The sequence below is a fragment of the Calypte anna genome, chromosome 6, assembly GCF_003957555.1.
Source record: "Calypte anna isolate BGI_N300 chromosome 6, bCalAnn1_v1.p, whole genome shotgun sequence".
NCBI classification, from domain to species: Eukaryota; Metazoa; Chordata; class Aves; order Apodiformes; family Trochilidae; genus Calypte; species Calypte anna.
Genome location: NC_044252.1, coordinates 9,170,220 through 9,314,398, shown reverse-complemented (window position 1 = coordinate 9,314,398; position 144,179 = coordinate 9,170,220). Strand labels below are relative to the sequence as shown.

The 144,179-nt window shown below is 38.8% G+C and overlaps 2 protein-coding genes across 2 annotated transcripts; one reads left to right on the top strand and one right to left on the bottom strand.

Moving 5' to 3' along the window:
• The first annotated feature begins 46,318 nt into the window (after positions 1-46,318).
• Positions 46,319-94,574, top strand: FAM13C (family with sequence similarity 13 member C). Its single transcript, XM_008502175.2, has 13 exons — positions 46,319-46,380; positions 52,989-53,187; positions 58,440-58,561; positions 66,523-66,586; positions 73,848-73,935; positions 79,547-79,757; positions 80,298-80,436; positions 81,761-81,842; positions 84,275-84,486; positions 90,401-90,496; positions 92,115-92,314; positions 93,835-93,936; positions 94,451-94,574. The coding sequence occupies exons 1-13, from the start codon at positions 46,319-46,321 to the stop codon at positions 94,572-94,574; spliced, it is 1,701 nt and encodes a 566-aa protein (XP_008500397.1).
• Positions 94,575-96,959: 2,385 nt separating this feature from the next.
• Positions 96,960-131,637, bottom strand: PHYHIPL (phytanoyl-CoA 2-hydroxylase interacting protein like). Its single transcript, XM_008502161.2, has 5 exons — positions 131,532-131,637; positions 106,381-106,577; positions 102,775-102,949; positions 101,847-101,964; positions 96,960-97,494 (listed from the first exon to the last, which is right to left on the bottom strand). The coding sequence occupies exons 1-5, from the start codon at positions 131,635-131,637 to the stop codon at positions 96,960-96,962; spliced, it is 1,131 nt and encodes a 376-aa protein (XP_008500383.2).
• Between the last annotated feature and the right edge of the window lie 12,542 nt (positions 131,638-144,179).

Sequence of the window (144,179 nt, the reverse complement as noted above, 5' to 3'; positions counted from 1 at the left end):
TAAAGAAATTCTTTCTAATATCTAACCTAAACTTCCCCTGGCACAACTTAAGTCCATGCCCTCTTGTCTTGTTGAAAGTCGTTTGGTAAAAGAGCCCAACCCCCACCTGGCTACACCCTCCTTTCAGGTAGTTGTAGAGAGCGATGAGATCTCCCCTGAGCCACCTCTTCTTTAGGCTGAACAACCCCAGTTCTCTCAGCCTCTCCTCGTAGGGTCTATGCTCGAGTCCCTTCACCAGCCTGGTTGCCCTCCTTTGGACCTGCTCCAGGACCTCGATATCCTTCCTGAACTGGGGGGCCCAGAACTGGACACAGTACTCAAGGTGTGGCCTCACGAGGGCTGAGTACAGGGGCAGAATCACTTCCTTGGACCTGCTGGCAATGCTGTTCCGGATACAGGCCAGGATGCCATTGGCTTTCTTGGCCACCTGGGCACACTGCTGGCTCATGTTCAGCTTCTTGTCAATCCAGACTCCCAGGTCCTTTTCTGCCTGGCTGCTCTCCAGCCACTCTGTCCCCAGCCTGTAGCGCTGCATGGGGTTGTTGTGGCCAAAGTGCAGGACCCGGCACTTGGCCGTGTTAAACCTCATCCCGTTGGAATCAGCCCAACTCTCCAGTCTGTCCAGGTCCCTCTGCAGAGCCCTCCTGCCTTCTAGTTGATCAACACTCCCCCCCAGCTTAGTGTCGTCTGTGAATTTGCTGATGATGGACTCAATCCCCTCATCTAAATCATCAATGAAGATGTTGAACAGAACTGGGCCCAACACTGATCCCTGGGGGACACCACTAGTGACCGGCTGCCAACTGGATGCAGCCCCGTTCAGCACCACTCCCTGGGCCCGGCCCTCCAGCCAGTTCCTAACCCAGCACAGGGTGCTCCTGTCCAAGCTGCGGGCTGACAGTTTTTTCAGGAGGATGCTGTGGGAGACGGTGTCAAAGGCTTTGCTGAAGTCTAGGTAGACCACATCCACAGCCCTCCCCTCATCCACCAGTCGGGTCACCTGATCATAAAAGGAGATCAGGTTGGTCAGGCATGACCTGCCCTTCCTAAAACCGTGCTGGCTGGGTCAGATCCCTTGCCCATCCTGCAGGTGCTGTGTGATTGCACTGAGGATGATCTGTTCCATGACCCTGCCAGGCACTGAGGTCAGGCTGACGGGCCTGTAGTTTCCTGGGTCCTCTTTCTGGCCCTTTTTGTGGATTGGCGTGACATTCGCCAATTTGCAATCATCTGGGATGTCCCCAGTGAGCCAGGACTGTTGATAGATGATAGCGAGAGGCTTGGCATGTTAAGTCATGCTTGTAGGTTTTGAACAACTGAAGACAACTTTAAACTTTTCAAATATCCTTTAAAATCTGACCCTTTGTTCTAAATGTTTTTCAAGTGGTTCAGTGTTTTTTCCCCTTTTTGTCATTCTCCATAAGTGCTATATTGCTGGAATTATATATTGACGGTCCTGTATAAAAATCTTTCTAATTAAGCCAAGTAATCCAAAGTAACTTTTCTGGCCTAAGTCATACTGCTAATATCTCTCTCTGAATTTCTGTGGAATTTTTTTCTTTTTTAGTTTCTTTTAACAACAGCAATGAATAAAATCAAATAAGAAAGGAAGAAGTTATGACAACATCGTCTGAGAGTGTTGCCAACATCTGAAAGAGTGTAGACAGTTTCCCTCCTTTCTTTTTTTCCTTATATCCTTTGTTAGCTACCTATTTTACACTTCTTGCCACGACACAGTGCAGTTCCTGGCTCAGAACTTAAATCTCTTCCATGACATCTTGGCTTTCCTTTTCAGCTGCTCTGTGAGCTTGCATGCTAAAGAGAGCTGGATTACGCTGCCAGCTCTGGCTCAAATTATTTTCTTAGATTGCCTTACAGAATATCAAGATATATTCTAAAAATCTGTGCATCCCATCCTCAAACAAACATTTTAAAAACACTTAGATCGAGATGGGATTCATTTGGATTTGAATACAAAATAAGTATCATTTATTGGCTCCTTGTCATTCTTGTGAAGCCAGAAAGTTGCCATGTACCCAAGCTGTCTGTCTTCATGTGAGTTTTGGATAAGCAGAGGTACTGCTGAAATGGTTCATGCGTATCTCAGGCAAATATCCCCCCTGAAATAAGAACTGAGACTGGGATGCACAGCCTGTTCAGTCTATCTGCTCTTGAGTTCCCTATCACTTTTTGCTTAGTGCACCAAATACAGCTTTCCTCTAGCACACACTGAGCAAGATGGATGATAACTCTGCTAAATTCTGGCTGGAATGTAGGCTAAGCAGGGCTGAACTTTTAAAATTACTGAAATACAGTTCTAGCAATTACTTTCAATGTGATTTCTATGCCTTTATACCCCAGCTTGTGCCTCCAGAATCAAACTCCATTGAAATTTATACTTTGTGTTCTAACCCTACTTACCTTAGTGGACACTTAACAGAAGGGTTTCACCTATGTGTTAACTAAATGGGTCATTTTGTCTGTCCTTGCATGGCATGTAAAGGAAATAAGAGTGGACTCTATTAATATCTGTTCTTACGTAAACAGGACCAGATTTATTCAGTTCTTCAGCTAATGAAGCACTGTGGGAACAAGACAGGCAGAAGCTTGGGAATTACTCTACATGGAAGAATCTCAGTGTTTCTTGGCAAAAGTTGCTTTATGCTCTAGGATTGCTTGGTAAGAGCCAACAGTAACAAGGTCTTATTCTGGACAGGAGTTTAAATAAACACACACTGAAAGTTTCTGCCTGTCTTTGAAAGCTGACACAGAGAAATCCCAAACTTTATTTCAAAGAAGTCTAATTTTCATCTAGTTATTTAGTTTTGGGGAGGGGGTTTAATGAAGGAAAAGAGGAGTTGTAACACCAAATGAAGATTTCAGGAAAAATCTCATTTCTTTATTTACTTCCAAATACTGACTGAATGGAAGTATGTTACTCAATTCTTGTCTATTTAAATAAAATAAAAAGACAAAAGCTAAAGGCATATGGTAACTGAAATAAATTACTCAGAAGCATTTGAATTTCTAGTATCACTTTTATAATTTTTTATTAAAATATCCATAGGAGCTGCTGAATTGTTGAACGTGGTCGTATATAAAGACTGCCTTTTCTGGGGGACTGTTGGAGGACACTGTAATGGAGGCATTAGATGGCACTGGATTTTCATGACTTTTATAATGCTCTTTAAAAGTTTTCCTGCATGCTAATATTAAATGAGTGTGTTAAATGAGAACTTGTAGCATCTCCAGTGCTGTGTTGCATGCAGGTGAGCCCATACCCTCATACACCCATCTATCTCATACTTTCCTGATGTTCTTCACCAAAAGCTTCTTAGCTGGACTGAACCCTAACAGCTCTGTAAATGTGATAAAAGCACCTTTGTTTCTGTCTGTTAAACTGAAACCAGTATCTATGCCATTTGATGCTGCTGCTTTGTCTCGAGGTGTTACCTTCAAAGGTTTCTGCAGGTTCTTAAGGCTGCCTCTGGCTTAATATTTTGTCAATATTAAGATAAGATCATCAGAGAGAAACATAAGGAAAGATGGATGCTCCTGTTTATTTTTTTTATATTGTTTGCTTTCCCTAGGCTGGAGGAAATGGTTAGGAAGACTTTCAGGATGTATTGCTGCATACTAAAAAGCGCTGTAGATCTGTCAGGAAATAATGTAAGAGAGGGCAGGGCTCTGCCTTCAGTCATTCCCCTCTGTGCATTATTTTTCTCCTTCCCTCATGAAACTCTACCTTGAGCCCTCTCTACCTTTCTGTTTTAATAAAATGATGAAATATGAATTCCAAACTCATGGGAAAAATGTGACCCAGTGTACCTTTGCAGAGCTGATGAAACAGGCTCCTGTTTCTCTTGGCCTGTTTTCTAATTGCCAGTTCAAAATGTTTTGGGTTTGTTTTTTTATTTTTTTTTTATTGTTATTATCAGCAGAAATGTTAATAGGAAACCAAAGAATCACTACTTAATGCTTTGACCTGCACAATTAGTCTTCAGTAACATCAGGATAGTTACTCAGATCTTTTGTATAAAATACACATTGCAACAGCTGATGTGCAACTAAATCATCTGCTAAAATCTGTATACTAATGCAACAGGAAAGGAGATATTGATCTCCAAAACAAAACTGAAGGAATTTAGTACGTTGTGTGTAATGACAAAAAAATGAGCCATTTATTTCTAAGTCCAGAAGTAAATTTGTAGTTCTCTGTACCAACTGGTTTTCCTGGATCCAAACATAATAAAATGTAACCTATATTTTGGTAACTGCTTGGGATTGCATTTGGTCACCTGAAAGGCATTTCTGAGGTCTTGGAAAAGCCCACAGGAATATGAAAAGGACCAAAAATCACAAGGAAAATCTAAATATTTAAACAATTAAATAAAATTTTAAATAAGTGAGAAAATATTCAAATTATGAAATATTCTTCATTCCCATTGCCTGGCAATATGCACTGCACAAGGAAACAGAAGGTAACTATTCTAAGAACACCTGAGGTAAAATTTTTAATTATAATCATTCAGATAGAAGTTAATTAAAAGCACATCTTTAATGTAGCAGTATGGTTTTCCCTACGTGCCATCATTTGGGACTGACTCCCTGCCCTCTCTATTATTTAACCTAAATTGTAACAAATAATTGTGAATATAATTCTAATCTTATATTGTCTGCTAAACAATAATATGTGTTCCAAGAGGGTGTTATGCAGAAGGATATAATCTTTCACTTCTGCAGGAAAAGAAACAGTGTCTCTCCTCATTCCTGTGGAGAGAAGTTACAACAGTAACTGGGAAAATAGAATTTCTGTGCTTCTTAGGAGCTGACTTTAGCAGTGCTTCCTATTTCCTCTTGTTTTCCACCACCAAGCAGGTCAAATGTGCTGGGAAGTATCAATATCCCTGGTGATTGTCAGTCTTGCTGAGATAACTTGCTCTATAAGCAACTGCTGATCTGATGCTGCTCTCACAGCACTCACATGCTGCCTGAGCTCCATGGTTGGGATGCTGAACCACAGAAATAATGAAAGGAAACAGGAGGTGGGCAAGGGGCATGTGAATGCAGCTCTGCAGTTAAGTCTAGTGATGAAGGTGATGTTTGGAATGCCCATGTAGTTGGTTAAAACTGCTTTTCTTTAAAGAAAGAACTTTGGTAGCATTGCCTGCCTCCATGGAGAGCACTGACAGGCTCCAATGGTATTTTAGTAATAAACTGTGGCATATAAAGAACAGAATTTTCTTGGATTTGATAAAAGTCAGCTTCCCAAAAGTCAGTTTTACTGTGCTAATGAGCAGAATAACACACATTAATTCTGAGCCTTAGAGGTGAGATATGAACAAGAATTTTCAGGGAAAAAAAAAAAAAAAAAAAAGAAGACTAAAAGGAACTTTTGTGTCTTCACAGTATTTGTCTGTCTTGCATGCATTGTGACAAAACAATTGTGCCCCTTGAGGCAATGTGTCAGCTGAAATCTGAGGTAAGCAGTGAGCTGACTTCCAGGCCAGTGTGAGCAGTGACTGAACAGGACAAAACCTTCCTCCCCAAAGGAGTCTGAGTTTGAGCAGGGAGGAAGGAATCAGGCCAGAGTAGTCAGGTAACAAATATAAACGGAAGTTTTAATATGCATCAGGCAGAACAAGAAAAAAAATCCTAACATTTTAAAATATGTCTTCGTGATTGTACAGGGATATGTGAAGATATTAATGTGCAACTTTCAGATCAAAATTACCCCCTAGTACTTACTTAGTAATCTGTCTTTTCAAAGGAGCTTGGAAATTTTGCTTGTAGTAGAAAACTTGGAGTTACATAAAGTGTGAAATTTAATTATGTACTGCCTCAGTTTACTTGCTGAAATTAACCTCACAAACTCACAAGAGATGAAAAGACAAGAAGTGAAAAGGGTAGCAAAGCCAGAATAGTTTTTCCAATTTCCAATTACATTTCTAACTGCCTGGGGTCCAGATTAAACAGGGTTTGATACAAAACTGTATTATCTCTTAATTTAAACAGTATCACTGAGTTCTTTCAAGGCTGAAATTTGCTTCAGTCTTAAATAGCAAAACTTCCAGCTGCTTTCAGGAGTCTTTTAAAACCCTTCCCACTTTGGTGATTCTTATAGATGTCCCCTATATTCAACTAAGAGCTTTTACTGTTTTGAATTAATATCTTCCCTTCCAATGTTTACCAATTTCAAAAATTGTGTAAATTATTAAAAATTGTGTAAAATAGCAGGTACCCAGAACAGAAGGGAATTTAACATATGGAATGCAGGACATCAGTGTGAAAACTTGCAAAGACAAGATATCTTGGGGAGAATGGGTGACTGCACTCAGGCTACAGCAAGCTCCAAAAGTTTGGGCTTGGGAAAATAGTCTCAAGAATCCAAGCTGAGGTCTCCCTGTTAGTTCAGAATTATTACCATTGTATAATAAAAACATAAACAGGCTTCTCTTCCCTCCTTTTTTTTTTTTTCCTTTCCCTTTTTAGATTTTTCTCCTTTCAAAAGAAGTCTTGTGTGCAGGAATGCTTTTACATGTGTGGGTTTTTTACCCCATTTTTCCTTTCTTTGTGTTTCTACTGATTCTACTGCCTTATAATATGCAGAAAGGTCCCACTAATTTAGTAGACACTAAAAGTCATATTTTAGATTTTTAAAAATTACAACCTTTCCAGCTCATCCTATTATGATTCTGTTAATCATTTCTTGCTCCCTCACAGAGCTGCAAGTTAGGAAAATTATAGGGTGTGATCTAGATTATAACAGGAAAAAAATCTAGATTATGACATGAACAAGAAGTGTTTCTCCTCCTGAAAATAGACAAGAACAGCATAACTGAACAGTGGACCAAACTGAACTTCAAATCCAATCGTCTACATTTTGCTTCTTTTTTCTACACAGGAGAACAAAGCAGAAGATGAAGATAGAGATGGACTCATATTAGTAAGGTAGGATGAAAGCATCTGGTGTTTAACTGCTTCATGGAAACTTTTGATATCTCACTACCAATCCATATGTTGTACTTCTATAATATACTGGTAGATGGTTGGGTGAGGAAACAACCTAAAAAGAGAAAGTTCTTAAAGTCTTAATGCAGAAGTGTATCACCTATAGGCAAATAAATGGAGGCATAGAAGACCAATGTCACTAGCTGACCCCAAAACAAAGGTATTATTGATTCCTGAGTGGGTTATCTGATATTTTTTTTTCACTGTTCCTCTAATGTTTTATTCTGTTTATACAGAGCTACATCATGGCTCACATGTTGGTATTTCCTAAGCTGCAAAGCTGAACTGCCTCGTTTCATTAAGTGTTTCATGGGTTGGCACTGGTGAAGTATTGCACCAGTAGGCTGAGATTCAATCAGAATACATAGATCAATAACTATGTGTGCTTACTCCTGGGAAGGGGGCTGGCAGTGAAGTCACCATCTTGAAAGCTTCTTTTGAAGAGAGTTGGGGCTTTATGCAGATGGCTAAGTCTTCTGGAGAGAGAAAAACTGATGTCTAAACAAAGCTGAAGTCCTTTATTGAGCTTCTGTCAGAAAGATCTGGCTTTTATGAGGCTTGTGTTTATGTGAGCAAACAGTATCATGTTATGCCCCAAGACTAGATTTTCTTGCATGATTTCTCCAGCATTTGACTTGTCTGTCCACAGGACCATAGCTAAGCAAAAAAAATATAGGGAACATTTTGACCTCTAAGGCTTAAACATACACAAGTGCATTCCCACCCCTATTTCCATTTTGGAGTAGAAATACGTGGGCTAAGCTAACAGTCACTGCAAAATCATGGTATGCATTCCAGTCTTAAACTCTGTGGATTTTTTCCTGAGATTCCACTGAAACATCACAATGGAGGCCAAGTTTATTATTCTCTGTGGTGAAATTTTATTGTTACACAGTGAATATTATTATTCTCTGCAGTGAAAAAGACAAGAAAAAGATGTTATAGTTCAGAGTAACTTCAAGTATTTCCCAGATATTTTGAAATGCCAGACCCTGCTGAAGTGTCTCCCTTAACATTCTGCTTGTTTTGCCAGAAATGCAGCAGACTAATAGACCACATTAGTTAGGAAATAGCTTTCTGAGAGAACTAGGAAAAATAATTCAAAGTTTGAGACAAAGCTCTTGAAGCAGAGGCAGGCTGGCATTTCCAAAAGTTAATGAAATAGTAGTAGAGCAGTATGGGATTACAGTACATCACTTGGGAGATGAAAGCTGAGGGAGAAGATTTCAAAAGATAGTATCTCTCTTTGCCAGCAGATAGTACCTCCCAAAGTTAAGCCTTTATCACCCATCAAATTAATAGGTGTGGTTGAAATAATTGTTCTGAGAGGGTATCCTCTAAATCATACTGATTGTTTAGGTCTGGTGGAGGACTGGCTTGTTGTCCTAAACAATTTCTGGATATGAGATACAGTACTGGCTTCATACATAATAGGAATTCTGGGTTTTTCTAAACTTTTTATCACAATGGAACAACTGGCAATTGTTTTTCTTCAGGTCACACTGAATTTCAGTCCTTTCTATCTTACACAGCTGGCAAGTAATAGTTTGGATCAAATCCCTTTTTAAGCACAGAGTGGAAACAAAGCCAAGTTTTCTATCTTGAGTTTATGACATACAATTTGGATTAAGTAAAAAAACCATCTCCTGCTCAAATATTTTTGTGTTTCCATCTGCCATGATTTTGTCTTGCTAACTGTGAAACGTCTGCTGAAAATTTCAGACCCAATTTGTATGTCCCTGGAACAGCCAGACTGGCATTTCTCAGACAACTCAGCATTCACCGATGTTCCTTGTTTTACAGCCAGGGTCTGGCAAAGATCAGCAATTTTTTTTCCAGGAAATTAATTTGTGTACACCTGTCTTGGAATATATGCTCTATTATTTTATTAAATAAGTATTAGCAAGTGGGGTGATTGCTGATATAAACTTCATGAATTGTTTTCATTTAAATTACACTAAGCAAACGCTCTTGGTGAATATGCACATGTCAAATCCTCTGCCCATTTAAAAGTACTGGTTACAAAGCTGAAGCCTCAGTCACTGCCACACTGCTGGAGTGAAAATGTATTTTATAATTTGTTTATGGAAAAATAGGATAACCTAACCATGTGACCATTTAGTCTGAGTTAGCATGGCACATTATTGTCTGAGCAGAGAACGGGGCATCTGAATGAAATCACCTGACCTTCAGCAAGCAGCTTCACTGCTTGGATTGAGCAGCCTTGTTAGTTTGAAAAAAACATCCAGCGCTGAAAGAAGGTTGCATCTGAAACCAGCTCTTAGATGTGGTAGTCTGCTACCTAAAAGATGTGTACTGCATAAATACTCATGAAATAAATATGTAGAAGAGGTAGCTGTAGCCTTTGCCTGCTGTAATGGGAATAGGTTTTGTAATTTAGAAATCTGCTTGATGTACTGTGTAATTTTCAGATTTAGAACCAAAGTGTTCATATTCATTTACCATAAAATTATTTTTCTGTAAAGTCTAAGCACATTTAAGTGCTACCCAGTTTCTTAGTAAATACATCAGTAAAGAAAGGTGTTATCATGAGGATTTGACTGGGAACACTCAGTAGATCTGCTTTACCTTTCCAAAATTCATGGCTATCTTGGATCTGAGAGCAAGACTAATGACCATGCACTTGCCTTCACACATATCACTGGCATTAAATATGTTATTTGTTGCTTATTGTGCTCACATGGCATTGCTCATTTCTTTTATGATATAAGCATTTTCAGATAAAGCTGGGTTGCCTTTTTCAGTTGCCTTTTCCAGTTACTGCCTTGTTTTCTATCCTGTGCTCTTATTTTCTGGAACTAAAACTTGTTCTGAAAATCCAACTTTTATCAAATCCCTTTTATCATGGAAAAGTGAGGGTGACTTGCATTTTTGGTTAACAAGCTGCATACTTCCATTACTTTAATTCTGTGTAACAGCTGTTGACTTTGATTTAGCTGGCTTAGTGTTACACCCTTTTAAATCAAATCACTATGCTACCAAAAGATACCTATTAAGTGATTTTCTGGTTTGTTTCATAGAGACTTTACTTGCTTGCATGTACAAATCTGATATACAGAAATATGTTTGATAGATGGCTGTTAATATGCCTAGCCAGTGAATTTTAAGTCCTTTAAATTAAGTTTGCTATTGAGGGCAAATAGAAGTGTCTGTCTTGGCTACAGACTACTAGCATATAGAGGATTCTAGAAATGCTGCAGGATGTTTTTCTTTTGGGAACAATTAATTCTGACAGTTGAATTCTGTTGGCCTTTGTTTGTTGTCACTTCTTTTCATGTAAAGCCTATTTCTTAAATATAATTAGGTTTACCCACACTGTTGGCTAAACTCAAGCATATCTGCAGCTATCCTTGAACCCCGTGGCACCACAGTATAACCAGGGTAGTGTCACTAGTCTGAATTACATGATACTAAATACTGTTGAATCTAGGAAGCATGAACAGAACTGTTATTATTGTGGGAAACTGGTCTTTTGTCCTGCCTAACTCCATTGTACACCTTCCAATCCCAATAGAATTCTGTCTCCTTCTTCAAAAGGGTGTCCAAAGTAACCAGAAAGCTTAGAGTATAAAATATTAACTTTATAAAGCTAACACCTTGCCCCACCCATCAAGAAAACTTTGTTAGAAATTTGCTAGAAGATTAACACTGTAAAGAAAAAGTCCAAATGGAGAAAAGTAGAAGAAAAAGTGCCAAGATTACCAAAGTCCATAAAAAAGTTTGAAATGGAGAAGTGTGTTTTCCAGAGTTTATTTTTCTCTGATCAGGTTTTGTTCTGCTTGATATGAATTAAGCTGAAATAAACCTTGCTAAGAGGCAATACATCCACACTGCCTTTTTTTGCTGGTTTAAGTAAATTAACTTAATATTACTTCCCCATCCTGTGCATATGTAGCCTTACTCCCATGTAATGTGTAATTTTGTTTCAGCTCCCTCACACTCATTTAAAAGATCTGTTTTCTTTGCTGTTACTGCTACCCCACTATTTGCACTAATCTTTTATAAATATATTTATTTGGTTTTAATAGAAATATTGATAGCATAAAATCTTTCTCTTTACACAATCAAGCTGAAAGAGAAAGGGAAAGAAAAAGAAAATTTAGTCATTTTGGGCATTGTCTGTAGGCACTTATGGATAGATCCAGACTAAGCAGATGCAGGAACATCTCTAAAAGGTCATAAATGAAGATATCTAATGTGCTCCACTTCTCAGAGTCAATTTAGTTCTGCTGTATTGATGCATGTGTGCACTTTTGAGTCCTGTATTTTCATTTAGTGTATGTAGCAGGAAATATTTCAAATGATTTTGATGAGGATGCCTACATAAATGCTTTTTTTAATCATGGGCTGCTTTATGAGACACCCGGTCTACTTAGTGGTAGATGGGATGCACCTGTCTCTGAAGGGAAAGGATTTTGGAGCAAGAGTTAACAGGACTCATTGACAGGGCTTTGAATTTTACAGACACTTGCTTTTGTTCTTGTGGGGGACTTTAATCTCCCAGATATCTGCTGGGACAGCAGAGAGGGAGCTATCCAAGAGGTTCCTGGAATGTGTGGAGGATGACTTCCTCACAGAGCTGGTAAGTGAGCCTACCAGGGAAGGTGCCCTTCTGGACCTGCTTCTTGAGAGCAGGGAAGAATTTGTGAGGAAAGTAAAGGCTAGAGGCCATCTAGGGCATGGTGATCATGAGATGACTGAGTTTTTAATCCTTGGAGAAAAAAGGAGAGGGAAGAGACCAACCTGGCTAAATAGGGACTTTGGGCTGGACCTCAACAGTAAAAGAGTAGATGACCTTTGGAGGAGGGGGCAGGTCTTTCATGAAGTCTATGAAGATGTAGTGAAACTATGCAGGAAGAAAATTAGCAGAACCCAAGTGCTGCTAGAGCTTATCCTAGCTACAGATGTCAGAGATAATAAGAAATGTTTCTATAAATTCATGAACAACAAAAGGAGGATTAGAGAAAAACTCCATCCTTTATTGGATGCAGAGGGAAATAGAGTAACAAAGGATGAGGAAAAGGCTGGGGTGCTCAAGGCTTAATTTGCCTCAGGCTTTAGGAGTGGAACTGTTCCCTGGACACCCAGCCACATGAGTTAGGAGACATCTTTCTTTGCACAGGAAAGGTATGAAAGAAAATGTCTCAGAGCTGATTTTATTTGCTGCTGAAACAAAGTCAAAAAACAGAACTCAGCAACTAATTGAATTTATCTTAGCTTCTTACTCTAGCTTCAACATCTTACACTCTTCATGACTCACGTTGCATGGGCAAGGTGGTATGCAAAGATCTTTTCAGAAAATGAGCATTGTCAAGATGGAATATTTTAGGTTTTGTTTTTATTTTTATGGTCAGATATATTTAACTCTTTGTGTGGTCTAGTATTTTGAGAAATATTGAAGGCCTGTATTGTCCGTTGACTTTGTTGCTGTCCTGCAGATATATCTTTGACAAAGGCTGAGCCTGAAAATAATAGATTATTAACATTATTAATTCCTTTTTTAGATATGGACCACTTAAGATTAATGGCTTTCTGTAGTGAAATGAGGCAACCAGGTGCCACTAATTGCCAGGGAGTGGCATGAGCTTGTGTTAAGCCCACCTGTGCCTGATTAGGGCGGGCCCCCACTGCGCATGAGCAGGATTAGGGGGCCAATAAAAGGTGAGGCTTGATACACGAACTCAGCTCACACTGGAACTCACAATCTCAGCATGCTTGGCTTTAACTGCTTCTTTCAGCAGTTTTCTTCTAGTGTGACATTACTGTTGTTTGTGGAACAGCAGGACTGTCAAGAGAATTTGAAAATTAGAGAAAATCAATCATCACAAAACCACTGGTAATATTATTTTCCATTACTACTGATCCATAGTATAACTGTGGATCAGACCTGGTCTTATTGTTGAAAACGGAAATTCTGTGGGTTGGTATTCACTGAATACCCCTTGATACATTCCTGGATACTACAAGCCATCTAGATGTTTAATTCTATTTAATTATTTTGGAGTAATTTCTCAATTGAGATTAATGGCAGAAAAACCTTTGAAAAAAATGCTTTACATAGGAGTTATCTTTTGCACCATAACTGCAAAATATTTCAAGAGGGGACAGAAGTTGCTAGAAAAGATGTTCCTGTTAATTTCTCTCAGATTATCAAAGAGTGGGTCATATGTCTATTGTCCTGAAAAGCTGAGTCCAGCATCAGGTGTGCAAGAAGTTGATCCACACACAGAGTTGTTTTTATATTCAGTTTTGTACCCAAAAGGGAGCTAGGTGGTATTGCACAAAGCTACCTCAGCTTCCTGAAATAGGAATACTTTTATACCCTGAAGCATGTAAAATGACTTTACGTCAAAATACATCCTATCACTTGTATACCTGATTCTTCACTTTCATTTGAAGTTGCAGTGTTTAAAAGTTTTACTAGACATAAGTAGTAAACATAGGAGTAGGGAGCTTGTTTTTAGCAGGGGTCCCTCTTTAGTATGCTTATAGTATAATATGCTGATGTATGTTAATACGAGTCCAATTGGTCAGTGTTTTCTACCTTGTGCACAAGGCTATAAAGCAAGATAAATTCCTTTCCATCCCTCTCCTCTGTCCTGAAGGCCTGTTTCTCAAGGATGGTTTGTTGACTTCTAGGTATCTGTTTTTCTCTAATTCTTGCTGTTTCAGTATTAGGTAGCCTCTGTTTTTTATTCTTTCTGTCTCTTTGTTCTCTTTTATGTGATTTTTCTGAAAAATTTGCTTATTTCAGTTAATAACCAATGTCAGGGCCACTAAAAAATTGTCAGGTTAAATGAACCTAGAGTTTGAAAGCATTGCTAAATGACTAGAAATATATTAAGACTCTGATTTTGCCTTATACTTTATTAAACACTTATTAATTTGCACTAATATTTATACTAATATTTCAACTTCCCTGCCTTGCTACCACACTGGGGTGAGATGCTATCTGTTTTACTTTCTTGTGATCTGAAGATTCAATTATGGTTAATGTCAATGAAGTAACTAAATTAATTTTTTGGCTTCTTCGGAAGTTGTGAAATAATTTTGGTGGCTAATGAAAGTATTATTTAGCATTGCTTTTCACTGCACAGTCCTGAACATTTATGATCAAATATTTCTGGGGGTAATTAAAAGGATGAAGTCTAAAATGTTTTGATATGTCCAGCTGGGAATGCCATCGAGGCTTTCTAATTAATGGGGCTACTTTTTTCTTTCACCAAATAGATGGTTTGAAGTTTCATTCTGTGGGGAAGGCTCAGACAACTTTTGTTGCTAAGCAAATGTCCCAGTATCCTCTTCTCATGTGCTGCAGGCTTCTCCCTGCAAGAAATAAAAGAAAGCATTAATAAAAGTCCCGATCCTCGGTGTGAGGAAGAGACCCCTTAATGTATGCAATGTATGTTCCATAGTGTAAGATTTCTGTGCAGGTGGGCAACAGAAGAGGGCTTGGGCTGTGATTTGCATTTAAATTTTCTTTTGCTGTTGTGTAGAGGATTAATGCCCATGGCACTACTATGTGTAGCACCCATGCTTGACCCGTTGGTCTTCTGGTCCCACACTGGGTCCTTGGGTGTGCAGGGGCGTCCAGTTCTGGTTGTTGTCTGTAAGTCAAGTGGGCTTCCATTGCTCCTCCTTGGTAGCCTTATGAGTTGTTTCTCTGCACTCTGGATCAGTGCTGTACCTCCAACCTTTCCAGGTGCCCTGGGTAAACTTTGTTCATTAGTTAGAAATGTGTGGTGTCTGAAGGAAACAACTGAAGAGGGCTCAAAGCTTTCTTAAGGAAACATTTCTTCTTCTAGGCAGCACTAGTGGTAATAAACTTCCTCTCTGTCCTGTCCCAGTTTTCTGATCACAGAACTACAGAATATTTCTACTTGGAAGGGACCTCTAAGGTTCATTGATTCCAACTCCCTGCTCCTCACTGGACTACCTAAAACTAAATCATATGACTAAGAGTGTACTCAGTGTTCCTTCAACTCTAACAGGCAAAGGGACCCTCAGATTCTCAAAGACAAAGCTTCTTATCTGTGACTCTTCCACCTGACCTTTGCAGTCAGCTTTCTTCAGCTTCACCAGCAGGTCCAGCAGGCAGCAGTCATCAGGAAATGATGCTTCTTCCTCTCCCCCTCCCCCTTCTGCTCTCTGATTTGAGGTCTGCTTCTGTGATTATGCTTTAGGTTTTAAAAAATATGACTATTTCTTCCTCTGCTGCATTTCAATATTCCTTCCCAAAACAGAAAGTGTTTCCGTTGTAGTTAGTTATTAGCCAAGAGTTTGACTTAGTCATGAGACTGTTTTGTACTCTGTCTCACAGAAGATTTTATCTTCAGATCACTCTGGGTTGTTCTCGCATCACATTTTACCAGAGTTCTTAATAAAAAAAAAAAAAAAAAAAAAAAAAAAAAAAAAAAAAAGATTTCTTTATTAAAAAAATAAGTCTTGAAACCCATGTGTTCTCTTTCTGAAGTTATGGGATGTTTTGGTGGCACTTCACGGAGCTTAGAATGCAAAAAGCTTCTAGATAGTTCTTAGAGAGAAGAGTTTCCCAAGTACCACATCTGATGGTTTAGGTGGCTATGAATCTTTTTTTTTTGTGTCTATGGCTGCCTTGGGTTAGTGCAGTAGTATTTTAGAAGCAGGGAGGTCACAGGAGTGGCTCCTTTGAGAAGCTGCTGGAAACTCCCTCAGTTCCAATTCTGACCATGGCTGAGTAGATGTTGGGAAGCTGGATGCACCTCAGGAGTAACAGATTTCAAGAAAGGGAAAAAAAAACTGCAAAAAATTTAAAAAAAATCCCTGCAGAGGAGAGGAGGAGGTGAGAGCAATCAATGCCTGAGCAAAGACACCACAATCAATGAAGAAGGAGGGGGAGGAAGTGCCCCAGCAGAGATCTCTCGGCAGCCTGTGATGAGGTGGCAGCTCTCCCCCTGCAGCCCATTGAGTAGCACAGCGGAGCAGTGCCTGGAAAGATCATGGTGGGCAGATGTAGAGCTGCTGCCACAGGCGGACAGAGATGGAGCTGCAGCCTGTCCAGGAGCACACAGAGGGACAGATGTGAATCTGCAGCTGTGGAGGAACCCCGTGCCAGAGGAGGTGACTGGTTTCCTGAAGTAGACTGTGACTGTGTGGGCAGCCAAGGCTGGAGCAGTTCCTGAGGGACTGCGTCTGGTGGGAGGGACAGATGTCAGAGGGCTTTGTGAAGGACTCTGTCCCGTGAGAGGGACTCTGGATTGGAGCAGGGGAAGAATGTGAGGAGTGCTCCTCCTGAGGAGGAAGGAACAGCAGAAACAAACTGTGGGGAGCTGACCCTAAACCCCCCCTGCCCATCCCCTGTGCTGCTGGGGAATGAAGCAATTTGGTCTTGAGAGGAAGGAAGGGATGTGGAAGGTATTAGGATCTGGTCATGTTCTCTCTTTCTCCTGGTAGATGAAATTAGGTTTTTTTTCTTCCAAAGCTGAGTCTGGGGCTTGGTTTTTTCTGGTTGGTTGGCTTTTTTTGTTTGTTTGTTTGTTTTGTTTTGTTTGCTTTTTGGTTTTTGTTTTGTTTTCTGTTACCGTAACTGGGGAAAGCAAACCTCCCCATCCTTGTCTTGATTAACAAGCCTTGAGGTGGATTTTGTCCTCCATGTACCATAGCAGGGGTGGGGGTGAGTGATTGGAAGCCTGGCTGGGCCTAAACTGTGACAGTGGCCAGTGTCAGAAATTCATTAGTAACTATATAGTTAGATCTCATCTAACTTCTCAGTCATGCCTACATTAGTCTAATTAGAGCCTGTTATTATATAAAGTTACACTAGCACAGGCCTGCAACGATCTATTAATATATTTCTGGCGCTCCTTTCCTGTATGAGACCATTTCCATCTGGGAAAAGATTTGCTTGTTACTGACTTATAGAAAGAATAGAAAATCTGGATATTTTAGTTTTCCATTTTCATGGACTGCAGAACTCAAAAGTGGCATGTGTACTTTTCTTGCTGAGCAAGGTGAGACAAATCTCATGCAATCTAGCTGTGGGTAATGAAGATGCTGGACATGTGGGTGGTGTATTCAGGCTGCTGGATCTGAGCTGAGTTCAGGCCCTGTGGTCAGAGCAGGAGATGCACCAAGCCCACAGCTGCTCTCTGGCTCCTGCTAGAAGTACACTGTGTTTGGTAGCACTGTGTTGGTGAGCACCAAAAGTACGTAGGGACACTGCCTGGGGAGCCAAAACCCTTAATGTTTGGAGCTGGGCTTTGTATTTGGTCTCCTAAGCTTCCTGCTGATTTCTTCCCTGCATTGCCCCTGTGCCAATGGGTGGTAGCACTGCACAGTCAGGGCAGCTGCAGGAGTACTGTGGGAGTTATTAAAGCCCTTTGCAAGCTGAAGGACATTTTTGACTTTATACAACTGCATATGTTGGCTATTTCATTCTCATACTTCTAAAGGCAACTGTTTCATTTCTTTCTCAGACCATGTGCAATGTGTCAGTACTGAATGCCACTTTCATCCTTTATTCTAAGTGATACACTGATTTAGGGGACTGCTGACTTTGTGTTTCTATTGTGATCTGATGCAGTGGGCAGTGTAACTCACACAGTTCTTATATGTGACTTAGCAGGTTTTTTGAATGAACGTGTGGCTGACATGCCAATCTGCAATTTTTATTGTTAAGGTTATTTTTTCCAGTGCCTGCTTATTATTTTCTGTGATATTGGAGGTTTTTATACGAAACACTGACATTCATTTGTCATCTAGTTTTCCAAAGTATTTTCCATTTTCATTTAGGGTTTCCAAAGCTTTAGCATTTTTGCATCAAACATATTGCATATAAAATTTTTCCAAGTGATATGGTAATATATTGAAATGAGAGTATCTCAAAAAATTATTTGTTTTCCATGTCCTATAGCAATGGCTTCAAAAGGAATAGCCTCTTTTTTAAAAAAAAAAAACAACCTTTATAGCCTTCATAAAAGCAAGCTCTCAGAATGTCTGTTTTGGTTTCCTTGAAATGTGTTGAAACTGTTATGTCAGCAGCAGCATTTTTCTTCCTAGGTTTGATGTTTTCCATACAAATAGCATGTTCCTGAATTAGTGGAAAATTCATGCTAACCTACTTCATATTGGCTAACTTCTCATGTCGCCTCTGGTGTTTCTGTTGGCTGGCTGGTATTTTTTATTTATCAGTTCTTTTGACTCTATCTGAGGAGCACTAAAGCTAACAACCTGCAGGTGGAAGACTTCAAATATCAAAAGGAAAAGATGGTTGATTACATTGAAAGCAGGCAAGCCTCCAATCACACTACTGAGATGTTTTTGTGGTATCTAATTTGTTTGATATTTTGAGAAATATTTTTATAACTTTGAGAAGGCTGATATGTGGATCATTTATTCTTTAACATGTGCACAAATGAAGAATTGTGTTAGATATTTTTCATCTTGACAGTTATGTGAAAGAAAAAATACACTATACAAGCTTGTTGGGTTTTAGATTCAGCATGGAAAAAGCTAGTTGTCTCCAGAGAAAGCTCTGAGTAGTCTGCTGCTTACATTTCTACCTTGGTTGCTCTAGAGACTATACCAAACTGGTAACAGGAAAGACAATATCCTGACTAAAATTCAGATCACAGTGTTATTTTTGCTCTCTTATGACTGTGTATTCTTCCTTCACCAAAAAGGCTAAGAAGAACTTTTAACTAAGCTTTTACAATTGTCAGCTTTCATCTTTTACCATTTGTTGATTAAAAATACAATGTAGTGACAAAGATTCAGAATCTCATTAAAACTGCATGCTGCAGATGTTTTCTCATGGCTAAATCTCTTTCCAGTAAAATCCTCAATGTGCCAAAATGCTTCATTTTTTCCATGCTCCCTCCTTAAGAAAATCAAATCAATGACTACTTTACAAGCTGCTCTCAACAGCAGTCAGCTGATAGAGGTTTTCATGGGAGCAGTCAGAATGCCCTTCTATCCCCCATCCCTACTTTGTGTTTTGATTTTTTAATGTTGTATTTCTTCCTAAGTCTTTGATGCAGAAAATTCAGGGTTGTTTTGTTTGTTTTGTTTTGTCTTGTTTCAAAATCATAGGAGTACTTCAGTCTTCTCATTTGTTCAAACAACTGTATCCCTTCCTACTCTGTAGCATCCTGTGGGAATGGTTTGTGTCACGGTTTCTTGTTTTTATTGTGTGTTTTATTTTAAGAGCTTGGTTCAGAAGACCAAGTTGCTGCCCTGAAAGGTGGTAACAGGGTTATAAAGAAGCTGTATATACTTAAAATGGTACATTATAAAATTTTCTGGAATGTTGTATTTTGAGAATATTTCAAGCCCTCATCCCAGTTGCATCTGAGCACCTAGAAAGGCCACTGAAGATTTTACAAGACCTGTAAAAGTGTAATATGACTATGCTGGGAAAGCAGATGGTTCAAGTACAGTGTGGGTGGACTCTTGGATGCTATCTGTCTGAAGCATGAAGTCTCAGGTGTTATGAAGCCCTAGAGAAAATTCAGCATAGTTTGGCAAAGAATCTGATACATATCTTTGTGCTGCCAGGTAGGGGGTAAATTTACACCTTCTCCTGCCAAGGCTGTGATGGAGTCAAGGAAGGGTGCATGAGCCAGAGGTGTGGTAAGAGTATGCACTTTCTGAGCACTTGAGGTGCAGGATGGGAGGAGGCACCCTTGTCCTGCAATTTACTGTGTGATGAACAGCTTGCTTAGTGGCCATGCAGTGGAGCTGAAAAGTGTGAGAGAGTGTACTGGAAGTATTATGGTCACCAAGAAAATACAGATTTCTTATAAATGTTACATGAACATCCCACTTTGTGCTCTCTCTTAGAAACAACTTTGTTTATTTCAGTCTTTTTTGAACTTGTTTCCTCAGATTGATGCCAAAAATTACTTTGTTTTTAAATACACTTGAAAAGCAGAACAGTATTCATTTTATTATACATTTACAGAATGCATCAGTGGCTGGACTTACATTTTTGTTCTAAAACCTTCTATATGTCTACTTGTCTACTGCAGTCTCATAGCTGAAACTTCTGTAGAATGTAGGTAAAACAACAGTTTTGGGTTAGCTAACTCCAGTTAGCTGAGCTAGCATCAGTGGGGCTGTAGAAATCCATGTAGGTTATCAGAATCAAGTTAGCATTTAATTAGATACTGAAAAAGAAGTTCATACTGAGCTCTGGCCATACTATGTCAAAGTCAGAAATGCCTGTAGCTGAGCTAACTAGTTTAAAATTAATTTGGATTTATGTACATGCTGTATTTTAGTCACAGCAATGGCCACAGCAGATGTGGTTGCCTGTTCCCAGGCAAAATGAAATAGCAGTTTGCACTGAATTTTTTTGCCCCGTATATAGTTTTCCCATCTTTTTCTTTATTGCAATATGCTAGATTACTCTTTCTTTCTATTAGAAACTGAATTTTCTTGGAGATTATACCCTTGCTAAAGGGATTGGCATAGTATTTTTGAAAACTACCAGTCCTCAGCTCCTTTGAACAAACTATGAGAAATAGTTTGATAACAAATTGTTGAAAATTTTAAGCTTTTCACTATAAAATGCCACAGGTGTGTCAATAGCTTTCCACAAAAATAGCATGAAAAATTTCTGGGATTGCTTTCTTTAAAGGTTACTGAGCTAAATGCTACCATATGAAGCTATTGATTTATGTTTTCCATCATTAAATATGGTGATGAGTAAAAAGATTCTCAAAAGAAACATGCATGAGGAGGTAAGTGCCTATACTTTTCAAAAAGCAAAAATCCAAATGCATTAAATTATTGCAGTATGTTTCAGAAATTTGTGTGGAATGTAGTTAGTGGATCAATAACAAATCATTAAGCTGAAGTAAATTCATAGCTGCAGGTAAAATAAATAAAAATCCCCCAAATTTATGGACCTGAATTCTGCCTTATCTGGAATTGCTAAAACATCTGTTGTCATATTTTTGCCTCGGTGAGCTTCAGGTGTTCATCAACAGAAAAATCAGTGCTATGCAGGGACACTGGCCATGTGCTCTCATTGGCAATGCTGTGCTTCAGCCCTGGATCCCAGAGAGAATTCTGTAATAAATTTAGAAATATCACCTTCCAGCTTTGAGTAACAAGCTGGACAACAGTTGAAACTATGAAGAATGTTTATTCAGGTTCTCTGGGTAAAACCTTTTGGAAGAGCCAGCCTTTCAGGCAGCAGGTCAGTAGTTACTGTTGGCAATCCCTTGGCACAGAGATTCTTACAGTGAGCAAAGTCAGATTCGACTTTTTCTTAGAAAGCCCAGATAATGGTGTCTTCAAAATCACAGAGATGGGAAAAAAACATCCTTGAGAAGTATTCTCTAGTAACTAGACCATAGAATGTTGTGTGTGTACATTAATTTCTTTAGTAGTGGCTCCTATGATTATTTTCTTGATCCAAAAATGAGGCAAATGGAATTACAGGTTCATTACGTACCTCTTTTCTGTTCTTCTATCCTCAAACTGTTTCTCAGTATTGTCTTGAATAATTGTTGGGGGGTTTTTATTTGCCAAGTTCAGTGTGAATCTTGCTCTTTCTTAACCTGAGGCAGATATAATTTGGCTGACTCACAATGAGTCATAAAATAAACTATAAATTGCTTCATTAACATCTGGGATGAGAGAAAAACCAATTCATCTAAGGACTTAAAAATATATATGTAATAAATATAAAATAAGAAAATATGTATTCCAGTACATATGCTTTCCTGGCTTGTCCACAGACAATATGTGATTTCTACTTTTGGTAAGACTTGTTTCTAAAATAACATCAAGGCATGGGTGGATGATACTGAAAAACTCAAATAAAAAATTCACCTTGGGCAAGTTCCCTTGGTCATTTTGTAATCCTTTTCTATTGCTTTTTTAATGTCTCAGTGTGTTGGTAGATGTATTTCTCACACAAATGCAGCAGTCTGTGCAGGGGACCAATTGAAAAATACAAAGATTGTCAGAGCCTCTTTCCCATGGAGACAGGATCTAACTCCAGTAGAAAGTTTTATCTGTAGGTGGAACTTTTGCAGAAAGAACACATGGGAAGCAAACTCTTTACCAAAAAAATACTTCTATAATTGATATAAACATATTGCATGTATTCACCAACATCTGTGTTAACATTAAAATGAATTGTCTGAGTCCCAGAACGTGAATTTATAAAATGTCAATTTCCAGAAATTGCAAGGAAGAAGAAATTTCTCAGGAGGTTTATCAAGCTTAGGTTTTAGTGAGTCTGTAACTATATGATAGTGGCCATACTGGCTTTCACTTAAAGCTTGAAAAATTTACTTCCTTCAAGGTAGTGTTAAAGGAGAATTTTACACCTTTTGAAATGTTTTCACTATTTATATGGGTTTTTTTGTTAGTTTTTTGTTTGTTTCTTTTGTTTTGTTTTTGGTTTTTGTTTTCTACGTAAGAAAGTAATTTATTTCTAAGGCTATATTTCATGGTGTCTGGTACAAATATGACCAATAACAAGCTCTTGCACCAGGGGTATGTGCAAGACAATCAATGAAATATAAGTAAAGGCTGATTATATTAAGTCAGCCAGAAAGATTAAAGACTCCAGGACAACTGCAAAGTTCTCAAGATGTCAATATTTATTCTTCTTTTAAACAATCAAAATAAGAAAAAAAACCAACAAACACAATACCAAATCATAAAAGACAATACTGCTGTAGTTCAGATGCTTTTGTTTTTCTGTCTATAATGAATGCCATTGTGTTAATATTTGAAAATGTGGAAAAACCTGTCTGCATAATTCTGGATGTAGATTTAGCCACTTGTGATACTCTGGCAGTTCAAGTATTAATTTTACTTGGTTATTAAGATTGACATAAATCTTGGCATCTGAGCTGTGTGACAACAGGATGTCTTTCATCACTTGGTATATGTCCCTTTATTTAGAAAATCTGCGATTTGTTTGCCAGTCATCATAAGTGTTGACGTATCACAGAGATGACCCTGCTGTTACTCCCTATGTGGTTTATCTCTGCTGATTAGAGCACAATGTTTTTGCAGATGTTATCGAATTCAGTGAGATAGAAAAACGTTGCCTTGTGCCTGAAGAGTTTTCCAAGCTCTGATGTACAAAAAAGTCAATGGTGATCTATTGAGTTGTTCTTTTCTTCACTGCACAGTAAGTCCATGAAAATTATCCTTTTTTTACTGGGAACCTGATGGCCTGCCAGATGCTGCCAATTGTGAAATTTGTTTTCTGTGCGTTATTACATTTTTTGGTTTTGTTTGTAAAAGCTGATTATTCCCAAATGCTGAAAGAACAGCACATGCTGCATTGAGATATGTTTGGCCATGCTTCAGAGTGGGCAGTGAAGTGCTTTGAGCCCTTCCAGAGCTGGGCCCTGAGACCACTGATGCACCAAGCCCTTGACCCTTCCAGTGGGTATACTGGTGGTGCTGCCATTTAGTCTGCAACAGAAGGGTTTGGTGTTGCTGCTGATGTGGGTGTTTGTCTGCTCTCAAGATGAGTTAGGGCTCTGACTTTCATGGTGACAGATTCTCAGAGGTGATTTCTTTCAACATTTTACAAAGAAGTACAGTAAAAAGTGACATAGATAGGCATTTAGTAACCAAATCTCAATGATAAATCAATAGATTCGAACATCTGACTCACTGAAGAGCTACTAAAATTTTATACCAAGCTGATATAAAGGTTTTTGATCCCAAAGGTACTCATTACTTGCATCATTTTCTATCCTCAAATCACTTATATGCTCCAGCGATGCAAATCTCCATAAGAAATGTGTTTTATTCCAACTGCAATGATGTAAAACAGGTCCTACTAGTGAATACAATAGCCTTTAAGGAAAAGTGAGGGAGGGACAAAGTAGAGCAGAACTCTGAAGCTGTGCTTCATCAGTGGGATTAAAAACAAAAACATCAGAAAGCAGGGAGAATGTATGGAAGAAACATATAAATGTATCTATGTACATGTGTGTGTGCATAAAGACAAAGGAATATTTTTTTCCATTCAATACACGTTATGGAAAGACCTGCACTGTGTCTGTTTGAATATCATCTTTGTTTCTTTTCAAAAAATGCATATTCTCATTATTTTTAAGAGTTTAGCACATTTTAGAATTATAGTGGTTTGACTGATCTTTCATAATTTATTTGCTACATGATCAAGGAGTTCTGTTTTAATTAGTGCCTTTAAAAAACAAGGAGAGAAATTTGATCAGAGTACTTCATAGTAATAAAGTTGTGATTGTAAAAAAGGACAGAAAAACACCCGTAACCCATTTTTGCCTTTTATTCCCTTTATAGTAATAGTGACTGTCCTGATGTGAAACCAAATTTACTGCAAACTGTTTTCAGGAAGTTTAGAAAGCTTTGAAGTTTCTGGGAATCAATTGGCCCAAGTACTGACTGTGTGTAAACTCATGAAACATTTATAATAGTCCTCTTAATGAAAAACAAATTTCAAAATAGATTTTACATCTCTTACTTTGCAAAGCAGCTGCTGCTTTGACCACTGTTGCAGACTCTGAAGCATGGCAAAACTTTTCTTAATGCTGTGTGTGCTGTTACTTTCTTCCTTCAACATTTGGGACTAATCAGGTCTTACAAATAGAAATGAAAATCGAATAGTGAAAAGGAAATATATGCTACTGTTCTCTTGTGACAGTTCATAAAGTTTGAGTCAGGTGCTCACTTTAAACCATGACAATAAAATACAAGTAGAGTATTGTTTTCTACCCTCAGAACTGGTCCCTGTTTGCTTTTCTCAGTATTTCAGGCTATTTTGCTGTTAAATCAGTCATCATTTATTTTGAGGTTTGAGGCGAAAGAAGAAAAACTGAACTTTGGAAATGCTTTCTTCTGTGGTTTGCCTATTATGTTTCAAGCCATACTTTAGGTACAATCGAATGAATTGTTTCAGGTTTTGAAATAGTTATTTTAGTTTAAAACTTTCCCATTTTTTCCCAAAATGCACAAGGATTACAGTATCAGTTATCTCTGGATTGCTTGCTCACACAGAACTGTGTGTTCCTGAAACAGGTCTATGGATTCCAAAACAGAAATTGAAAACCTGTTTCTGACCTGGTGATGTTGAGCTGTGAGGGTGTGATAAAAATGGATGCTAGGCTTTCATGCTGTTATTACCATCCTTTAACTCCAACTAAGGAAACTTTTAAATGGAAATCATTATTTTAGTTGCTAGCAGCTGGTTTGTGACAGGCTATTGAGAAGAAAAGAAGTATAAGAACTCAAATACAGTACTGAAAAAAAGGTTAATACACTGAGTAGATAAAGCTCTCCTTCCACAGGCACAGATGGTCTTGGGGCTGTGCCAGGAACCTACAAGTGCAGAAGGCCTTCCCTTAGTCCTCATTCCTGTCAAGCAGCTCTCAAACCTACAACTTCTTGAACTGTGGAAGTATATTGCTTTTTAGTTTTCTCCAGATGATTTATAAAGGTTTTGCCAGCCCCAGCTAGTGAGCCTGTTGCTTGAAATCTTTTAAAACTCTTTGTCATATCTGGTGAGGTACAGGCAACTGAAGAAAAAAAAAATGCAGATCTTATAGCAAGTTTCATAACAATTACTGTTTGTCACTGTTTTGCCCTGTAGAAGGTGAAGTAGCTCTGTGATCTAGCTATAGTAGCTGCAGTTCTTCAGTGTCATCCTTAGAGTTGTAAAGGCCACAAAGGCTACTCCAAAGGCAGCAATTAATGTTATTATATTTGTTGACTCACAGATCTGAAAGAAACCCCAGGAGGTTGTCTAATCCATACTTTTGCTTCAAGGCAAGGTAAACTCTACTTAAAACATTCCTTACAGACATTTGTCTAACCTGATCTCTTCACCAGAGATGGAGACTGAGCAACACCCCTGAATGATTTACTGCAGCACTTAACTAATTTGTCTCCCTTTTCTTTATCTTCAACTAATCAGTGCTTTTTGTACTCTGTCATAGTTCCTTAGATTTTGTGATGTGCTTTGTGAGGCTTGAACTGAAGGTAAAAGAGTGATTCAGACCTCCTAGAATAGTTTAGGATATATAGGTAAGTATATAGCTAAAATAAACAGAACCACTTGGCTTTCAACTGCATTTCATATAAAGAAATATGAGCAATTTCTGCTTCTGAAGCCACATCATGCTGAATAATTTAGGGACTCTGGGACTGTTTATTGTACATTAAGGTATCACAAGAGATAATAGATCATTAGATTGCACAGAGGATTTATGTAACTTGGAATAGAATGTATACTGTATCCTAGCATAATATAATGTATGCTTAATGAAAATTATCTTTTGGAGGATTAATGGCTTTGTAAAAATAACAGATCAAATATTTGATGTGAAAGTTGTGTTTTAATAAAATTAATGGAGCCCATCACTAGGATTTGAGAAAGTAGTTTATGATGCTCTGGCAGTGTAGTCCATAGGCCATAAATTAGCTGATCAATTTCCCAGAGAACATCTAGACAGGCATAACAAGTCTGCATTGCAGCAGATGGTAGCCTGGAGTATGCTGGGCATGTTGGAGCCATGGGCCATGACAAGAGTTCTGCTCTAGTTCTATGGAATGCCACTGTTGTATTCAAAGACCTCTCTGGCTTTGGGTACCTGAACACAGTGCCAGCTGGACTGCAGGTGACTGGAGGCCACGTAGGACTCAGCTTTAGTTCATATCACCCTTGTCACATCCCCCTGGGGTGGTGTGTCAAGCACAGCTTGCTCTAACAGTAAGTGGCTTCAGAGTATGTTGCTTCTGGTTTTGCCTTTCTAAACAAATACTCAGCTTAAAATATTAACTGCTGATAAACAGATAATTTTTATATTTTCTCTTTGTTTTTTGCTTGTGAGTGTTATGCTAACGTTTTTAGTTTTGTCTGGGAAGACGAGTCAAAGTTTTCCATGTGGGAAAATCAAGACGTGATTCCTCCAGCTGATGTGAAATATTAAGTGTACAGTACTCCAAGCAGGAGGAACATCTCATTTGATTCACTGGGAATAATTCATTACCAACACTTCTGATTTGTGTTAGTCAAAACTAGACTTCCATCTTGAGTTGGTTTTCATTTTATGTCTCTTCTATTTCATTTGTGGATATACGCTGGATTTGAGCTTAAAGCAGCTTTATGCATACTGTTCTATTTGATGCTGCTGAGCACCATTAGTATTCTAATGAATACCATTACTTGAAAATTATATTGGTGGAGAAAATTATTGCAAGCAGTGCCACTGAAAATATAGGATTTCTGGTGCCAGTTTTAAGACTCTGATGCCTTTACTGGTGAATTTTAGAAACAAAAACTGGATGCATCTGTTTACATACCTATTTTTGTGACTGTCCTTTACCCATGCAATGAATGAAGCAATGCAATTATACTGGTAAACTATAACCTAGGATCTCTGAAAAATAATATACAAATGTCTGTCTAGTTGTCTACTGAGGGAAGGCATCTCTATTGAATGGCACTGGGTTTTTATTCTGTCAAAGTTGGAAAAAAAGTTGGAAAAGGATTGGCATGTCTTTCCTCATCCTCCAGAAGAGTATCTTCTTTTTTTTACGGGTTTGGTAAGACTAGGTCTCAGGGTGTGACATGCTTCCCCTTATATGCTGAACAGAGTTATTGAACATATGTGAGGATGCATTCAGAAATCAGGAATGACACATCAGCTCCTGAACTACTCTTCCCTGTTAGCTGACATAATATCTTAAATGTAAAGCAGAATTAGTGTTAGGATGTTTGGATCAATTTCAGGAGTCTGACTTGGCTGTGTTTCTGTTCTCCAATGTATATTTCAGTCAGAGCTTTCCTGTGCTGTGTAAACAGAATAATGTACTGACTGAAAAATGCAGATTGCATTTGATGAGAAGTTTGCTCTCTAACTTTCCAAGGAATTTTTCTTTTCTAAGCTCACTGAAATACCTCTATAATGTGTAAGTTAGGGTTATGGGATACATGTTGTCAGTCGGGTGCCAGTAGACTAGAGATGCATCCAGAGTTCTCCCTTGTGTAGTGTTATGGCACCATCTGGAACAGTTTAACAGGAGAGGTCTGGAGAGATTCATTCTCTGTATCCCAATTTAGGGCAAACTGTTTGGAGGGGTGTGAAGTTCCATCCAGTGGAGCCTTTGCCCTGAATGACAGTGTGGCAAATGAAATATTGGGGCCTAGGCCCAAACTGACTGAAAATGACGAGTAGAGGTTCCTGCCCAGGTGGAGTTGGCAGGCTGGCTAGTGACTGTTAGCAACCACGGGCCAGCCAACAGTGGCCTTTTACAGTGGGGTGAGGGAACCCCTCTGAGAGGTGAGATCCCAGCTGCCTGAATCAGCCTCGAGAGCGATGGGAAACCCAGTGTATATAAGGAACACCACACTGTTCACTTGTTGTCACCCACCACCACCCTGCACCTTTGCCCCAGCTGGAATCCAATCACCATCCCAAAGAAAAACTGCTGGACACCCCAGGATTGGTGATCAGCCCTCTCTTTCCCTCTCACTTTTTTTCCTCTCTCGTTCTTTTCTCTTCTCTCTCCGTCCCCCCTTCCCCCCAGCCCTCCACTTTCTCATTCTTCTCTCTTTCTCTTTTGCCTTGCAATGTATTTGCCCTATCTTCACAGGGTTATATCACTTGCTCATGTTATTTATCCAGTAAAACATTATGCTTGCACCCATCCCTTGGGGTTTGAGCTTCTTGTGGTTGGACTTGGTTCTCATGGATCCAGAATTGTAAGTTACATCAAACTATAATGAGGTGTAGAGCCCCAGTTCATATTCACAGTCCAGGACAGATTGAGCTGTGTTTGTGCATGAGGTCTGTGAATGATAGGAGGTTGAGAAAGTGAGAAAAGGATAGGAAGAGGGCCAGCATTTCTTTTCTTACTTTTTCTTTGTAAGTCACTGTATGAGACTGTTACATGCTTTTTTCCTTTCAAAAAATCTGTAAATGTTTTATTTTGGATAAAAATGGGTATAATGTTGGTACTTTTCACTTCTTTTTTTTTCATCAGTCACTGATGACTAACTGATGGGAGTTCTGAACAACTGTGGGTTTAGTTTAGTTTTAGAAACCCATACAGGGGTTACTCTTAGTATATTAACTTAGCTGAGAATATTCTGGTTTCATGCATTAGCATTTTACAAAATCAAACATTTTAAAAAACAAGAATTCAATCCATTAAGAAGTATTATTGGAATTTTTTTGTCCAGCTGGACAAACTAGAGACCAAGACTCCTTTGTGCTGCTCTGTTGAAAACATACAAGCTTCCATTTAAATTAGTACTCAGGTACTATCAAGTCCTAATTTATTTCAGTTCTCCAGTCTCATCTGCCCATCTGTTCTATCTCTCTAGTCTCTGTTATTGCAGATATGAATATCTTCCAAACACAAGACATACCCAAATTTCTGTTTCTCTTTTAGAGTGAAAGCCTATGTGCACAACATGTGCAAATCAGACACAGGAGAGATTGAATTAAAATGTAAATTTGCTGTCACCAATACAAATCGAAGTGTAAATCTTATTCTCATAGTTGCATATGAAAAAAATTTCATACAGTCCTGTTAATAAATGAAAATTTTAAAACCAATTCAACCCAAGTTTTTGTCACATCCAGAGGGTAAAATGGTACAAAAGACAACTTTTTCATTTTATGACAATTCTAATTTTAATTTTAATCCAAATTCTTATCAGTCAGTTCTTTAATAATTTCTAATTTTCCAAACTCATAAAGGTTAAGCTATAAATAACATTGCACAGAGCTTTCTAAAACCCAGATTATTAGAATACTGTCCATTCAAAGTAGGCACATATGAAACAAGTCTGTTTCCTATAGAATTTGCATTAGTTTAATCATAATCTTATGCAAATAAGTATCAAAGACATACTTTAAAAAACAACTGATCAGTTGCACACACAGAAATCCAGTTTAATAAATGAAGAATTGCAGCCTATATTTTCCTGCTTACATATGTTACTGGCTGTGAATGTATTTTATCAACATTGACTCCCAATTCTCTGGGGTGCTAAGGTTAAAGAGTGGTCACTGGGCTTGATGCCATGGCTAGAATTACCAGATGCCTTTTTATGGTCATGCATATTTCTGATCATTATTGTAATGAAAAAGATAATGTAACATCTACAGTTTGAATGAAATGCAAAGTAAAGCAAGCATAGTTATCTGAATTAATTATAGTTGCAAATGTCCAGAGAACCTCCAGCCTATGTTTGGATACAGCTGGAAACAATGTGGAGAATGCCTGTGTCTCTACAGTGCCCAGTAAGAATGGCACTCACAAGACAGCTCACCTAAACAGTTTGGTTTTGAGTCTTTTTTACAGGTTTTGCAAAAAAACCCTCAAAAAGCCAAACCAAAACAACAAAGAAAACACAAAGAAGGGTAATTTGTGTGTCTAGAAATACAGGAAAGATTAATTACCTTCACTCTTATCAATATTTTTTTCTTCTACTCTAGTATTTCTGTTATTATAATTAACTCTTTCTGTGCTTATGGGAAACTCACCAGGACTCAGTCTTTTCAGTTGTCTATATTCTCTTTTTAAAGTTCAACATAAGGCTGATTGCCCCCTCCATTTTCTTGCAGTGCACCTTCACACCCTATTTGAACAATACAGGCTTCTTCAGCTTCTTGAGGTACTTCTACCATTTTCTGTTTTTTAATAGGTTTTATGTCTTCACAGTCAATTAATTTTTTTTCCCAGATGTAAGAGCAGTGCTCCCTGTTTCACCTTGCCCTAAATCTAGTTTTGGGGCTGCAAGGCTTCCTGCATACAGGAGTGGTGGAACAAATAGGTTACTGACTTAACTGGCAGTAAACTTGGGATCATCACTTTTTTGGCAGGCACGAACATTTTCATCCTCTCCATTTGTTTTAGACTGTCTTGTAAGAAAGCAAGAAAATTTTTTTCCATCTCTTTGTTTAAGGCTCAAGACCTTTTCAGTTTGGATCTTGCTTTGAATAGCAACTGGAAAGGAATATTCAAGCTCATGTTCAATGTCTAGGGATTTATCAAACATGTTAAAACCAGTTCAATTTAAATGTTATCAACCCTACATATATTTCTAATTTGTTTGTGTGAGTGATAGTAGGAAAATACTTATGTAGATGTTGTCTATGCCTGTAACTGAAATGAGTTTACAAGAATGTTTTACTATATTAGTAATAGCTTTTCAGAGTCTCAGGATTGCATGGCTGTTTCTAATCTTACAAATGGGTATCTTCTCCCTTCTAAGGCACGTCGTGTTGCCCTAAAAAAAAAATGATATTCTGAAAACTGTGCACTGTAGAAACAGTGTCTGGACAATTATTTGAGTTAAGGGAGCGATGTGATTCTTAAGATTCTTATAATGTTTCATGGTTTAGATAGCTGCTCTGCACCAAGAAACATACTGTGCTGCTTACATCAATGCTATAATGACATTTAAGGTTATAGCAGTGGTCCCAAGTTAGAAGCAGTCCTACAGAGAGTCTGAACAGGCCAGGAGCTTTGCAAGTATTAGATGAAGCAGGTGAAATGAATACAACAAAAATGTAGGAGACAGAAGAATAATTTTAGGGTATCAGTACAGCAAAGCAGAACTTTCTGTTGCATGCATCCAATCTAGCTTCTAATCTCCATGATGAGGAATCTCCCATTAACAATTTAATATATATTATAGGAAAATACAGAGATTAACTTGGGGATGAGACTTCCTGCATGCTTTGACTGATAAGTGCATATCTCAGGCCTGTGCTTCTGGAGCAGGCAGCTTCACTATTTTTGGTGAAGTCCTCTGAAACTCACCCCATGGCAAAGTGTGAGAATGAAGCTCAAGAGTAGCTGCCATGACTTTGCATCTGAACACTGTTACAGTACAGCCAGGTGAAAGAAAAGCTTGTCCAGATACCAGAGTAACATCTGCAGGAATTCCTCAATAAGTCTGTGAAATTCTTACTGAGTTTTTTGTATGTATGTAGTGTTTTGTACATAATTTTATTGCCAGGGGAGGGAGTATGTCCAGATGTTATTCTGGCTCTATATTTTGTATTGTTGTGTAATTGTATTGTTGTGTTGCCACTGATAATAAGTACTGCATTTTCTTAAAAGTACTTATGAACAATATGGAAAACTGCCACTATTTTTTGAGACTAAATCTGAGGCACATACTTCCAGTTTTACTGTTTTTCAAAGTTTTCCTGTTAAAGCAGGAAGGTATTTTTTGCACAGATCAGAGGACATTATGAAAAAAGTTGATGATTAGTCATTTCAAGTAGCAGCAGTGTTGTGACTCACCCTTTTCTTGGGTTTAATTCTCTACATTCGTAGGGATTTTGTAAATTGGAACAGGCTTCTGCCAGCAAACAAAATATTAATGAAATGCAAGGTTGCATAATACAGGTTTTGCATAATTTAATTTTTTCCAGAAAATGAAATTACCACCTCCTAAAGTAAGCTGAGTATATTCTTTACAGTCTTATTTTGCTGTGAGCCAAAAGATATTTGGGTGAGAGATTGAATATATGTGCAGTGCCATGTTTATTATTTACAGACCCTCTGCTTTGATACATAAGATGAAACTCCTGAAGGTGTATTCTATGCTTTATCACCATGAGTGCTGCACTCAGTTTATCAGACTTTTGAGTATGAAACAGTTCCAGATTTTTTAAAAACGTGTACAGTGCACCAACAAAGAAGGGAGAATGCTGAGGATAGTGGAAAGTCAGGAGTTCATCAGCACATATAAGTAAACATTTTCTGAAAAATTCCCTGGAAATTTTCTTCAAGATATCAGAGAGAAGCTTGACTGGTCTACAGCAGTTGCTAATCAGTCAGTCAAATGCTTCATACAGTATGGATCAAATTCAGTCTGTCCTTGGTTACTGCCTGATTCCACAAGAGACAGCACAAACCTTTTCTCTTTCTTGTGCTTCCCCCTCTCAAGGCTGTAAATAGGGATTCAGATCAAGGCCATTAGGGAACCTAAGGCAAACTTGGGGGAAAGCAACTGGATTTTCTACAGTCAAGGGGAGAGTAATATATAATAATAAAGTCCATTAATCCTCTTTCCATTAGTGACAACATCAGATAAACCTGCTTCGCAACTCTTGAGAAGTGTTTCATGGGTGATTTATTGTTCGTGTAGTTTTAGATGTAAGTGTAATTTTGAAATGTGGTACCTCTATAGATTCACCAAATGATAGACTAGAAGATGAATTGCAGCAATGTATAATGGGAATTTTCAGTATATCTCTTCAGCTGATTTCACAGCCTTTTCCATCAGTTCTCGCTGCAATGGGTGGATATGAATATAATTTCCTGCAAAGGGTGACAGGACACTGTGGTAAGTGCTGATATTAAAAAGTTTTCTTTGCACTTGGAGAACAGGTTTAATTTGTTTCCTTTGCTCCTGCTCCTTGGTGGTTGACTTGATGACTATTTGTAAAAATGAACTATTCATTTGCCTACTCTATATCACTAGTGTAAACTGTAGGTTTTTATAACTTCGAAAATTTGTTGCGGGGCATTGTATTAACAATGAATGTTTATCCCAGGTTGAAAAATGGGCTAATACTTAATTAACTCTTAACTTTTCCTTTTTATAGACTTAAGGTCCCCATTGATTTTAAAATGCAAACCCCTTTGCTAGAAGATGACTGATCCTCAAGCTGTCCTTCAAAGCATTGCTGTTCCTGACCTCAGCCAAATTTGCTGCTGAGAGAGGACTCTTTTTTGTTCTGCTAGAAACACAAAACTATATGCAATTGAGCAATAAATTGTAGAGCACCTACAGGTAGGGTGCAGGTACCTGCTAGCAGGATGATTCACTTCTTTATCCCTCCAGTCTGACATTCACTTCTTTGTATTTGACTAAGAAATCTACTAGATTCTAGATAAATAGACTTTCCTAACTCTTACCATATGTTTTAGTTAGAGCTTTAAGATACATTTAGGTGTCAATGTGATTTGCTTAGATCTCTACTGTGAATGTTCTTTGGTAATAATTTTTAAATTATGGAATACAAAGCAATTGAGAAAGAACACACACAAAATACTTAAAGGCTGACTTTTTAAAAAAGCTATTAGACAGGTTAGTCACAACCATGAGTCACTCGAATTGAGTCATGCTTACTTTTTAGTAGCTATGGATTATCTGGTGTTCCTGTCTCTCCATGCAGCTATGAGTAATGCTGCATTAAGAACTGTTACTGTTTGGGATAATGGCTTTTCCTTACTTTGTGTGGTGCCCTATCTCAATACATTTTTGCATTGGTCAGTTTAAAATGTCATTTTTTAGCCTGTTCTTTCAAAACACTTGAGTGGCCGGTTGCATAAAACAAGCAATGAAAATGTGCCAGGTGTTCAGTTAAGGAAACAAGCAATAAGGGACCTCAGTATCAGTCCATGATTTTCACAGTTTCTTTGGGGGTTAGTGGGAGATATAAATAGTTATCTTGGTTTACCTAAGACCTTTTTCCATCTACAGTGTCTGAATCAGGAGCTTTGGGGTAGCTACACAGGATGGAGATGATCTGTGAGGAACAGAAAAAACAAGTGGAAGGAGGGGGGGAACAAATATGTTCTGAGACTGGAACTGGGGTGATGGCTTAATAACTGTTGGAGTTGGGTTTGGATGTGTTGGGGTTTTTTTCCTTCTATATTTGTAGTGAACATGCATCAACACAGCTGTAGTGTTAGGCATAATCCCAGAGGCTTTACAACCGTCATTCTCCACATAAAATTAGCATAATGTGTATTGGCCAAATGTTTTCAGCTTGGTGGCTACCTAAAATTAGTCTGAAACTGCGTATGTGCTTGTATGTGGGCTTAGGAGTCTGGATTTGGGTTAGAAAATGTAGGCTGTAGTTCTTCAAGCATCAGCAAAGGAAGTTACTGTAGCTCTGAATAATCCTGTGTATGCCTACATTTATACTGCAATATTCACTGCTATTTTAAAATAAGTACTGCCAGCTTTTTTGTTAATATAAAGGCAAGATTTCATTTTCTTGTACTCTTTACAGAAAAAAAAAATATCTTACAGTCATGGTTTCAAGGCTTATTCATTATTTTTAACTCTTTCTGCCTCTGAGAATTTTTCTAGAACTCTAATTCTCTTTAAAAATGGGTAGCTCACCTAGAAGTAAAGCTTTCTTCGTGGCCCAGTATGTTGCTGACGGGTGCTGCACGAGTGCTAGTTGAAAAATATTATGAAAATTAAAATAAAAATGTTTTTCTTATTTTCACTTCTCGACTGAATAATGTAAAACCAGAAACAATTTTCTCTAGTTTATCAGAGAGGTCAGAGGACACAGTTTGAAAATGTGATGAAGTCATGAAGAGTGCTCAATGTGCTTTACAAAAAAGGATTTAAATGCCTCGAAAGGGAAGTTATTTTCACTGCCATTTTTTAACAAAACCATTGAAATAGATAGCAAAGTGGAAAAGCTCCTTGCTGCATAAATGTCTTTCCCATATGCTTCTACTTCCTTTCAGCAGTTCTATACAGGAAATACTTGAGTCACAAAGGGTTTTAATCAGGACTAAATTTATGTGAGAAGAGGTCTTTTGATCAGTGTCATCAGTTGTTTTAAAGCTTATCCCAGAGAAAATTCTTGCTTTCAAGCTTAAAAACTATTGTTAACCTGAGATGAGAATATAATAAGACAACCAATGGGAAAAGAGAACATGGAATGTATTTATATAAACTGCAGGACTAAGTCCTGTCCCAACCGTGTGCTATGGCAGTTTACTGAACTAATTCAGGAGGCCTCCCTGAGACATTCTTAGTCAGAATAGAAAGAAAGCTCCTCTACAAAATCTCATTAATTGAGGTTTGTCTTGGTCTTTGGATAAGGACTTAGGTGTTGGAAAGGGCTGCAAGTTTGGCCCTATGAAAATCACAGGCTGTTATCGGGACTTCTTCATGGTGCCATGGATGGTATATCACCTGTGGTCTGGCTGTGTCTGAACTCAGATGTTGGTATTTGAGGAGAGAATCATAGAATCAGCTGGGTTGGAAGGGACCTCAGAGATCATCAAGTCCAACCCTCGCTCCACTACCAACACAGTTACTAGACCATGGCACTGAGTGCCACATCCAGTCTCTTTTTAAATATCTCCAGGGACGGAGAATCCACTACTTCCCTGGGCAGCCCATTCCAATGTCTGATCACCCTCTTGGTAAAGAAATTCTTTCTAATATCCAACCTAAACCTCCCCTGGCACAACTTAAGACAGTGCCCTCTTGTCTTGCTGAGAGTTGCCTGGGAAAAGAGACCAACCCCTCCCTGGCTACAACCTCCTTTCAGGTAAAACTCCATTACCTAAGAAATGGAGATGTCCCAGTGGTGCTGGTATGGGGCATGTCTGCAAGTACACTGGAGCTCAGTCCTATCCCAGGATGCTTCTTGCACTACAAGGGAACCAGGCCAGCTCACAAGATAAAAGTGCACAGATTAAGCAGTATGCAGATAAAAAGCCAGGAGCACAGATGGTGTGTGGTTACTTGGATATTTTCTTGGTTTGGTAAAGACATCAGATCCTGCACTCCCTGTGTTTCTGTCCCTGCCACAAAGGTTTAGCCTGTCCTCAAAAAACCATTACATGAAGGAAAATGTTCTCTACTAAAGAGAAGGTAGATTCAAATGTGTAGCTGTTCACACATTTACATGGCCAAATATCTAGCCATTTACTTATATTTTCTATAGGGTTTTATTCTGGTTTTACGCCACAAAGGTGAATATTATGTAACAGGATTGTAATATTTAATTTCTGTTGAGTGCTCTGTCCTGTCCTGTTTTACTGAGTGAAATGCATAATCTGCTGAGAATGTATATTTGAGTGAAATAGAATTTCCCCTGTCTTTCATTCAATCTAAAGTGATCTAAAAGATAACAGAAATAATCTAAAAGGAAAAACAAATTTTTTTTTTTTTACTGGGAAAAACAGAAAAAACAAAATGTGCTGAGAATTAAACATTTTCTCAAACTCGCAAGAAAAAAAAATGTTATTGGGGCTGAGGAGCAAAGTATAGTCCTGGTAGGATAAAATGTAGGTGGCTGGATGTAGTGAAATGAGGCAACCAGGTGCCACTAATTGCCAGGTAGTGGGCGTGAGTTTGTGTTAAGCCCACCTGTGCCTGATTAGGGTTTATTGGTCCCCTGGTCCTGCTCATGTGCAGTTGGGGCCCACCCTAATCAGGCACAGGTGGGCTTGACACAAGCTAACGCCCACTACCTGGCAATTAGTGGCACCTGGTTGCCTCATTTCACTACAGTTGGACACCAGCACAGGTCATGATTGATCTGGATTGAAATAGAAGCTGAATAGAAGAGATCTACTTACTATGAGAAGAAATTAAAAGAGCAAAGTAAAGCTCTTTTTTTTTGAGCAGGAGTTTACCATTGAGTGTGGCTGCTAATACTGTGTGCCTTATTCACATCATTTCAGTGAAATACAAGTGCAGGGGAATGTGCCCTAACTGATGAGAATTTTCTGATGTCAATGGATCATGATATTGGAAAAGTTAATGGTCTGAATCAGTGGCTTTCAAGTGTCACTGTCTATACATTCTAATGAACAGAAATGCAGAAGAACAACTTTTGAAAAAAATTACGTTATTCATTACCATGCAAATTTTTTTGTGGTGAAAATGAGATTGAGCAACTGAAGCTCCATAAATCCCCACAAAAATAGATGAGCTAATGCCCAGAAGTGAAAGGACCTCCTCCAACTGCCCATCACAACTCTGTTATACATTGTGATTTTTTGCTTATATTGTTTGATGTATGTGTTCTGGATTTTGTTTGTCCTTTCCTATTTTGTTCTCCAATATCAATTTAATTCCTTTTGCCCACCTCATTATTTTCCCTTCTCCTTTCTCCCTTTTCCTTCCTTTCCTGTCTCCCTGTCCAACATTTCTTGCCATATGAATGGCTTTTCCTTTTAGGAGAAGTAAGATGTCTTGGAAAAAAATATTCTATTGAATTGAGAGCCAGAAACAAGCCAGAAAACTAAATGCAGTTCTTGATAAGCTTTTACTATGGGTCAAAAGGGGCTCCAGAGGGGCTGTGAGAAGTTGAATCTGTCTTGATTTTATATTTGACTCATGCAGCAAGTTCAGAAAAGGACAGGTAAATAAACACATTACATCAACATTGCCTTCATGATATCAGCCTCTTTTCTGAACCTAGAAGGCCCTTAAATTAATAAACACTTGGCAAAGGAGTAACAAGATTCATATGTATAAAGGTACTGACTTCATTGAATGGGGTTAAAATACTCTGTGGTATCCTGTGTCATGGACAGTTATATCTTAGGTATACAAATGAAGATTTAAGATTTCTCATTTTTTTTTTCATCTGTAATTAGCAGTGTTATTTTTTGTATTATTATTATTTTTAGATTCAGATGTGCAGAGTAATGCAGCGTAAAGCAAAATTCACTCCTAAACATCCATGCATTATTGCCTGTATTTTCTTTTGTTTCCAGATGAGTAGTAGTTCTGGTTATTTATTATGCTACAAGAGTCCTAAGTTACAAGTTATACTTTTGTAACTGTATTTATTACTATTCTCTGTCTGAATTTTAGTAATCACTCTTGGTGTCACACAGACAGTAATAGTTTTCCTGGATTCTCTGAATAGGATCTAAATTCATAAATAGAAAGTAGTCTGTGTTGAAGTGAAGTAGCATATAAATGCTGTGGTTTTACAGTTCATCTCTCTGATTAGTTGGTATATTAACGCACAATAATCTGGCTGTACCAGTTAGATTTTTCTGCAGTGCAATAAAAATAAAAAGTAGGAAGTAAGCTATGAAAAAAGAACTGTTCAAGGGCTTGAAGGGTCTCCATGGCTTTATACTCAAAAAGTTTTCAGGCATTATCACAAAGGAATCAGCCCTACTGAGACATAAATACTGTGGGCAACCTCCTTGGCTGGTGTAAGCTGGCAGGGCTTTGCATGGACCATTGCTGCAGCAGCTCAGCCCTCTGAGAACCACTGATGTTTTCTGCTTGTAGTTAGACTGGAGAAATACACAAACACACCTTCTGTAAGCTGCAAAGAGGCTTAGAGGAGATTCAGTAGGGATCTGTTTTTAATGTTACCTGCACTTGCTGCCTATATGTTGATGAGAATAAGCTCTGATATTAGGCAGCAATTGCTGTAAGTTGGTTTCATGACATGAGTTCTACACTCGTACAGAATTTGTTTTATCTCATTCTGGCTTCTGTGCTGTTGGGAAGATAAAGCCACAGGTAGTATCTTCTTATTCTGCTGGTTACATTGAGGCTTGTGAGCAAAAATGCCTTATGAGGAAAAGAACCTCATAAGTAACCACACTACAGACAGGTGTGGAAAAAGGCAAGTACTGGTCTTTTAGGTTTGTTCTGTGAATGAATGTTTGGAAGAAACATAAGCAAGTTTCTGCATATATGCATGTGTGTGTATGTGCACACAGGTTACACAACTGGATTCACAGGTGGTGAGAAAGAACTCTGCAAAGTTCAATCTGATGGGGGAAAAAAAGTGTGCTTGCTTGTTTATTTTCTGCATTCAGAAAACATGTAGAATACCCAACATATTCAGAATTGCTCTAGACAACGATCATCTGAACATAATACCTTCATACATAATATCTTTCTTGTGTCTGTCACATTGTGTGGCCTCACCAGAGACTTAACAGAAAAAGGCACTAATGTTTTTAAATGTAAGAGCAGCTCTTTGCTTGATTTTCCCTTTCCTTTCAAATATTCAATTTCACCTTTTCATCTAATTTTATACTCGAAAATGATGGGAAAGATATACATTTACACCTTAATTTTGCATTCTTGATCACAAGTTACAGTCTGGCCTCTGCCTATATGATTACATCTGAATTATTCAGCAAGATCTGCACTTCTAGAAAGGGAAAGAAATTCTTGAATTCTTGAGATCAAAATCCATTCGTGGCTGAGCTGTCTAGTTTGCTGTGGTTGTTGAAGAAACATGATGTATGGAATTTCAGAGTTGTGGCTTTCCTAAATTTTGGTGTTCACAAGGTGCCAATTCCTCTTAATAACTTCAATGCATGTAACACTCTTTAATACTGTGAATATTTTCTGTTTTAGTAGGCCTCAAAGTAGTCAGTCTGGGAGTGTAAAAAAGAGGAATGTGACCCTGCAGGATTCCTGCACTGTTAGATAGCTGGGACAAACAAGAGGAAGCAGGGCTTTAGAACCCACCACTTCAAAAAGAAACCCACAAAAACAACCAAACAAGCTATCCCTACCATTCTCCTCCAGAAAAGAAGTGTTTTTTAGTACTCTGCCTTTGTTTTTCTTCTCTTCCTACTATCACAAGCAAGAGGAACATGGTGAGCTTCCAGACACATCAGGAAGATAAATTATTCAGATAGGTTGTTCTTGAAACTTTGATGTTTTAACTAACTAGTTGTTCTTAAACAAGAGTGTTTACTTTTAGGTGTAGTGATCTGTTGAAGCATTCTGGGTAGCTTAGTGGAATCAAGAGTTATGTATTTGTGTCTGTGTATTTTTTCCCATCTTGTAATGCTCAGAGGAAAAACTGATTTTGAATTAGTGCTTTGTTGAGTCTAGCCTGATTTTGTTGAAAACCTGCTGGAAATAGTGTTGTCATCTGTGACAATACTAAATTATCTGTTGTTGATGACTACATTTAAGCAAGTTTTAGTTCCAATACTTTCTCATTCACTAGCACCAGTTTGTCTGGTACAGTTGGGTTTATCATGCAGCCTGGTGCATGCTGGATAATGATTCTTGAGCATCTCTACAGAGATTTTTCAACAGGACTGGTGCGTCTTCATAAAGCAGCTTGCTCTTGAATAACAAAATTAGGGGCACAGTTCTGTGTTTCCAGCTTAATTCACTTCCTCAAGTCCCCAGGCCTATTTGAAGTAGATTTATGCTAATTAACCAGGGCAGAAGTAGCATTGTAGCCTTCCAGCTGGAAGCTAAGCATGGGTTCCCTGCTCCCAGTCATTACCTCTGTTCTTGGGAGGTTTCCCCATTGGCAAGGTTAGTGCTTGCTCAGGTGTGTGCTGCAGAAATGTAACCCGAGTGATGGGACTGCAGTGGTTCAGAGATCAGAATTTCCAGTCTCACAAAACAGAGCATTTCCATGATTCTTTTCCCTTCAAAGGATAAGGATCTGACTGATGTATGGCTGTGCCTTTTGAGCTACAGGGCAGATGTAGCTCCACCAGTATAAATTTGGGTGTAATATGAGAGTGTGTATGGGATTCATTGACTCACTGCTTAGAAGGCTTGGGTAAAGAAGCACGTGCAGTTTGATTGCTCACTGAAATATCTTAAGAAAATATAACCCTGAAGGGTTATACTGTGCAGTGGCACAAAGCTTTATGCCTTGTGGAATTGCCCTGGATTGAATTATGACAACAGCATCTGTACCTACACTCAGATTCGGTCTCTTCTTGATGATAAACTTGTCTGTGCATTTTAAGACATACAGCAAAATCAGCTGAATGTTGTTTCCCTCCCATCCCCAGAGGGGTGTCCCACCAGCCCATTCTCTCGGATGATGTGCTAATTAGGTCACTGAGAAAATCAGACATAGAAACTGGACTGAGTACTCACTATCCAGCTCCTATATTTAATTTCTATATTTTAGTTTAATTTGTCTTAAGATGTTTTCTGATGTCTCTGGGAATGTTACCTACAAAAAGGCAGACTGCACATCAAGAAAGCATCAGTGAACACATGAATATTTTGAGCTGCAGAGTGTAGCATTCAGTATTTGTCACTGCAGGACTGAGGAATGTGACTTCTCCCTCACGTGGAGCTCCTTGCTTTACGCCTTAATGATTAGAAAAGAGCAAAAGTACCCTGCAGGATCACTTTTGAAGAAGGAGCAAGACACTGGCACAATACACAGTGCTAACATTTTGCTGCAGAATGAGCCCTGCTCTTATTCCATTAGAAAGCCCTGTATGTTGGAAAAGAACGGACTCGCTGAAGGCAGACATGAGTTGTCACATAATCTCTCAGGTTGTTCTTTGCTTAAATAAAAATATTTTAAGTGTAACCTCAGAAGTAACAGTGTGACCTGGAGAGCAAACCTATTTAATCTGCTCCATTGTGGAGCTGAATGGATTTTGTCCATGAAAGCATATGCCATGTATACGTGTAGGTAGGATTCAATGTGTCTCCTTGTTGGTACAATTTGAGAGTGAGATGAAGAGGACTGCTGGAGCCATTCAGGGTACTGCTACTTGGCAGGAACACACATATTCTAAGGCAAACAAATTTGCTCAATATTTTTATGAGTCTCTGAGCTCAGCTGCCAGGGATGACTTGACTTCATCCAGCGATCATTCCAACTTTCCCTTTATTTGGGCAGGAGAATATGAGTAGCTTCTTCCCAGAGCTGGAAGGAGTTTTCTTGGGCTCCTCATCATGCAGAGTGTGTCATACCACATATCTTACATCTGTCCACAGAGTCTGGTGCAGCTCTTTTGTATGGCCTAAACATAATACAAAATGTAATTGATTCTGATGCAACAATTTCAGCACAAGCACTTTGAACTCTGTGGAATAACAAATAATAATAATGAAAATAGTCTTGTAATAAATGCTAATTGCATCTTATAGGATTGCACTGAATTTGTCATTAGATAGTAGATATTAAATGCAGAAATGCTAACTTTCCCACAACTTTAGAGAATTTAGAGTTCTTTAAAAAAATTTAATTCTCCCCCTAACATACTGTTTATTTCCCAAAACAAACTCTTCGTAATTCTGGAGGGAAGGCTGAGAGGTCTCATAACTTACCAGCGTCAGAATGCCTTGAAGAGAATACAGTCACTTACTGAGATGAGCAAATTCTTGAAAATGAAACAGGGGTTCTGTTCTGTGGGTGAAACCAGACTGCCACAAAGCCTGCAGGGGGTTGTATGTGTGCATTTGTGATCCTTTAGACTACTGTAACTCTGCAAGTTTCACTATTCCTCCTTTTTTTTTCCTGGCCTTTTGATCTTGATTGTTGCATTCCCTTCTGTTCTCCTGAAGCCAAAACTATTTCTGCTCACTTTTGTCAACATCTCTCTCTTCTCTTACAGTCTTCTGTAACAAGACCATACTGTCTTTGTAAAGCATTCACTGTCTGATCCATACTTATTGTGCCAACTAATGCTGTTCTAATCTTATGAATGTATCATTTATATTGAACCTGCATCTCTATTGCATGCAAAATTGAGCTGTAGGTTCAGGGATTCCCATTTCAATCTTCTTCCTGACCTGGCAGTAATTCTCTTGATGATACAAACCAAGTAAAGAATGGAATTTCTATGCCAATGTATTTGTTAGGCATAAATAGGCAATGTATTAGTAAAATTTTCAGAAGTGAACAACAACATTTTCTGAATCATGGTCTCTCCAAAATATATGTAGATGTTTGCTTTGGAGTTCTCCAGCATTTTTGTTGTCAGCTGAGAGTTGGCATGTGATATTTATCTCAGCTTGATCAACATTTGGCAAAAGAATATTGGAGCAAAAATGGGCATAAAATCAGAAGGTTTTTTAACAGAAGAAGTATCTTTCCATGCATATTGCAAAAACATGAATGATTTAAAATAGTCAGCATAAATAAGATAAAATTGGTTTCAAAGCCTCTATTTTCAGAAATGCAGAAAGGTGTAGTTTAATGACTTTAGAACTTATGGTCTTTAGAAGTAGGTCTGCTACTCAGTGCTGAGGTCCAGATCTTCCCTCACCTGTAGGTGTTGTATTATTTTAATTGGGACTTCAGGATGATGAGAGACCTGATACATCATCTGAATGTGGTGATGAAAGATATCTGACACTGAGAATTTCTCTTAGTTGAAGAATGGTGTTTTATAGTATTCCAGGTCTAATTTACTTTAATGACATTATTGAAAATGAGGATGTAACAGTAGTATTACATTTTCCCTGCCCCGTGGACTTAAAGGGAAACAGAAATACAGATTAAAACACCCCTGGCTCTCCCTTGTAAGGCAGGGCAAGGCCAGGGGCTCTGCCTGCTGTAGTCTCACCCAGACCATGTGGATAGGAAACAGCTGAAAGGAGGTGAAATCAACCAGTAGGCTCAAGCCAACATCACTAATGAAGTAAGCTTTTACCCAAAATAGAAATGTCTTCCTTCTGGGAGGAAGAAAAGTTATTGTGAGTCTACTGTAGCTTCTCCTTTGCTTTGTCCCAGGAGCAGGATGCCTTCATCTGTTTGGGAGATTAGCTCCAAAGCAGGAGCCTAGCTGTAGCTGACCTTTACCTTCATGTATTTATTAGTACTGTTCTGGTTTACCTGATTTTTTTGCTGTTGTTTTTGTTGAACTATTTCACAACCTTGCAGAAAGAGACTATCTGATAACATGGGTCAAGAACCATCTTTAAAAAAAATCGAGTTTGTGAGTGACCTAAAATAAATACAAAGCACTTGCCTAGAAGAGATTAAGTGACAGCTGTATAACACTGGAGTTCAGACAAACAATGGAAAAGCTCTGACGTTTGAAACTTGTTCTCAGTCCAGAGCATCTCTGCTTTGCAAACCAGTCTTCACTCAATCTCTGTTACTAGTAATAGCAACAAAGCTCTGCAGTATGTTTGCACAGGTCATGTTCTCTGCTAATTCATGCCCTGTGCAAACATACTCTTTCATGTAAAAATGGAGAAGTCCTGCTTACAGAAGTGTTCTCTGTTTGCTCCATGTCAGGAATAATACCCAGTCTCTTTTTAAGCTCTGCTCTAACCAAGCTGTGATTCTTATCAATGTGACTTTTTGAAAAAAAACTTGTGATTTCTCCATTACAGACTTGTGATACTAGATGCAGACCTAGTCTAACCATTAAAAATCATGAGCCAAGCACTTAAATATTGTGAAATACATTTAGTAAAAATAATACCAGATTTATTTAATGGCCCTCTACTTTTTGAGCATGTAAACAATTGCCACAGCAGCTAGAAGAATACCTCCTGCAAAGAGGAAAACATATTTGTATTGTCAGACCCAAGAAACTGGAAAAAAAATTTGAAATTTTAAGTCTAAGGCAAGATTTAAATATTAACCATTATATTTAGCTTTTGTGTTCAGCCTTGCACAAAACCTGGTACTCAATAGGGCAAAAGTCCTTGAGACTGGATGTGATATTCTGAATTCCCAGGTAATTTATATAAACTAATATATATATTTATACACACTCACAAATAATGGAAAGAAATACTGTCTGCAAGCATGGAGGAAGGCTGGGAAGATGTGAAGATACATTGTTAGAGCTGTAGGGGAGGGAAGTTGTCAGGGCTGTGGCTTCTGGAGGCTGCTGCTGGGAAATGTGTGTCACACCAGGCAGTGGCACAAGCTGCTGGGGGAAGGATGTGCTGTGCCTTGCATCCCTGCTCTGTTCCTGCTGCCATTGTCACAAACAGGAGTGCTCAGAAGATGCTGTGTTGTCTGCATCACCTTCTCCTTCCCCATACAAACAAACAAAAAAAATCCAGCTCTGATATGCAGCAATGAGATCATTATTATCTTTTTTTTTTTTTTTTTTTTTTTTAAATATTGCCATAAGATTTCAGGATGATCCACCAGAGTACTTACTGGATTTGAGAAATGTTTTTCAAGGGGGGATTCCACTTCTACCCCAGAACCAGCAGTATTGCAGTATCCTAAGCTGACCCCTGCTTAATGTATTATCTCAGGTCTGAAACATTTTGCTGCAGGAGCACAGCAGCCTCTTCCTTTCACAGGAATGGTTTCATCTATTGCTATTCCTTGCTGTTAGCTTAATAACCTTCTTCTACTTGAACTGTCCTGGCTGCCAGTTTATTTTTTCATAGCTTCCCATGGGGTTTGGCCATGAGCTGAGTGTGTAAGAGACTAAACAAGAAGAAAAATCCTCCAGAGATCTTAGCTGAGCACAGCTATTTAAGTAATAAAAACAACTGAATTTGATGAGCCAGTTACATAGAGCAAATGCTTGAAGGACAAAATGCCAAATACTTGTTTGTAAACCCAAGCTTTTATCAGCAGCACTGTTACAGCTATAACATATGATCCATTTCTGAGGCTCACAGCCTACCTGCATCCCTGTACTAATTCAAAGCTCTGCTGGTTGGGCTTTGTGAGTGTTCTAGGACTAATCCCTATGGTGACTTGATTATGAGCATGTGCAGAGCAGCTGAAGATACAGTCGTGTATGTAGAGCTAACACACAGAGACTTGCCTTGCAATGCTGTGTTTGTGCATATGTTCCCACAACTGAGAAGGACACAGGAAGCCTGCCTGCCTTGCTGACTTATCTGATGTTTTCTTGTTTCTGTTTCAGCATTCAAGATAGTTCCTTCAACACGACAGCTTTAGCAGAGTAAGTGAATGCTTTAAAGATGTCCTTATTTTTAAATAAGAATCACGAGCTTAGTGACTGTAGAGGATAATTGTAAGCAGTATTTGCAAAGTCCCAAGCTATCTGTCATGTATTTTATTTGGTTTTCTGTGATCTATGTATATTTTTGGCTGCATGGGAAGGATTGCATGAAATAGCTGCCTTTACATAACCTGGGGACCATCTAGCAGTGAAATACATTTCTGGGAGAGTGGATGTTTGATACACATCACACATGGTTAAATGTATGATTTTCAGTGTAGGATAAATATCGCTCATTTCTGATGCTGATGATCTTGATAAAGATGGGTATGTCAGTTTTCTCAGAACACATGGTCTGTACTTCCTTCAAGCATTATTAACAAAAAAAGAATTGGAAATAATTTGAACAAAATAATTATACATTAGGCCAAGTCCCAAGTACATAATTTATTTGTAATCAATTCCATGAACTCATTAGGAGTCATTTCATATGCATCATGATCATAAGGATATATATGATAATTTTTTTTGTTGTTGCTTTACAACAGGACAAAGGGAGAGCATCAGAAAGTTAGAAAGGCAAAGGCTTTAGGAACTGTTACCAATGAAATAGTCTTTTTTTTATTTTGCTAAGCCACTTCAATTTTGGTGTTCCCTACATTATTATTTTTTATGCTTTTCATTGTTTCAAAACCTTTTAGGGAAAATTCTTCAGCAGTAATGTGCCAAGCAGTTTCTCAGGAGGGAAAGGGTTTGTAGATTTGTTTGCATTTGTGTTGAGTTTTAAACTGATAAAATGCTTATAATTAAAAAAAAGCCAAATAATTTAGCTGGGCAGTGAGCTGTTTGCCTAAGTGTGGTGGGGACAGGATACATTCTGAAAGCAGGCCCAGTTTTAATTGTCTGATCCATCCTTAAGTATTTTCAAAATCATTACAGTAACCTTTCATAGGGATCCAAATAATTACCCTCATACATTGCTTCACTTTTTTGGCTTAAATTACCTTTCTTCATTTAATGTTGTAATTTAGTCACTCTTTTTCTGTGATTGTGGCAGATAGGGAAATATTTAACAGCAGCTAATAAATAATTGCAATTTTAAAATATTTTCCTGTGTCTCTATTAGTTAGGCAGTAAACAGTGATCTGTAAAATTCTGGCATTCAAGAATAACCAGATTACAGATAACAAAATATGAAAAATGGGCTTTCTCCTCCCCTTTTCTCTGTTTCTGAGTACATGAATTGTTTCCCTTAGACTGTGGTGGAGCAACCCCTTTGACTGCCTCACCTTGAGCTTTCTGGGACCTGAAGGTGATCCTGCTTCTTGTGACCATTAAGACAAGGGCCAGGCTGGCACACAGCTGCCTGACTGTGTAGTACCAGTGATGCCCATGGGGAAAGGAAGGGGGGTGCAGAGGTGCTGGGCTGAGAGGCAGCACGAGGGCTGGGCCAGGCATTGCCTGAATGGTGAATGTCCCTCATTTTTAGCTCTTGTTTTTTCTCTTTCAGAGACTTTAATTTTAAATCTTCTCAATGGAAATGACATATGAAATGACATTCCATTTCCAATGACATAGGAAAAGCTTCATCCAGATGAACAACTTGGTTTCCAGAGTTGATGTCTCTAAATCTTGTTTAGACCCTCCCTCTTAAGCCTGTTTTTGAGAACTGCTGAGGATACTGATTTTAATACCAGTTTCTGCTGGTGATAGCTGAAAATAGGTTACTTTTATTTAGCAGAACGAAGACAACTTTCCATGCAACTTTATACATCTTAATTTGACAATGTCTCTCTTCACTTCTGGCAAAGGCAAAATCTGGGCTTCCAGAATAATATAAAATCAGTGATACAGTATTTTGAGGAACATTTCTCCAAACAAGGCAAGTGCCTGAGGTTGCTAAGCTTCCAGCAAGCCATTCATGCAGCCTGGTTTAGAAGGTGTTCATGTGAACATCTTAAAGTTCAAGTCAGCAAAAGAAAGCAGTTTTCAAGTTTTACTGAAATAGCTCCTATGGAAAGGTGTAAATGGAAGAGGGTTAAAATAATCTAATGCTATTAAACCAGAGATCCTTGGAAGAAACATGAAGAGGCAGTACTATAAAGAGTCAGAGCAGCAGTTCATCAAGACTGGGATCCCATCTCTAACCTTGGCTCTGGCCAGTGCCATAATATCAGTAATGGATGTACTTACTTTTAAGAGACATATCCATCAGTCAGCAGATTTGGTACTGAAAGAAAAGGTTTTACATCAGTGGTTTTTTTGTCAAAAGGCATAGTTCCTGGCCAATGTGAGATTCAACCAATGTAGATTTATGACTTGAAGCTGTTCTGGTGCATTTTCTGACATTTGAGGAATGAATAAGATGATGCTCTAGGTTCTGGGTTGGGGGAACCCTCTCTGCTAAGTGGTCACAAGCTATCATAAAACTTATCAAACTCTTGAATAGCCTTCTGCTAAATATATCTAAAGTTGAATAACAAGAGTTACAAGCTACTGGTGAGAGGACTGTGTGCATGCCTGTGTTGATATATGTAGAGAGGTGGCATGAACACATAAGCTGCATTCTTAAGCCAAAGCCAAAACAATTTGTGCCTTAACAATGGATATTTGGATTGTATTATGGATTAATTTTTTTTAGGGTCCTGTTATGGTCTTACCTCAAGCACTGTCTTACATGAGACTATCTTGCTTGAAATTTACTTTTATAAAGAGAAAAATTTCTAGTAACAATTTTAGAGTGTTGCTTCTGAACTTCTTCACAATCTTTATATCATATGATGGCCTTCCCTGATTCATTACAGCTTATCTTTCCTATGTACTGCTATCCAGTTATTCAAATACAATTTTTCATGCTCATTTATGTTGTTTTAAATTTCTATCTCGCTTTATGACTTTTATCAGTTGCTGCAGGCTAAGCCAGCATCTCTACCTCTCAATATCATGCTTTTACAGCCCACTCAGGAAAAGCAGCCACCAAGGCACTTTCCCATACACAAGTATTCACACTTAGTCTTGGCTGATGAACCTGTGCTCAGACACCTAGTGTTCCTCCAGAGAGTTCCCCATAGCTAAAATGGTTTTCAAGACTGAAGATTGCCAAGTGTGGTGACTGGTGAGAGGAGGAGGTGAGGCTAGCTGATATCAGAGCTGCTTCCTCTCACCTCCTTTTACTGTGGCACAGGCAGGAGGGAGATTTTGTCCCTTTGGGGAGTTTCTTGCCTTTGCTAACTGTGGTAAGAGTAGGGTAAGCCAAGATAACCACCCCTGCTGACATCTTACCATACTCCTATATCTATGTTGGGAGCTCTGTCCATCCAGCTATGGCCTTGGCACTGCCTCCTCACAGTGTATTTCCTTGCAATGTTTTTCTCTGTCTCAAGCTTTCCATCATGTTTTCTATCCAGGTTCCTGGTTCCTTCCATACTGAGCTTCCTTCTTCATACCCCCAGTATGTCTTGTCCTCACCCTTTGCTGGTGTCAGAGATCCATAAAGTAATTAATGAAAAAGGTGGGGTTAATTAATGAAATTAATTAATGAAATTAATTAATTAATGAAGAAGAGGGAAAAGGTGGGGCTGGCATCTGGAGGCAAAGGCAACTATAGTTCTACAGTCAATTTATCCATTTTGTACATCAGCTCTTGTCTTCCATCCGTCATCCCACTTTGCCTTGTAGGGACAACTGCACCTGCTGCAGGAATTCCGTGTGACTGGAGGGGGATCTGCAATTACTTACATGAAGCAGTTGCTAGCAGCAAATGCTTTCATTCATGTGCTGATGCAGTCAGGAAGTGTAGACACTTGAGTATCCCTTTAAATATTTTCTGCTGCAGTCTGGCTTTTGATAGATACTAGCAGAAGGCTGGTGGGAAAGAGGAATGTGTTAAAACCCCTGCCATCAAATTGCCATGCTGAACTAGGAATTCATCACTTAATGTGCTCTGTCCTAAGTGGGGCAGCTCTTCTGAAACTGGAAGTGGAATTACAGGCTGCTTCCCCCATAATGTAGGGATTCCTCTGCCAGCAAACTTCAAGTGACCCAGGCCTGGTTCATGTCTGTGACCTGTGAGTATTAACGGAGGGTGACGAGAGGCCCCCACTTTTTTCCCAGAAATAAAACCTAGAAAAGGTGAATTCCTATTTGTTAGTAATGTGTGTATATATATGTATGTTTATTTGAAGAAAGACTGCTCATAGCCTTTGCAGTTATATCATTCCACAGAGTTCAGCCACGCTGCACAATATTCTTGAACACTATGGTTAGCATCCAGACTTCTCTTTTAATTAGGCAGCCTGATGTTTTTGAGTTAGGGGAATGTGATTTTAATAATCACATTAATTGATAATGATTCTTCAGGCATCTGAAAAATTCTGCTGGTTCATTTTTTAAGACTAAGGATCACTGTATAATTGAAGGTACTTAGGGATTCTTTCCCTGCTGCACTAGGAATGACACTTCTACTAGAGCAAATATTTGTGTGAGTCTAGGAGAAAATCACCCTTAGCTAATTGTTTCTAATTTTTTAAATGTGAATTACTGTAAGCAATCAAAATACAGAATTTCTTGTCATTTTTCTGTAATTTTTATGGCAAGCTCCGAATTCTTTGTCATCATTATTTCCATCTGGCTGAAAATTATATATACTTAACATCTCAGATTCTCCTATTCCTTTGGAATTTAGACTGTCATAGAGAAGCTATGGCATTAAATGACTCCAAGTAAGATGATTTTAGGAAAAATTATATTATGCTTTGGGCTCCTCTGCCATGTTATTAAAAGCTGAATTTCCTGATCTGGTAGAAAGTCAGCAATTATTTTGTACCCATTTTCGAGGTGTGATGGGGATTCAATTCAGACTCTGAACATGATCAAGCAGGCATTTCCAGTCCCAGCTGTTCTACTGCAAATTTTGTCTGAAATCTACTGTCAAAAAAATAAAGTTGTCAGGATGCTTCTGTTTAAACATTAGAAAGAAATATTTGTTCTCAAGAGGATGCAGAATTCCTGGAGTATTACCTGCTAATGCTATTGGTATTTTTGAACAATGCATTTTTGCACATGGTTTTGTGTAACCAACATTAACATTAACTACTGTTCTTACTAGGTAAATATATTATGGTCTTGTGTTCTTAATTTACACCTTATTACTTTCATTCAGATGTAGCTCTGATGCTAATACATTGAATTTTACTGTACAGAAGCTGTGCTGTACAGCAGTGAGCAGAGTTTTGCAACTGTGCAAGGATATGTTCATTGATGAGTGTCTCTGTGAAAAAAAATTCTTCAAATTTTAACTTAAGTATTCTTGAGGCATGGAGCTCTTGTGGCTATGTTAGTGTATGTTGACTGCTAGAGGATGCAACTTAACCTTTCAGAAAGGTTTTTAAATCAGATCATACCTTAAAATTAGCAACATTCTGCAAATTGTTGAAATGCCAGTAGGATATAAAGCACCTCACCCTGTAACTATAACAACTGTTCTGGCCCACACTCACAAATAAAGCATGGACAGGAATGGTGTTTAACTCCATAGGCACCCTCTGAGCATCCATCTGGAATGCTGTCGGCAACAGATGGAAAGTGTGTTAGGCAGCTCAGAATCCTTAGGAGAAAACATTGAATTAACAAGTCATGCTTTTGAAAAAAAAATCTCAGGGAGGTGTAATCCAATGGTCCTTGACTCTTTCCATTTTGGAAGATTCGCACCAGGAGAGAGGTCATCTCTCAGCTAGACATTAGAATTTTACCAGCTGAAGCTAACATCTGAAATTCCACCAGCAAACTAAGCAGCAGCCAGAGATTTTTAAGCTGTAATGCCAACCTGCTCATCCTGCCAGCTAAACAGGCAGCCTTGAACTCTGCATTGCAGTAAATTTCTGAGTGATTCCAGGCTGACACTACCAGTGGAAGGCATTAGACCCATTTAAGTTGGGTGTAGATAAGACTAGCAATATCTTCTTATGACAAGTTGCACTCTGCAGGCTATCTGGAGATTGGAAAATATCTGTCAGTGGTTACCTGAGCAATACGAGAGCACCAGTGTCTGTTTAAACCACAAGATGTGCTGTTATACTGGAGAGTCTTTTCTCCACACTGGGAGCACACGATACTTGTCCCTTCCACCTAAATGTGTTGAACACATCTGGCTCTTAAAACCCAGCTTTGCAGGGTCACCTCCCTCCTTTTGTCCAAAAGGCCTGAAAAACAGAAATGGTTAAAAAGGAAATGTGACTATGGAGAGGAATTATTGTATGTGACAACATTTTTGTGAATTAGATGGGCAAAAGTCTTCTGCATGAAACAGATTTTAGATTTTCAGATTTTATTTGGGGAATGTGAACTCTCAAACTAGTGCCTCTAAAGCTAGTCTTATTTAAATGGCTCCTCAGATGAATGTATAATGATATTAGTAGTTATCTTGTGAGCTGAAAATAAACACTAGCCTCTCAGATGCTAACACATGCAGTAGTTGATGTGTGGACTACTCAACTTGGTAAAATTAAAATGCCATAAATAGATAAGAACTTGTTGCTTTTCATCCTTCATAATATTTTGACAGGTGTCTGAAGTACTGCCTGATGCATTTCAATTTTATTTTCTTACAGAGATGATGATAACAAAGAGAATTTTCCGGACAATACTGCTTTCTTAGAGGAAAGGCAACTGCCTTTGCAAGACACTCAGCAGCACAAGCAGCAGGCTGTAATTGACAACGCTTTAAAGCCTGACATGGGCAACTTAAAGCTAAGAAAACCTAAGGCCATTGCAAAGCTAGAAAATGGAAAAAGCCACGAGGAGAGTCAGGTAAAGAACTAAGGTTACCAAGGAGCAGGTTTTATGGTACATTGAGCAAACATACATTTTGAAATGCAAAGTGAGAGTCCCTGGTAATCCATGATGTGATTGAGACCCCACCATAATCCACCCTGATTTTCTGGGACCTGGAGTCCTGGAATTGTCTGTAATGACAGACAATTTATTTCAGTCAGGAAATGCATACAGAGTATGGTGCAACTGCTATCAGGAATGAGTGGAGACCATAGCTGAAGATGTGCAATTATCTCTCTTTAGATTCCATGTGACTACTTCAGATCTAAAAATCTTGTTAGTTTCAGAACTTTAGACATTTCCTACTTTGTTTATTTGACTGAGGATTTCTTGTGCTGATATTTTGTCTACCAGTGGGGAGATTTTGTACTTTCTCTTTATCTTTTTGCTTTTCTGATCTTTAAGTAGTAAATTCCAGATTCTGGTATTGGTGCTCTTGCCCACAAGATTTCCCAGGCTGAGTTGAGGGGAGCAAAACTGTAATTTTCTAAAGGCTATAAAAGAAGACTAGAAATGAAGAAGCTGCTGCCTGGGAGGTACTTTGCTACCTAAACTCCAGAATTATCACCTCCCAGTAGCTGCAGGAATTACCTCTATTGTACTCCAGCCCTTCCCAAATTGTGCCTCATGTATAGTGTAATGAATAGAGCTCTAAAGCAGGTTTAGCCCTTCAGCTAGATATATTCTTATAACCAAGATAATTGTTAATGTTCGTAAATTTCTGGCCTGTAGTAAGCACAAGGCCTGAGAGATACCTGTGTTTACAGCTCTTCTTTGATTTATAATGCATTTGGTTTTTTTCTGCCTCTTGCTTGTGGATAGAAATTTGCAGAGCTTTTTCAGAAATTCTTGGAGCCCATTATTAATTTTTCCAAATTTAGAATGGGTATTCATAATTTTGGATGGGATGCCTTACCTTCTAAGTGAGAAATATGCTTTTGAATTCAAAAAGAAAAAGTAAAAGCAAATGGTACACCAGTGGTAATATCACAGTCTCTTTCAGAGTATCAGTGTCAGCTCTTGCTCTAGTCCTCATGTTTTTTACTGGAGTTCATCCCTGAGATGAAGTAATAAGTACTACTTTTTTTAAACTGTATTGCATTAATAGGAAGTTAATGTCTGAAGGGACATGAGATATTCATGGTTATAAGGAGGTAAGGAAAATGACAGGAAAATTTGCCTCATGAAGAGCAAGTGAGGCATATTAGGATGAAGATTTGTGAAGTTTTACACAGGGAAAGATCTGTCCTATGGATCATCTGTTGCTCTTTCAGCTACTTTGAGTCTCCTGTCTGCCTGCTGCATATATCCGTATGCTTTGCATATATCTCCTACCCAATGAAAGCTAATGCAGCATAGATTTGCTGTTCTGAGGTGTTTTACATTGTATGTAAAGGTTAACTGAAAATGTTAATATATTTTCATGGGGAAAATTTTGAGTATATAATTAGACTGCCATAAAATATCAGTGCAACTTATTTATGCAGCCTCTGGAAGGAAAACTGTGTCAGGCAGATGATTGTCACGTTACTCAAGGGCTTGAATTATGAAAGACAAAAATGGTCCTGGGTCCCCATACTACCCATTGCTCCCATGTCTATGTACTGGAAGATGTAAGATACGTAGGCACTATTTTATCTCACCTTTGATTTGATGGGAGTACTTGGCAGATGAGAAGTAGTGTAGAGCTTTGAGTGTAATATAAAAAAGAAGCACCAAGCAAGTATCCGTCCATAAAAAACTCAACTCATTCATAGAGGGAACAGTAAACTGTGATAGACTTTTCAATAGTTATCCTATTTCTATACACTGAGTTCAGTGGTGCTTGCTGTAGAGGAAAGAATTTGCCTCTTGGATGGGTTTGCAGAAGGATACTGTTTTGGAGTAAGCATCTAGCAAGCCCTTCATTTTGCATAGCCTTGTCATTAGTAAGGATGTGCATGCTCCTGGACCCTGAGCATTTGCCTTGCTGCATCTTCAGCTACCTCAAGGGCTTTTTGTCTTAAAGAAGCATGCATCTGGCTCCTGGGTTTGTTGACAGTGCCTATGAAAAGTGAGGATGTGCCTGCAGAAATCTGTGAAGGTTTTGCTTTTGTCTCTGGTTTCTCACTGGGCCCCTTGATATATTGTGACCTCCCAAGCCCTGTTGGTGTTGTCTGTGGAGCCTTAGCCATGAGCTGGCAGCAACTGCTTCTCTCCACTGTGAGGCAGAAAACAAAGAGCTGCTGTGTTGTTCCTAGTAGCTATTGTTTACATGTGTAGATAGCAGGTTGTTATTATCTGAAAAAGTGGGCCAGACTGATGCTTTGAAACACTGTGCAGTTGCATGTACCTTCCTTCTGTGAAACACCTTGCCAGCAAGCCACACAAAGAGATAAATGATGTACTTACAGGCAGCTGATGTCAGATTAACAAAGAGCAATATCTGAGTACATGCATTTATGAAAGAAAATCATGATGCCCTGCACATTGTGATTAAACTGTTCATCCTCCTTTTCTTGGCTTTCTTGATAGAGTGGCTTTTTTTGACAGCCTCTTCATTTTCCCAACGTGACTTCTCCATGGCATCAGAAAGAGACAGTGACAATACTGCAGTGACAATATCTTTTTGAAAGGTGCTGCTCTGATAACCCAAGGAAATGTTTGCTGTTTGCTCCTGTGTTTTATAAGCCCAAGACCTGCTTTTTCAGAAAATTTTCAAATAATTTAAAATCACAAAAGGCTATTAGGAAATAAATAATTTTACTGCATGTGTTGGAAGGGTGACAGCCTCTTTGGATGGGAACCAATTTTGTGTGACTTTCTACTAGAAAGAAGCCAGGGGATTTCCACTGTAGGGATGTCACTGAGAGGGAACAGACAGCTGTGTTCAAGGAAAGGAAAGATGGCCAGGTTGGGGATTTTAAGCTTCACAAGGCTGTCAGTGGGCTGAACTGTGATTCCTGTGCCTTTTGACACAAATATAGAACTGTGGTCATGTCCCCTAGGTCTTGATGAAGAAAAGGTTATTGAGTTTGCAGTGATGATTTAACAGGGCCAAGTCTAATAAAAGTGCAGTACCAAATGACTTCACTTGACCATTCCTCAGCAAATAAAATATCAGGAGAGTAAAGCTGGACCTTGGGTGTTGCATACAGTTATTTCTCTGGGGGCAGGAGGTGGGTGTAGGGGCAGCTTTAACCTTTCCAAATAAGGGAAGAGAGTCAGTCGTCTGGAATGTGTTTACACTGCTGTACTGCAGCTACTTGTTGTCATCTTTCCTATAATTTCATGATCTTCTTTAGCAATTGTGCACTGTTAATCTATAGAAAATCAGATCAATTAGGAATTATTTGAATTCAAGAGATGAAGAAGCATATGCTCAGCACGTACTCCAGGGAGTCAGTGTGAAAACAGATGGTAAGGAATGGGAAGTCTGCTCTCCTTGCCTAATGCTTTCTTCTGTCACTCATCTTTGATGCACAGTCATGAATATAGATCATTAGGTGAATAAATCATCTTTGAATTCCTTATTGATACAGAGATATAAAACTACACTAAACATGCTAGATAGTTGATGTAGTAAAAAGTTCAGTTTTCAAGTCATATTATCAAGGTAAACAACTATAAAAATAAAATGATATCTTGAAAAAATCAATGCCTAGACATGGAAATGCTGAAAACTACTGTGTGAAATTTTATATTTCTAGTATAAAGTAACTACTTAGGTTGAATGGATTTCAAAGAACTTTCAGTAATTTGACATTAAAATTGGGGGTTTTAAATGCACAGGAATTCAGAAAAATGGAGCGGATCCTAACATTAGCTTCATAAACACACAAATGTGTCAGGCAGTCTGCAAGTTCCACTTCAGCGTTTTAGGTATAGTCTGTTTATATTTAAACCACACATCCCATCATGGATTAAATTTGTTCACTACCCTGTCCATTAAATGTGCCTGCTTATTTTCATGTCTGAACTGTCATTCTCAGGATAGCCAGGAGGCACTTCTGCTAGAGACTTCAGTCCTGGCTGTTTTCTATATTGGCAGATGCTCTGACAGAGATGGGTTATGACATGCTGTGATTTTTAAAAGGAAAACAGATTTTTGAAACATTTCATCTTGTGAAACAGAAGTGATTTATCTCATGGTAACCCAAAGGTTACAATTTTTATAATAGTGTTATTTATTTTTGTTTAAATAGTATGTATCTCTAAACAAGCTTCATTCATAATCTGTAAAAATGGCACAGGCTAAGATGGAGGTAAAAGCAGTCACTCCTCATGTAAATGCAGGATGGCCTCAGACCTCCAACTTCCCATCCAAACAGTCTTAACACAAACTTCTCACTTCCATTCTTCCAAGTAAGCTTTAAAACTGGAGCCAAGTCAGATACATTGCTTTACCAATGAAGTGCATGCTATTGTTTTGTAAAGAATATTGTATTTTATTTTTTTCAACTATTAGAATAAAATATGAGTATAAAATATGATAAAAGCTAATAAAAAGGTAGGGAAAAGTCCCACTTTGATTATAAATTTTTAAATAACTATATAAACTTATGCCTTTGCAATGAAAGGGAAATATAATGTATTTTATAGGAAAGGAAATTAAGAAGTGCTGAACACATCTTGTCATGGCTCTACAACTGTTTTTCAAAACCCTGTAATAAGATGGGTACTTTTCTAATTGCTACCCTCTTCCTCAATCTGTGGGACTAAATTGCCTTTTTTATTTTCTGCATGGTAGGTTGACTGATGTGACTTTTTTCCCCACTGCCTTTTACTCCTGCAATATTCCTCTATTGATAAAGCTATGCATGTGTTAGGGAGAGGAAAAAAAGCAAAAGGGAAAAAGGAAACTGGTTAAACCTTACAAATCTTATTCAAGTGAAATGCATTTGCTTTCATCAGCCAAAATTTTTCTGATGATGCCAAAGTAATAAAAGTAAATAATTTCAAATTAAATATTAAAGCATACATAAACAAAATAAAATCGAGCTCTGTAGTAGCACCTCATCTCAGAAGTTGATGTCTGTTATCTAAGTAATAAGCAGAAAGTGGAATACAGTGTGCTTTGATTTCAAAACTTGTTTTACAGGGGAAGGACATACTATGTTATTAAAGAGCCCCACACTCAGTATCCAGTCTCATAGAGCTCTTTTTTTCTTAAAGCAAAATATTCAGCATTCAGCAAAATATTCAGGGCATTCTTTTTTTTTTTTTTTTTTTTTTTTTTTTGTGTATAGGAGCTGGAAAGTGCATTGCCAGGCCTCTCAGGGTGGCAAAGGAAGGCTGGATCCTCAGCTAATGACCATGCACAGGATGTGGCTTTAAGAAGTCAAGAAGCAGTTGTGAGACCTCAACCAAGGTAAGCAGGCAGAGCATTTAATTTCTGATTAACTGTAGGAAAGGCTAATTCATTTGTTGCCTTTTGTATAAAATACTCAGACACCTGGCTCTCACTGACACTTATATTCTGTATTTATATGGCTCAAACTGTTTGGAGAAAGGTAATGGGCTTGAGATAAGAATGAAAATGTCATCATTCCTTAAACCATTTGTATTACAAGCAAGAGGAACATCCTCAGTTCAGAAGCTTCAGTTCCATTTCCAGGTTTCAAAAATATTTTGTACTTCTTTTTACCTCAATGCTGACTTGCCTCACTCTTTCTCAAAATTGTATGGTCTCTGAGAAATGGGAGTGGGAACCTGCACACCTGATTCAGCATAGTTCTGCATTTATGTAGATTTCTGGTTGTGGGTCCTGTGGCAACTGTGCTTGGTCCAGTGCTGTGAAGGGTGTAGGGTATTCAGGTCAGGCATTAACTGAGTCTTGATGGCAGGAAACACAGCTGCTGATAAAAAGCTCAGCTCTGGTAAATATTGCAAGTCACGGTTCCACCTCCAATCCTTCATGGCCGTACAAAATGCTGAAAATGGGGTGCAATTTGACAAATTTCCCATGCTCAGGTACTGGTTAGTCCCCCTTCGCTGTCCACATAGATGTTCATGCAGGTTGGCTGGGTCTCTGCTCTTTGTTCTCTTCCTCAAGGGGTGTAACATCCTTGGAGCTGTGTCAGAGGCCCTGGCTGCCTTTGGAGGGACCCGAGCAGCAGCTGTACAACCCGGGGATGCTCAGTGGGTCAGGGCACAGCAAGCTGACAGAGCTCATTGCCTTCAAGGTCTGTTTCAGGTCAGAACTAGGTTGGTAGTGACACTAGCCATCTAAAGGCAGTTTGATGCTTTATGTGAAGTGATGTCTTCATCACAGCTTTTAGTAGGCAATATTGTAAGTGATATTAATTTGTGCTCTCAAAGGGGACTTTAGTGGAATGACCAAGTACTTAATTAGCTTTCACATAGAACTGCTTTCACTCTCCAGTGCTTGTTTATGGAACAGAAACTGCATCTCACTGTTTGTAATTAGCCCCAGTCTCAGAAGCCTGGCTTTTCTTTTTTTTTGGCATTCTTTATACTAAGAAAAAATCTTGTAAAGAAGAGCATAATGAGCTTGGTATCAGAGTTAGACCTACCTAGTGGCTCTGCTAGGAGGTCTCTTTGTAGGTAGGTAATGAAATAACATTGGTTAATTTTGATTGATGAAGGGCACATGATGAAAGAAACATGGACTTCAAAGATAAGAACAGATAAGAGTAGAGTGTAGATTAATAAAACAGCAACCACAAGCAAAGCTCTTCTGTCCACTTCAACAGTTTTGCCTTTTTAGTTTGCTTGGTATTAAACCATTTTTTACTATGCTATGTATTCCTCTCCAACACCAGGGCAGGTCCTTGGAAAGCCTGCTATGCACAATAGATAAATCTTTTAAATAGGAGTACCTGGACTGACCTTGCTAAGAGCTATGGAAACATAGTAATCAGATCTCAACTTTGGCATGTGTTAGTTTGATTACAGTACAACAAAATGGAGGCAACATTCCTGTCAAATAAGGAACCTGAAACATTAATTCATGGCTTCTGGCCTCACACACACACTTTATTTACTGTAACTGACTTAACTTTCCTTGGAAAAAAACATTCCCACCAACCAGCTGGGACAGAGCACTTCGAATTACAGACTCTGAAATTACCAGTTTTGGTTTGAGGGGTCACTGTGTCTGGTGACTCCTTTAAAGGGTCACTGGCAGCTTACCCTATCCCTCTGCTGTCAGTCAGCTTTGATGGTGCCAGGGCAATTACACACTCATGCAGATCTCTGGCTGCTGCATCAGGATCACAGAACTGGTTCCTGCAACAAGCTGTGGACCACAGCTGCCAGGGTTTGATGTTTGGCCTTGTTTTTCTGCCTGCCCTGCTCTGGGACATGGCAAAGGTTAAGTACTCAGTCTTGGCAGCTGGCAACAATCATAGCTGGATTTTGACGGAACACGTCTGATAGTCCACAAACTTGAATTTCACTATCTACCATCCTGGTTTTGCTAGGTTACTGGTAAAATTATCAATGCTTTGGAAAACTAGATTTTCTTGGGATCCCTAATGCATAAAGCAAAAGCTTTCTGGTCTTTTGGGGAAGAGGAGATGACCACACTTGCTGCAGTGTTGCCACTGGGAAGGCCTTTCTAAGAGTTATGTGTGTGTAGGATCAGAGAAGAAGTATTCCTGTCCTGTACTAAGAAGGAAGGTTGATTATTTCTAGTGTAGCTTGTTGTTACTCATGCTTTAAATTAGTTTCTGCAGACTGCAGTAGCTCTGTCATTAGTCTCACTGGTTTTTAAAGGCCTCAGATAGCTCCAAACTGTATAGTTTTTAAAATTTTGTTCTAGGGAGTGTAAGCATCTAAACCCAGCATAGTTTCAGTTTTTCTTAACATGGATTGAAAGCTACTGAGATATGAAAATATTTTCAGTATGGCCCCTGTTAAGCAGAACGATTTAGATTCAGGATAACCTGACAGGTGGTGTTCCTAAATAGATACATGACAGAGAAGGGGAGAACAGGCAATATATGAGAAACAATCTACAGAAGTATGAGTCATAAGTATATGTGTTGATTAGTTTTTTGAGGGGTGCTTTCAATTCAGGATAACCACTGAAACAGTGACAAAAGTTTTAGTAGGATTTGAGGAAAATGGCAGAATAGACTTGGTGAAGAGGTTTACAGCCAGAAGAATGAGGGAATAATGTCTCGTTCTTGGCTAAGCTATGCCTGACCTGTGAATCAAGGATTTTAATTTCAAGAGGTGTTTATCATACATGACTTATGAACATCCATAATGATTTAGAATATGAAATGCCATCTGCATGGAAGGAAACATTTATATTTTATTATAAGAATATGAATTTCTAATACTATTGCTAGCAATTACGTTGAATACGGTTCTCATTATTGTGTGTACTTGGGTTTGGATCAGAGTGCAATATAATCTGCACCCTTGGGAGATAAAAGTTATATGCAGGCTCCAAGAACAAAGGTTACAATAAAGAGAATTTCCTTTTCTTAAGAGAGCACAGGAAAGCCAGTATGGAACAGAACATTTGATTACAAAAAGCTGGTATTACCAATCACCTTCTCAAAGGCAATCAGCAAAACTGTTGTGGATTGCAGAGCTGTGTATGCAGTTACCTGAACAGAGGATGATGTTTGCTTCAGATGCCTGTTACTCAGAGAGGTCAGAGAGGGTCTGAAAGATGGAACTTCCAGGAGGTGGGAATGTCAGTATTTCATAAAAGGTTGTATTTCACTCACTCCACTGGGAACTGCACTTTGAGGGTTTTTTCTGCCAAGGAAAAACCCTGATTTTTTCCTCTCATTTCTATTCCCTAGATAATATGGGAGTGGTTTCATTTAGTAGGTCTCAGGGGTCCCCAAGATGATCCCTAATTTCTGCAGAGGCTGTGGAGTGGTACTTGCTGTCAGAACCATGACTCCAGGAAAACTGGAAATGCTCGGAGCCCTGGGCTGCCCTGGTGGATCTCAAACTCAGGCAGATTCTTCCAGGGTTTCCATGTGCCCTGGCATGATATCACACTCTAGTGAGGATTTCAGTATTCCAGTTTTCAAGCAAGTAGCTTTTAAAAGTGCAGTTCAAGCCAGGACTCACATAGTTTCCACACTTTCCACTGAACAGCTACAGCCCAGGGATGTGTGGGAGGGAGCAGGGGAGCTGCAGAAGTGCTGGTGCCTCTGCACCATATGGTGGGGCTGGGAGAGTGAGCAGAGACTGTGAGGCTGCCTTCCCACACAGGCAGCCAGGTGAGCAGGGAGAGAACTTGGCCAGATTCCCTCGAAGTCCTGCCTCAGACCTGGCAAAAATTCATCACAACCAGTATGTGTCTGCAAATAGCTCTGTGTCAGCAAATCAGGATTTCCTGGTGAAATATTGCTTTGCTGGGAAATGACTTAGCATTTCCTGACTGTCTCTTCAGGAATCTTTATGTTAAAATATTGATGTTTATGATTCCAGTGATACTTCTTGTATCAAGGCATGGAAAATCCATGAACAAGCTGCCCAAGGAGTAGCCTAAGATGTCTTCAAACAGCCTTGGCAACTTAGTGGTAGTGCTTTCATTGCAAGTTTGCATTTAGTGTTCATCCAAAAGCCTGTTGCAATTCTGTACTTCTTTGTATGGATACTTTTGAAACACTCACCTGCAGCACTGTAGTAAGGTGGTGGCTGAATTTCATTATGTTTTTTGCCATGAGGAAGTCTCAGAAAGGACCATTTTGTTTTCCTGGTGCTGAGGTGCTTTGGTTTTGGGGTCTCCCTTTCTGTGAACTTTTGTGGTGTAACCTCTGGATTGGCTGAATCAGTCTGAGCTGTTAACCTAGTTAGACCACCCTCATGGTGGGAAGGGGGAAACTGATTGCTAGACTGGAAACAGGGTAGGAGTACTGGGACAGAGTAGACTGGAATTGAATATGGAAAAGAGGTTCCATCAGACACAGCCTGTGATTTGCTTGCCAGGATTTATCCTGCTATCAACAATGAACTGCTTGGCCCAAGCCACTGAGCAGATGTGGCATCATGGTGCATGAACATGGAAGTCTCCTGAGGATGGGTTTACTGTAATCCAGGGTAGGACTGTATTGGGACTTGCAAATTACAGATAATGCTCCTTTTTTTGTTAGGTTTAGTCTGGGGAATAAGAAGTGACTGAGATTGTCTTTAAACATTTTTACCAGTTTTTTAAATTATGTGCTTTTATTTCAATTTTATGCAAGCTTAGAAGTTATAATTCAATAATAAAGCATAATTCAGTAATTCTTAGACTTTGGTCTCTTTTTTAAACACACTGTTCATGGGACTTGACCTTCTCCTTGAAGTCTGGTAGAAGCACTGTTATGATAATTAGTGTTTATATTTGATTTTTTTTGTTATATCCACAAGCTTAAAATGTTCATACTACTGTGGTGCATCTTTGCCATCTGTGCCATGCAGAACAGGATAATTCTGCCAAAGCCAGATGTCTATAGGGAAGGTGAGAAACCAGGCCTTTCATATTTTGTAAAGCATGATATAACACATACATGGGTAGTAGCCACAGAGAGAATTCAATTTTCATCTTACATATGTAAATTATACAAAATAAAGGTTGCCTGCAATTATTCAAAATTTCATCTAAGGCTTAAAATAATTTTGAGGTACTCAACACAGATGGAAAATTAGGGCTTGTTCCTGATACTTTTGAAGTTAATGGATATTTTGTGATTAACTTTTAATGAGAGTAGGATCCAACCCATAGTTACTAAACTGTAAGCCCTTTGTTGCCTGGTGACAATCAGATAATCTGCATTTCCCTAGCAGAGCAGCTAATCATGGTGCAAACAAAACTCATGGTAGAGTAAGAGCTTGGTGTACATATATGACTTTTAATGTAAATGGTCTACACACAAAAGTAGTTACAATTATTTCAGTATCTTCAGAATCCAATGGATGGAAAACTAAGAGCATCTTACTGCAGTATTTTTAGTGAGAAAGAAACAGTAAAATGCAAGACTTCTGCATCCCTAAAACAGCAGACAAGAACATCAACCTCGTTGTGGAGAGGGTACCACAGAGGTGCTGTGAACTTTTTACTCTCCAGAGTGAGAATCATGAGTGATAGAGCTGAGAATTGTGTGAAACTTGCCATTGTGGAACTGCTACTAGTACTTAGGTATTTTGTTTTCCTTTTCCCAAGAGAATTCACGTATGCTGTGTGTTGTGCACCCTGAAAGGAGACATCCAAAGAAATACCAGAAGCAAACAAATCTGTCATGTCTTTTTCTTTCTTTCCTTTATGTCTGGCTCTAGTTCAATACAATAAATCACTCTAAATATATTTTCTCCATTAGTGATTTAATTATTCAGCTGTTTGTAGCCTTGCAGGTCCTTCCTTACAAGTTATTAGACCAAACTCAATACTTCAGTCCTTCCTATTGAATTAGCCCTTTTGCTATCCCCATGCTTTTTCTCATTTTTCTTTGACTCAGTTTTCTTAAACTTTCTATAACTTTCTTCTGCTGCCTTACAGCCCTCTCTGTTGCTTAAAAGCTAGAGGTTGGTTGTTAGGCTTTATCATTTTGTTTCTGTCATTCCGTTTTCCTTCTGTTCCTCTCACATTATGGAGACATTTGCTATTCACTTTCAGGTGAGATGACAAAGTATATATCTGTGAAGAGCTAAAAGGAATGAAACTGAAACCTAATATATTCTTTTCCATGCATTAGGTGAGCAACCTGAATAGCCTTCCTGAAAGCAAACAGAAGCTTTGCACACTCAACTTCAAAGCCTGACAAGAGTGTATCACAAGTTCACAGGCAACTCACCCAAACCAAGAACCTGCTGCTGTCTCAGACACAGGTGTAGATAGGTGCTTGTGCAGCTGTCAGCCAAGGCCCTTTGGTGCTTAAATATATTGCTGACTTCTGATTTTGTACCTGTGTATCTTGAAGCAGGTGCAGGCTGGCTGGCCTGTGACACCTCCCGTTCTGCTTCTGGATGTGCTACCACCAAAATGACTCCTTTTTGTTCCTAGGTGAACTGTGCACTTTGGATCCTGTTTGGAGGCAAATGGCTGTTCACCCTGGTGTGAATAGATCTAATGTATCTGTTTTAGTAAGGACAGAGGCATATCCATCATTTCAGTCTTTAAATGCATCGTAAGTCTATGAAGAACTAAAATAAATGCCTGGGCATCTGTCTGTGCTGTTTTTGAGGTCTCCAGAGACTTTTAAAACTGATAGGTTTTGCTGGGACAACTGAGCACAATAGGTTGAAAAACAGATATTATTTTTCCAAAAGAGCCAAAGGAATCTGGGCTTTATGTTAGTTTTGCTCATGTCTGTGAGCTCAGGGGCCAGCATTGACACTCTCTTGGCAATGAGAAATCCCATTCTCTGAGACAGCAGCAGTTTCTTGGTTTGGGTGAGTTGCCAGGTAACTTGTGATACACCCTCGTCAGACTGGGAAGTTGAGTGTGGAAAACTTCTGTTTGCTTACAGGAAGGACAGAGCTGTGATATGAAGCTATTCAGGTTGCTTACCTAATTCAGGGGAAAAAAATTTTTAGGTTTCAGTTTCATTCCTTTTGTGGATTTGTATCTAATCCTCAGGCTGGTAGGTGTGTGGAGTTTTCGATCACAGCCACATCTGCCTGGATGTGGGACAGTTGTCTCATGAGCTGTAGTCAGAGGAAAGAGATTTTCCCCTTACTGGACCAGGACCTTCCTTTCCTGTTTTCATGTGGAGAAGTGAAATACTGAGGAAAATCCAAAGATACAGACATCTCTGATGGCTGCAAAGTGGCACTCATTAGAAAATGTAGATGTCTGTCATACTCAAATGATTTCCAGCTCCTCATGAGAGGCCCTTGGGTCTCTGTGAAATTTCCAAAACAGAATTTAAGCAGAAAGTTGAAGAGTGGGATCATAACAATTCCATGAAATTTAAATATGGATTTATTCATGATGGTTCTGAAAGGAAAGCTATTGTTACTGACTTAGAGCATGTGGGACAAATCATGCTTAGATGTAGACATATGTTTGAGCTTTTTCTTGGCTTTAACCCTACGAGCTATCTAAGATACAGAAAGCTGATGATTATTCTGTAGAACTTTCTGTGTGCGACAGAGTGAGCCCAGACTTTAATGTAATAGTTTCCAGGGCATCATTCACAGTTTAAATATAATATTTAGGATTCCAATTAAACAAGTGTTGTTTTGAATGAGGTATAGAATACAGATGTTACTTGCATAGAAATGCTATTTCTTTAATAAAACAACTTTATCCCATAATTTAATTTATGTACAGACATGATGAAAAGATATTTGCAGATATTTGCAACACACAAAAGCATTCTATTGAGTGAAAATTCTTGTTTTGTTTTGTAGAATAGATCAGAACACATACATTTCACCAAAAGAAGCTACTGAGCACTTTTACAGCTTAAATGAGGTAAGCTTTACCAAAAGTTGAAATATAATGTTACAGATTTTTAATTAGATGTTTTGTTTTATTAATTCTAAAGACATGGAGTACTGTAATCACTTGAGAACCATAGATTAGCTTTATAATGAATCATTCTAGTGATGTTTTTTGAGAAAAGCTTAAAAAAAAAAAGTGCTACAAAACTGCTATAATAGTTTTAAAGCCAAAAGCAAGAGATTTAAAAAATATTCTAAGCCAACTTTATACTGCTTTCTGATTGTGCTCTTCAAAGAATTAGACATATAATATTTACTGAGTAAAATGGAGTGTTTCAAGACCATTTGATATTTTCCTCATATTACAGCTCTAAAATGTTCAGCTATCAATTATGTTTTGTTTAAAAATAAGAAGTTCTCAAGTTTGCTACATCCTGCATAAATTAAGTACAATGTATTCTAGAAGGTACTCTTGTTGTAAGATGGGTGGTGGGAGGAGATGGAGTGAAGAGAGGAAGCAAGGAAAGCCAAGTAAGACCTGTGGCACGTGAAACAAGAGCTGTTTTCAGAGGGATTATTCCAGGAAGAGTGGGAGAGAGCAGAGCACAAAGGAGCTGTTGGTGTGATGGTGTCAAACAATGAATGAGCTTGGGCTGGACTCTTACAATTAGCAATGTGCTGGAGGCTAAAGCGAAACTTTGCAATTATTCAGAGTGAGAAGCCTTAGAAAATGTCTCCCACAAACCAGGCTATCTAAATATTAGGACAAAGTATGGTACACATGGCAAGGGCAGTGAAGAGTACTGGAATTAAACAAGGAGCAGGCAATATTTTTAAGTGTAGACCAAGACAACAGAATAACAGCAGCAGGGTCAAAAACAGAAAAGCTGGGGAGAAGGGAATCCCATTCCTGTTTAACCATGGAAAAGAGAGCTTTGTTTCCAAAACGAGACAGAGAACATTTTTGGCTATTAATAGATGCATGGCTTTCTTTAGGGGAAAACCACAACGTATCCTTTTAAAGGAATTCAGACTTACTTTTCTCCTTAAAATAAATTATTTCCTGTGTATTTGTATTGTTGTGCAGCTCACTATTGAAAATCTCAATGCTAACTTGTAAGGCACATTCCATGACCAATATAAGGCAGTACACTCAGCCTGTGTCTAACCAGTTAAAGCTCTGAGAGAAATCATTAAGTTATTGTTTCTTTTGAGAGGTATCATTGCAAATAATCACCAAAGCTTCCACTTAACATCTTCCATTTAAAATTCTTGAAAATTGCTTAAAGGTTAAGACAAAAATATTATTATAAATACAATCAATGTAAGATATGAAACCAGATAATTAGATGAGAAATTATAATAATTTGCTACTAATTTCTGAGGAAGGAACAAGGGTTATATTCTGGTGCTTTCTTATGCAAAATCCTACATTGTACTGTATCTAGCTCTACTGCAAACCCAAATGCAGATGTGTCATAGGAAAACAATCCCTTCTTGGATTAGAGAACGTGTTATCTCTCTTCACTATTCACCCAGTAGTATCTTGTACTATTTTATTGTTGTTTGTTTGTAAAGGAAGTTCTGAATTGAAAATGTCATATGCCTTAAGACACAAATATTGCCAAAGCAGACACTGCAGAGGTTTATTTATATTCACATAAAATATGCCTATCTTACTTAAGCCCAAACTCTCAGATTGAAAAACAAGGGAGATGCTTTTATGCATCACTGTTCTAATGCAACATATGAAAGCATTAATTTCCTAATAGTGAAGAAATAGAGCACATTGACATTTGCTCAGTTATGTTTCTTTATGGATAACTTCAAAAGCCATTAAATACTGAAAGGTTATTCTCCTTCTCTGCCTCATCTGATTTCATAAATCCAGCAAATCCAGCAATAAACTGGATATAGTAGAATAGCTGCCTTCCTATGGGGAAGGGAAGGGGCAGGAGCAGGGTGCAGGCATCCATAATACTCAAAAACACTGTGTGTGGGGCAAGGTGGTTTCAGTTTCTGCAGAAGGCACCAAGTCTGGGCTTTGTTTCTCCTCCCTTCTACTTGTCAGTCTCCAGCCTGAGCACAGGTAGGGTCCATGGGTGGGGCAGAGCTGTTCCCTATCCCTCTTCCCTCAGTTCTTAAATTTGCCAGCCTTTAAGATTTCCACAGGGCTGAAACAAAGGATGCTGCTGATAATAATGCTTTATTACAGAAAGGGAGCATTTCTACAAGCAGTGGCTCTCTTCTTTACAACTCCCTGAAAGGAGGTTGTAGCCGGGTGGGGATTGGTCTCTTTTCCCAGGCGACTTTCAACAAGACAAGAGGTCATGGTCTTAAGTTGTGCCAGGGGAAATTTAGGTTAGATATTAGAAAGAATTTCTTTACAGAGAGAGTGATCAGGCATTGGAGTGGGCTGCCCAGGGAAGTAGTGGATTCTCCATCCCTGGAGATATTTAAAAAGAGACTGAATGTGGCACTCAGTGCCATAGTTTAGCAACCGCAGCGGTGGTTCAAGGGTTGGACTCAATGATCTCTGAGGTCCCTTCCAAACCAGCCAGTTCTATGATTCTGTGATTCTTGCAGCCATGGCTGGCTGGGTGCTCTCTCTGCAGATATGCAGCAAGCACTGAGCATTTGGCAGGTTTGGTTCTGCTGTGGCTCTGGGCCCCTGGAGTGTGCTGACCAACACGTCCCATGGTGCTGGTCCTGCAGGACTCTGTGCAGGGACCTCTTGCTGGAGGGGGACTTACTGATGGCACCTACCAACAAAAAGTTTATAAACTTTTTCAGGAACCTATTGTTTGAGACAGCATTTTGGTGATTTTTGGGGTATATTCATTCAGTATCCCACTCTTTAGAGGGACTTAGCAACAGGCACAGGTTATTTGTCTCTTGGTGTAAGAGGTTATTCATCATCCCGATAATTCCTTGCCCTCAGACCTCAGCTCCTAATTTTCAATAATCTTTGGATGGAGAGACAGATAGTCAGTGGGGTACATTCTGCAGGCTTACTTGTTTGTAAAGATGGTTTCTTTACTACAGGCTGAGTTTCCTCTGCAGCTGGCAATCTTTTTGTGCTGTTTTTTCTCCAGAAGGCAAGAGGCATGATACTTTAATGACTAACTTTTCTCAAAACATTAGCAAAAATAACAATAGAGGTACCACACTGCCTCTCTTTCTGCTTTTCTTGGACTTCCTGTGAATGTGTTTATTTTTCCCATTATCTTTGATCTGTGATAGTGACAGATGGTTTTCTTCTTCTACTGGAACTGGGGTAGCTTAATATCTTTCAATTTTCAGTTACTTTAAGAGGACATAAGAATAGATATAAACCTTTGTCTGAGAGAAATTGCTTCTTTTTCAAACACACATTAGCATGGATCAGAAATTACTGAATCAGCAACACAAGTGTTAGGCATCAGATTAAAGCTGGAATGAGCATCAAATCTGCAAGATTGGAACTGAAGTCATTAGCTGATACCATATGCCATAACTTAAATTCAGTGATGCTGGTTTTTCATTTAAGAGCTGACTGAAATGTACGATGCCACTCACCATGACCTATCATTTCCCTCTCTGTATTTTAGTGGTTGGTGTTTCTTTCTAACATGTTTTGTAACTTCTTTTAAGTGGCCAAGAGCAGAGGTTGGTCAGGTGAGCCTCAGGGGCAGGTCTGGACCATGGTAGAGTTATAAGTAACACGTGCCCAGGCTGGTTTATATCCAGATTAGATGTGTTGCTCAGTGTGTGCAACACAGAAGGGTGCACATCCCCACCACTGTGGCAGGACACCTGCAGTCACATCAGGGCTGTACAGGTAATGGGAAGTATTGGAGAAAGTTGGAAGTGGTCAGTAAGGTTTCAGATAACCTTGAGAGGACAGGAAATGCAGCAGGGCAGGCAGCAAGGTCATCCCTCCCATTTAGTAGGATGCTCCTGTTGCCCAGGAGTTGGTGATGCTGGGCAGATCTTGGCTTGTCCTTTGCTTAAGGCTATATCACCTTTTGTGTGTTCCCATAAACACGTGGTGGCTTTTCACACATATTGTGCTGTAGCAGTGCTGTAGTACTCACCTGTAGTTTAGAAGATGAGGTTGATGGCATAGTCCAGATTCATTATCTCCCTGTTAGCATCAAAATGATCAAAGCTACTTACTCTTTTTCTCCCTACATTAAATTCCTCTCAATATATTCACAAACTCATATACGGTAATTCCATTTATTATTATTATTATTTAGTATTTGGCAGGGACTGGAAATTTGCTATCCACCCACCTTTTACAAATGGGTGAAAAATATCATTTAGAGAAACTGAATATAAATCAGCTGGTGAATTATAGTATAAGCATTGCCAAAATACAATGTTTAACAGTGTAGTATGTATGAATGCTTTTATACTGAACTTTCCACAAATATTTATGTGTCATAAGAAACTGTAATTCAAAGTGAATATCTTGTCTTTATATGAGATTTTTTTTTTTTTTTTTTTTTTTTTGGTCAAATGAGTGAAATAACAGTCTGTGAAAGTTAGGTATACTTATGAGATATTTGCCTATGTTCACCTTGTTGGTAAGTTCTTCTGGTATGTTTACCTATGTTTTCCTTACTTGCCATCAGCACTTCTCATGATAAGGACTTCAATGATCTGTAACTGGTATGGTCATCTTTTTCTAGATGACATAGCAACCTGGTCTAGTGGAAGTTGTCCCTGCCCATGAAGGGTGGTTGGAACTAGGTGATCTTCCAACCCAAACCATTCTATGACTCTATAAAACACTGCCCATTTGTGGTGATAATTCCATGGCCATTTTCTTTGAGAAGCAGTGGAAAATTAGGCTTGTCATGTAATGAAAACTCTTCCCAAAACAGTGTCATGGGCATAATTCAAGTCAGCACCCTTCTCTTGACAAAGATTCACTGCCATTTGAACACTGTTGAAGGTGAGATAGTTTCAGTTGCTTGATCTCTAATACAAGTAAGCTCTGTAGAGGATTAAAGAAGTTTTTTTTAAATGCCTCATAAAAGATGCTCAGACTGGTAGTAAGAAGTTTACTAAATACATCAAAAGCAGAAGTCAGATGGAGTATCACTGGGGCTGCTGGCTGGCTGACATACAAAATGGGCACTGAGGAGAAATGGCCATAAAAAGAGAGGCTGAGCGAAGTCCTCATATTGGTCTTTACTGGTAAATCCCACGTTGGGAACATTTGCACACCTGGTATAAACTTTCTAGCAGACAGGTCAAAGGAGCCAGATCAGTTTGAAGTATAAATGTAAAATATTGGACCAAATAGTGTCAGTAAATGACAAGGGAACGATGCCAGTTATTCAAGAGTCCTGGAGAAACTGAGGTGAAGATGAGTCAAGAGGTGAAGATGATGGTCAAGATGGGTGAATTATCCTTACAAATGGCAGCTGGTAGGTTGTTAATGCAACCTGTACCTGGGAACAGTAGAAGCGTCCTGTGCCTCAGGTCATGGCATTTCTAAAAGAACAGTGTTACATTTAGACATTTCATTGTGAATAATAAGTGCTTGATCTTGCAATCACTTCTTTCCTGGTATTGCAGGATGAAATGTCAAAATGTATCTTGACAACAGATGAGAGGACCTTAATTCTAAAATATATAACTCAAACTATTTCTTTGATTACATGTCTGTAATATCAGTCTCTTTTGATAGGCATGGCCAGAGCCCTTGTTTGCTATGGGACTAGGAGAAAGAATATATTCCCAGATTCCTTTTGACGTAAACTGAGGCCAAAGTCAAAGTGTTTGATTGCAACCTAATCTGTTTTGCAGAATAGGATATGGATTTTGAAGCCGTTCTAACAGCACATAGAGGGGGGCAGGACCTAGCTATAGTGATCTTGTGCTTTTTCAAAACTTCCCTGGTTTGAGGTCTCTCCTAGAAAAAGATCCCTTTTCATTGCCTGAATTCTAGAAAAGGAATGAAAGGGTTAAGGCTGAAATCTACCCTGATGCTCTCCACCAAATTAGATTTGCTTTTTAATTTTTTTTCTTTTTACCTAAAAGCACTGATATCCTTGTGTTTATAAAGGGCTTTATTATGATAAAATAATATTAATCAATATTAAACTACTTTGTACATATGTGACATTGTTAAATGAAGAAAATTATCTCAATGAATATACTTATTTCATTGTTTTTCAGGTACTTCCCAGAATGGTAAAAGGAGTTTTTCAGGGTATAAACCTAAGGGATTTTTTTCCTGTTTCAACTTAGATTTTTTTTTTTCAGAATTCAATCTTCAAAATACCATTTGAGTGACTTAAAATTTTACATAGAATCCTGTGTGTGCCGACTGTGTGACTACTAAGTCAGCCTTTCTTCTGTTAATTTGTTTTATGTTGCAAGTTGTATTTCACTTGAGAGGGGAACTGAATACATGGGGCATGGCAGTGACTCATTTTGCCTGCCCAGATGGTGATTAGGGTTTTCACAGCATTTACATCACAGCAAGATTCTTCTGTCAGATTGTACAGCTGAATATTACATGCTGTCTTAGAGATTAAAATAGAAAACGGACCAGTCACGACAGAGTAGCTAGAAGTGATGTTATAGATAACTAGCTTTGTCCTCATTGATTTTTCTGCAGTAAGTGATAGCAATCTGTTAATTTTACTTTTGCACCAGATAGGAAATGATTAGGTTGCCCTGTAGAAGCAGCAGCAGCAGCAGCCTACATAAAAGATACGTCTGCATAGAGGAGTATGTCTAAAAAAGCCAATTAAAAAATATTTCTTCCAAGAATCCAATGAGGGAGCACATTCTCAGTAACCCTTTGTTTACCACTGCCTCCTGCACAATAGGCTTGGGTGGGAGATTTGTTTTTTTATGAATGGTAAACGGGGAGGGACATAATGTCATCAGATCGTGATGTCAGCCCAATGAATGAACTGCTTGCTTGGTATATTGCTTGAAGACCAGGAAAAGGGACACCATCTCTTTGGCTTCCGAGAATAAATCCTCTTTTGCTGACAAAGTCATCTTTTCCACGTGTTGTGAATATTCTCTCGAAATTGGGACTTAAATAACCAGAAGTCAAGAAACTCGTGGAACTGTGCACGTTTGTTCTCCAGCACGTCCCCTCAGAGCTGGGAGTGAACACCCCTTTGCAGGCACTGCTAATGGGCTCAGTGAGTTGAAGAGCCTTTGCTGCATTCTGTTGTTCTCTCTCTAGCCCAATGTTCTGCTTTTGTCTGCAGAATTCTTTGTTGAAGCTACAAGCCCTTGAAACTGATCTCTGCTCCGCATTTCTGCCAACCCAGGAGGAAACTCCTCAGCTGCCTGCACCCAAGGATCCAGCCCCTTCCTCAGCCCAAACCAGTGTGCAAGCTGATGGGGCCAGCTGTGGAGGTAAGCAATCGTGCCATGATGTGTTCTCATTTGCAATTATAAAAAGCCTTGTGACTTGCACTTTAATATCAGATTTGCAGCCTTCTGAGAAATGGAGCAGAGCTGATGCAGAGCACCATGTCCTGATGCAAATGCTATGTAGTGTAAAAGAGGGGGATCCCAGTTAAAAGAATGGAAATACATGTCTGTAGCCTTCTGTTTGTCTGAGAATTTTTCTGGGAATCTTGATTTTTAGACAGGTTTAAAGAATCAAAATTCTTTTATTTTCAGTTTAAATTTGTTTCAATTTTCTTTCTTTTTTTTCCTCTTTTTTTCTTAAGTACATTTGTGCTCTATGTCTCTATTGTGTGAGCTCACCTGCCATATCATGCAATTGTATTTTTGTGATTTATCGGAGCAATATAACTTCATTTCTCCTATTATTGATTTTAATTTAATACATCATCAGAGAGATAACAAAGGTGATTTCTACAGCATGTGGATTTTAATAATTAATGAATCTGCATTATTACCCATCTAGGCAAATTGTGGTGTGTTATCTCTCCCTCTCCCCTCAATATGGAAACCAGTCTGTGCAAAAAAATAGCCCTAAGGCTCAGCACTATTTTTGTCATTTCACAGCTTGTAGTCACAGGGCTGACAGAGTTGTGATGCTCAATAGAAGAGGAATCACTGTTTGTAAAAATAGGTCAAAGGCAATGTGACTAATACATCTCTCAGGCAAGCAACATGAACACACAAATACTTAAATCATTCACCATGTATGGTCTAAATTAAGGCAGATAGGTCAGTAACTTCTTTGATATTTTATGTCAGAATAAAGGCTGGATTCAGAATAACTTATTTCAGGAGCCATTTGCTTAGAATTTTCAGCAAGAAATAACAGTAAAATATTTAACTTTTAAAAAAATCACAAATGATAGTGTTCTGCTTAAGAAATTCTGAAGTTTTGAGGTTTTCATTGCATAATTAAGGCAAATGGTATGTAGAATCTGAATTATTTCAAATTATTATAAAGATGAAATAATGGAAAAAATACTAAATGTCCTAGGTTTTAGCTAAAAAAAAAATAAAAAAATTAAAAAAAGCTTTTGCCCAGCTAGGCAAATACCACAATAGCTCTTGGATATGGGTATGGCACTTGCAGTGGTGCTAGTCCCTTGGTGTGGATCTGAGGCAGAGGCAGATCTGCTATTTGAGCTGCACAGGCATTTTGCAGCCCATCCAAAATCTGCACTGACTCTTCTCATTTATTGCAGAATGAGTTTTTTCTCCTTGTCCAGTAGTTCCATTAATTTGTCCTTATCATTTCATAATTCATTGTTAGGGTGCTTCATAATTGTTTATGTATCTTATTTTTGCTGGTTTGGTACAATTTTCTTTTAAATCCTGCTGTTAGTGACCCCTACATCCAATATCCTCCCAGCTCCTGCTCTCCTGTCTGCAGCTACAATGGCAAATATTGGATGATGATTTCTGTATCATTTCTCTCACACAGTTCAGACCATGCTCTGACACTTCAGCAGTTCAAACTCATTCTGTGATTAAATCTTGCTCATTTGATGGATTTTTATAAATGTTCATTCCTGTTAACATCTACTTTGTGGTTAGCATTTTTGTTTGTTTGTTTGTTTTTGATGTTTTTCTGGTTTTTTTTTTTGGTTGGTTGGTTTTTTTGTTTTTTGTTTTTTTTCCCAATAAATTGCCATTTTACATAAATAAAGCTAGTCCTAATTTTATCTCTTAAATTACTACTCAGATCTTCTGATACTCTCAGTTTAGATACAGATTTCACATGGGACTGTAGGCTACTTCAGCTCAAGCTTGAATGGAAGTCTAGAGATTTGTACCAGGCTAGGAACTGAGTTTTTAGCAGATGTGCCATGTATACTATCTCTCTAGTTATAAACCATTTTATTTAAAAAATGAAACCTGACTGACTGCCTAGTCTATTGAATTTCTTTTGTTTCCCATCCTAGTATAGAAAATGTTGAAAAAATACATTATGTGCATGGTAAGTGAAGCTAGACCAATCCAGTGAAATGATAGGGTACTTCAGGATGCCAATTTTAAGGAGAGAGCAGTAACTCTTATCTTTGGAGCAAAGTCAGAAATTTCCACCTTACTTTGAAACACATGAAAGGATGTGATTTCAGTGGTGAGCAGCTGAAACTAGCTACAAGATGTTCTAAATGTCTTTTAAATTAAAAATCTTGATGCTGGCATTCACAGACATGTGAGAAATGTTGAGGAATGGCACATTACATCTGAATACCCTGTATATAGACAAGAGTTTTCAGTGTATTGTTGTTATTCTTAGAGTATCATATATTCCAGCATGTGATTGAATTCCACATTATGAAGCATACTGGATGTTATAAGACTTTGGCTTTAATTAATGTGGTGAGCTCCTGTCAGTGCTAAGATGAACTGAATAGAGTAAGGAGGAGGAGTTGCAGTCTAAGGGACAATCTACTGGCTTGGCTAGAGGAGGCTTTAATTCTCACTTCTGGCAATAATAGAGGCTAGAATTAGAATTAGATCAGACACATGAACAAAGGTAGGTGTTTGGTCAGTCCATGGGGTACTCTCGGGATAATGCTTAGTACCTTGTTTAGGATCTTGGAATCAGGATGATGGCCTTAAGTTGCAATTAAAAATAGGGTTGGTTCTAACTTATCATCATCCTGAGCTGTTCCACTATTTTAGTAATCAGGCTACAAAAATGAACAGGTTTGAATGACTTGCTGACCACTTCTGAACAGCAGGTAGCAATTTAATGTATTTGTGGTGGGGTTGGGACTGAAACCTTTCTTGGGGCCATCCCAAAGTTTCAGGACTTTGCTAGATTTTGTGTGTAGCAATGCTGTCAGGAGGCCCTGATGCCACAGCAATGGAAGGGCCCTGGCCTTTGAGAAAGACTCCTAAATTCAGGTTGTCTCCTTTTCACTTTCTAGCTGAGTATAAAAACCTCACTGAACTTACTGCAGCTCTGTGTGTTTGGTTTTACACTGGGTGTGCTCCAGCTACTACTTGTCCTTTGCGTTAATCTTCCAGGGGTGTTTAGTCTTGGGTGTGATCTTCTATTTATGAGAATGAGTTGGGCCAAGTAATATTGCCTGTCTATGAATGTGAAAAGGAGCAAAGGTCTGTGGCCTTGACGTTTATCAGCAGAATACCCCCTGCAAGAGGACTGGTCAGAAAAGCTGAGGAGTGCAAATGCTGGAAACTTTTCCCCTCCACCTATCATACAAAGACTGACTGAATTTTTTTTTTTTTTTTTTTTTTTTTTTTTTTTTTTTGGTAACATCTTTTTCCTTTCAAAATTAGGAGACTGCTACTTAATACGAATATAAAGAAATTATTCCTTTTCATATCAGTTCATGAGAAATACTGAAACTATTCTTTAGTCAACCTGCTTCACAGTGGTCATTTTTCTTTAAGTTCAAAGATGGTGAAATAAAAGGAATTGCCAGTTTCTTCTTGTGGCAATATTGTTTTTCAGAAGTTAAAAAACCCCACAAAAGCAAAACCCAACAAAAAATTAATTTTTTAAAAGACTTACAGGGTAAAGAAATATTATTTGCCAGAAAGAGACAACACTTTTGTTTGCAGAACATTTATGCCAGCCTCTATCACAGTATGTTGTATAGGTATTTAGTTTCCTGTGTCTGGTACAATGCTCTACCCCAGCTTCTCCTAGATACCTTTCTGGAACTCTGTGGGAGGATTTGAATCTCCTACATGATTTAGAGGTTTTGGATGTTGTATTTTGGGGATCTCAGTTTGACCTACAGAGTACAAAGTACTTGGAGGAAAGATACTGGGTTAGAATTAATAATCAACTACATTGACTCATTGTGAAAGGGCTGAATGTAATTGTAATTGATGGTGCTGTTAGAGGAGATGAACTCACAAAAACAGGAGTCATGAGTACCTTTTGCATGACAGACAAATTATACAATACACAGTTTAATTTTTTTGTTATCTGTAAAGCAAAACCTGTTGGACAGTGCCTGATAAAATAACATTTTAGGCCACTGTAATGACTATTTTTGAGATCAGTCATTGTTTTCTTTGAAGGTTACTGTTCAGAGCTGGTTTCTCCCCGTTGTCCTAGTGCAGCAATAGGGATTTATAGCTTCAGTATCTGATGTACAGAGATTAAATAAAATGTGTTACAAAGGTTCTATTACATTCCTGAAGGAAATACCCACTCACCATGGGAATGTCATTCCATGTACAAAAGAAAAAATTGAAAAAAACGAAGGTGAAAAAACTTTTAGAAACCTACCTGCTCTTCTGCGAGTAAATCCACAAACAGTTGTTTTTCTGTGCAGTTTTAGGCTTCTATTGAATAAAAAGGTTCAGTGACATGTATTAGAATTAGTGCTATGTTGCAAATATAATACTTATTGAAAGTAACACACATGCTGCCTAGAAATATAAAGTAATTACTCTGAAAACAAACATGGGTTTAGAGGAAAACCATAATGTAGCTGGTGTAAAATACTAAATATTGGTATTAAATACTATGGAAATTTATGGAGGCAAAGCTGAAACAGCACATTCTTTGTTTTAACATAGAGTAACTGTTTTTTGGGGGAGAGCTTTCATGAGGAAGCATGGAGTTTCTTCCTAAAAACATCTTTAAAACACAATTATCTGATAGCCAAAATACTAACTTGGTTAGATCATCCCCTCCATCCTACCCTTTTCACCCTCTGAGGGTGAAGAAAAAAACTCAGTGGATCTTCCTGTTAATGTGCCCAGGTGCAGAAAAGGGAAGATTCCCTGTAGGTAGGCTCTGTACCGTGCCCATTTTTTTGGTTGGTTGTTTTTGTTACCCACAAAGAGAATCAATGTGATGAGGTTCACCAATTCCTACTTTTTCAGTCCAGAATAAATAATTCTGTATTCTAGTCTGACCATCTCTATAAAACAAATCTTACCTTTTGAGATACCTGTAGTGGGGTTTCCCTTTACAGTCAAGGAAAATATTAACATAGTATTCCCAGTTTGACTCTTCCAAGTTGCAGCCACTGCACACATCCTTAAATAACTAAATCAAATGTTGGTTATTGTAGTTATTTTCACATCCTGTGTTCTTTAGATTCATGTGTATGTTGCTTCAAACCTTAACAAAATTCTGCAGGGTGCTGAAGGATTTTAGCATCAGGACATATTATATTTTTGATTTGCCTTTCTCTTGACCAAAGGACAAGATGCTAAATCATAAAATTAAACTTGTTTTGTACATTCATTATCTTCTGCATGAATGTGGCTGTTAGAAGCAAACAGATCTATGAAAATACAGTTAAAGTTACTATTTTGGGAATCCTTTCATCTTTATATTATATTTCATAGTTTACAAACACATTTCTCTTGTGGGACTAAAAAATGTTTTATGTTAAGCCAGTAATTGTCCTTTCTATTTTCTTATCCTCAGTATTCTGTTTATTCTATATGTGATACTTTGCTGAACTATTTGCTGTTTACTTTGAGTACTTATGCTTTGAATACTTCAGTAAGTATAGATTTGTGTTTATCTAGGTAGACAAAGATCTTGTGAGTGATCCTCAGTCCATATTGGCTTCTGTTTTCTTTCTAGAGCCTGTGCCAGCCCACCGAGACTGGCAAAATGAGATGGACAGTAGCCCACAAGAACATCACTCTCTAGGGATCAGTCGACTGCTGTATCACCTTACAGATGGAGACAATCCTCTTTTGTCACCACGCTGCTCTATCTTTAGCCAAAGCCAGAGATTTAATCTAGACACAGAGTCTGCCCCTTCTCCACCAAGTGCTCAACCTTTCATGATGTAAGAAAATATACTTTTTCTTATATGTTTTAAATAATTTCTGTACAAGCCGTTGTCCTGGTTTGTTAAACTGTGAAATCTTTAATTTTTCATGTTTTTTTCAGTTACTGCTGTCATAAATAATAGATGCTTATACTGTAGCATGATTTGACATGGTTAATATGCAATACCAGAAATAGGAGTACTGACTCAGTCAAAACACAGTACAATATTGTCTGAAGTCTATATTAATTATAGTTAGCAAGGATAGTTTTAAATGTTAGTAATTAGTCTGATGAGTGAGCATGAGATAGAGATGGCTATCAAGGTATAATACTAAAAATTTCAGCTGTAATAGAGGTATAGCTTGAGTCATTCATTAAAATATGAGAGTGTAATAGAACACATGGCCAGTTCACGTGTGGTCTCCAGAGATGAAGCTGTGAATTTCAGACAGAAACCAAACTTGTGCCAGGAAAGCATTAAGTGTGCTTGAAGCAAGGCATCATCCATTATAGCCAGATCTGTAATGCAGCTAACCTATGTTTTTGGCTTTTACAGGCCAAGGAGTTCCTCTAGATGTAACAGTGAAGAGTGCAAAGAACCACAAACAGTAGCACAACTTACCAAGCATCTTCAGAGTCTCAAGAGAAAAATTAGGAAGTATGAAGAAAAGTTTGAGCAAGAAAAAAAATACCTGGTAAGATAATAATTGAAAAGATAAAAGCAACCAATAATCCCAGTGTAGATAAACTGTGTAATGATAGGGAAAGGATATTTTCGGTAAAATGAAATAGGAAGATCCACATTGAGGGACTATATTTTTACCTGCTTTTAGTGTATGAAGTAATTCTGAGAATAATTTGCATTTTCTTTGCATTGCCTTTGTTGCAAAATATCCATCTTATAGATGTGTGAAAAGTGTGAACCAGGGAAACATAGCTGACAGACTTGTGAACCAAAATGATTCAAAAGATGAAAAGCTACTTATTTACTTGATAAAGGTGATTTGCTTGGAAACTTCCAAAGCACAGTGCTCAACAGAAGCTGAGGGAAATGGAAACTGTGGTGTGTTGCTGGTGGGTGGCTGAGGTTAGTGGTGTGCTCTGGGCAGTGTATGCAAGATCATTGCTCACCATGAGCTGATTTGTACAATGTCAGTGGTGCATTGTGAACACACAGAGACACCTGTGATTCTATGGGTGTGTAGAATAGGAAACAGGGAAGATTGTGATACTTTATAACTACATTAATATGAAAATTCAGGTAATTGTATATTACCTTGTAATCTCAGCAACAACTGCAAACTTAAATGTACATTTGTGAGTAGTACTACCCCGTGGTCATAATATATTTTTAGAAGTAAAATTTCATGCTTTTACAGTCATCACATTGTGACCAGAAAATATTTTATTTCAGCCATGTCTTTTTTCAAAACTGTTTTGCCATTTAAGTAGCTGAGTTTTAAAGATACAGAGTAAACTGGTTTTAATTATGAGGCAATTTGTAAATGCAAAGAAATAGCTGATATACAAAAGGTTTGTAGTATGCTGCTTTTGAAATCACTCTGTAATCACTTCATTTGATAAGTTAAGCCATTTGGTTAAATCTTTTAACTTCCTGTTTCCCAAGAGAATCCCTACCTTTAAGCAGTAAGGAATTATCCCCACAAGGGACAGAGTGCTTTGGTTATCATCCTGGAAATCACTCAGGAACTTGACTTACATTTGGTGTTTGATCAGTTCTTGCAAAGTCGTGCAGTATTTTTAGGAAATCAGTCAAGGTCGTAAATATTTTGGGTTTTTTTTAGCCAGATCCATGTAGCACTGTGCCACCATGGGGAGAGATAATGGGCATGATAAATAAGTATCATTATCAAACCAAATGCTCCTTGTGACACTGTGATATAGTGCAGTTGGAACTACAGACATTTTTTAGGACACTGTGTGCATAGGTTTTTATAGGTTTAATTGTACAAACATCAATTCCTTCTTTTTTATTCTTCCCTTTTTCTTTACATTCAGCCTTCACATGGTGACAAGACTTCCAATCCTGAAGTTCTGAAATGGATGAATGATTTGGCCAAAGGCCGTAAGCAGCTCAAAGGTATGATTAGCATATTGTTTCATTTTTTAGCTGAAGCTTTTGGAAGCATGAGTGTACCTGGAATATTGAAGCTATTTTTTAACTTCAGTGTTCTGCTTATTTTTCCTTAGTGTGTGGTAGAAATTCTCCTAGTGACAAAGATAATGGACTTCATTCCTAAAAGCAGGGATTGAAGTAAGACCATTCAACCCTCATAACAAGGCTAAAAAGGAGAAGGGGGAAAAAGACAACATCTCTGCCTCATCACTGTAAATATTCAAGCAAAAGACAATTTTATTCTGAATATTTTTATGAGTGTCTGAAATACAGAACTACAAAGTTTAAAGTTCCCTTGTAACAGTGCAAATGTAGGTACAAAGTGTCTATTTAGGACTGAGGTTACACAACTCTAAAGCCTGATTTATTTATTTGTTTATTTAATCAGAAAAATTGATCTTTCCCTGATATTGCTTTTGGCCTAAAGGGTCAAGTTTTGCCCTTGAATGTCTGCATCCCACACTGTTAACGTCAGTGGGTGTATCACATGCTTGCAGTCAGGGAGTATGTAACCATGACTGATTGATCATTTTAAAAAAAAACTATTTATGATTTATCTGAATCTTCTTTCCTCATTATAAATAGATTCACACTACTGAGTAAACTGTAGTATTATGTTTCATCTCTGTTTTGGATATAGTTTAGAATATCCAAATGTAGCGTAAGGATGTAGATACAGGGGATATGATTGTAGTAAATAAAGAATTAGAAACTCATCTTTTGGTAAATTTCTCCTTGAAAGTTCTCCCTTAGAAAATCTATTTCTAGATGTTTAATTGGTAGATATTTTTTTATGTTGTCTTGAACTTTGTGTTACAAATCCAGGATGAGCAAATGAGAGGGAATGGCCAATCTGCTAAGTTAATGTTCTGAAAATCAGCTCTCTGGCTTACCTGTCGCTTCAGCTTGCTAGGGATCTGGCTTCTGTAGGTCAGTCTGATCTGCACACCCAAAATACCTTAATCCTATGAACACTCTTGGTTTTATTATCCTGAAAAATGGCACTGCTTTTAAGTGATGCAAGACTTACGAGAATTATGAGATGTGCAACTGAAATGGATAAACACTCAAGCACTTGTTGGTTCTTCTTCAAGTTTGTAAGCCTTTCCTATCCTTCTTAGCTCTATGAGTATAATAGAAATTACTATTTTTCCCTGCCAATCTGTTGTCTATCCTCAGACTGCCACAGTTAAAAAAAATGATGGTACTATTTCTGAAAGGATTTCAATAAAATTAAGACATTTAGAGCCATCAGTCTCTGACTTGCTCAAGGTCCTTCACCATCCAGCCATATTCGAGAAGCAGGGCCTGGCTTTATAGGAGCTAATTCAGACCTTAATTTAATTTTCCTGTTGCTCTGTGCAGGTCCCTACAGCTCTAGGGTTTTTGGCTTGGTGTCAAGCTGATGTACTTACACACATTACTGCATCCAGGCAGGTTGCTGACTAGGAAACTAGGACATACTGTAACCTATAAGTCTTCTGTGAGGTTGCTCAGGTGCTCTTCTGCTACAGGAAAAAATTTAAGTGAAGTGGCTTATTTCCCTTGTGAGAACCAGCTCAGTGACCTGGCTGGGATGGCCGTGCAGCCTCTGGAAGGGAGGTTTATGGTTTAAACTACACTAGAGACTTGGATTGGTTATGAAGACCTGGAGTACATGGCTTCAGCAGTTTGGAAGCTGGCATGGTGGGCTCTGTAACACAGCACGGCCTCCCCAGCCCTTCTTAGGGAAGGGCCTTTGTTCCTCTCTTCACTTGTGCAGCATCACAGCAGGGCAGGCAAGCACAGCTGGGGGGAGAGCAGGGCAGGAAGCCTCAGAGAAACTGCCCCTTATCCAAGGAAGGTCTCTGTGAAGGACTGCATCCTGAAACAAGCTGGCTTGGACATGTTCTTACTCATCTACACTTCAGATAATTTGGAATTGCATGGTTTTAGTGAGGAGAAGGAAGAGCAAGAGAACTTTGCTTCCGTATCCCCTCTGTTCACCTGATGTCCCACAAATATTCTCAAGTGTTTTTTGCCCTTTTTGTGTCTCTTTCTTAACATCACTCCCTCTGACATTCTGCACGGATTTCTACTCAGACCCCACTCTTTAATTCAGAGTCTTTTCAGTCCTCACCTATGGTAATACCTTTTATTTTAAAGATCAGTTTGGAGGAAAAAGAGAAGTACATTTGTGCACTAAGTTTCATTGATCTGGACACATCTCACTCCTTGACCACTGGATTTCAATTTAATCAGGTGGAAGATGTTACAGGTTGCAGTGAAGCAGAATTACTTTCCTACACAAGTGTGGAATGATAACTTTATGCAAGAAGCAGAGGTGTAGTTTTTTTTTTCCTGCAGTGTCAGAGGAAACTTTGCAAACATTTCCAGTCTATTTTCTTGCCTTTCAGAGCTGAAACTCAAAATTTCAGAAGAGCAAAACTGTGCCTCTAGAGCACCTCAAAGAAATGACAATTGTGAAAGCACTGGGACCTCTCATGATGCTGGGACACAGGAGGCCACAAGCACAGAACCATCTTCCTCGGTAGAAGAAACCATGGATAGTGTATTGAGACGACTAAAGGAGAAAAGACAACACTTCAACCTTCCAGAGGCTATTAAGGTATTTAACATGTATGGACATTTCTTTCAGAACTTTATGATCTGAGGCAGATATGAATCAGTGTGCAGCTGTCTCAGCGTATGCTGGTGCATGTGAATCCTATGTCTTTCAGTACTGCAGGGCATTTTCTCCCTAACAAGATGGGAGCTCTAGTGCAGTTGTCTGAAATTACTTTTCTGTGAAGAGCTGCACACAAAAAAAGAGGTGCAGAATACTTTTTCCTAATAGTACTAAGTGCTTTTTGCATGTGCATGTATAAAAATGATTGCCTGGCACTGCTGAAACCTGCCTGCTTGAGGTTCTGTGCTCAGGGAGTGCAGGTTCCAGGGTATTTGAGATGGTGACTCAAAAAGCAGTCCCATGTGGAGTCTACAGAAACTGTGTGATTAAAAACATTACTTAATTTTTTTGACAATAAAGGTCCCCACTCACTTGAGAAATGCTGAAAAATGCTGAAATGCTGAAAGCCCATCTGCCCAGTTGATAACTCTGCTCTAAGCTGACATGGATAGCACAACTGTACAGACTGCTTTGCACTTGTACATTTACTTGTGTTGATACTGCCTCTGCTCTTCTCAATATTCTCAATTACTCTTCTGAATGTAGGAGCACTACTCCATGAAACATGCTTGGCTGGGACATCTATTTATACTTCTAAAATAGAACACATTTTAAACTGCTTACCTTCACAGTACTGGCACATGATAGGGTCTATCTGAAGCTGTTCCGCAATACGCATTGTCCACAAAAATGCACTTTTTTTTCTTTTTTTTTTATTCTTGGTATCACATTATGTTGCTATTCCTGATGCTATAGAACTAAGGAAGACAAAAAATTCTGCCCTCAGATGTACCTAAAATCTAAATGCTGAAATTTAGACTGTGGCTGATGAACAAAAAAAGCGAGGGGGTGAATAAGACAAGGAGGAATGAAGAACTAAATGCTAAGCTGTAGAACTAAGACATTATTCTGTGTGGATTTCAGCATCAGGAAGTACCCAAAAGAGATAAATTTTGTTGTTTTGTTTTGTCGCTATTCTTCTTTTTTAAACACCTTGTTTCTCTATAAAAACTAGAACTGTGTGTAATGATGCTATGCTTCTGAGGTCTTGAGCTCCAGCATCTGGGGCTAACCTTTGAATTCTTCACTACTTTTTTAAAAACCTCCAATGGAAAAAGTGTTTCACAACCAGAACTCTTTTGTAGCAAACCAAAAGATGACAACAAACCCATGCTGTTCTGTACATAGTCCTAAAATCCCAACAGTGCAGACTGTATAATACTTTCACTTGTTAGAATTTTTTATTATGCAGAGAGTAAGATTAGCTGACACCAAAAGAGATGTCAGTGAGACAGTCCTGTCCATAAAAGCTCTCTTAAGATGGATGTGGGTCTCAGTCCCTCTCATTTTCAGTTGATTGAACTTTTATTTTTTAAAGATCTTGTTTATTTTCTTTTTGTTTTCATGTAGTGAACACTTGTGTTGAGAGAACTATCCATTTGTTACCAAAGGTGTTTGATAACACTTCTATGAAAATGCTACAGAAGAGAGGCTTGAGAAGGAACATATGAAGTCAAATTGATCTATTTCAATATTATATTTTTTAGTAGGTCCAGTAAGTGTAACATTAAAAAAGATTGGAGTTTTGATTATGAATCATCCTGGGCTTTTTGGGGAGAATGAGGTTTATAGCACTGATGTGAAATGACTCAAGGATGTCTGGTGGTTGCAGCAGAGATCAAAGGCTTCATTTCAGCTACATGAAGCTCTGGTGTTACTGTAGATATTATTTATATGCAATATTTTATTTTTTAGATAACATTTAGCTCCTCTACCAGAATATGAGCTAGATTACTAGGAAACTAAAAGCAGGTAAACATTTCTTTTTTCAAGATGTAGTTTAAGTATTTAGTTAGCATTGAGTTTCATATTGCTGTAATCAGCTAACAGTTATGTCTCAGACAATTCTGTGGTTTGTGATTTCATCTGTCTTTGCTTTTGAAATTATCAGCCATTTTGAGCTTGGATCAATACAAACCAGTTTTGAGATTGATAATAAAATGAGCTAATGAAATAGGCACAAATGTTAAACCCTCTCGAGATGATTTCTCATGTGTAAAATCAAGATTAATGATCACTCCCTGTTTCCTCCTAACTATTCAGCTTCTCCAGGCTTAATAGTTTTTGAAAGAATTAATCTTGTACTAATTGCAGACCTAGCAATAAGTAAACCAATTAGCTGCCTTTCAGTACTCCCACTTTCTAGTTAGCAGCTCTTCTCTTAACATGAATGACAGATCATTTTTGAGTGATTAATGCATTCAGACCTTTAAGACAAATGTGATTAGTGGTTCTGCACTGTGCTGTATTTGGGCAGTAAGCAAGAAAGGTTTTGCTCCTGCTGAAGTTAATAGCAAGGCACTCTTTTGGTATTAACGAGCATTACTTTTTCAGGGACTGATATATTTTTTAAAAAGTAGAGGCTAACTTATCAAAATACTTCTCCAAGTTGTCAGTACAAGAGCTGGTCACTGGCTTTCTGCAGAGAGGCCTGCCCCCAACCTCAAACTCCTTCATTCTTCACATTTCTTTCTTGTGGTGGACGAGCTTCTCTCCAGTCCTCCAAACACTTGGCTCTAATTCACAAAGATATGTTGTGGACAGGCAGAGACTCTGGAAAGTGACATTAGCTTCATGTGCTCCTTGCTCTTCCAACTCAGAGAAAAGCATGGAAGCGTCAGGAGCAGATCTTCTTGGAAAGAGGGAGAAAAGAGAGATACCAGTTAAATACTGTGCTCCTTGCTCTTCCAACTCAGAGAAAAGCATAGAAGCGTCAGGAGCAGATCTTCTCGGAAAGAGGGAGAAAAGAGAGATACCACTTAAATTCTGTGCTCCCTTAGGCAGACACCTGTGCATATATTAATGCATCACCAACACTGACAAGCCACATTGCTGAAAAATCAGCCTTCTTCTTTCTGGTGCCAGTGATTCATATTGGGATTTTTGAATAGAAATAAACTGCCAGCATTGGGTGTTCAGCCCAGCAGAGCCAGAAGTGCGACTGAGGAAGAAACCCCACATCTGTCCCCACTGCTAATAAAGGGCTGCACTTTCTGCAGCTCCCCTGCAGCAGTTCTACAGAGGCACACTGCCCACCTGTAATTTCCTGCTGGTTGATCAGATTATTTTCCATTTTATTTTTAGAGACAGCATCTTTTTCTAGAATGCTCAGCATTTACAGAGTGTTGGCAATATCACAATGGTTGAATACTTTGGGATTTCATTATGAATCTGTTGTTCACATTTTCTGATGGCATAGGTGAAGCTTTCTCTTCTTCATCCCTTACCAGCCAAGGCAAGTCTATTTTTCTTGATGAATAATTAAAAAGTTGAGGAATGTCCTCTCTGCAGTTTTCCAAGTGTCTGAGTCTAGAATGGTTGTTTTTCTAATTTCTTACAATTAAGTAATATTTAATATATAATGGGGGATGCTCTCTATTATTTATGAACTTATCTGTCAAATGCTGATTTAACTGATTTGTCCCTAGAATGGGTGAGAAAAATATTTATTTAGTTTTTCAGTTACAACTATTTATAAATGCTGCCTCAACAATGCAAAATATTCTAGGAAAGAATGATACCTGCACTGATACCTGTGAGAACTCAGTGCCAATATCTACTCAGATGCTGCTGTAGTCTTTTGTGAGCCTGCCCTTCCAACACCCAGCCCATCAGAAATACCTCATGATATTTAACCAAAAACTTCTGCTTGTTTAGACTTCCTGTAAGATGGTAATCCTGGAAAATTTTCTCAGCTCCAGGCTCTGAGCAATCAGCATACAAAGATTATTGCTGTATTGACTGAGACCATAGTTCATACCCTTGGAAACTTCCCAGATAAAGATGTGCTGTTTAGTCAGTAGTCCAATATCTCTTCCTGTCTTTAAGCTTCTTAAATAATAATTTTCCAACCTTTCAGTACTTTCTCATTCATTAAACTTTCTCCATAAGTGTGAGCACAAGTTCAGTCCAAGTTCACTCTGCTTTAGCCAGGCAAAGTGAATGCAGGGGAATTTCCTAAGCTGACACCTGCTCTACTCAGTAGAAGTCTCTCCTACTTCTTTTCAGCTTTGCCTTAGCCTTAGGAGGGTGATATGTACTGTGATTAATTTAAAACTTTAGTTATGCACATTTGGACTCTGTTCTTGCTAAGTCAGTGCCAAGTCCACATTGACTGCAGTGTGGATAGAAACAGGATTCATTATTAACGTTTCTCTGGGGAGAAGAGATTATTAAACAGATACCTACCTGTACCTGAGTACAGGTATCCTGAATCATAATCCTGAATCATAATCTTGTAAATAACTTTTAAAAATAGGATGTGACAAAAAAGCAAAAGGCTTTGGAAAAAAATCAGTCTTCAGAAATGTCTGCTATATTTTGAGAGCATCCATGGATGACCTGTAAGCATACCATGGAAAGATAGGTAAATTAAAAATTATTTAACTTCACTAACAAATATTTTTGGATGCATACCTTAAATACATTTAGATGACTTTTACATTATTGACATAATGTTAGTTATTTCAAACTAATAATCAGGTATAAAGTCTATTGCCTGATACTGATGGCTTTGATTTATATTTTTAAAAATAAAATGGCAAGAGTCTAGTGGCCCTACATCTCTCTCTGTGATTAGAAGCTGCAGGTTTCGATGTTAAAGCTGGAGCAGCAGGCTTAGCTCATGCATACTGTAGCTGTGAAAGGCAGGAATGCTGAGCAGCTGAGAAAGGTTTATAGGGCACTGTCTGAGACATGAAATACAAAAATTATGTGACCTGTCATCTGTGTTTTCCTTTACTTCAGAGCAGCACAGGAAGGGACTTAATTGCTAAATGTAGGCACAAAACAAAAATTACCACTATTACTGAGATGACATCTTAAAATTTTCTCTCAACACAACCAAGGAATTCCTGTTTGATGTCTGTGTCTCTGTTCTCATCAGTCTCTGTTTCCGGCTGGTCACTCTTGTGGTAGAGTAAAAGGGGAGTGGCACCTGCATGTGTTCAAAAATATGCCAGCTCTTTAAATCATTATGGTCGGAATCTGATCACTCCTGGAAAAAATCTTTTTTGTCTATTTTAAGAGTGCTTGGAATAGAGTTCTGAAGAGTGGAGAGAATATATAGGAAAGATATGAGGAAATTGTATTTTCTAAGGAGAATAAAAAAGAAATTGAGTTGTTAGTGCTATGGTCAGTCTAGTGCACAGTTAGCTTTCATAAGGGGTATTTTTTTTTTGCAGTTACAAATATTTTTGGCTGAATCAGAGTCTCAGCACCTGAGCTAAAAGCACATTCTCCTCCTAATCAGTGCTCATAAAAGAGCAAACTACATAAACAGATGGCTAATTCCAATTGTGGAATGCACACAACAGTTCTGCATAGAGCCAGCTGCCTCCCTCAGGCTGTACTCTCAGCTATCCCCTCAGCTGTATTTTCTTCATCCCACTGTCCCCAGCAGACTGCTCTGTGTCACACCAGCTGGCCTGGTGCCATTATTACAGTTAGGAAGTGAGATATCAATGCAATGCACAGTAGAAATGCATCTTAACTCTCACAACTCTGTGAGCATCTTCAGAAGGAGATGGAAAAGAGTTTACCCTCTGCCTGGGCGGTCTGTCTCAAGGCTGGGAGTGATCCACATGGGGTATTTTCCCTTAGGAAACAGATTGCCATTGTCCCTTTTAGACATCTGGATTGAACTAAAGTTCCCATGGAATATCTGTGGAAGCAAAACACACATTGGGTTGTACTCTTCTAATACCTTTCTCTGCTTTAAGGGACCAAATGAGAAACCTATTTATTTTTTATTTTTAACTTTTGAGGAGTATTTTTCATTATGATTTCTCTTTAGGTAACTAAGCAAGAGAAGGGTCTCATGAAACCTCTTTATGACAGATACAGAATTATCAAGAAACTTCTGGCAACTCCATCTTTGATCACCACAATTGTAAGTTTGAAAGAATTCATATCCATTGTCAAGAAAACATACTAAATGCTGTGTTTCATTTGTACCTTTAGATGAGTTTGACAGTAATAGAACTGCTGATACTGGAAGAAGATACTCGGTAGTTAATATCTGATGTTGATATTTTCAAACAGAGAAAATATTCAGTAAAATTCAACTTCTAAGCATACCAGAAAGTGTAACACACACCAGCAGTTTCTGAGACAGGCACTTGAGATTATTGGGTACAACGTCAGAGGCTGCATTAGTTTTCTGTTATGGCAAACAGATGCAACCAAGAACAAAACCTGTGTCCATGAAGCACATGCTAGCACTATAGCTTTTATATGCTCTCGACAATACTTCTAGTAATCATATAGCATATAATTTTTGGTATCCTAATTAATATTATATCAATGTATTATAACAGCACTGGTCTCAGAGGTGAAATAACTATTTGGAAGTTAATTAGCATGTCTCTATCAAAACCAATAATCTAATAGTGATTGGGGCTAGGTTGATTTAAAAATGATAAACTATTTTCATGTTAGATAACAATGGAGCTTTAGATGTATGCACATGGATATCTCACTAAAAAACAACTGAAGGTCCTTGATATTATTTCTAAGGAGTTTTGCTCCATGGAGTTCTGATGTTTAAGCCTTAGTTCCAAAATCCCAACCTTTCTTCTGAGGAATGAGGAGGAATGTGAGGAAGACAGCAACATCACTCTGCTTTTGTAGTTAGCATTTGTACCTATAAAATCTCTACCTCCTACTCTTGTTACAGTCAGAATTTCTGGACTTAATACAAACAGTAGATGGTATTTAAGAGGAGTACAACTTCCAGCAGGACTGCAGTGCTTCCCTAAATACAGAATGTTCTTTAAATCTTTGCTCCTTATAAAAATTGATGGCTGCAGACACCCAGAAGCAAGGCCAAGGACCATGAGACCTTGCATGAACAATCTTGTTTTAAAATGGGCATTTCAGTATATGTAAATTATTTCAATTAGTACATCCAGGAAGTTCAATTCTAATTCTTTACATTGTCGTGCTATAATTTGTCAGTATGGTCATGTATATAACCATATTTAATAATCATAGAATTATAGAATGGCTTGGGTTGGAAGGGACATTAAAGATCATCTAGGTCCAACCCTCCTGCCATAGGCAGGGACTCCTCCCACTACATCAGGTTGCTCAAGGCCCCATCCAGCCTGGCCTTGAACACTTCCAGGGGGAGGGCAGCCATAACTTCCCTGGGTAACCTGTTCCAGTGTTCCACCACCCTCACAGGAGAGAATTTTTTCCTAATGTCTTACCTAAACCTTCCCTCTTCAAGTTTTAAACATTGCCCCTTGTCCTCTTACTACACACCTGCACAAAAAACCCTAACCAGCTTTCTTGTAGGCCCTCTTCTGATATTGGAAAGCTGCTACAAAGTCACATCAAAGCCTCCCCTTCTCCAGGCTGAACAACCCCTATTTCCTTAGTCTGTCTTCGCAGGGGAGGTGCTCAAGCCCTCTGATAATTTTTTTGGCTCTCCTTTGGACATTCAAGGAGCTCTGTGTCCTTCTTATGTTGAGGACTGCATAATAATAATGCTTTATATTTTACAGCAGGAGGAGGAAGACTCAGATGAAGACCATTCGCAAAGCAGCCATGAGTTATCATCTGGCCCAGTATCTTGCCTCCCTGTTGATGAGCACCTGTGTTACTCTCAGGAGGAGAGTGAGACTCCATATGTGTCACCTCTGGATGAAAAGAAAGGTTTAAGGCAAACAGCCTTGTCTATGTCCAATTTACATGAGGCAACAATGTAAGTCCCATCTTTTTTTTTTCCCCTGAATGTTTAAAAATATTTTATGTAACCTTTAAATGAACCATGATCCATACTTATTGCATGGCAGTATTCTATGTTTTCTTATGGGAGAAAAGAGGCAGAGGATATTCATCATTTGGGCAGAGTACCTGTGGTTTGATGTTTATTCAAGCAATTTTGTGCCAAGTCCATGAAGAGAAAGGAGAAGGAACATAAGTATACAAGACAGGTGACTACAGAGTAGCAGATACTAAATAATGGTTTAGTAAAGATATGCTGACCTACCTATAATCGCTGCAGAAAATTAGATAAATTAGATATCTAACTACTTATCATCTGAGAAAGCACAGCTAGGCAAAGCAGGACAGTCTGCTGCTGTGTGTGTGCACTGGGACTTTGTGAGTGATGTAAAACTGCCAGAGGTGTGAGGCAAGCAAACAGCAACAGGTGAGCTGAGTCAAGGATCACATGGCAGGACATTGGCTTGGTGTAAAATCAGGTTATTCCTTGCAGAAGAATATTTATTAGTGTCTGGTTGTCCAGGAAACTTAACACCACCCCTTCTACCCTCCATTACAAAGCCAAAATAAAGCCCTCCTTCTGATGTGTAGCTAAGGGTTGCAAGAGACAGCAGATCTCAAGATGAGCATAGGCTGCTACCACTCAGCCCCCAAACACACTGGAGAATATGCCTTCAAGAAACAGATCTGCTCTCATAGCTTGTAGGATGGTTTTGTTTTTGTTTGTTTTTTTTTTATTGGGAGCTCTTAGATGCATAAATGAAGCTGACAAGGTTCTACCAAAATTAAGAGTAAAAAAAAAACCATCTTGCTTATCTATGTAAAACCCAACTGTGTATGCAATAGGTTGCTCACAAATGTTGTGAGTTTTGCTGTGTTGTTTTGTTATGGAAAAAACCCAAACAAACCCACAAACCACCAGTTGAATATGTTATAACAGAATTCTTTCTCTAATTAAAAAAAAAATCCACCCTTATTCTTCAAATACTGGCTAAAATATGTCCTCAAAAAATGGTGATTCTATGTACCACTAACATTTCCACTGGATCACAGTAACACTTGCTAAAAGCTCCTTTTAGGATTAGGTCTTGGATCTTGACTTTATTAACTCAGTTACAGAGTTGCAAAGCGTGTCCCTGAAGTTGCAGAGCTCTGTCAACTCCAATTAACTCCACACTGAATTAAGACCACTACCAAGATACAATCCTGAAAGCTTTTCCTCCCATGTTGTCCACAGGACTTCTGCCTTCAATGTATTAGAAGGGCTGGGACACTGGTAAATGGGAAGTAGAGTGGCTGTTTATCATGTGTGATGTTACAGCCAGCTATAGATGGATATGGAGCTGAAAGCTGAAAGCAAATGGTGGAATGTCATGAGGCACCGAGCTCAGTGCCTGCCCTGGCTCATGGTATCATCCTGCTTAATACTCAAAGCCACAGCTTTAACAATACTTCCAAGCACATGAGGGGTTTCATGTTCTCTTCGCTCTTTTACAGGCCTGTTCTGCTTGAACATCTCAGAGAGACAAGAGCAGATAAGAAAAGGCTGCGCAAAGCTCTGAGAGAGTTTGAAGAACACTTCTATAAACAGACAGGAAGGTAAATAACCAGCTCAACAAAACCCTTTCCTCCTCCCCTTCAGGGGTGTTTCCACTTGGGTGAGCAGGCCAGAGAAGGTGCAGCTCAGGACAGGAAGATGGCACGGAGGCTTTTGGTCTCTTTGAAAATATCCATCTCCCTGCTCAGTTCCTCTGGAATGTATCCATATAGTGATGAGATATGCTCACAGTATTTTGGTTAGTTTTCAGAAAACTGTGTAATAACTTCTTTGCATACTTTAGAATGAAATTTTTAGAATAAAAAAATGTAGCTGCATAGCTAAGAAGAAAAAAATATTTCCTGTAATACAAAAAGTCAATATTTTAAATACTATTCCATTTTTGTCTATTGGAGCTTTTTTGCCCTATCAAATTCTCTTTAGTCACCTACAATTCAGGGAAAAAAAAAATAATCCAACCTAGTCCAGTCCACATTAGTTGTTGCAGAATTAATTTTGAAGGCTACTTCTCTTCTTACTCTTAAAAGTGATGGCACTTCTATTTGCTTTTATTAGGAGCCCTCAAAAAGAAGATCGTGTGCCAATGGCCGAAGAATACTCTGAATACAAGCACACAAAAGCCAAAATTAGGCTCTTGGAGGTCCTCATCAGTAAGCATGATATTTCCAAAACAATTTGAAGTTAATGCAATGCTGTGGTCTTGTTCTGTAGCAAAAAAAAAAAGCAAATACACAAGTAATAAGAGAGAGGAAGTAATTTTACAAGTCTTGTTCTGCTGCACAATTATTTGACACACTGAAATTTTTGATGCACTTTACCAGTTACACTGACTGGGATGAGAGAGGACAGCAATATGTGGGAATATTAAGCACGGGTGTGTGGACTGTAGTATGTATTTTTCTCCTTTTGAAAAAAACTTGAAGTGCACTGTGAGAATGTTAGAAATTAAAAGGACATTGAAGTAGAATTTCAGTTTGACCTGCTCCTAGTTTTAAAAATTGTGAAGAAGTGCTCTGCAGGTTTTTAGTACATTTTAGTATGTGGTAATGTACCACACATTTCTTTTCAGAATTAACATGCACTATAATTAACTATTATGTCAATGTTCAGTCTGCTGATTCACTAGATAAAAAGAAGTATGAGCTTAAAACAAATGAAGGAAAAAGTCAAGGCCAAAGCTCTCTTTCAAGACAGAGTTGCCATTCAATTCCGATAGCTTCAAAGAAAAGTGCACTCAAAGAACCAGGATTTGAGCTAACATTTTGGGAGCAAATATTTTGGGAGCAAAATGATACTGCCTATGCAAAAAAAAAAAAAAAGGGATGGTATGGAGGTATTTTTTTTTTCAGAAATAAAAGAAAGTGTCTATGACATAGACAGAGTTTGCTGGGAAGAGATAAAGTGAATGTACTGGCTGCTGTTCTTTTCACTATGGTTCACAGGACCTGGCTCACAGTACTTAAAATTCAGTAAATAGATAAACTATGTGCTAATTTTTATTTCTGTATTAAACTTTGCACTTTATTTTGCCTGATGCTAAAACATTTGCTTTTCTAACTACCAAAGCTTGTTTAGACGCATGCACTTTGTAAAATGTCTAAGTATTTCTTGTGTTATAAATTGCCACATATTTATATATATATATATGTATATATATACACACTAAACCAAGCCTAGATTATTGCATTATGCTAAGGTATTTTGGATAGATGAAGTAGATGGTATATAATTGAGTGTCACAGTTATCTGAGGAGGAATGTTAGACTTCTTTACTAAAAATAAGATTATAAAAAAAAAAGATATTTTTCCATTGGAATTATGCATCTTTCTTAACTTTCAGAGCACCATACTTTGTAATATTAAGGAGATTTTTTTTCCACTATTTGTGATAGATCATTTGTGTGAAAAGTGGACTATTAACAGAAGTATTAGTCGTGGGTTTTGTACTAGAAATGAAAAGCAGGGATTCTGGTAAATATCTAGTGCAGACACAGAGGAAGGAAAAGTTAAAACAAAACAAGAGCAACAAAAAACCAAAACAATACAAAAAAAGAGACTTGAATAAAAAGCATAATGTTTAGTGTTTTGCTTTAACCTGTTTTCTATCATGGTAAGAGGATCTTCATTTTATAAAGCCTATTATGTACCAACCATATTTGTATTTATACTGTGTAATGGCTCAGCATGATTTGGAAGACATACACATTTTCAAGTACATTGGAGGAAAAAGTATGAATACTAAAAAAGAAATTTTTTTTATTTCTCAGAGGTTTGTTGTTTCAGTGTACTGACTTAATTTATAACAACTTTGATGAATCAGAAATGGTCTCCTTCATAAATCTGTTTTAATTAAAGTCATCTAGAGCAACAGGAACAGATACAGAGCTATTTGAAGTTTACAAACTACATCTTTGATAAGGGAAAATGATTTCATGATGTATGTATACAATTGATATTAAAATGTAATCTATATATTCTATATGATTGTATAATATTTTATACAACAGTACAAATAAAATATTTTTCTATTATATTTATTATGTCGAGACACAGTTTCTGTTTTCAGTTAGCTAACATAAATAACATAAATAACACTGTCAAACAACACGCTGGAAGTGCTGACATTTCTAGGCTTTGAAATTTAAATCATGCTGCAATTATGACCTTTCATGCTGTTTGGAGTTATCCAAACTGATACTACTGAACTATTTGTTCAGTAGTTAAAATGAATGCATATTTAAACACCATTTAGAAGCGGTTATTTTTATTTTGCTAAAGCAGTTTATATAGGATTTTGTTATGTTTGGCAAGAAACAGAAGACAATTTTTGCAGCATCTAGGTATAAATGGTTGCCAGAAAGAAATCCAGGACTTCTAATCATTTAAAGCATCAGGGAAACAGAAGGGAAAGAGAGAGAGAGGAGAAATACTAAAAATGCTATTGGAGAATCTGAAGTCGTGTTTGCTTTTGGTGACAGTGGCAATGTGCATGCTTCTGACAAAAATGTCTGACTATGGAAATGGACAACAGAGGTTGGAAAGCTCCTATGTAACGAGGGAAGTTTTAACGTCCAACACTGATATTGCAGGTCTTGCAGCTGGGATCTTTCTTTGCATTTGCAGTAGACAAGCTCATTAGTTGGTGACCGGTAATTTCTGCAACTGTGCCAAGGGAGAGATCCACAGGATCAGTGTAAATTACTTCCAAAATAACATCCTGGGCATGATGGTAAACCATGACACCCCCTTCTTCATCACAGGTCAGAAATTTATTATCTTTTATATTTAGTTGAGGAAGGCGCTGCTTACAGAATTCATCTCCTGGTGATCCAACAGGGGCAATAACAAGAATGACATAGTGGTAGGCTGTGTACATGCAGTAGAAGTCTCCAAAGTACAAGTTAGTATTTGGGTTGAAGAGTTTCTCTGCTGCAATCTCAAACCTGTATCTTCCATAGGGTGAATCTTGTGGTGGTTTCCCAGTGTTGAACTCAGTGTTGCAGCTAAAGAAGATGCCTTCCAGCTTCCCACTGATTGGAGAGCCATGGCTGCCACTGTTATCCTTAACAGAGGGCTGCATAGCATTCCCATGATGCTCTCTACAAATGAACGACTGGTATTGTTTATTTTGTAACACACACTAAAGAAAAAGTGGCAAGTTAGGATGTTGTACTGTTAGGGAACTGCTAAAGGGACACAAAGGCAAAAAGTTAAACTGAAAACTGTGGGTAGTTGAGAAAATCAAGTGACACTGGACGCAGAAAAAGCTAGAATAAATAATGCTGCTCAGGAGAAAAGTCTGCTTTTCTAGTCTGGCTTCTTTGGCAGCTGTGAGTGTTACATGTAGGCAAAGAACAGCAAAAACAAAAAACCCCCCAAATCACCAATATTGTTAGTTCAACCTTTCAGTACAGTTCTAGCAAAAAGCACAGTTTAATCACATGCTGAAAATTGCAAGCCAGCCAGTCTCAATATACTAAATATATTGTTTGTCAATGTGTGTTTTTAGCATAGGCTGCATATATTTCATCTAGAAAACTGACAGTGAAAGTTAATACCAAGTGTTTTTCGGAGAGCTTATAGGAAGGAATGTAATTTCTGATATATTTTTCCTCCAAATGATAATTTCAGGTCTGTTGTCTACTGCTTACTTAAATCAAAGCAGAGATGGGCACAGACTATTAGGTAATTTGTTTAGCTTTCTCATTGGTTTCTATTCAGTTTCTGCAGTCTTGAGGGGCAAAAATGTATGAGACTCACTCTTGGTTGTATTGGTTTTGTCTTTGTCAGCTGAGGTCAGTTTGGTATTGAATGAAAACATTCAATATAACACATGAATTTTTAGAACCCTAAATTCCAAATTGCATTCAGCAACATTATCCTGATATATCTAGGAGAACAGGCCAAAACACCCCATTTATTCCTGCTTAGCTCCTGAGATCTTATGTAGAACAGGAGGTTCCCCAGAACTTGTACCCCACACCTCTCTGGATGTGCTGCTTTCAGATTTGGCTCTCTCTGCCCCTGAAACCATGGGATACCAGAAAGAGAAACATTAAGTCGTGCAAAACACCAGATTTACTAGGCCCCCTTAGAAAATGCCTTTATAGGCTTGTGAGATTAAAAAGGCATACGGCTGTGGAGCTGAAGAGTCTTACCCCCCTTCTCTTCTCTCTCCCCCATCTTTTTTTTTTTTTTTTTTTTTTTTTTTTTTTAATTCTTTTGATGAGAGAGTAAGCAGCCAAGAGTGAGATCGTTCTTTCTTTAAGTTCAAATAGCTTCAAGTATACAGTGGTGCTGTGTAGGAGGCTACACTTGGTCACAGCAAACAGATTCAGTGCAACATGTCAAAAGGCTCTAACAACTCAATAATGTCTGAAACTGACTTTTTTTTCATTATTTCTAATCTCCTCAGCAGCATATTTATATCTTTATTTAAATCTAAGATAAATCTTCTTTTTTTAAGTTTTCTGAGCTGGTCAAATAGTATGTAGCTATTGTATCTGCCCTACTTCACAAGACATTGTGAATACAATTGTATACTATGACTGAAGCGATTACTAAGGAAGAAAAAGAAAAAATAATCAACTTGGAAAACCACCATCTGTGCAATTTGAAAAGTCAGGTTTCCTGCAGTTCTGTTTCTGTGGCGAGATACTGACATCCAGTGGCCAATTAAGCTAATTATAGGTTACTCTTCCCGAGGATCTGAGCTGCTTACCCAGCCGAGGTAAGCAGCAGAATGACATGAACACTATTTAGAAGCTCACACCTCGAACTCTACATTTAAGGGGCTGCTGCTTTAGCACCGTGCCAGTTGCTTACTTGGCAATGCTGCTAGAGCTACTCTAAGCTTTTCAAGCTTGTTTACTTATTATAATACCACAGTGGTCATTGGCAGACATAGTATGAGAAGGAATTCTTCCTAAAAAGGATGCCTGTAGTTACTGTTTTAAACATACTATTCATAAGGGTGTATCATGAAAGGACTAGCCCCTCCAACCATAGAAGTACATTTCTGATTGGAACAGGCAACCATCAGAGGGTTAGAGGCATTCTTGATTTATACTGACCTGGTAAAACACAGCTTTTTGTCTCTAGTGCAATGACAAAGGGAAACAGGATGGTCTCTATTTGTATATAACAGGAGGGAGGGTAAAAGATACACTGCAATCAATTAGAGTCACATTTGGCAGAACTGGACCACAGCTACAGCTATTATTGCACCTCAGTGGCACTTTTCAAATCTCTATGAACCCAAAATCAGGTGCACTGTGATTATGTAGCTGAACACAAAGTTATAAGAGAATTAGAACCACAATGGGCATATCCCATCTGTGATGTTTAGGCCAGGATGGCAACAGAGATTGACAAAGTCCTCAAAGATCTTCAACCAACTGCAATTTATTCCCTACCTCTATTGAGTAACTTTGTCACTGTGTGAATTCTTCCAAACCATAAAAGGGAAAGAGCAAACCCCCATACTCTGGTACAAGATACTCCCAGAATTGAGCATGTACTAATGATTTCAAAGCAGGAATGTTTCCAAGGTTAGTGGAGTTTGATTCCCTCAAGGATTTTTTTTCTTCATCAGTTTTAAAAAACTTTTTAATTCTAGACAGGTAAACTCATGACACCCACGTAAAATGGGTAGGGCTGAAAGAGTAGTCATGAATGGAACTAAACCTGGCTGGTGACCGGTCATGAGTGGTGTCCCCCAGGGTTCAGTACTGGGGCTTCTTTTTAATGTCTTCATTAATGATTTGGATGAGGGGATTGAGTGTACCCTTAGGAAATTTGCAGATGACACCAAACTAGGTGGCTGTGTGGATCTGCTGGAGGGTAGGAAAGTCTTACAGCAGGACTTAGGCAGGTTGGACCAATGGGCCAAGGTTAATTGCATGAGGTTTAACAAGGCCAAATGCCAGGTCTTATACCTGGGTCATAACAACCCCATGGTTGAAGTGTGGTTAGAGAGATGTAATTTGGAAAGGGACCTGGGGGTACAGGTTGACAGTCGACTTAATATGAGTCAGCAGTGTGTGCAGGTGGCCAAGAAGGCCAATGGCATCCTGGTTTGTATTAGGAACTCAGTGGCCAGCAGGAATAGGGAGGTGATCATCCCTCTGTACTCAGATCTGGTGAGGTCACATCTTGAGTCCTGTGTTCAGTTCTGGGCACCTCACTATAGGAGGGACATAGAAGTGCTGGAGTGTGTCCAGAGAACGGCAACAAAGCTCATTAAGGACTTGGAACACAAGTCCTGTGAGGAGCAGCTGAGGGAGCTGAGGCTGTTTAGTCTGGAGAAGAGGGAGCTGAGAGGAGACCTTAGAGCTCTGGGAGGTTGGAGTGAGGAGGGGAACAGCCTCTTCTCCTTAGTAAACTGTGATAGGACCAGAGGAAATGGATGGAAGCTGTGCCAGGGGAGGCTTAGGCTGGAGGTTAGGAAATATTTTTTTCACTGAGAGGGCTGTCAGGCATCAGAATGTCCTGCCCAGGACAGTGCTGGAGTCACCATCCCTGAAGGCATTTAAAAGACATTTGGACCTGGTCCTTAAGGACATGGTTTAGTAGTTGACTGTGGTGTTAATCAAATGGTGGACTGGATGATCTTGGAGGTCTCTTCCAACCTAAACATTCTGTGATTCTGTGTAAAACAGCAGCAGCCCCACCTCCATACATGTGGAAGAAGCATAGACAGTGCTACCACCCCTCTGACACTGATGAAACAGAGGTTGACACGCTGCTTACCTCTCATCCAAGTTCTTCTCAAGGTTGAAGGTTACCCCTGCATGCTCCCTGCTCCTACTCAGTCACTGCAAGAGCTTTGACTCCTTCTGCTGACAAGTCTTGTCTTCTATTGTAATGATGCTTCAGACTGGATGTGTGAAGGCACAATGTGGCTCCACCAAGAATAAGGAACATAACTCCAGCCATCCCATTTATTCATTCCAAATGAGGTGCGGTTGTAAAATTGTCTAAACATTGCCCTCTCTCCCTCCCTATGTGACGTGTAAATTAACATCTGAATTGCAGAGCCCCAGTTCCCACATTTGGGCCTAGAGTTGTGGTGGTTGTAGGTGGAGAATAAATATTTGAACCAGAACTCTAAGAGGGAGGTAAATGCCTATGCACACAATTGTGCACTCCTACTATTAAACACAGTACAAAAGAAGTACTTGGCTACTAACCACTCTGTTCTGATAATGTACACTATAATCAGGTTGAAGACCCTGTAATACTTCAGGATATTTAAAACACTAACTTTTATTGCTTAATGAAAGTGCTGAGTTGAGCAAGAGGAAAGAAATTAATTGGATTTTATGTTTATTTTTCTGTTCTTCATAGCATAGAGACATTCTGCTCTACCTTTAGCACAGCTGCCTCTACTTACTTATTCTCATTACTCCCTTAATTTGCAAAACAGTTTTGCATATGTTTACTTTCTTACCTGGTATAATCAAAGTATTCTTTGTGCTGATTCCGATAAAAAACAGACAGTTTAAGCATACGGCCTGCAATCACTTCAGCTTTTTCTAATAGCTGTGTTAGGTGAACTTTTGAATAATCTGGAAAGAAAAGACAATCTGCTGTGATGAGAGGCAGGAAAACCCACAGTGCTGTCCAAAAGCTACAGAGACATGCAGACCTTAAATTGGGAACAGAGTCTCAGCCACATACCTTACATCATGCTGTAGCCATACAGAAACTATATAGCCCAGCATCAGTTTCCAACAGCAACACATGTCTGATTCTCCCCACTCCTTTCCCCACAAGTACCCTGCAAGCCTAGGAAAACTTTCAGCTCAGGATTTCCTGTGCTAGAGCTGTTTTCCTTGCATTTGGCACTGCAGAGGAGCCAGAAGAGCATCTCAACAAACATGAGATTCACAGCGAACTCACTTCAGCTCTCACCTTTCAGGCAGGCAGGCACACTGGCACTAGATGATGAAAGTCCAGTGGAAGAGATTTACTTATAAAACAATGCCAGGCAAAACTGCTTCTCAAGAGAGGATTGGGGCTTTGCAGCATGCAGAGAAGGGACAGCAGCAGAATGCCTTAAGCTGCCACTTGTCTCCACAGGTAGAAAGCAAGAGGCACAAAAGCAGCCCCACTCTGCTTTGGTTCAGCAGTCTCCTTTCCTAGCTTGGGACAAGCAGTGATGCCAGGCACAGCATTCTGGGGCAGCCAGGCTGCTATGGAACAAAGAGGCACTTCAGCTGACTTCCAGCTCTCACTTAGCACATACAGAGCCTCAAGTTACAATTCCAGTCCCCAGGAGTACTGTAACACAGCCACCAACTGGACCAACCAGGCTGGTAAACCCACTCACACTGCAAACCTAGCATCAATCGTATACCTTTCCTCAGCAATGTTACCTGCTGTGCAAAACTCGATGATTTCACTCCACTCAGAAACAACGTAATCGCCATCAACTTGCTTTGATGCTGTCTGCACTGCTACAGTGTATTCTGTTCTCGGGCTTAAGAACCAATGCCCGCGGACAGTCATGGGCAAAGGTACAGCTTTGGCCACCAATTTAGTGGGTACATCCTGATGGAAACAAAAAGACAAAACAACACACAAGTCAGCAGTGCAATCAAACCAATTCACCACCTATTCTTAAGTTGTTTTTGCATTGCTATTACAAGAACTGAAATGTGATTGACAGCTAATCAAGACTAAGACTGTTGTCAGTATTTTTTTTTTCTAATTCTCAAATCAAGAAACAGCTAAGAGAAAACTTTCTCTGTAAAGGACTCAGCTGTGCATTCTGAAATAAATTAGATATAAAAGACAAAGAAAAATTACAAGGAAAAATAAAAGAAACCTCATATAACTATTTCACCTGCCACCCTGATACTTTACTGCAAAGCCATCCCACTAGACTGAACTGGCTAAGGCTGAAGCAGTGAGCAGCTGCTACAGTTACAGTCATTAGTTTTTCTGTCATTTTCACTTTGGCTATGGTAAAAAATGCTTTCACCTGGATCAGGGCTCTGTGCCACAACTTGCTGGTGGGATTTGCCTCCATTAATTCTGTCAGTTTTCATGTAACCTAAAAAGCCCCATGCATCAAAGCCTCACCCTCTTGTTGTATATCAGGAAACTCTTCTAACTGTACAAAAAAAGGGCACATTACATAAGATCACGTTTAAGATCTTTTGCATGGCTAGGGGGGGGGCTGAAATACTGCTTTTCCTCCTTTACTCTTTACTCGAATGTGTTATGTGCCTCAGCAAACCCCCCTGGGAAAAATGTTCAAATATTCATATTGAAATTTTTCTGTGGACTTTCTATTTCTTCCTTTCACATCTTTTCTGCTCAGCTCTCACTCCTGGCTGAGCCCCCAGGTGAGTATAAAGGAGGCTATATTCCAGCCAGGATTTTGGAGTGGCAGATGGCTACCCCAACTCCAGCACCTGGTAGGTAGCTCTAAAGGTACCTGGACAGCAATAACTTCCTAAACCAAACTACAAGCTCTGAATAACTAAGAAGAAATGCATACGAGTCCCACTGTCTCCTTTTTTGGGAAGAGCTGCTTACTTTATGGTCCCTTCTCATTGCCAAAGAAGCAGTTTTTCATTTTCAGCTTTCTCCAATTTCATCTTATTCTACCCTTTCCAGGACACCTTGTGCAACACATTATGGGAACTCAGCATACACAGGTTTTAGTTCTAGTTTTGCTAAATATCTGAGCCATATTTCCTATTACATGGGAGTAAACTTCCATATTCTAAAAAAGAAGGGAGGTATGCAAATTGAACTGAGAAAAAGATAAAGTCTCATTAGAATTCTGGTCTTCACATAGCACTACCATTAAAAATCTCCTCCTCTACAGATATGAAGACAATAGTCATAAATTTAAAAAAATCCCTATACCACCCAAAATATGTTGAATATATTTCATATATTTGCCAACAGAAAAAGTATCAAAAGTTTGATTCATGTATGTATGCTATCCCAGGTACACATGCAAACCAACAGCCCTCCTTTCCTCAATCACAGCATCCACCCAACTATCTATCTACCTATCTGGTCAGGTCTATATCCCAATTCACATGCTCAGAGCCATGAGAGGAAACTGAGACTTAATGCTAACTCTCCAGAAGTCAGCAGTTTAATGTGGTTATCTGGGCTTCTCACCTGTGAGAGAGACAGGCACTTGCAGACCTTATGCACAAGTTAAGTAACAGTGATTTTTTTCACATGAAGATGCCTGTCTCCTCCCATAGCCTGACTGCTGGATGTCTCCTGAGAGTAAGCACCAATGCTCCTTTTTCTATAACTAAGTGGCAGGGTTTGCTCCTTTCTTTCTTAAAAGCTCTGCTAGGGGAAGGGACAATGATATCCTTCACCTTTATACAACAGCTTTGTTATGAAGGCAATGGGTGGGTGGGGACTAGTTCCACGTTGGACACAATGATCTTAAAGTTCTTTTCCAACCAAAATGATTCTGTTTGTTTCCCTGTGAGGATTCAGTCCCTGGTGCTGCATCTTCCAGGTTATCAGCTCCCTAGCCAGCAGGTCTGCTGTTGAGCTTCAGGTGGGAAACTTCTGTAACTAATGTAACAGGGAGGAAGGATCCTTGCCTCTAACCTTCCTAGGGTTTGGGCAAATTTTGAATTTGAGCAAGTTTTAATTTCTCGACAAAGATTCATTATAGAAATTGTGTTAAAAATTTCTTAGTACTAAAGATGTGTGAAAGGTAACAAATATGTGCTCTGACACAGTTGTTAGACTATTCAGTGTTTGGTGTATTCATCCACCCTGTCTGCTGTCTGGATTTCCATCACTCTGGCAGGGGAAAAGAAACAACAGCTGAAAAGCCTCCCCAGAAAGCTTTACCAAAGCCACTAACACAATTAATACCAAGAGATTTTCAGTTCTTTTCATAGAGGACATCCAATTTATTCATAATTTTAAGTGATAGACTTAAGCCTTCTGTTCTTACAAAACCAACTACCTCTCTCCTTTGACTAAACACTTTATCACAGTACAAGTTGCTAAAAACACACAACATATATCTAATGGCTTATCTTTTTTCATCTCCATTTTAATTCTAGTCTCATCATTGTGATATAAATTTTAGAAGTGAAGGAAAAATCCTCTCACAATAGAAATACTCAGAGAAAGTAGTGGAAATATTTCCTGGTTATCCTGCTGGTTTATAAACTAGTAGTAATTTTTGATGATGGTAGAATAAGAGCTCCTGTATTTTCCTGGATGGTAATTTGTGCCTTGGAAAACCTCATCTTTTAGAGATATTGTCAACATAATTTTTAAATTTGCAGATTATTGTGTTGTTTAACCATCTATCTTATTCCAGGTTTCTCTAAACATCTCACTATTTCAGCTGTTCTAAAGTGAAAGCAAATTTTGTTGGATTTGATAACTACAGATTCTGCAACACATTCAATATGTCCCTGCCTCACTGACTTGAGGAAAGAGGCCAGATGAATATTCAGGTCACAGTGCTGAATGCTGCAAACTAAAATTGCTGGAAGCCTTCCTAAAAGTGCATTAGAACTTGTGACTCTTCTCTTGAAATGACATAGGATGCCCTCATGAGTCTGTCACTGAACAAGGACAGGCACAGAATAGTTTAAGTAATGATTAACAACTAATTAGTTAGGAATAAAAATGTCTCTCTTGCAACAAAGTATAAAATTATATAGTAGCAATACTCCAATATGTGTGTGTACACATGAATACATTCGTTTAATAGAAAACAGAACATTATATTTTCTATTTAATTTGAAACCAAAGCAGTTTGGAACTTTTAAAAATTTTATACCTGAAATAACTTTTCCAGCACAAGTTATTTCAGGTAAAAAGAGTTTTTAATTGGATGAATCAAAGCCCACATTTGCTGGATGTCCAATGCCTATTTCCCATGGTCTGGCTTTGAAAGGTTAATAAAACACTAATATTAATCTATTTAAAATCAATAATTTCCAATTGAATTTTAAAATGAAAATTACCTTGTGTTTAAATTTGTTGGAATTCTTGTTTTCTTTCTTGTTGAGATCGATGAAGTAATGAGTAATGCGGTCCTTGGATTTAGAATCCATCTCCCAAGAAATCTTGAAGGAATCACATGTGATGTTGCTTATTTTGATGTTGTGTGGGACTGGAAGCTCCTCCATCTCTGCAATCCCACTATCTTGTGATTTATTCCCTGTATTTAAAAAAAAACACATGATTCCTTCAGTAAAAGGCTTGCTGGATATCTGTTTTCTGTGCTCCAGTATAATCACATCTCTGAACAAATTTCCACAAACTCAGAAGCAACGATGAGGTAACAATTGTACAAATCTCCGTTTCAGTGATGAGAAGTATTAGAAAAGGATTAAAATCCTCATGTGAATAAGCACTAATAATGTGAGCAGGCTGCAGACTGGCTACTATTGCAACTGTGAGCAATTGCAGTTTGAGAATAAGACCCAGCTAAAGCTGTCTGGTTAGATAAAATTCCAGCAACATTCACAGTTAATGTAACAGCCCTATCCACACCTGTCAGTGAAATAAATACAAACAGAAATCATATTCCACCAAAAACTGTTATTCAAGCACAAACTAGACCAAGTCTGTTCAAGGTTTATAGATGGCATATGTATATACATACATGGGTATACACGTATACACTGTCTCATAACAAAACAACAGTGATCCCTTTGTTGAGCCACAGTAAAAGAGACATATGCACCAATTCCATTTTATGGTCCTTAATCTCTCTATTCATTTTACCCATTTGAGACCCTGGGTTTTCTTGAGAAGCTTTTTCTCATTTCTCTAAGTTCATATAGAAGATGACCAAACTACCATTGAGCCTAAATTAGGTCTTCCCTTAGTTCCCAAATAGAGCATGCAGCAGAACACTCTGTGAACATTAAAACTAAGAAACATTACCTGATCTTTCACTACATGTGATATAAGACAAAAGCAAACAAAGAAACAAAAAAACCCACGGAGAAACAGTAAAATTCAGTGAATAAAAAAGAAAAAATAGAGAACATAATTTAAGAGAAGGAGTAAAGAAACAGGCCTTAAAAGTAAATTCTAACATTGATTAGAAAATAATAAAAAATAATAATAAAAAAGAAATAATGTCTATGTAAGAAAGAGAGGAAAACTCCCAGATTCTTTCCAGATGAGGAAGACAGGAAGTTGATACAGAGATGCAAGGGAACGCACTGTCAGAATTATTTGTAGTTACATCTAATTATAGAAAAAGGTGGTATTTATATACTGCCACCATAAATGATAAAAAACTGGACCCAGAAGGTGAGTCTAATCATTATTAATAATAAAAATTGGACTTGGGAGACATTAAGGACATGGCAACCTATTGACATATGTTGTCAAAGAATTATACCAACACCTCAGAGCTTGAATATTAATGTTAGCTTGATTGTTCCAAATTCCCCTCAGGGATATGTCAAATTCAGTCACAGAGACTGCAAAATCCATAGGTTCCCAACTAGTATTCTGAATAAAGTAATTTTACTGATCACTTCAAGAAACAACAACATTTTTGTTCTATTTTATGCAGGTTGTCTGTTCTTTAAACATCCTATTGGGATTTTTTCCTTTTCAGCCAATATCAAAGTCATATGATGTACGTTCTTACTCAAAATCCTATCCTATTCATGCCACCCAAAATGACATTTTCAACCACTGCATGGGCTGCAATAGGCTCAGAAATAGCATTACTGAAAGTTTTCTGTTCATGTGAAATACATGGTGTTTTTCCCAACATGAGATTTCACAAAGTCAAGAGGGAGAAAATAGCTTTGCTTTCTTGTATTTATTTTTGTATTTGAAAACTGACTGAAAGCTCTACCAGGTACCCACAAAAGGCCATGTATGCTCACTCTTCCAGGAGGTGGGCTCTGTGTTTAGGGAGATTATGGAGTGATGCTGCTGAGGTGCTCAGACCTCCTGGAGAGCAAGGTGGACTTGGGTCCCAGTACACTGAACAACAGAATAAAGATCTGAACAGACATGCAATGAGAAATGCCAACCTGGATATATGCACAATGCATTGGTGTGCAACTTCTTTGCTTCTAAAGCAAGCTCATACTCCATAGCTATGAGCTCTAACTGGGTTACAAACAGCCAGAGTAGTTTAAGTTTCAGGAGATGTGCAAAGTTGTAATGACCACAGTGGAAAGTAACAGGGATCAAAAAAGATTTTGGAGCACACCAGTGACACTGGAAGAGCAATAATGCTCCTGTAAATGGGTATTGCTCTCTGTACAATCTTGGAAATAATGTGTGGCACACACCTTTAGATGTCTGCACTCCTGCTCATTTTACTTTCTTTGCTTAAGAAATGAACAAATAGTTTAGGTAAATATCTAGCAGAAAATCTCCAGGTATTTTTTAGCAATAATTTTTAATATGTCAGGGAAAGAAACCACCTGCATAATTAAGTGCTAAGATACCCCTTTTTAGTGATGCAACAAAATCCAAAATAAACACTTTTCTGAACTCTTTGAAGCTCTTTGAAAGTGGAAAAAAATAATTTTACAGATTTAAAAATAGAAAGAGAATATGAACAGAATATGAAATAAGAAAGCAAAATGCCTCACTATCATTACCAGCAACAATACTCCAGTTTCCCTTTTTTATTAAGAATATGAAATACCTGTGATATTTTCAATGCATGCTTATATTTAGATACATACTTGTGAAGCCTAAAGGTCAAAATCCATTGAGTTGACAGGGTGTAATAGGAACTTGATAATGATCCATGGTATTAATATGGAGGATAATGATTCAGTTAGTATTAGAAAATGGTGACTTTTGAAAAGCAATTGATGTACATGGGAACAAAAGAACAGACCATGAAAAGCATGCTCTTGACCTCTTAGATTTGACTGATCCTAGGAACCAAACAGGAAGGTATTAGACCAGCTTTGCCCTTGCAGCAGACACCCCAGCATTCAGACCACCAAGCAATTTTGAAGAAGCATTCCCTTGCAAAGTATAACCTCTAACTAAGTGGAGCTCTAACTAAGCTTTTTAATGTTAGGAATGGCATTCTGTCCTGAGACATATTGGAATATGACATTAAAGTGTAAGATACAGTGCTTGACATCACTGTAAAATTACCTAGAAAGAAATAAAAATTCCAGGTTGGCACAGAAGAGTCAGAATATCCTCTCTAGTCTGTTAATGTACTTACATGGTTTATAATAACTGCATACCACATACTAATATCACAAAAGAGTTACAACTACTAGAATATAGTTATATGTTTATAAGGCAAAATAGTAAGAATTGACAGAATTTTCAATACCAGAAAGATAACTTCAATATCAACTTAGAAGTCAAGTGTTTAAGAAAATACTACTATCTCCTTCTAAAGTTGGGGTTCAAAAAAAGTCTGACAATATTGTTAACCAAACCACTTTAAAATGTTGGCTGGAAAATGCTGGCAAAGACTGCTTAGCAGCCTACCCACTAGTTAAAACTGGAAATTCTGTGTGTTGTGGCAAGTGAAACATAAGCACCATGGATATCAAAACCTGACAGATAGAACTGACTACAAACATAACGTGTGTACCCTGACTTCCACTTTTGCTTTGGTAAATATTTTGAATTAATTTTCCTACTGGAAAGCATGTCCACGTCAAACCACTTCTTATTTATACCAGGATCAATTTAAAGACTAGAACAACATCAAATAATATGATGTCTACTAAAAGCAGAAATAGCAGAAATAGCATCTGGACTTATTCAAAACCAGCATAAAGTTACCCTAAAGTGCTCCCAGACTCCAACTGAAAAGATGTTGTAACAGTTAAGGTTGTGAAACTGGGAGGAAAAGGCCTAAGAACTGGCTGCTTTCGTGTTTGCTGCTTTGCCACTTCACTAAGCCTAAAATGATCTTTCTTTGATGAAGCATCATAATACAGGCAAAAATTGAAAATGAAAGTAGCACTGGAAATGTTGCTCTGAACAGCTTCATTTTGAATTGAAATAGAACAGCTCCCAGTTACAATGACCACTTTGCACATTCCTGTTGCTTCAGCACTGGAAACGACAGCAAAACTGGATAGAAACTGCTGTCAAGTCTCCTTTGGGCAGAAACATTTGGAAGACTTAGTAGTCAAACAAAACTGGTCTCACCAGCCAAAAAAATTTGGCACGTCATCCCCCTGTGCTGCAGAAACACCTCCAGTTTGAAAAAAATACAGTTCACTTTTAGAACAAGTAAAAGGGCCTGGTGATTCTTGATCCATAGAATAACAAGTCAAAGACCACTTGTGTGTGCATAGGTCACACTGGATGCATAAAAGTTTAAATTTCTTCAAACCTAAAGAATAAACATAACATGCCAGCTTTACTGAGCTGGAGAACTTGAAGATTAATGTTTCATGCTCCTGTTCACAGGCTTATTTCTCCCTGCCACATCCAGAGTTAAATTTCAATTTAAATTATCTAATCGATTTTAAAGCAGTTATGATACTCACTGCTGCAGCTGAGCCAAAAAATGCTGCCAAATGGGTACCAAACCAATTTTATTTATATACCCATAGACATACTTAATTTAGTATCCTCATTATATCTTCTATTACACAAATTATCTATGAATGGGGAAAAAAAAAAGGCAGAAAGTTCCCATTGAACATTCATGGCTTTCATCTGTCACTACTGGAGACAAACAATAAGACTTAGAAATTGATAAACCCAGGCTGAAAAGATTTAGAAAAGGATTTATTTTTTAGATTTTCCTCATCACTCAAAACAAGCTGAACCATTACATCTGCAGCAGTGGAAGGATGATGGAGAAGAATCTTGACACGACCTCTGATTGGTAGTTAGTAAGCATTTACAATCACTGAATTTTTATAATTTCAGAATATTTGATCATTCTTTTTCCTTTGTTCTAAAAATGCATAACAGCAGGGCAAGAGTGTACGTGACTCCTGATTTTTCATTTCACAGACAAATGGTTTGTGTTATCCACAAAAGAAATAAGAAGGGGCTAATTTGTGATCTACATTCTAATCATACTTACAGCTCACAGAATTGGGTTTTATGAAACTAGACCAATAAAATAATACATTTCTGGGTTGCTGCAACCTTGCTTGTAGATGTTTTGACTCTGGTATCTTTGCAAATGTATTTCTGCTAGTAAGCATTAAAAATGGAAACAAATTAACCAAAGTGGTACAACATACAATTAATTAATATATAGAGTCTCTACACATACCTCTGTATTTCCCATAGCTTGAATGTAATTCAATATTTGGAAACATTTAAAAAGACAGGTTCATGCTGTGCATCAGACATGCTGATACATATCTGATTGTGTATCAGCAGGCTGTGTATCAGACATGCTGCAGCAGAACTCCAAAGCACTCAAAATCGTGTGATTTGTATTCAGCAATCAAATCCATCCATAACACTAATCCCCCACCTTTCACAACATTAACTATGGAGCTTGCTGCACTGTGAAAAATTATCCAGCAGCCAACGAACAAATTCACTGGAAACAGAACTTGCAAATAACTGAATGCAATAACATAATAGCCATCCATCAATAAGGAAAAAACTACAAGTACTACAGCCAGAATGAGTGTGATTGCTTGTACTCAGTGTGAAGTAAACTCATGAACTACTCATACAATTGCAAAAATGTCCATTAAATCTAGAGAAAGTAAAAGAAGGAAGGGCTGGGTGAAACACTCTTCTCTGTTGGAGCTGTGAAAGGATCCCTTCAGTAACCATGAATGACAAAATGTAGCTGTTAAATAGCACCATTTGTCTGCAACTTCGACTTGGTTAGGGGGAATGACCAGCAAAGGAACATAAGGATGCTGAAAAGCATTTGATGTTGCCCCTTCTGGAGGGTAAGATTCAGACAGTTCAGGTGTCTTTTTCAAGCCTGGTCAAAAAATACTTAATAATTTTATATGTGGAAAAACGTAAATAATCTAAACAGAATTTGGAAAAATAGTAGAAATCTGTCTGAAACCAACATTCCATAAAATTGAGATATGTCCAAAGTAACAGTAGAAAGCTTCACATCCCCGAGGTGATGTGAATGTGCTTTATATTACCAAGCCCAAACATACCAGGAGAACAACCAACAGAAAAGAGAAGAAAGGGATAAAATGTCTTTACTTCAGAATCTCTTGTTGACTGTTTCCTGCTAAGGCTTTGTCCTTCTGTCCCTCAAGATGCAAATTACTTCGGCTTAATGAAGTGCAACTTACATTTTCATTTAAACCCATTATAAGTCCCCCTCAGTGTGTATAAATAACTTGCCTTTTTTGGCATCGCACTAGAAAATCCCCAGTTGTATGGACAAAGACAAATCATCTGGTTCGAGGTTTCTTTGTACAGTGTCTTTAGAGTCATGTTGTGGGAAACACGGACTTCTGATGCCTTTGGAGCAGACATTAAAAAAAAACCCTCACCATTATGCCTCTCATGAGCTGCCAACACCATTGCCATGGATCCTTGAAAACATGTTCCCAAAGGATTTGTAAAACACATTGAGGCATTTTGAGCTGTATTAGCAACCCTCATGCTTGTTCTTGCATCTGAAATCACTGACACTAAGAAGCTTCTTTATCCGGGGATGAATCTCTTTACATTTAATATGACCTAGATTGAGAACAAACCACAACAAAACAAGACAGTGAAATGCTTGTTAGAGATGGCTGTTCCCAGTTACACTCCTGTCTCTTCCTGCTGTAACTTACACTGAAGACCTCACTAGTCTAGTTAACACATTCTCAAGCTAAAGAGGTAACTTAGGAATTTTTGAGACCCAAAAAGATCAGGTTTACATTATACCCATACCAATAGCACAGGTAATAAATATACCAAAAGCCAAACCAAACCTTGAAATAAAAATCACATTAAAAAAAAAATAATAATGTTTTCAGATCTTAAAAGATATCCATTGGGTAAAACTGGAACTGTTTTTCAAAAGTTAATATTTCAATATATTATCTACGACCTTTTGAAGTAGAAATGTTTGATGAGAGGTAATCAGCTTCATAAAGAGCACCTAAGTACAATGAGATAAGAAACCCTCTTAGTAGATATTGACACTAACAACTGAAAACAACTCATTTAGAAAAAATAGCTCCCATAAAATGAACAGAGACAACCCTACCCCTTCTTGAAACAGAAAAATTTTTAACTTCCCTTGTCTTGATAATTCAGCCCATTGATGATATATCACCTCTATAAAGGCAAAATATTGATTGCAATTCTGGAAAAAATATATAGGCTGACAATACTTGAATGGTGTGATTCAGAGTGAATTCTCCAACTTACTGTAGAGGTATTTTATTTCCTCAAAACTTCGGGATGATGGAGAATTATTCTTTCTCTATGTCCTGGTTTGGGCCAGGATAAAGGTGATTTTCTGTCTTGTACTTTTGCTTTCAGCTAAGTCTCTTATAAGTAGTTGCACTTGCTGAAATAAATAGCAAGTTTCTCAGACAGTGTGTGCTTCTAGGACTGATAACACTTGATGTTTATAGTTAAAACCACATACTGGTGTGCAGAGCCAAGGACACTGCTCAGCTCTGAAAAACATTTTACTCTCCAGAAGGAGTAAGGAGGTCCCATCTGCAGCCCTCCTTTGGGGAGGAACAGATAAAATAGATGCCAAAATTGACCAGAGTATTCCATCCCATCCATGTTATACTCAGTATTAATTTGAGGCATCACGAAGGTCAAACCTTTTTCCTACCCTTCCTGCCTTTCCTGCTCCCCCTTCTTCGCTTGTTCCCTGTTTGTTTCAGCATCCTGGGAGGATTCCATCCGTTCCTCTGCCTGTGGTCCTGATCCGTGCCAGCCCATATCTGTGTGTTCCTGCCTCCTGATCCCAACTGCTGCCGACTCCAGGAGTCCAGCCTGGACTTTCCCAGGGCTGCCCTGCAGCCTCGGTGGTGACGTGAGAGTTATTGGGGGAAAGGGGAGAGGAATGTGGTATCAATTTTCCTGTATATTTGTATATATTTAGTAATTTTTCCTATTTATCATTACTGTTTCATTAGAGCTGTGTAGTTTAGTTTCCAACCCATAAGTCTCTCTCCCTTATTCTCTCTCCTTTCTTAATCAGGGAGGAGAGAGAGATTAATAGAGAGCATCTGTTACTCGGTTTTATTGCCAGGCCAGTGTTAAACCGTGACACTTTATAACCAAAAATGACAGCAAAGTGCCAGGATAATTTATATAAGTTGCACATGTTAAAATCAACAAAGCAGAAACAAAATATAATGTTTTTCTCCTGAGCTCTGGGATGAATGAGTCCCTGTCCAACTGCTAACTATGTAAAACTGTTTTACAGAATTGTAAATTGTAGTTGTAATTTATCCCTACCGAGCAAATAATTAACCTGAATATCAAGAATTCCTATGTTCACTGCAGCACTTTCTTCAGGAGAAACAAGGAAATAACACAGAGAAAAATACAAAGACAACAACATTTATCAAATTCTTATGTCAAGGCTGTTATTTATTAGGCCATATAAGCAACATTTCTCCAGGATGGCTATACAATTCCAAAGTTCAACTTGATATCCATAACTCTGTAAGTAGTATTTTTCATGCTTCTTTTCATGTACAAAAAAAGGGAGTAGATAGTCTCAGACTCTTAAAAGCCCCTCTCTTCTCCCCTCTCCAAGAATCCTGGTAAACTAACTCCCAATACAGATTTTTATATTTATATAAGCATATTTAAGAATATTTTCTAGTTGAGTAACCTTGTAAAACCAGTTCCTATATTAAATAGAGAATGCCTGGTGCTATAATCCTGTAAATCCCCCCTAAATCTTCTCCTCATTTCCTACCCATGCCTGATACTACTGTTGTGCGTTTCCTAGTAAGACAACATGCACTCTGTCAAAAAATTAAAGAAATAATTTAAAAAATAAAGTATTACTTATTTATAATAAGTATATATATACGCACTGAGTGTTTTTGAAATAAACATTCAGATTCTCTTGTTATTTGGTTTTAATAAAAGGCTTAATTTGGCCCTTTCCAACCAACCTACACCACTGACTTGGCAGAAATATTTCACATTGCAAAACAAAGAGAATAAAGCTGGACTGTGCCTTGAGTAAAGCCATCTCCAGCAGAGGGTACCCCAAAACACTGCATATATTAAGTACAGAGCAACCTCCAGATTGTCTAGTTTCTGTACCACAGACTTTATCTCAGAAAGGACTCAATTCTTCCTCCATCTCACATGGAGAACAAATGTACTCTACAAGTGGTCCCATGATTCAAACCAGGAGCAGACCAATATCTCAGTCCTGACACTGACAGCAACAAATGGGCAGGTTTAGTTCCCACCGAGCAGTGCCTTGCTCTCTCCAAAGCAGCATTTTTCACTGCCTGTTGTCAACTACAGGACTGAAACCTTGTTGATTTGGCTGCTCCCTGACAGGAGGTGAAGGATAGTTTATGAGGAAAGAAAATATTCAGCACAGTATTGAAGGTTTGCTGTTCCCTTGACTAGTAACTGAGATGCTCATCTGTGTGTTTTCTACTAATACTGGGAATACACAATGCAAATGTGGAAAATCTGACAGCTAGTAGTAACAAATAAAGAGTTATACTGCCATATTTTGGAATGCAATTATGCTCTGAGAACTGGAGGACTTTGGTTTACAAATCAAGCACTCTCTCAGTGATTACTGAATGCAACATTAAGCTAAACAGGAGATAAAGTGTATCTGTACAGCAAGGGTTACTCTAATTAGTAAGCAAAAATGAAGTAGTCCCATTATAATATTTCTGTAGAATATTAATTTTGGCTTAGAAACAAAATTCTCAAGGGTAGAACTATTGGGCCATATGCACTCCTTCAAAGTTAAAAGTTAATAAAATATTTATTTTCTTCTTAAAAATAACAGTAAATACAGTAACAAGGAAAAAGTAGGGACAACCATTCCTGCCACGAGACACAGATTTCTGTATATTAACACCTGTAATGGATTTTGTACAAAAGATGCAACCTCTAATTCAAAAGCAAAGGCTGTTGTACAAAATATTTTATACATAAGACTTGCAACGATGTTCATGTGGAATACTGATATGAGGCCCTACAGTGGGAACCACTAATACTCTCACTATGTTATGACAGAAAATACTAAAAAAGACAAGCATTGGCCTCAGGAGGTTGGCCTCCTTGGCTCACTTTCTGGTCAATGAAGAAAGGCAGTTTCCTAAATTGGACAATCTGAGTACTTACATTCAACTCTCACATAGCAAAGAATTTTATATCTCACTGATTCAGAAATGCCCTCTGGACTGATCCTTTGACAGGAAAAAACTTTTCAAGAATAATTTCTTTGAATTTCTGTGTCAAATACTTCCATTTTTCACTTATCCCCACAACATTTTTTCTGAAAGCATTAATTGGATCAAACATCTCAGGACAATTCAGGCTTGAATGTGAATGAGTTTATAGCTTGCTAACTGTAATTATACCTTAATTATTAAAAAACTAATTTAATTAGTTATACATTAAAATTAGTAAATTAATGATACAATTAATAAGTATCAAAATACTTGTTTCCTCATTTTTATTACTATAAAGACAATTCAGATATATCACTGTGAATTCTCCTCTGTTGTTATGAGGCAGTTGTTCTAATTCGGTGCAAATTAATCTTTTGATTAATTTCTGAACCACCCTGATATGAAGCAAAAATTTAAGTAACGTTGGGTAACATCTTCAGGAGTACCTAAATGATTTTTAAAAGTCTTATTGAAACCAATGGGATTTAACCTGGCTTACTTGAGGCCTTCTGAAAACCTGACTGCAAATACCTAACAATTGAATACTTATGTCTGAAAGTGAACTGTAGAGGCACAAGAGTTTTGCATACTCAAAGCATAGGACAAAACCTGACAAAATCTGATAAACAACACCTTGTACAATGGCTAATATGGCAATGCTGACATTATTCCTTCATTACAATTAAATTCTTATAGGGTATCCTGATGTCCTGGAAGGATTTAGTATTTATACTTTACTCATTTAAAATTAAATCACATTTTTGGAATGTCAGTAAGGGCAAGAAACCAAGACTTTCTGATAAACTGAGTTCTAACATGGGAATAGATGCAAATCTCTACTGAGATACAATTCACCTTTTTAAGAGTTTCCCTTACTCCCTGTAGATATTTTTTGGAAGAAAGTTTTTATGAAAACTGGATGCCTCTATGCTTCTATAAAGTAGTTAGTGTTCCACAAGATTGGGTCCCTATTACTCAATTTTTCCTTCTTCCTTTTCACATTATTTCAACACATAAATTGAGGAGTGTTAACTTGGTAAAATGCTTAGCACACATGAGCACACAAAATTTAATTTTCACTGTGTTAACAATTATAAGGGGAAATTACAAAAAAAAAAAAAAAAAAAAGGGAATTTCTTTAAGAGATAAAAATAGGTCACTGGAAAACTGTGAATAATCAAGTGGGTACACATATCTTTGCTAAGGACTGGGAGAATGTAATGCACTGAAAAATCACCTAGCCTGGAAGATTAAATTGTCATGCCATCATGCCTTCTTTTCACCTTATCTAAGATACACAGATCTGCTGATCCTACCATGTTCTAAGGACCGACCAAATCTTTGTAGTTGAGAGCTGAAGAGATGTGGTGGGATCCAGGGATATCAAAACAAGTAAACTGAATAGACCAGGTAAGCTGAGATAGAGTGTAAATACCAGCATCTTGCTCCTCACCCTTCCTGCTGACTCATATATCAAAAAAATTTATACCGACACACGGTTTTCACAGAAGCTCTCTTAGGCTGCTTATATTAAAGATGTTTGGTTCTTTTTTTGCATGTTGAAACAAAACAAGCTTCTCTGGAACATTCTGTGGCATGAGAAATTCAGTATGGCAAAACCAGCTACAACTGCACTACAGCTTGTACTGCCACGCTGTTGGTTTTCATGCCCCTGACCACCAGAGCTGGGCTAATGCAGTTTTACCTTCTTGAAAATAGAGGACATTAAAATAGACCACAAATGCTGAAGCCACCACAGTGTTTACTCCTAATTTTGTTCAACATCCCCAAGCCTATTGTACATAGGTGGTAAGTAGATGTTTTCAGCATGTGTTGACTGCAAGATGCATTTTAAAAACAAATTTTAGTTAAAATGATAATTTCTCAGCTGGTGAAAGCGAAATAACATAATAATGACTGTAAAAAGCTCTAAACCATCTTCTAGCTTAACTTACGTATCATTTAAAAATTAAATTGAGCTTAACAGCCAGTTACACATACTAGAATTTGTGTACAATGCCTACCTTCAAGTTAAATGGAATTCCAAATTTTGAAAACAAATAAATACACCAGAAATACTACTATAAAAGCAGATCCATTCATCACATGTACTTTGTTCACTTAGCAGGAGAAGCCTGTCAAGAATCTATCCTTATCAAGTTCTAACCATTTTCAGACTGACCTCAGACCCCTTTTGTGGTATATTTTTGGAAGGATGTTATCTCAGCACTGTTTTGCTGGGAAACAGGATGTGACATTCTTCAGCAGACTCCCACCCCCCTGATTACTAAAGAGGAAGATCTTAGAGTAGGATGGGATCTAGAGCTCTTTATGGCATGAAATTTTTCTGTTCTGAGGAACAAACGACTGCAGAATTGCCTGTGTCGCCAAGACGAACAAGAAAAAAACCCAGACCTCATAGATGAAGGCACTGACTGTGTTGACCCTGGACAAGTTGCTCGGGGCCAGATTCCAATCCAAGTTCCACTTCTCTGGGTCACTGACCTAATTGCTCCAATGCTCTTTGTTAACTGAGGGCAAAGCATTGGCCTTATTCTTCTACTGCTTTTAATATTAACTGTGTATTAGAGAAGTGAGTGGCCTTTCATGATTTTTGCTTTCACACATCGTTAAACAAAAATGAGAGGCAAGCAAACACTTTACTTTTAGTTTATCATTATGAACTTCACGTTCTTATTTGCTTACCTCATTCTTTTGGCTGGCAACAACTTGTACTTTTTACTGCAGCTGTATCTTAATCAAACTGAAAAATGAGTTCTCTACCTCAAGTTAAGTCATGCAAATTCAAATCTAGCAAGGAGAGTCAGCCTGGTATTCACATGAGCTTTAATTTGATCTGCCAGCTTGTCTGAAAACTGCAAGTGTCTCAATCACATAAAGATTTTCATTTAAGACCCACTTTCCTTTCAAGCAAAGGGAAGCTCAGAAAGAAAGGCAAAACTCACCACTTGAAAAGTAGAGGAGAGAACTCAAGGCTGGGGACACAATTTTACTAAACATTTTTCTTGAGAAAGGAAGGTGCTCAGCATGAGTGGTCTTTTGTAACTCCCTGGATACCCTGGCAGTCTGCAGCATGAATGAGCATTTCTGTACTTCAGCACACTGGTGCTTGCTGCCTGCTTTTCACATAGATCTCTTGTAAGAATATGATTTGGCTCTGTTTTACACCACTTGGTGTTTTTTAACTATGTTTTGAAACATACTACTTTTTCACAATAATTTAGGAAATTCTACTCTTGTGTAACTTGTATTACTATTTTGTTTAATTTTTATGCAGATCCAACTTTCAGATTCTGACAAATAAAGGACACAGGATGTTTGAGAAACTGTTTTTGGCAGGAGCTGGAATTGCTCTGTTTTCTTTCACTTTTAGCTGGTTGCCTAGGGCAACACTACATAGTCAAGGTCTTTGGGTGTGGATCTGTCACTGGTTGACTGATACTAACTTTTGAACCTCTGGCAAGAGTAGAGAACTCATATATAATTCAGGTTGCTGCTAGTTCCATTGAGATAGGCAAGCATGCAGAAATGAAAGAGGACTATGTTAAATAATCCCTATCCACTGGAAGGTTACAATGAGTTCAAGCTTTTCACAGATACTAGAATATAAAAAAGAGACAGCTATGAATAGTGTAGTCAGAAACAATCTTTAAGCAGAGTTCTTACCTTGTTAGAATTCACCCCTAATACAGACATAGCATAGCATACAGACTGTGTGGGTTTATCATAGGTCTTGACTCCAGCTCATCATTTCTCTGTCCCTACAGCATTTGTAACAGATCTCTCATGTAGATTCTCCAATGAAAATTGTCTAATGAAGAGGAGAAAACTAAAATCAAAATTTTGATGTAATTAAGTTAAAAGAAACCTGTAACAATTCTAAACCATCAGTTTCAAATCCATTGGAATGTGATGGTCTTCAGCAGTTCTGGCATTACTTTTTGAAAAGCACAGTTTAGTTGAATACTCTAAATAATTTCCATTACAAAGTTTTCTGAAGTCTTATCTTTCAGACTATCTGTCATTGGATCATAGCAACTGATCAGTCATGTTCACAGAAAGACAAAATCGAATAATTACCTATAGAGGAACAGCTGCCCAACCTATTACAAATTCACTAAGCCAACCTTGTTCCCTTGCACATGGTCTTTAAAATAATTCAGATTTAGATTAATTTTTCATCTTTTGGATTCGCAGCATTTAAAAGCATCCTGACTAACACTTTCCAACTCACAGTCCAAGTTATGTGAGCTGAACATACCAAGTACATACTAAGATATACCAAAGACACCAGTTTCACTGTATGGCTTCCATCTCAAGCACTGTACACTTGCATTGCAGCTGACAGCTTCACCAGACAGCCTAAGTGGCTTGCTGATGGTTTGTTTAAGGAAGCAACTCAACAAAAAGCTGAGCCTTAGAGGATATAAAAAATAGAAGGATGAGAATCAACATTTTATTTTTCACATGCAAGTTCTGACTCTCTCCTTGCACTTGTATAGATACAAGAAAACACAGAATACCAGACATGTTTCTACTACACAGCTCACACTGGGGCACCTGGCTTCTTGATGTATAACAAAACTTGAAGTTAAGCTCCCATATTCAAGAAAGGTGTTACACTCATATTCCTGTAAATCAAGTATGATTTAAGAACTCCATGTTACCTTAACAGAATGAAGTACAGAAGCAACATAATCAGTGGGTTGAGGTTCCAAAGCAGTTCACAGATAGTAATACCTCCATCTACGAGGAGAGAAAGTAACCTCTACACATGGGCAGAGGTTGTGAGATAGTCTCAATAAATTGTGTATGAGGTCTTACTGAACTCAAAACTCCTTTCAGGAAGGGTAATATCATAGCTGTGTCATCAGAGAATAAGGAATACTGGCTAAATATTCCAGAATATTCCACACAAGAGGGATAGAACTTCTCTGGGAAGAAGTGGATTCAGTGAGTGGATAGGCTTGGGATTTTCAGTTCCTGTGATTTGAGATATGCCTTGAAATGATACTGAAAATATAAAGGCTAGAAATTTGTCAGAAACATTAGCTCTCTGAAAAACACGTTTACTACTGAGCATTTACATTAAACTACTAGAATAAATTCTATCATAAAACTGTAAGTGCCTAATATTTACTTTATGTCATCAGACTCACCTTAGTACTAAAATACAATCTGCTATGCCTCTGTTCTTAATTTTACCTCTCAGCTTATACACGGTCAAGTATAATTTCCCTTTACATAATCTGGATGAAAAGGACCAATTACACAGCATGAATCACTTCACTGATACTTGTATACCAGTTCTTGTGACTGGCCAAGAGTGAAAGAGCCTTTTAACATCTTTATCCTGCTGATTTTGAAGTCCATATGTCTTCAACTTTGAGTATGCATCCCAGAATAATCTTTTGAAAATAGTATTTCTAGCCCCAAACTAAAGATGTATTAAATCCAGACGAACTGAAAGTTAAGGAGAGAAATTTCAAATTTGATGCCTACCTGTATGAAATAAGATAGAATACACACAACAATGTTAAGAAAATACATCAGTTTAAAAATATGACACCTGATGAAAACAGATTTTTTTTTTTACATTATAGTGGAAGCTAAGGGTACAGCTCAGGGAATACATTTATGGGATGTGTCTAATGACTGCAAACTGCAAAATTCTCCTAATGAGTGTGTGTTGATACACAAAGCTTAAAATGGGAATTCCTCAAACTGTGCTTCTCCTAGAACTGTCAGCTGTGTCTGACATAACAATATTGGAGAAATAAACTCCAGATGTCACCCCATACTTGGAACTAAGAAAGAATGCAATTCTGATACTACTTTCTTCCATTCTGCAGGAATGTAAGAGTAGCTCCTAACTAGTTGCAAGGTTTCCACTTTTGGGCAGCACCTGGAACTGTCAGGGTTCAGAGAAACTGCTGTTAGGTTACAAACACAGTATAGCTGGTAATTGCTTTTGAAAATATGTATTCCAAACCAGCTTGTTCATTCAGGCATAAATAAAACAAGAACAGTCTGTGAAAACAATAAAATAAAATTGATTAATGATTCAACTACAAACACCACTGTGAAAACTGATCCTGCTAGGAACACTACAACAAATTCTAACCAAACCTTCTGTGCTGAAAAAAGCATTTTGAAGAGCAAATAAAGGATGCTCCACTGTATCACAAACCCCAGGAAGTGATACTGGAGCAGAGCTTTCTTTAGTTCCAACATCATAAACATTGCATTTTGTTGTATTTTCCTATAACAGGGACATCTTTTATATTGGGTTTGCATGGCAAAATTTTGTAAGCGTGAGGGCTATGGGGGTTGATTCTGTGGGAAGCTGCTGGAAGCTTCCCCAACAGAGCCAATCCCAGCCAGCTCCAAGATGGATCTGCCACTGGCCAAGGCCAAGCCCATCAGCAGTGGTGGGAGCACCTCTGGGATGACACAGTGAAGATGAGGGAAGGCAACTGCAACAGCAGCAGAGAGAAAAGTGAAAAAGTGTGAGAAACAGCTCTGCAGACACCCAGGTAGAGAAGAAGGAGCAGGGGGGTGCTCCAGGCACTGGAGAAGAGATTCTACTGCAGCCTATGGTGAAGACCATGGTGAGGCAGGGTGCTCCTGGGAAGCACATGGAGTTTAATGGTGGAGCAGATATCCACATGTAGCCCATAAAGGACACAATGGTGGAGCAGGTGGATGCTTGAAAAAAGTCCTGAGCCCATGGGAAGCCCAAATTGAAGTAGGTTTGCTGGCAGGACTTGACCCCATGTGGGACCCATGCTGGAATGATCTGTTTCTGAAGGACTGCACCCCATAGGTAACCCACACTGTAGCAGTTTGTGAAGAGCTGCAGCTCACGGGAAGGACTCAAGTTAGAGAAGCTCATGAATGACTGTCATCTATGGGAGGGACCCCACTCTGGAGCAGGGGAAGAGTGTGATCATCTGTCCCTCTGAGAAGGAAGAAGCAGCAGAGACAATGTGTGATGAACTGACTTCAACCCTTATTCCCCATCCACCTGTGCCACAGCAGGCAAGAGTGAAGATGAGCCCAGAGAGAAAGGAGGGATGGGGTGAAGGTCTTTTGGGATTTGCTTTTCTCATTATTCTACTCTGATTTGCTTAGTAATATATTAAATTAATTTCTCCAATTCAAGTCTGTTTTGCCTCTGATGGTTTTTGGTGAGTGATCTCTCCCTTTCTTCACCTTGACCCATGAGCTTTTTGTTATATTTTCTCTCTCCTGTCCAGCTGGGGAAAGCTACAGCAGCTTTGGTGGGCACCTAGTGTCCAGCCAGGGTTGGCCCTCTACAGTACCATGTATTGGAAATGTTGGCACTGGTTTTTTCAGATATGTTTGTCAATTTTTGAAGAAAGAAGTCTTCAAGTAAAATGATTAAAATTTCTATAACCAGAGAAAATAAAACACAGTGGAAGATTCTAGGCTGTGTTCAGACAGAATTTAATGTAGCCTCACAGATCACATTAAGGACAAAAAGCTATTCATGCTGTCAGTACAACAGACATACCCACTGCACCAAGTGGACTGAAAAAACAAACGCAGACTCTAAGGACTTTTAAGAATTACTCCCTCAATTGAGGTTAAAGATGCTGGCACCACTTCAGCAGCACAAAGGGAACTGAAAACTACGTTATTCAGAAAAGCAAGGACCTTCAAATCTGCGATATAGAGGCCATGAATAATAACAAGTGGAGGAAATTACAAAGAATGGATAAAGAAGTAGATCTTTCTAGATTTTAGAGGAAAAAAAGTAGAAAATGAGGTGGAGAAGTCCCAGAAGGAAAACCCAAGGTCAGGAAGATAAGCTTCAGCAAGCTTTTGAAGACAATTCAACAATGCCTGACCGGAACCCATTAAAAAACGAATGACAAAGTACTAGAGAACTTTAAATAAAAATGTGATGTGGTCTTTCATGCCCTCACCTGACAAAATCAAAATTATGCTCATTCTAGAACGAGGACCAGGGACCTTGGAAGGCTGCTGCAAAAGCTGAACTGGTCTGTAGGGCAGACTGGGATCTAGATTATACAGGCATAATTGTAGGACAAAATAAATGCAGTAGTGAACTGAAGATAAAGACACAAGCAAATATTTCAGTTTTCTTCTCTTCCACAATTCTACAGATTCTAGAGGTCATTTATGAAGACTTTGGAATAGTTGCTTAGCTCCATTTAGTATTTTTCTGTGTCCTAGTAATAAGGAACATTACATGTGAAAATCTTAGTCTGGTAAGAATGTAAAGGTAAAACCATAATAAGTATTTTTCTTTGCAACAAGAGAGCTTTTTAAGCCATGTACTACAGAATCCTAGGGGTTGGAAGGGACCTCGAAAGATCATCTAGTCCTTAGATCTACTAGGATCTAAGCTCTTACCTGAAACATCATTATTGCTTGCCAAAAACTAAAATTTAAAAAAAAAAACTTAAAAAAAGAAAAACAATCATTATTTTGAAGTTCAGCCAGTTTAGATAAAATTTTATTAAATTAATAGATTTCTTAGTTGGGCAACCTGTCATTCAAACCCTAGAAAAGTCATAAAATTTGCATTTTGAAAAGACTAAATTTAAATCTCCAAACTTCCAGTTAGGTAGATGAAAAAACCCAGCAAAATATCCTATCAAAATATCACAGTTAAGAGCATCTCTCTGTTATGCTGGGTATGAAAATATGAATTGTTTATTCCTGTGCTTGAAACTCTCAGAGTTCAAAAAACCTCCAAAATCCAATCATTCAGAACACTAAGAATTACTGCAAAATTTGAATCTCTCAGTTGCCCTTCATTTGGGAGTCTACCTAGAAATTCAGTATTTTCTGTCTCTGAGACTTACAGGATAAAATTTCAGAAACAGCAAAGATACTGCTCCATAATGCCAAAAAAAGGGTTTGAAGAAAGCATGCAGACTGGATGATGCCACTTTATCCCTTCTCTTTGAAAGGGATTGAAAATGTATATGATATAGCCATGAAAACTCCCATATATAAACTCTAGAAATAGCTTTCAGAATGCTCCAATAAATTCAGCATTTAATAATAAATAAGAAATAAAAAACACAGCACATGCTCAAATAACTTGGAAAGCCACAGATGCAAGCTGTTTACATGAAATGACATCTTAGCTTGTATGATGTAATGCTTTTATACAAGCTTATTAAACTAAAAAATTGTGATGGTGTCAAGTGTTTGGAAGGTGATGAAATTGATTTATTCAGTGGAAGCTGGCCAAGACATCAGCTGCAATTCTGATCCTGATACCCAAACACTATCTGAATATATAAACACACAAAAAAACCCCCAGAACCACAAACAAAAAGCAAACAAAAACACCTTTAAAAGCACTCCAGTGAAATTGTTTAGTTTTAACTATCAATAGTTAGAAAATATCAGACAGAAGCATATGTGAATAACCTTAAATTGGTCCTTTTGTCTGCTTAGACCGTGATATAATCTTTAACTGCATGGTTCAATACTTTCTTTTCCCACATAAATTCTGACTCATTCAGAATGAACAGTGCATACATAATGAACAGTGCATACATAATGAACTGATTTTTCTTATAATAGCTATTTGCTGTTGTTCAGCTGCAGGACTTATTTGCTACACATTATTCATATTCTGCTCTGAGGAGAAGATTATTAATTTTATCATGGGTTTTTCCATGCACCTCATGGGATTTCCAGGCTTCTAAAATGTCTGGCTTCTTAACAAACATTCATTATTTTATTTTGAAAACATCTCTGTGAAGGGAGGCAATAATAATGCTTCCATGTTACACATGGAAAGCTGAGACACAAAGAAGTTAAAAGATGGTTGCTAATTAAAGAAAAGAAAAAAAAAAAAAAAGATGGGTACTTAAATTTGCCAATTTAACATCTCTTTCCTCAAAACATTTAGCACTGCTCTTTCTGTGGTCAATGTCAAACTCCCTGAAGTCAGTGGCAGCTGTTGACTCAGTACTGTTGAAGCCCTGGCACCAGGATCAAGCACCTAGAAAAGTGACAAACCCCTTTGAAAATTTGGTAGGTCTTGCTCAGGTCTGTGCAGAAGGTCTGGAAGACACCAGGTCAGAACTAGATTTCTATCTCCTTTCTTTCTTCCCCCATCTTGTTTACGTGACATTCAGCACCCTGGTATTCACTGCACAACATAAACATCCCAACACCCTGCCACTTCTGCACAGAGGACCAAAATTTCACCATTTCCTAGCTTGAACTGCTTAAACTCTGCAAACTTAGAAACTTACCAGATGTCTGCAATTTCTTAAATTTAAAAAAATTTCAACTTAAAAAAAAAAAGGTAAAAAATCTACCTGTGGCTTCATAACAATTCTCACATGGGTAACCTGCAGAGCTGGAACATCTAGGTGCATAGCAGCAGGTACAGATGTTACCATTTGTACTAATGGGCCAACCATCAGCTCTATCAGATGGACGTCCTTTACATTGATGAGCCCTGAAAATAAGCTTTGCCAGTGTATTTTAGACCTCTTAGCTGACAACTGAGCAAGGAAAATTGGCATCCTGGGTTCATGTGGGGCTTTGGAAGATGGCACATGCTGATACATATTAATCTCTTCCTAGCTGCCACATCAAAACATTGCCACTTCTGCCTCATTCTTTGAACTTGCTTCTTGTCCTATCCCTACTTCCCAGCCACTTAAAAACTCCTGTTTTTCATTCCTGAGGCTGCCTTTTCTGTCCTGTTCTCTTTGCTAAGCAAGACCTAGTTTCATTCCTTTACTCCTAACCTCTGTGGTCCAAACTGCCCAGCTCCCTCCTCCAGATCCTTGTACTTTTTTCCCCTCCTTGCAGCCAGGTCTCCAGGTTTACCCATCACAAGTTTCCAGTTCTCATTCCATCCTCATTCATCCAATTCATCTCATCTGGGTGAACAAGCCCCCCCTCTATTTTCTCACTTTTACTTTCCTGGAAACCCATCTTGAACTTGGATTACATCCCTTGTCTCTTCATCTTCTACTATTACCATTCAGGATCATTTTGCCCACTTCTGCCTTCTCATTTAAGCTTATTCTGACAAACATTCCCAACTCCTAAGTCTCCCCTCTTCTACCCTGTCTTGACCAGCACTGCTTCAGTCTCTATTAATAACAGCTCCAAGTGCCTTGCAGTTTTTCTGCCCCTCTCCCAATCCATACTTTCCAAGTCCCAACATCCTTGTTGCAGGTTTGCTACTCTGCTTTTTATTTTCAGCTTTTTGATAGGTGTCTTCTGCTTTCCAGTTGCCTGTGCCAACTGTAAGAGCACAGGGAGCAGATAAGAGCATCACTGCCCTCACCCTGGCAGGACTCCAGCAGCTGAAGTGCAGGGTCTGTAGGGGGAGCGCTGCACAACCTCAACGTGGAGCTTCCAGAAATTCAGCTGCTAGAAACCTTGTTCTTGTACCAAGTCTGTGAAAAGCAGTTTTTTCAAAGGCTTATGATTTTCTAAAGTCAGATATATTTTCATAGGATCGTCCTTCTGATGACATATAGGGCATCCATCTACTAAAGGTCTTATCCCTAGGTAGGTCTAATACAAATTTTATGGAAAGGTCACCAGACTTTTTTGTACAGATTAAACACTCTTTCCTGGCCTAATGTTACAGAAATATGGTTGCAGTTTTTTAATACAGTGAAGAAAAATAAAAAATTATACAATTTTTGCCTCTACGGAAAGTGAGTTCAGCAGACTTCCAGGGAACTACATGTTAGACTGCAACAGACTAATATACAAACACTAGAAATAGCTTTCAGAATGCTCCAATAAATTCAGCATTTAATAATAAATAAGAAATAAATAAGAAAACACAGGACATGCACCTGTGTTGAGACACAAAGAAGTTAAAAGATGGTTACTAATTAGGAAAAAAAAAAAAAAAGATGGTTACTTAAATTTGCCAATTTAACATCTCTTTCCTCATCCACCTAAAATAATAATAAACAAAAATACAAGATGCATTTGTATGCAGCAGGGAATGATGGAAAAAAAAACCTGATAATTGGATGTTTACTGTTTCATTCATTTTAAACTAAATATTGCCAGGTGTTTTTGTTTAAAAAAAAATATCAAAAAGGCATCAATTTGTTTTCTGAATGATCTTGTTTCATTAAGAGAGATGACGATTCTTGTAAAAACAACACTGAAAAAAAACCTGAAAAAAATCTAAAAATATATCAATTTTTGTAATACTATTAATTGCTCACTCCCATTCCTGGATTTCTGGCTCCTCAATCCACTGCCATGGAGTTATAACCCAGCTTTTCTAACATGAAATGCTTCAATATTAATTCCTCCCTCTTAGAATACAAGAAAAAATATTTCATTACTGTATAAATATTCCATTATTCTTTATGTTTATATGGCAGCATTGTCTGCAACTTCAAACTGTGCTTCAGAATTTATCATAGTTGGATTTGTAACATTATCATTCAGTTGGTTGCCTTTGCATTTACTACAGCTTAGAAATCAAGGACATTTTCAAAATATGAGAATCTAGCCTGGTTTTAATTCACTACATGTAATTTACTGATACTTATCACAAAACTTGGGTTAACCTCGGTGATATCAACACAACGCTTTAAGAACTACATCTTTTACAACAGACACCCTAAAATAAACCATAAATATTTATAATATACATGCTGTAACAGAGTCCACGTACACAATTAGGGAACTAAATGGGTTGCATATTTATCTAAAAGATAAATGCCCTAACCTTTGCTTTCTTTTACATCCCCATTAAAACAAGCTTTCTGATATACAAGTACCACCTGTAGGGAACACTGAAGTATGATCCAGTGTAGTCTTGAGCCAAATTAGGCACCGAGCTGCATATTTTACATGCTCAGTATAGGGACCTCCTTCAGAAACTCAGCCATGTAATATAGGGACAGCTGACCCTGTATGGTTAATTTGTAAAGCCAGAAATCTACAGGAAAGTTCTTGCTTCCAGTGAAGCCTATTAAACCAGAATTAAATTTTAATTTTTTTTTCATTTGCTTTCCTCTATGACACTATTCCATAGAAAAGGGGCTGTCCTTCACTACAGTATATTGAGCCAAATGGTGTTTTATGTTCTTAACATGGAGTAATTCACTACAATTACTTGGGGGAGACAAATATGAAGTATTGCGTAATTTATCTATTTTCATTCATGTCTAATATTAATAAAAAGAGATATACATTAGTAAGTCTTAACAAAATAACAGTCTAAGGACCACTACTATAAACATAGGTCAGTTTCTCTAGGCAGTGAGTTAGGCATGAATGAATGAATGAATGGAAGTGTATATTGCATCTTAATTATAACATTAAAAAAATTCAAAGAATTTTCAGTGCAACTATAAAAAAAAATGCTGAAAAGACTATTTCAAGAACAACAAAAAATGGCTTACAAAAATTCAGCATATAAAATCTTAAATGTGCCTGAATAAAGAAAAAAAAAAAAAGGAAAATTTAATTATGACTAATTTATTAAAAAAAAAAAACACCTGAAAATGCTGGGCTGATTGTTTCTATAAGCATCACCTATAGCAGTTATGCTCCAAAATTACACACACAAGGAAACAATTTCTTTAATTCAACTGTACCATTCACAGATACAGTATCTCCAGTCCTTGGTATATTTACCAGATAACAGAAATTCCACAACCAAAGCACATTTTACATTAAAAAAATGAGGAACTGTTTTAGATAATTCAATGTCAAATGAGAAGATTTGGTTATATGGTTATCTGAGCACAAATTATATGCTCATTATATGCTCATATGTTACCAAAAAAAAAAAAAAAAAAAATTCTTTTTGTTTTTTCACTACTAATTCCTATGCTCAGTTTTGTCCATCATGGTTGTATACAAACGGTATTACTCTCTTCTACCAGCTTTCAGTGTTGTTTCGAGCACATGTTTTGGCTGTCCCTCATCACCACCTTACATTTATTCCGTTCCTTCAACCCAGATAATCTCATCTGCACTTGGAAAGCAAACTTCTCCTGTTCGATGCTCTAGCTGTGCCTTCCCCAGGAGGGACTGCCGCTGCCTCCAGGGCACTGCGGTCTCCCTTGGTGGTGCGGCCGCTCGGCACGGCAGAGCAGGGCCCGGCTCGACCCAGCAGAGCCCGGCCCGGCACAGCCCAGCCCGGCCCGGCACAGCCCGGTCCGGCACACGGGTGCCCGCCGGGGGCGCGCTGCTGTCCGCGGTGCTGAACCATCGGCCCCGCCGCCTGCCCTGAGCCTCGGTGTTGTTCCGCTGCCCGTCTCATCGCTGGCACAAGCGACTGGCAACAAGTTTCTCCTCTAGCCGACGTCAGCCAGCAGATTCGCCTGTGCATTTTAAGCACAGGAGCTGCTCTGCAATACAAAAGACTTTGGAGATCGCAGGTAACAAAAAAACCCACCGGGGTGGCTACCCCATCCCTAGATCCAGACCCTGCAGCGCCTGCTCTAGTTCTCCTTATTGCCTCTCCTGGAATAAACCCCGGCGTCCATTCCTGGCAGGGGCAGGGTTGTGCAGCAGGCTCGCCCAGGGGTGAACGCATTGCAACGCAAGGGATGGCTTAGGGAGCGGCGGGTCTCCCTCCCTTCCCTCCAGCAAGGTGCAACCTTCTCTTTTTTTCTTTTGTTCTCAATGGCAGGAGGGTGGCGGCAGCGGCGGCGAGAGGGGTGGGGAACACTTGCACCTACAAATACATGGGGGATAACAAAGGACCATACGCCAAGGGGATTAATTTGCATTAGCATCCATGGGGACAGCAGCATCTTGCGTCTGCGGGGATTTAGCCGTGTGGATCCCGGACTTACCGTCCCTATCGCAGAGCTGAATTGCTTCCAGGCTCAGGTTCTTGATCACCTCTTCGCAGGGGCTAGTGGGGCTGCTCATGGTGTGCGCCAGGCGCGGAACCTCCATCGCGCCCCTCGCCGCTCGCTGCTGTCGCTCGGCCGGGGGCTGGGCCTGTCCGGCTCCGTGGCGAGCGGATGGGCTGTGCAGAGCCGCGCGGCAGCGCTTCCCGGAGCCGCCCGGCTCGGCTGGGCTCGGCGGAGGCGGGCGGGGAGCGGATCTGTCACTGCAGTGAGGCGGGGAGGGGGCAGCAGAGAGGCGCCCTCATCGCACCCGAGCTCCGCGTTTAAAGGGGCCGCCGCCGCCTCTAAACGGCGGCTGGGCCTCCTCCCCTCCCCCATCCCTCCTTATGTAACGGCGGAGAGGAGCGGCGCCGCGCTCCGTCGCTCTCCCCGCTGCCCTCCACAGGCCGCCTGACCTCTCCGTTCCCCGGCCCCGCCGGCCACCTGGCCCGTCGCTTCCCCGCCGCCGCGCTGCCCCTCGCACCCCGCAGCCCCTCGGCCGGCCATTAGTAACGTCCGGCGGGAGGTGCCCCAGAGGGCCAGGCCGGGGTCTGCTGCCTGCCCGGGGGCACCGGAGGTGGCTGGAGGAGGTGGACTGCCAGTCACTGCCAGCAGCCGCCGTGGGCTTCGGGCACAGGGACACCCTTGGCCCCGCTCGTGGTGTTACTTCGGCCTGAGGGAAGTCGCATCAACGCCTAAACCTCAACAGCTTCACCGGTATTGATTCCCCTCCCCCGAGCACGCAGCACACCACGGCCGCTGTACAGAAATCACACTAAAGCGCAAGGGCTGCGTGCATTCGTTTTGCTGCTTCAATTATGCAAGAATTTGAAGAAATACAATCCGGTGCTAAATGATAAAACCAGAAAAGCAGGAAGCTGTAGATGGCAGGACAGGTTACAAGAATGTGGCGTTCCTGGCTATCTGCCCTGCACGCTTCCCTCCTGCTCCTATTGTGGTGAGGAGAAATATAACCTGCAGTGTATTGCTGCTATTTCTACTGATCTTTTGTGAAAAGATTTTTTTTTTCCTCGGGGAGAAGCAGTTCCACCTCAGTTAACAGCTTCAGGAAAAGGAACGGGGCCAGAAATGGAGAAAATTTAAATAAAGAGCAATAGGAGAAGAAATTAAAATCTGTGCAGCACTGTGGGTCTGAGAGCTTGGCTCCCTCCTCACCAGGTCTGCAAACTGGAAGATGAAGGGCCTCAAGAGATGTGGGGGTACAGGGCTTTCTCCAGTTTATGGATTGACTTTGGGATCAAGTCCATCGTGCTTGGATGGGATCCCAGTCTACAGGTAAAGTTCAGCACATTTCCTACTGCCCATCACAATGAGCATCGCTGGCACCTCTTTGTTGTTTCACTAAACCAAAATTGGCAACATTTGGCAGTTCAAGACACATGCTTTGAGAAACACCATCTCACCAAACACTGCCCTACCCACAGCAAGCCTGCTGTGATGTATTTTGGTGAATATTGCATGCCAGCAAGTCTAAGGTACTCCTGAGGTTCTAGTTTCCCATTTTGGATGTCCAGGAACCATCCAGCCTCCTACTGTGTCCCTGCTGATCTGGCACAATAGCAAGGTCCACACAGAGCCAGATGTTTGTCAGTCAGGAGTGGCTGCCAGCTGGAGTTTGGGATTATTTGAGACTTTATGATGGCTTCTAGGGACACTAATCTGGGGAAATGAGCTCTGGCATCACCTTTTCACAAAGCCACTGCCAGCTGCTGCTGCCTGGGAGAAAGGAACAGCTTTTCGGAATCCAGACTCCTACAGCACCTTCAAAGATCTGTAGTGCAGCTTGGGGAGAAAGTGCAACACTGAGCACCCTTTCTGCACTGTCTCCTCTTCGCCCCCTCCCTTCCTCTCTCATCTATTTTTTTTTCCTCTGTCTCTCTGATGTTTTTTCACTGCAAAGGAAAATGTGCACAGGGGGGTCAGGCAGAGGAGAAATGAAATAAGTGGGAAGGAAACTTGAAGGAAGAGAAAATTAAAAGGAAGCAGTAACAAACAGGGAGATAGAGTGAGTCAATGAGGAGGTGGGAAGAGGAATATATGAATGAATGCACAGACAGAATGAGGTCAAACGTAGAATCTAAGGGAAAAAATGGAAGTGGGTGAGACAGCATCAGGTTTTAATTTTGGCTCTGACAAGCATTCATTTCCTGCATAGATATTGCAACTGTTCCTAGCACACTGTCATGTCCTACGTAAGGCTGGAAAATCTCTTTGTCTGAAGGTGGTCTATTTAGTCTCTCGGCCTTGTGTTCCAGATTCGTTCCTTTCCACAAAGTGGCAGATGCTTCAGCAGCTCTTAACAGTCTTCTTACTTCTTTGCTACATTATAAAAAGTCCATTCAAAGCAGGCCCTGTTTTTGAGTACCAGAAGAATTCCCATTTTACCTTCTCTGCCTCTATTTTATACATCTTTCTCTCCTCTACTTTTTATTCTATGCAACTGAAATCATGTTCTTCAGAACGGATGGATTGTGCATAGCTCTTTGAAAGCACACAGCTTTGGGGTGTCACCATTCCTCCAAGGCTTCTCATTTCTCCTCTGCCTTTCATCAATAACCTCTGTCTGAGCTATATCTATTTATCTCCCTGCATTTTTCTTAAAAAAAACAAACAAAAAAAACCCCAAAAAGCAAAGACTGTTTTTATTCTAGAAATACTGGCAGACTTCAGTGGAAGAGCAGAGAAACCTTTTCCACAGCTCCACTTTACTGAAGCATGAAACAAGCTGGACCTGCCTGAGACAGCATTTTGCAGAGTCACACTTCAGCCTTCATGCTTCCTTCAGCCAATTGCTACTTCTATCACTTGGGCTAGGGCTCAACATTTCTAAAGCTCAAATTATTCCCTGATGCAATTCTGTGCAATTATTCTGTAGCAAATTTAGTCCTAGGTATTTTGGTTTCAAAGCACACCATAGTCTCTTAGTGTTTTTCCTGCTGGAAAGAGATGTATTCCACTTGTCTTAACAAGGAATAGCACTGTCTGAGGCACAGGTTACATTTGTGCTAAGAGATGACAATGTCTCAGCATATAATCAGAAAATGTATTCTCTGATGGATTATCCCTGACAGTGTTTAGCAAAAAATGTCACATATCACTAATATGGGTCAACATTATGTAATAGGAAGTATGCCAGTGGCAGCACAACATTAGAGACAACAGACTTTCATCTGTTCAGACCTGCAAAAACTTGCAAAGAATTTGCCACAACAGCAACCTTTAGCACTTCCACCTTTAAGTACTCTAGTTCATTAAGAGTAGGGCTGTTGCAACTCTCATAAGGAGAGAGAAGCAGCATTTTCCAGCACAATACTTGTTCCAGGAAACATGAGCTGTGCCACACACCTTTTGCCTGGTTCCATTCAACATTCTCAGCTCCCACACCTCAGCCTGGCACTCACAGCCCCCCAGGCAGGTCACCAAAATCTTGCTGTAGGGTTACCACTCTGCAGCAGACAGGCAGAGAGGCTGCCATCCAGCTGGAGAGGTGTGCAGCTTCTTCCCTAGGACCCACAACCTCATTCAAGAAATAAAAGAGAGATACTTGGCACTTCTCTACTCCTCACAAAGCAACCCTCACACCATTTCAAAGTTCTGTCCTCCCTGTGCTGCATCCCATTTTGGAAAAACTGCCCTGCAGCAGCAGAGCTGTAAGGCAACCCCATTCTTATTTGAAAACACTTTTGTATTTCACAGTAGCAGGTTTTTTTGCAAGTTACAAAAGACACCTCCTTTCTCAGACTTCAGCAAGGCTCAGAGTTCCAGCTCTTCCAGATTTGGGAATAAAAAGACCTATGTTATTGCTCAGTGGACTGTTCAAGCAGAAGGCAGGAAGGCTATAGACATAGTTTTCAGGAAAGGAAAGCAAGGGAGAAAATAAATTCCTAGTAATGTGTTGGTTTTGAGGAGAAAAGCAACGCATTAAAGGACAGATAGATGGAAGGGTCAAAACCAGTATCCAGCAATTTGGGTCAGTTCTAAAAGTAGAACTGACTCAGCTTTGCAACAAATTCTTGAATTTTCAAGGAAAAAAATGCTTTGCAATTTCCCAGTTGTTCTTTGTCTTTAGTGGATGCATCTGTTTCAAGCCTTTGAAGGCACATACTTTGTAAAGGATTGTGTGCAAGCTACTATTCAAATACCACAGGACTGAAGTAAAATCCACACATTGGTGACAGAAAGACAAAAAAAAAAAAAAAAATAAAAATTAAAGCCCCTAGGTGAAAGCTGTGGCTATGTACAGTTAATGTGCAGAGCAACACAGCTTCCTTTTGTACACAGAAACAGACATTGACATATGACAGCTTAGAGCACTAGGCACAGGATCTCACTGGGGACCTCTTTGTTTATTCTCAGATAGTAAAGCAAGAGCCTCCTCAGATACTCAAAGAGGATGATGGCACAGTTCTACCTTTTTTCTTTAGGAAAATCCAAAGCAGAACAGCAGAGTATTCAGTTTTAGCTCTGGAATGATTCCCTTCATGAAGAGAAACAAGATAAACCAGGTGCCTCGAGTTGCCAAAGAGTGGGTGTGAGTCCACCTGTGCCTGGTTAGGGCAGGCCCCCTATTACCAGGGGCCAATAAAGGTGGGACACACACCCACAGAAAGAGCTCACTCTCGTGCGAGGCAATGTAGAGGCCAGCAGCTCGTTGAGCCTCAGGAGCAAGAAAGGCTCTTCCCGCAACACCTCCGTCTTTCTCCCCCTCTCTGCTAAGGTAACAACGGTGGCCAGGCACCCTGACACACAGTCCAGCAGTGAGGCTGCATCTCTCTTGGAGAAGGGTCTGTCTGTGGTTTTCTGCTTTGATGTTGCTCTTGATGCTGCAAAGTCCTTCCTATTTCTTGAAACACTCAGGTGAGATGTATGCAGAAGTTCATACATCACAAAATGCTTTTCCTTCCCTGCTAGAAAGACTTCATTTCAGCAATTGCATTCAGGGTTTTCTTGCAGGGCTATAAAGCATACTTCAAAATGCCAAAGATGCAATTCTTAGGTAATTCTATGGCTTCTAGTGCTGGGAGATCTACTCTTGAATTTTTTTTTTTTTTTTTTTTAATAGTTGTATGTGAAAATGGCTTTTGTATGGGGAAAACTCATCTGTTACTCAGATAAAAAGACAACCAGTATGTGAAAAAGAAAACCACAAGGGTATGCAACAGAGATTCACTAAAGCTTGAGGAGCACAAACAAGGTGGCCAAAGTCTGACTGTTTGCCAAGTTTCCCAGTAGAAAAGTAAGAGGGTGTCAAATGCAGCTTTTGGCAGCCAGTTTCAAACAAACAGAAGGAGGTGGTACTTTGTGCAATTGGTGTTAGGCTTGTAAGGACAAAGGATGGTGTCAGAGCTAAGAGTTTGCATTGGTCCAAGGTGAGGCTGGAAAAGTTCATGGAAAAGAAATCCTATAGAGTTAGTAAACCCACAAGGGATTCAGAGTTTCTAACTGGAAAATGAGTAGAGTCTGGGAAAGAGCTACTGAAGACTGTGGTGCTTTTAATCTTCTATAAACATATCCTGTCAGCCAGTACTAAAGAGACTACTCTGGGCTAGGTAGGTCTTTGGTCTGACCCAGCAGCATCAAGGAAACACCCTGTTATTTAGGCCTTCATTACCACACACCACATTCATATTGAGCACTTCAGAGTATGGAACCCTACAACTATATAACCTGAATGTGCAATTCTGAGCAGCATAAACAATTAAAAAGGAATGCTTCTCTCAGGTCAACAGAAAGACATAGAACAAATTACCATTTCATTAATGCTATTTATGCTGCTGCTTTCCAAATTTCAGTTTCCTCATCAGCTTTATAAAGCCTGAGTAAGCACTTAAGAAGATATATTCTTTCATAGACAAGAATAATGTATTTTTAGCTTAATAAAATTTGTTTGTTGCCAAATGAGCACAAAGTACCTTTAATGGCTAGCATTATAATTTTTTAATTTGCTTTTCTTTTAATTTTAGCCTTACTGTATTAGATCCATAGCATCCCTAGAGAACAGCTACAACCTTTTGTATTTCCCCTCTCCTCTGCTGTTAAGCATTCTTCCTACTTCAGTATGATTTTCACATTTAATTAATGCTTTATCCTCCAGATATTGGACCAGATCTTGACCTTTAAAGGACACTACCAGCCACTTGTTCTTGACAGTGCTTACTGTTATTCATGTTTACTTTCTGTCTGCAGTTCAGTTGCCAGCCTGTGATAGCTGTAAGTGAATTTTAGCCTAAGCTGACTTGTTTCTTGTAAATCTTAGGATCTTATGTGGCAGGGCATCAAATACCTTTGTAAAGTTGTGATGCTGTTCTTTACTAATCTTCTGGCTTCATCTTAAAGAAGTGGAAGGATAAAGGTTCTAATTTGTCTTGTTTAGTTTACTGTACTACACCTGTCATATCTGGGTCTCATGGTAATAGTCACCTGCATATGAATACCTTTCCCCCCCCTACTTTAATATTTTTGCTATCTATTTCAATTTGGAGCCATGCCCATAAGACACTTGTTTCCATAGTTACACTTAATTCAATTTTTAAAGACTTGTGACATTCTGACACTTTATTGGTCTCCTTCTACTTCCTCAGTTCTCTGTGGATTTTTAACAACTGTTCCATCAGTTCTATAAATACCCCAATGGACACCTCAGATGGGTTAGAACAAGTAGTGATATTTTGTTATGTATTTCTTAGTTACTTTTTCCCAGCAGTTCACAATTACATCAATGATTTCTTAACCAAGCCATTAATTAAAGTTTAATCCCCTTCCCAATAAACTTCATGGCAAAATTCCAATTAGTTTCAGTGGGAATAAGAACAGGTCTCAAATTTTATCTCCATATTACAAATTAATTACAATTAATTTTCTCGGCCAAGTCATGTTATGTTATTATGGCTTCAGGACGTAAAACACAGACTCTTCATATTATCTTTAAGCTCTTGGCAACTGTTTTTGTGTATCCTCATGCTATTTTTCTCATGTGCACTCAATTTGGAATATAAAAGCCTGTTTTGGTGGCCCTCCAGTTTTCTGTTGCCAGAACACTTTGTATTTTACTTTTAAGTAGCCCTCAGTGACACATACTCTTCAGCATTTCCCATTTGCATTGGAACAAGACACGTTTCTGCTGGCTTTCCATTACAGTATTTTCTAGAGTCTTTCCTCTGCCCTTCCCTTTTCCAAAAATGCTTTTCTTTAGCTCCCTCAGCTGATTCTCTGTGTTAGGTTTTTCTCATAATAGTTTCATTGGATGACATGAAACTCTTTGAAGATGGACAAGTAGGAGGTAGAGTTTGGTAATACACAAACTTAAGAAAGAATGTCTAAGTGACTAGTTCCTCAGTGTCTTCTAATGATCTATTTTTCTTATTACTGTAGAGCTTCTGTATAAGAAGAAGATAGTCATTCTAGATTTAGGCTGCTTCCTGACAGCTCTTGTACCATCAAGACCTGAAGGCAAAATACTGTTATCTTATCTCCCACTTCTACTATGCAAACAGCTAGTTAACTGCAAAGGAAACAGAAGGAAAAGTGAATGAGAGGAGAAACACCCAGACATTCTTCGTCCTTGGTTCAGAGCCCAGATGAATAGTGAGACTTACTTAAATTTCACTTGACTCATAGTCACTTACTATAGGTGTGCTTTTATAGCAACCTATACAGGCAGATTAGCTAGAAAGAGTAAATGAACAGGCAGTTAAGGGACAGATTATACCACTGTTTTGGTAAGAACATTCACAAGCATTTTAATTAAACCATGTTCTGCTCTGAATGATGTCCTATCACTGTTACTGGTGTTCCGAGTGTATGGCAGCTCTGAACTATGTTATTTAATGATAGCATTCCTTACAGATTACCAGTTGCTGTACATATGCAGTGCCCTGAAGTACTTAAAGTCAGTTGAGGCATTCTGTGATTTTCAAAAATCCTAGAACTGACACCAAAATCTGCTAGTGACTGATATACTGCTCCTGGTTCTTAAGCCAGGCTGCACAAAAGGTTAGTTGTGAAGACTACCTTTAGCCTAAGGAGCCTGTTTGCTTTAGGATCTTTGCACAGCCAGTGGGGAGTGGTAAAACTCTCAGCAAAGGGTCTCGGTGGGAGTTCATTGTGGGTGATCTGAGTTGTTTCAGAAATAATTTCTCTTCATTCTACAGGAAGCTGGGGGGAAAAAAAGCATCCTGAGGCTAAATCTAGTCTTTGTGAATGCCCCCTCAATTCTTATACGTGTTTGCAACAGCTGTCTATGATAATCTGCAGTATTTTCTGGAATCAGAAATGAGAACAGCAAACTAATATGGCAAAACTGTCTCTCCTAGGCTAACACTAGCCCTTCACCTCCTTGTCAAAAGTTTATGGTGCTTAATTTACACTATATGCTCACAGGGACAGTACTGGCTGCAAAGCAGAACAAGTGGCCATTTATCCAGGCACAGCTGTTGCTCAATGCCAGAGGTCTGACAGTGACTGCTGTGTGATGGAACATGGGGCTGTTTTCAGACTTGTCTGATCACTGCTTATCGGTGACCTGCTGAACTTGCATCAAAAGCCTATCATCTGTAAATTCTTTTTCTCTAATTTCCTCCCTTTCTTCCATGCTAGCTGCTAACCTGATATATTACATGAGCTTTTTTTTTTTGTTAACCAAATTTACTAATTTACTATAGTGATTTCTCTATTTTCCCCTTCTAATACCAGTAATTTTTTTCTTAATTCTCTCTTGTTTTATTTTTCTCCGTTTTCAGTCTCACCTAGTCTCATCTACTCCCAGTGGATGGGAGTCTCAGTGCCATCGTCTGATTAATATATCTCCACATAAATTCAATTTAATTACTGACAGTGCTTTTTTTAGATTATACCACATGACATCTACCTGGTCATTTTTGGGCTAGGGAGGGCATATGAGGTAGAGAAGAGATATTTTACTTTAAGCATTAGTCATCTAGATCAATCTTTCTATTTTGCATGGGCAATAGCTACACTTCTACAGTTTATTTTATTAAACATTTAGAACAGTCACTACCCTTTTAAACATATTTTATAGCTGTAGCTCCATCAGATTAATATAGAGGTTGCACCAGCATAATTATACACATTTCAACAGTGCTACAGCTAATGTCATAGAACAACTGATCACAAAATCCCCTTAATTTCTACGACCACTAAACAGCTCCTGCCAGGAATGAACTAGCCCTGATATTAACAAAGTAATGAAAGCTGTGGCTGTGTGTATTTTTGGAGCAGAGCTAAATGCTCATTTATAGTAAAAATGCTAGAAACTTACTAATACATGTGCTTTTATTTATAGTAAAAATGCTAGAAACGTACTAATACATGTGCTTTTACACTCAAAAAATTTATTCAAGCAATATTATGCAGAAAAGGCAGGTATGGCACAGAGTGAGTCTAAGGAGAGAGAGAAAACTGAAATTCTTTAGCACTGACCAGGAACTATTCACATTTTCCTAATACTGCAATAGAAGTGAGTGCCAGTGGCACTGAATTGTATCAAACCCTTCCATTCTCTGCAGGGAGTTTTAGGCCTGAACAAAAGTGCTTCATTATCACTTTTTTTTATCATGTACCCTGTGGTTCTGCTCTTGAAGCTGAGTAATATATCACTATAAACTAAGGGAAGCAAATCGAAGCATAAATCAAGCTAGGTCTGAGGGTTAATGAGATTAGCAGCAATCAGAGCCACAGGCTATCTATAGCCTGACCACTAAGTCTTATGCCCTCAGGAGTTAATAACAGGGTTACCACAAACACCCAAAAGGCATGTGACTGGCCCCTACATGAATCACAAGCAAACCTTCCTGCTTCCAGCACCAGAGCTGTGATGTTCAATAAAAACATGGCAGCAAATAACTCAGGGAGAAAACATAGGAAGGAGCTCCAAGATCTCTTCAGGGCTTCTTCCCATGGTTAGGAGAAATAAGAGATTCTAACTGACATGTGAGACACACACTGGGGAGCCCAGCTGTGAAAGCAGACATTGGTGTGTCCTCCACACTCCTCTGACCAGGTAGTTCAAAGCTACTTTCTTAATGAAGACTTGCAAAAAATCATCTAAACAGGTATGCACTGAACATGATGGCCAACATGCGTAAAACCAACTCATCTGAGACTTGGTTTTATTTTGAAGCACAGTGTTTTGGCATTTGCTATCTAAAACTTATGAGAACAGTGGTCATCAGCAAGCATTATTAACTAGCAGACAGTTTAGGCAAAGATGCTCACTCCCAACGTGCTGCTGTTTGGTTGCAGAAGGCAAGTGCCTGGTAGGTGACAGGAGTGACAATTCAGCAATAGGAGCAGGCAGAGCTATGAGACTACATTTGGTGTGGCTTTTTCAGCACTCATTAAAATGGCTCTCTGACAGCACTGTCTGTATGGACATATTATGCAAACTTTATGCAAACTGAATTAATCTTGAAGTAAAACCTCCTTTCTTGCATCTTGCTGGGAAAAGCACATTACATTGTGGACAAATATATTTCGATTGAAATTGATCATTCAAACAGTTTTAGAGAGAAAGTATGGTCTTATCTCTATTTTCTCATTTTGGATTTCTCCACCCTCTCTAAGGATGGTGGTCTGAGCTTCTTATGCTGTCAAACTCTCATTGACCTCAACAGAAAATTGCTCACCTCAAAACAGAGCAGCCAGCTGCCTCTCCATCAGCCAGTTGCTCCCAAAGTTGCAATCCTGCATGCTGCTACAAGGCAGGCAACTGAGAGCAGGGTCAGTTCTCCATCCTATTATGTGGTGGTTCCATGGAATACAGGAGCAAAAGCTTTGCTACAACAATGATTGTGGGTATCTTCTTTCATTGCTTTTAACTTTTTTTCTTCTTCTTCTTCTTACCCCTCAACTGGCGATGCAGCCTCATTACTGAATGATCCATCTGAACCCTAAGGCAAAGTTTTCAGCACTGGGCACACTCCTGCAGAGAAAGTTTTGTATGCATTATAAAGTCAGGGCATTCAAATACTACATCAGTTCCCTTCCTGCAGGCTGTCTTCATGAATGCTTATTCATCTTGAAATGATGGTACGCTAAGAACTCAGTTAAGCTCTTAAGATTCCCTAATCTCATGTCACAACTTCAGGAACAACCAAAAGGGAGAAGGAGAATGATCAGAAAAGCATAAAACCAAAAACTGCAGTCAGAAACATTCCTGTTGCTTCAACTGCTATTAAAGAAAGAAATCACTTCTTGCACAGGTAAAGCATAACAGTCTGTTCTGCTATATAGCTTATAATAAACTTTGATTCAGTACAGTATTTTTGTCACCAAAAGATCATTGCTGTGGTGTCCTGCTTGTTTTGGGAAAGTGGACAAACAAATAGGAAGCCCCTCTGCTTGCATCCTTCTAGGGAATGTGAAGAAGAAGAAGCAAACAGCAAAGATATATCCAGCCTTCTTCCACTGTGGGAGGCCAGTTAGCTACTTCTGAAAAACAGAATATCAATCTGGCAGAGACATATCTTAAAAATTATTTTTTCCTGTCATTACATTTAGCAGTATTGGTAGCCTTCACAAGGCACTATTGTAATTCACAGATAACATTACCACATGAATGCTAGCTGTGCACTTCCAAAAATGCTAAGCAATACATTTCTCAAAGCCTTAAATCATGTCTTTCAGGCCTGCTGGAGATCAGAGGGGTTTGCACAGGGGAGCAGCTAAGTGCAAGTCACTTGTAACGTTCTGCCTGCTCACTAAAGAGCAGCCAAACATTGGCAGGCCAGCTGGAGCTGTGGGCACACAATGCTTGCTGTGCCTCATTTCAGAAGTACAGCAGGATAACCTTCCTTCCTTTCTCTCATGTTCTCTGCCACATGACAGCAAGCAAACAGGAGCATGGGATCAGCTGACCACTTCTGATGCCAAGGCACTGTATGCAGTGACTGTAACAGCCTGTGCTCGCCAGCACTTGTCAAAGAAAAGGAGAAGGCAGTGTTCTCTCAAGCCTTGTGAGAGAGTGGGGGAAGGAAGGGGAAGGGAAGCTGTTTTCTGTACTCTTCATCCTTTTGTGTGAGCTAAGCAGAGGAAGACAGATTTGGGCACATGTATGAATATAAGACCATGGCAAATTGTTCACTTCCATGGAACATGGCAATTGCAGAAGTTCTTTCAGAGCTCTTGATGCTGAGTTCACATGGTTTGGAGAGGAGAGCAAGATGGAAGCACAGGAGCCTTTCTGTACCCTGCTACTTTTGTCCTTACCCAGGGCACAGCACAGTGCCTGGGACAGCCAAAGAAATGCACACATGGCAGAGGAGCTCTAAAAAACTCTTTGCCCTTCTCCACCCCAAAATGCTTGCTATCTTTGCTTATCAGTGCTTTCTGGGGTACAGAGAAAAAGGAAGACCAACAAAGGCCAAATATCACTTTCCATTTCTAGAGCTGACACAGCACTGCTGCAAAGATGATCAGGCACAAGCTGATCATGTTCCTAATGTCTATTAGGACTGTTCATGGGGACACACTGAGAAACCCTAACTCTTAGGGGTGAGGGGACTTCAGCTTGACATGTACTGAGTACCTGAAATGTGCCCTAGGTCTAGATCTGCAGAATCCCTTAGTGGA

Excerpts from the sequence above, each read along its gene's own strand:
- FAM13C (XM_008502175.2), top strand. The coding sequence starts at position 46,319 with ATGTTTTCTTGTTTCTGTTTCAGCATTCAAGATAGTTCCTTCAACACG. Across the intron at positions 73,936-79,546 it reads TGATGGGGCCAGCTGTGGAG|AGCCTGTGCCAGCCCACCGA; the intron begins GTAAGCAATCGT and ends TTTTCTTTCTAG. Across the intron at positions 80,437-81,760 it reads AGCAAGAAAAAAAATACCTG|CCTTCACATGGTGACAAGAC; the intron begins GTAAGATAATAA and ends CTTTACATTCAG.
- PHYHIPL (XM_008502161.2), bottom strand. The coding sequence starts at position 131,637 with ATGGAGGTTCCGCGCCTGGCGCACACCATGAGCAGCCCCACTAGCCCC. Across the intron at positions 102,950-106,380 it reads CCAACAAATTTAAACACAAG|GATGTACCCACTAAATTGGT; the intron begins GTAATTTTCATT and ends TGTTTCCATCAG. Across the intron at positions 101,965-102,774 it reads CATCGAGTTTTGCACAGCAG|ATTATTCAAAAGTTCACCTA; the intron begins GTAACATTGCTG and ends TTTTCTTTCCAG.